General features: G+C 40.4%; 1 protein-coding gene across 1 annotated transcript; it reads left to right on the forward strand.

The window, feature by feature from the left end:
• The first annotated feature begins 29032 nt into the window (after nucleotides 1–29032).
• On the forward strand, nucleotides 29033–121646 carry LOC139708644 (uncharacterized). The gene is made up of 36 exons (XM_071620582.1): nucleotides 29033–29229; nucleotides 30011–30079; nucleotides 37314–37352; nucleotides 41562–41758; nucleotides 59298–59390; nucleotides 64194–64316; nucleotides 73284–73400; nucleotides 76878–77012; nucleotides 77806–77940; nucleotides 84900–85061; nucleotides 87544–87672; nucleotides 93972–94148; nucleotides 97404–97532; nucleotides 98053–98232; nucleotides 98749–98880; nucleotides 99371–99544; nucleotides 100025–100153; nucleotides 103038–103208; nucleotides 104348–104476; nucleotides 104978–105148; nucleotides 106012–106140; nucleotides 106653–106823; nucleotides 110648–110776; nucleotides 111269–111439; nucleotides 111830–111958; nucleotides 113020–113199; nucleotides 114382–114510; nucleotides 114968–115120; nucleotides 115518–115811; nucleotides 116331–116462; nucleotides 117026–117139; nucleotides 117804–117848; nucleotides 118690–118872; nucleotides 119711–119903; nucleotides 120451–120704; nucleotides 121414–121646. The coding sequence occupies exons 1-36, from the start codon at nucleotides 29033–29035 to the stop codon at nucleotides 121644–121646; spliced, it is 5427 nt and encodes a 1808-aa protein (XP_071476683.1).
• Nucleotides 121647–141645: the final 19999 nt, after the last annotated feature.

The following is a 141645-nucleotide window of genomic DNA, read 5'->3' on the forward strand; positions in this document are numbered from 1 at the left end:
CGCAGACCCATAGAGATTTGATACCGGACGGTAGTTAGCAATTTGCAACACGTTGAACAAGTGCAGTAGATGGTTGATGTGCACTTTATGCCCTCGTAAAGTTCCAACTTAACGACGACGAAGTCGTATATGTGCTCTTAGAAATGTACAGATTACCCATTCGGTGCTTATCAACCACCCTCAAGTTGCTACTTATTTGTCTTTAACTATAGCTGTTACCCCAGCACCTCATCAATTCCAATCGTCTGGTCGATCATTCAAGTGAGATAGAAATGATAGCTGTTCTTCCACTGCATTGTCAGAGCAGAAAAAAGGTTGAAGGAGAAGAATAAGAAGAACAATTACAATAAAATTACGAAAACTTGGATCCCATTTAAAGCTGATTCTTTTGATAAAAAAAAGAATTGAGTAAAAGTAACGAGCGAAATGGACAGTTTCGTAGACATTGAAACAGAAAAGTTGAGGAAAATTGTTGATGTTGAATCTTTATAGATTCGTGTATAAATTTCAAGCAATATTGATGATATTGATCATTATCAGAAATTCAGGTATTGATTTCTCTCGTGATCCACTGCAATCTCGACTAGTTTTTTTTTTTCGTTTGCCATTTTCAGTTGAATGTAAAAGTGGATATCATCGTCGAATTTACATTCGGGGAGTGGCATGGGAAACCATTGGCAAGCTAGTCTAGAATATTACAATAATGTTATCAGCGTATCTCAAATGAGAATTGATTCATTTTTAGAAAAGTTTTTTTTTATCATTCATAAAGGTTTTCACTTGGCTCTTATTTTATAGGCTGCTAGCGTTGCATGACATTTGCTTTCCACCTTAACGCCGTTTGTACTCATCAGCTAACGACTAGTTTCCCTGTGAACTCGTGATACTGTCCGTAGAGACCTGAAGTTTGGCTAGAATTTGTAGTTCAGATGAGTTGACCTCGGACAGCAACAACATGCTTATCCTATTTGAGGTCGAGTCTAACGAAATGTCTCCCAAGACATGAGTAGGCCCTACATAAGAGTGACCAAACACTGAACTCTCTTATTCGGCTCTTTGAAGAGAAGCAGTGATAAAAAGCAATTGTCTGGAACAGTCAATGTATTTCATACTGTAGTAAGACCTGACGAGCTATGGCCTCCGAAACAGTTTTCGTCGAAGAGAAATTTATTCTCATGTCTGGACGTTTCTGCGTTTTATTCAGTGCGCATCGAGTGTGTAATCTGAACGTGGATGACACGAGAAAACGGTTCATAAGGTCATTGTCGATATACGACATGATTAAATGTCCTTCTTAAACATTTTAAGAGAGCTCACAGTTTATGGGGAGTGACGAACTTGAGTTCGTGACCCATACTTTAATCATCTCGTCAGTCGTAGATCTTCCAAACCTACGTGACTCATCAAATTTTGAGTTTTTACAATTTTTTTTCGGGGGTTAGGGGCGGGGAGGAGGGTTTATACACGCTCATTTAAAAATTGTTTGGTAATCCTTGATGTAACAGCTATAGTCTCCTGATCCCTCGAAAGGGAAGTTTAATGATATCCCTCTCCAACTCGGATGGTCCATTGGAATATACAAAATGTTAGTATTAGCAACACTCACAGGTAGGCCTATATGCACTCCAATATTGCGTCCCAGCATTGGTTCAAGACTAGTTAATAGCTAACCATGCCCAGGTCTTCCATGGCGACGAAGTATCGCATCACGGTGCACTAGTAGTATTCTATTCGAGACTGCTCCGTAGGTCGTGTTCGTCGGTCGTGACCGCGGAGATGTCGGGAGTTTATGCAGGCGACTTCGACCCGCGCTTCATGTCTGCCTGCAAATCACAGCCCTCTGTACAAACACATCCGCACCTGTCGACTCGATTATTTCGCAGGTGGAAACACGACAAGGGGATTTAACTGGCTCACGAAAGATGCGATCGTATGGGATTATTTCTGCTGCGGAGCTTACTGGTCTACATGGTTACGCTTAACAACGGAGCAATAGATGGATAATTTAGCCGGTTTTCAGTCTGATTTCCCTAGTTCTGTCACTCTGTTTTTCTTATATCCTCGTCCCTTGTGTCTTTCTCTCTTCCCATTCTCCCTAGGCCGATACCCTGTACTTTCCCTGAGATATCTATCAGCCGTGACGTTTTCATGTTACTCCTTAGACAACTTTCGTTACACATATACACATCTGCTACTCATAAAAATATTCTAGTGACCATTGTTTCAATGAAATTGTTAGTTAGGACCGAACAAGACCAGCGTTTAAAGACTACATTGTAATTTGCGCTCGATATATAACATTGTTATTTTACAGGCCCCCTCATTATGCTTTATTCAGTTAGCGTATAGGTAAGTGACATTGAAAAACTCCTTCGTGTCCTCCCTTTTCTTCGGACCCCCCCTCCCTCTGTTTTCTCCCTTCTCTCCCCCACCCCCAGCCCTTCTCTCTATCAGCGCGGTATCGAATTGTTTTCCGTGCGTAACAAAACAAAGGCCGTTTTCCAGCATGAAATAATCTTCGAGTCCCATAATGAATGGCATCTAACACGGTACTGGTCAATAACTAGTGTCTCTGCTATTCTACTCAAGCCGTATACTATCCGGGCCCTGACAACGACCATTATGCAGCACGAGTGTAGATGCATGGTAGATGCAATGCAGTGTAGGCCTAACATTCCAATTCAGCTGGCATATTTACCCTGTGCAAATTCAAATCGACTTAATGTAGAATTTCACTGTTCGAGAGGTTGTATCAATTCTCATCAAACGTAGGCCTTTTTTTCAGGTAAGTCCAGTATGAATGATAGTACATGTAGGCCTACTGTTTAGCTCTGGTATTAATTCACCAATCTGACATTAGTTTCTCACCGCTGACAGCAGGGCCTTTGAAAAGAGAAATTATCTCTAAGGTGAAATTAATTCATGCCATGACGTCTGCGTGTCCACTGTGATTATCACGTGATTGTCACGTCGTCAGGAGTGACCGTGTCTTTAGTGGTTATCTCATCAGCATCGTTATTTATTTTCCATTTCATTTACTTTCGCATCCGATGCCTATTCAACCATTTACGTGTAAAAACTGTAAGCCCCCTTTGAATAGACTGCTAAATGCTATTGGACAGAACTTCAGTTCTCACTTGCCCTAACAGCGCCGAAATAAGCGGGAAATGGGCTAAGAAAATAGAACAATGATAGCAGGAGGATCAGGCACTCTTCTCTCATGGGGGGTTTGTAATGACCCGCAGGTACTGGTGGAGAGGGTCATCAGGATTGTATAGCAAGGAGGAGGGGGAGAACTCTCAAGTCCTTTTTGCCACCAGCCATCGCATTCAAGAGCGCAACATGCTCAAGGCGAACTCATTGAGCTTGTGCTTGTGTATATTGGTATGATGTGTGGTGAGGAGATTGGCTGATTGATGCGCCGACTTTACTTTGCTGCTGCTGCCTGTACATTGCATCTTATCAGCTTGAAGGGTTTACTTACTGAAATAGGGAGATGCAGACAGACAGAGGGAGAGACGAAAGGTTATTGTCCGTATGTGTGTTATGTACTCTAATGAGTCCGACCACTGACAGATATGTGTGGATAAACAGAGACAAGGGGCGAAAAAGAAGTATGTACAGAATACAGCCAGACAGGAAAAATAGGCATCCCAAAGGCGTTTTCACTAGCTTTTACCCATGATAGGAGGAAACGTCCGACCCCCACCCGCCTTACACCGTGTAGTACCCTGTCTGTCAATTCCCTCCTCACCTTCGTCCTTCTTCCTTGCCGATGTTTAAAGGTATATAGTTTAAAGGGTAATTCAGGACCAGTCAAAGTTTGTCTGACAAGAAAGAGTTAAGTCTTATATGCACAACAGTGAAAATTTGATCCAAATCGGATAGAAATTAAGGAAGTTTAGAAATTGCGAAGTTTCGCTAATTCTCCCAAAACTTATTTTGAACAGCCCCCCACACACACGCCGAAGAAGAAAAGCGCAAAAAAACAACAACAACAAACGAGACATGAAAACTCGTCACATTGAGGACGAGTTAGGTGATACGCTTGTGGTCATCAGATGACAGTCATCTGTGATCGACAAAGAAAAGAATGTGATATAGGCACCTTGAAGTTATATTGAGCGTGCATGCGAAACCGTTTCTGTAACCACTCGGCCACGGGTCATCCACGGAAATGGTAAGACAAAAAAACAACAACAATGTATAGATATAACGGGGGGAAAGTCAATGCCCACTCAACTAACGTGGCCGTGTGAACATCTATTGCATTGCTAGACGGAAAAGCGGCCTTGTAACGACTGAGGTCGCTATGCCATTTCTGGCAACTTGGGAAAAATACGTCCCGCAGACATAAAACCTATAATCGGCTGGTTTTGATACCTTGCCTTTAATCACAATTTTCAGTGTAATGACGTCATCAAATTACAAAACAATGACATCGTCTTGAAAGAAAATTGTTCAAAGTACAACACCTCAGTCGTCGTCATTACATACTATGATCGGTTTGACAAAGTCAACCTGCAAAATGTTGCTGCAGTCGAAGCAATGTGGTCTCCAACACACAAAAAAGAGGGATATGGCGTGTGTGTGTGTCTGTGTGTGTGTATAGGTGCGTTTATATACGAACGTGATTTCTACATGGACGAATATGTAATACAAAATTGAAGAAAAAAAACAGTAAAGTAGCTAATTATTTTGTTTCGTGATCTTGTGGGGTTCAAACCCGCAACCTCACGTCTCTGAGACGTCGCCTTTAACCACTCGGCGACACGTCTCGACGGGAAAATATGGGGAACGTTATGGACTTGAAAGACAGTTGTTCAATATATAACACATTCATCGTACGTTGTCAGTTTGCTATTGACATGACGATCTATCACATGAATATGAGGCAGGCATTAGTACCTGTATGAAATTATTATAGGCATGGTTATCAAATTGCCCTAAAATATCCTTATAATTGCCTTATTTTTACACACAGTTACGCTATCCCTTTAAACTCGTCACAGTTTAATCAGAATTATTAACATCATACATTAGTACCATATCCAGTTCCATAGCTGATCACGTTTGCTAATCAATTAAGAGTAATTGTCTAGAATGTGTCATATGGCCAACCTGTATACACACGTATATACACACACACAATGCTAAATGTATGTATCAAACATCTGTAACACAGCTTTGAACTAACTATAGGAATTATCGCTGCACTTATCATCCATACTTTTTATCACTATCTGAAACTCCACAAAAACCACTAATTGACAAATAATCATCAATACAGAAGACTGAATACCTTTTTTACAATGTATAGCTTGTTACATGTATAAATCAGCACAAAGTAACCACGACTACATTGTGTTACTGAATTGATATGAACAAATTTCATTTTGTTACAGTATACTATATCAGTTTGAAAAGCCCAACCTGCAAAACTATAATTTTGCAGCAGTCGAAGTAATGCAGTCTCCAACGCAAAACAAAGGTATACTGTGTGAGTGTGTGCGTATAGGTGTGTTTACATGCAAACGTGATTTCTACATGGACGAAGGTGTAGTACTCCATTGAAGAAAAAAAGTAAAAAAAAAAAATATTATTTTCTTTCGTGCTCTTGTGAGGATCGAACCCGTACGTGTGCAACCTCACGTTTCTAAGACGACGCCTCTAACCACTCGGCCATACGTCTCGACGAGAAAATTAGAGGAACGTAAGCTTATGTACGTGAAAGATGAATCACGAATCGTTTGGTCCGCATTCCATTCTCATTTTCAGTTTTAAATTGCAAAATTGTCAACCTCATGAGGAGATTTCAAAGAATAAAATGCATGATTACTGCAGCTTATTGTCACAGCTACAACATAAATAAGTTTCAGAGGAAATGAAGCAAAATCAGCTGAGATAAAGGTGCTTAAACGTTGTCAAGTCAATGCATGGTTTCTAAAAAAATCACCTCCCATAGACATAACACGTAAACTTGTCCGATTTTGCGTCTTTACCTTTAAACACAATTTAAAGCATGATGACGTCATCAAATTTCAAAACCATGACATGGACTTGAAAGGCAAATGTTCAAAGTACAACATATCTGAATTTGGGATAATATTGAGCTTAAACAACAGAGATACGAGCAAATGAATGTCAGAAACAGTACCTCAAAAAAATTAATTCCACTTTTTTTATTTCAGATGACGATATGATGACGTCATAATGTAATTATGGAAATAATGATACTTGAAACGTCATGTCCAATTTATATGCTTTTGTAATATGCAATAAAAACATAGGGTCACCTGACGTTTTAAAGAGCTATGGCGAAATAAACAAAGACATGTTTTTTCACTATATTTGCACATAGACGCGCACGCGAAATTTGAACTTTGACGCAAGTGCATTGCTTTGTTATTTGTAGGAATCGATTAGAAATCAATGGATATTGTTGCTCAAAGTATCAGGAATCCAAATCTGTCAAAAAAAGTGTATTTTCATGTTGCTGACGCGCTGTGCGCGCGAAAATGCGCGGACGGACACGCACGCGCAAAATTGTTTGAAACGCATAAAATTGTCTGAAACTTCGAGATTTCCCATTGGAAAGTTGTTTTGAGCCTTTTAAAATTTTGACGCGCGCTTACGCGCACTTAATGATGTCCTAGGTAATTAGCATCAAAAGAAGTAAGATAGAACGTGACCTGAACTTTATGTCCACAAAAAATGATACAGAAATGACCTTTAGTTATGAAGTTATGATCGATCATGTAACATGGTCCAAAAATCACAAAATGGCGCCTAGACGACGTCATAGATATGTTACTGTCATGAAAACCTTATTGTGGCTAGATATTGTCATGAGACATGTTCCCTGAAAATGTCATGTTATTCCGTAATGTCATTCTTGAGATATTGATGACACAAAATTGTCCAGAAAGAAAGAAGAATAACGAGACATGAAAACTCGTCACATTGAGGACGAGTTAGGTGATACGCTTGTGGTCATCAGATGACAGTCATCTGTGATCGACAAAGAAAAGAATGTGATATAGGCACCTTGAAGTTATATTGAGCGTGCATGCGAAACCGTTTCTGTAACCACTCGGCCACGGGTCATCCACGGAAATGGTAAGACAGAAAAACAACAACAATGTATAGATATAACGGGGGGAAAGTCAATGCCCACTCAACTAACGCGGCCGTGTGAACATCTATTGCATTGCTAGACGGAAAAGCGGCCTTGTAACGACTGAGGTCGCTATACCATTTCTGGCAACTTGGGAAAAATACGTCCCGCAGACATAAAACCTATAATCGGCTGGTTTTGATACCTTGCCTTTAATCACAATTTTCAGTGTAATGACGTCATCAAATTACAAAACAATGACATGGTCTTGAAAGAAAATTGTTCAAAGTACAACACCTCAGTCGTCGTCATTACATACTATGATCGGTTTGACAAAGTCAACCTGCAAAATTTTGCTGCAGTCGAAGCAATGTGGTCTCCAACACACAAAAAAGAGGGATATGGCGTGTGTGTGTGTCTGTGTGTGTGTATAGGTGCGTTTATATACGAACGTGATTTCTACATGGACGAATATGTAATACAAAATTGAAGAAAAAAAAACAGTAAAGTAGCTAAGTATTTTGTTTCGTGATCTTGTGAGGTTCGAACCCGCAACCTCACGTCTCTGAGACGTCGCCTTTAACCACTCGGCGACACGTCTCGACGGGAAAATATGGGGAACGTTATGGACTTGAAAGACAGTTGTTCAATATATAACACATTCATCATACGTTGTCAGTTTGCTATTGACATGACGATCTATCACATGAATATGAGGGAGGCATTAGTACCTGTATGAAATTATTATAGGCATGGTTATCAAATTGCCCTAAAATATCCTTATAATTGCCTTATTTTTACACACAGTTACGCTATCCCTTTAAACTCGTCACAGTTTAATTAGAATCATTAACATCATACATTAGTACCATATTCAGTTCCATAGCTGATCACGTTTGCTAATCAATTAAGAGTAATTGTCTAGAATGTGTCATATGGCCAACCTGTATACACACGTATATACACACACACAATGCTAAATGTATGTATCAAACATCTGTAACACAGCTTTGAACTAACTATAGGAATTATCGCTGCACTTATCATCCATACTTTTTATCACTATCTGAAACTCCACAAAAACCACTAATTGACAAATAATCATCAATACAGAAGACTGAATACCTTTTTTACAATGTATAGCTTGTTACATGTATAAATCAGCACAAAGTAACCACGACTACATTGTGTTACTGAATTGATATGAACAAATTTCATTTTGTTACAGTATACTGTATCAGTTTGAAAAGCCCAACCTGCAAAACTATAATTTTGCAGCAGACGAAGTAATGCAGTCTCCAACGCAAAACAAAGGTATACTGTGTGAGTGTGTGCGTATAGGTGTGTTTACATGCAAACGTGATTTCTACATGGACGAAGGTGTAGTACTCCATTGAAGAAAAAAAGTTAAAAAAAAATTATTATTTTCTTTCGTGCTCTTGTGAGGATCGAACCCGTACGTGTGCAACCTCACGTTTCTAAGACGACGCCTCTAACCACTCGGCCATACGTCTCGACGAGAAAATTAGAGGAACGTAAGCTTATGTACGTGAAAGATGAATCACGAATCGTTTGGTCCGCATTCCATTCTCATTTTCAGTTTTAAATTGCAAAATTGTCAACCTCATGAGGAGATTTCAAAGAATAAAATGCATGATTACTGCAGCTTATTGTCACATCTACAACATAAATAAGTTTCAGAGGAAATGAAGCAAAATCAGCTGAGATAAAGGTGCTTAAACGTTGTCAAGTCAATGCATGGTTTCTAAAAAAATCACCTCCCATAGACAATACACGTAAACTTGTCCGATTTTGCGTCTTTACCTTTAAACACAATTTAAAGCATGATGACGTCATCAAATTTCAAAACCATGACATGGACTTGAAAGGCAAATGTTCAAAGTACAACATATCTGAATTTGGGATAATATTGAGCTTAAACAACAGAGATACGAGCAAATGAATGTCAGAAACAGTACCTCAAAAAAATTAATTCCACTTTTTTGATTTCAGATGACGATATGATGACGTCATAATGTAATTATGGAAATAATGATACTTGAAACGTCAAGTCCAATTTATATGCTTTTGTAATATGCAATAAAAACATAGGGTCACCTGACGTTTTAAAGAGCTATGGCGAAATAAACAAAGACATGTTTTTTCACTATATTTGCACATAGACGCGCAGGCGAAATTTGAACTTTGACGCAAGTGCATTGCTTTGTTATTTGTAGGAATCGATTAGAAATCAATGGATATTGTTGCTCAAAGTATCAGGAATCCAAATCTGTCAAAAAAAGTGTATTTTCATGTTGCTGACGCGCTGTGCGCGCGAAAATGCGCGGACGGACGCGCACGCGCAAAATTGTTTGAAACGCATAAAATTGTCTGAAACTTCGAGATTTCCCATTGGAAAGTTGTTTTGAGCCTTTTAAAATTTTGACGCGCGCTTACGCGCACTTAATGATGTCCTAGGTAATTAGCATCAATAGAAGTAAGATAGAACGTGACCTGAACTTTATGTCCACAAAAAATGATACAGAAATGACCTTTAGTTATGAAGTTATGATCGATCATGTAACATGGTCCAAAAATCACAAAATGGCGCCTAGACGACGTCATAGATATGTTACTGTCATGAAAACCTTATTGTGGCTAGATATTGTCATGAGACATGTTCCCTGAAAATGTCATGTTATTCCGTAATGTCATTCTTGAGATATTGATGACACAAAATTGTCCAGAAAGAAAGAAGAATAACTAGAGATTGTAATTTGTCATCACTGACAAATTAAGGTGATCCGATTTTTTTTTATCAATGATTCGAGTCCTGATCGCAATAGGCATGACCATACAAGTTTCATCTCTGTTTAGAGACATTGTCCGTGTGATGTTTGCATTCTCATTTAGAAAAGGGAGTCATATCTGCCATCTTTGGTACCAAATTCTGTATACACTGAATAACGAAGATACAGCAATGAATACATATGACCTTTGACCCACCTTTGCACTCCCAAGATTGCATCTGATGAAATAGTGGTTATTTTGTGAAATGATTCTCGCGACATCGTCTATACGTGTGGAAAATATGGGAAAGATAGGACAGGTATTCACTAAGATACAAGATGAAACATTTATGACCTTTGACCCTAATTTACATACCCAAGATGTTGTCCGATCTAGTAGTTGTTATTCTATGAAATAATGTACGAGACATGAACTAAACATGTGCAAAATATGGGGGTGATAGGGCGTGTTTTTCTTGAGTTATTGCAAAGAAAGTTGCAGAAAGAAAGAAATATCTCAATACATAGAAGATAAGCTTTAATTTCAACCAGTTTTTTATCGTCATCCCGACATCGTATGAAAAAACAAAGGAAACGATAGCGCAAAGTCTCAGCTACAACATATTAAAATCTGGGAGAAATTCACCGAAGGGTAAGTGAGCTAGTGCTCGATAAAGACAATCATGTCAATTTTCACATTAAAGAAAATTCCCTCCCATAGAGATAACACGTCATAACGAAGATACAAAAAGAAGTACATATGACCTTTGACCTCAATTTGTACAGACAAGATGGCATCTGAGTAAAAAGTGGTTATTTTGTGAAATGATCCTTGTAACATGGTCTTTGCGTATGCAAAATATGGGAAAGATAGGACATGTATTCACTAAGATACAGGGTGAAACACTTATGACCTTTGACCCTAATTTACATACCCAAGATGGTGTCCGATCAAGTAGTTGTTATTTTATGAAATAATTCACGTGACATGAACTAAACATGTGCAAAATATAGAAGTGATAGAGGCCGTTTTTCTTGAGTTATTGCAAAGAAAGTTGCAGAAAGAAAGAAATATCTCAATACATCGAAGATAAGCCTGAATTTCAACCCAATTTTTTGACGTGATTCCGACATCGTATGAAAAAACAAAGGGCACACTTACGGTAGGGTAAAGTCTCAGCTACAACATATTAAAATCTGGGAGAAATTTACCGAAGCTTAAGTGAGCTAGTGCTCGATAAAGATAGTCATGTCAATTTTCATTTCCAGAAAAACTGCACTCCCATAGAGATAACACGTAAACTGGTCAAATTTGACAAGATTACTTTTAATCCATTTTTACGAGGTGATACCGTTATCCAATCAAAATATTGTAATTTTATGTTTGAAAGAACATTAAATAAGCTACATCATACTGAAATCTGGGTGAAAATTGACAAAGGACTAGTGAGATACGCTCGAATGAACTTGAAATTTGATGACGTCATTTTTAAAATTTACTTTTTTTACTTTATTAAGAAATTTGATATCTTTTAATCATTTTGTCAGCATTGCCACCCCATGAAATGACATGTACAACTCATCAGCTTTCAAAATATGTACAGAAAATGGGGGGTCACCGTCCATCCTGACGAGTAAAATCGGATTTAAAATTGGCAGTTTTTTGGCATAGTTGCACTGTATATCGCCATTGACGCGCGCGCGGAATTTCAACTTTGACGGGCCCGTATGACGTCATATTGAGTCGGATTGATTTGAAACTTGGTATAAATATTCCTTAACATTTCAGACATCCGATCAAAGTGAAAAAACTGGAAATTTCAATTGCACATGAGCTGTGCGTGCGTATATGCGCGCGCGCGTACGCGTCCGTCCGATTTTTTCAATTTTTCAAAAAATGCTCCAAATGGTCTGAAACGTGTGCAAAAAAAATTTGAGCTCGATTGGAGCATACAAATATTTCAACGCGCGCGTACGCGCACGTTTTAAGAGAAAATATGAATTTTGAGAACATGAGTAGAATGCGCATAATTTGAAATATATGTGACGTAAATTTCATTGAAAAATTTCATTCCATTAATGAGATATGATTGAGAATGTGTTTTCATATAATGACGTCATAGTGACGTCACGGTCCACTGATCACAATGATACATTAGATTTGTCGTCTTTGGGACATGATGCATACATGGTATAATTTTGAAATTGATAGGCAGCGGACTTTCTGAGCTAACCTCTGCACAACTTTTGCGGAGAAATAAAGAAACAAAGAAGAAGAAAGAATCCGTACAGATACAGAAGGTGATCCGAAGGATACTCGGATCACCTAAAAAGAAATAAAGAGAGATTTTGACAATCACAATAGGTGATACGCTGATAGCGTATCACCTAAAAAGAAATAAAGAGAGATTTTGACAATCACAATAGGTGATACGCTGATAGCGTATCACCTAAATATTAGTGTTGATGGAATCTATATATAGGCCTACGTACATGTTGTACAATACTCTGACAATGTTTTTCCAAGGAGCTTCACTGTTTGAAGCTCCTTGGTTTTTCCATTTCATTAATGTTGTACAATACTCTGACAATGTTTTTCCAAGGAGCTTCACTGTTTGAAGCTCCTTGGTTTATCCATTTCATTGATTTCTGGTAACGTTTCGTATGACGTGAAGCATCAATGCTGAAAAAAAAACCCTTTGTCAATGTTAGACAAACTGAATAGCGCGTCGTTTGACTTTGTGTTATAATGATAACGAATTCATCACCCAATGACCGGGATGTGTCAAGATCAAGTTTATTTTCAAGTTTATTTCCATCTCCACATAATCAACAGCATATGCTCACAATGTGTACGAAAGTAAAGGAATATCAGCATGAGTAATCAAAAAGCAGGGTAGGCCCTACGTACTTTATACTTTTGATTCGGATTGAAGAAGTGAGACATTTTGGGTGACATATAAATTAGAGGATGGAGATGGGGGAGGGGGTGAACTAAAGAGCGAAGCCTGTAGATTGTGGGTCCCACCAGTTTTCACGCCTTCAAATTAGGTCTAAATGGAACCACGTCTCCCTCGAGTTCAAGTTGCTATGAATAGAGAAGAGACAAGTTCTTTCAGTGCTTCTTTTTTTTTTGTAGAAGCGTTGCAAAGGAGTAAATGCGGGACAGACGGAAGAAAACCACTCAGGAAACATTCCGTAAATCCATTTGGGATCGTTAACAATGCACCGTGACCACGGGCTCCTTTCAACACAGTTTCGTCTCTCCGCACTATACTTAGTAGATCGTAAGGCTCTCATCTGCCCCTCCCGCACCCTCCCCCACCCTCCCCCACCCTACCCCTCCCCTCCACTCTTCACACTCATCTCATCTGCCATCGCACCGGCCTATAGCTTCAGGGGGGAAATATTATATTAATGATGCGGTCGACTTGTTGCTACTCCCAGCTATTACTCGGTGTACACATTGAAATTGATTTCCTGTGCAGAAGATCGACCCGCCACCAAGTGCTACTGTTTCTCAACTCCTGACCCTCATATTGGGGAGAAGGGGGAAAGGAACAGGGTAAGGATCGTTACTCACAACTAGAGTAACCCAATGTATGTAGGTCTGTATATTTGGCGAGCGGCCCCCTCACCAATAACACGTCCGGCAAGCTGATTTCCTCTTAACTTAGACCTTTCTTCTTCATGCAATTTGAGATGGCGGTTTGGACAAGATATCACATGCCATTCATGCTCTCGTTCTTCAGCGCAATGTGCATCAGCGTGACTCACAGACTCTTGACTTTCAACGGCCCATCACATCACCAGAGCCTACAGTGTTCTCTAGCTTCAAACGGGTGTTGTCAAGGATAGGCCTAGTTTGTGCACTTGTTACGGATAATTTCCACATATTTGTCTCTACTCGCTAACTGCCATGAGCCGTAATTGTAGTTTAAAAAAAAAAACATTTGTTAAGCATTGACAGAAAGGAAAACGCTTTCAAAACCAGAATAGTTATCGTCAAGCCAATATAGGTTGTGCGACTTTTGTTGGTGACGTCGAATTATGGAGGTCCTTGGTACTTGTGTGAATAAAGAGAGGAATATATTATGAAAGAGCCAGACAGAGGGTAGGGAAGAGAGAGAGAGGGAAGTATATTATAAGATTGCATTGTGTCGTTCCAGATTTGACCTCTCTCAGATACCACAATAATGACTGAAATCAAGATTTATTAGCGCGGGTGGCACCGCATAAATATCATAACGAAAGGAGGGAGGCAGGCAGATGGGAAGAAATAACGTGTTCTCTTCTCTTCGCCAAAGCCAAAGCCCTGTAAGTGCTATATTCGGCTACTTCTGAAACACGTATAACCACAAAGGGGACTCTTTCTTTTACTAATCTTGCCTGGAGTGAATCAGTACGACTAGTACATGTATTCGTTTTCTTTTGATTTCTTTTTTTTTCCGCCAAGGCATTGCTGTAGACCGCTAATTATGCCAGGAGACGATATCCAGATAGACAACACGTCTCTCCTTCTGTGGTCCTCCTCGCACCCAAATAAACGACCGTTTACATTAGTTACAACACAGATATACAGTACAGGCATGCAAGCACCGCATGTTAGATATTTTAACGTATGAATCCCACCCCCTCCCTCCATGCTGGTAACTAACTGTAGATAATCTTCGGGTCTTCCTAGTCAAATCCAACAAATTAAATATAAATCCTAGACGAGTAATTCTATAAGCATTGCAATCAATTAGGATACGTAACTGAAAATGTATTACTATAAGCACTACATAATGCGATAGTTGTCTTTCGTAAAGTATATAGTTGTTATTATAGGCCCTACTTCAGAAATAATTGCACAATGGAGTGGGTTATCTGTTGATGCTGATGGCATGTTTTTGTTTGTTTGTGTGTGTTTTTTTTCGAGGAATCCGTGGTCATACATCGGCCATAAAAGTTTACGACACTATCACGTTAATACAGCCAGTCATAATTTACACCGAAAGCTTCGAAGTCAGAAAGTATAATCCCCATCTGAAGCGTAGTAGTATGATGACGCGTGCTATAATGATATCCCGACGCTATCATCGATTATGATGTAACAGGCATCTTCACAAACAGCTCAATCAGCAAGCAAAATGATACTATTGGTCTTGCCAAGGAGGTACTAGGCAAGCACCTCCTTGGTCAGCCGGAAGAGAACTTGAAGAATGGACATGCCAGTTACATTGTGTAGTACTAGTAATACACGTCTCCAGACAAACCGTATAAAGGTGATTATGACGAGGACTTCAAAATGAGCTTCTCAGACGTAAGAGCAGATAGACACAGATTGCAACAGACAAGAAAAAAGCAAAGCAAAACAAAACGAAACAGAGTTAAAGCCTCCGTTATATGGGTTCAGAAAATAGACCGCCTTTGGATCACGTTGTCACCGGAAGTGTTTTTCCTCCTTTGCGCAAATCAAGCGTCATCCCTCCGCGAGGGATTCTTATAGATGAATAAAGGCAATTTCGCTTGGGGAATAAGTGAAAATGTTTTGCATATGGTTTCTTTTAATATGTGCTGGACGCTCACACATGTTGTCATACCAGTTAACTGAAGGGAGTGAAGTTTTCGTTCTGCTTCAGGCGTCGGAATAAATAACGCCAATCTATTTGACCGAGTCCATTTGGCAGCAAATGGCGCGGAACACGCTTCCGTTGCGCTCAGCTATAGAGCCTCGTGTCGACCGAAGTGAAGAGAGAACTCCGAAAAAAAACCCCACCAAAGCCAAAGAAGAGCCCAATAAACAGTTTAGCTTTGAAATAAAACTTCCCCAAAATACATCAATGTGCTGACTTTGATCCATAAAAGGGAGTTCACCTTGCTACTATGATATTGATGGAATGTGTGAGGTAAAGGGGCAGTCGTATTTTACCGAGTGACATGAACCGACCTCGTGAGGCCGGGTAATATACATTATATTTATACTTAAAGTAAACTATCTAATTTTACAATTTTATCATTTGTTATTTTAGCGATTAGAGGGAGATAGCGGAGGAAAAAGAAATAGAGAAAGAAGGGGAGAGGAAGACAAAGTGAAGGGGAGCTTGTGGAATGAATAAACAGCGTCTTGGTCAATTCGATGAGGTTAATGAGAACAATTGAAAAGACAATTTATACGTATGACCGGGTAAAGGCTGGATAGTGACACGATGAAAGAGGCATTAAAGGAACAGTATAGTTTTGGTAAAGATGGTGCTTCAGGTTTCCATTTTTTTTTGTGTGTGTGTGAAATAATGAGAAACCTCTTATGAAATATGAAAGAGTATACAAATCTAAGAGGAATTCAAAGTTTATTGTGATGAAAATCTGTTTTTAAATGACTGAGATATCCAAAAACAAAGAGGTCCTAATAAAAGGTGGGACCCACCTTTTATTATAGGACCACTTTGTCTTCCCACCTCAGGCCTGGTTTTACTTTGTATTTGGATATCTCAGCCGTTTCAGAACCGATTTTCATCAAATAAACTTTGAGTTCCTCTCAGAATTGTATGCTCTTCAATATTTCATAAATGCTTTCTAATTATCAAGCAAACAGATAAAATCTGAATTCTCCATCTCAACCAAACTATGTACTATCCCTTTAAACTGAACGTATCGCATTGGTTTTAACAACTTGAACTTCTATCAACAATCTCTCTTATTCATTTTATATCAGTCTGATTGCCAAACAATTTTCATGTTCATACATCGATCTCCATGCATGGGGCAAGTGTCAAGCTATCACCCCCATCCACTCGATTCTGACATCAATTATCGCACAAATCATAGCTGCGGCTGAATGATAAGGGGAGGGATGGTTTGTGACAGGGGATCCGCCTCCGCCATTGTCACAGTGCTCCCATAAGTTGTAAAAACCATCTTGTTTGGAATCATTCCCAAGGATGAGCATATTCAAGAGAAGGCAAACAAAAACGATTTGCGAGAAGGGAGGTGAAATGTGCAAATCTCCGTAACGGACAATTGTCGATCCTCACCACGATGAGTTGTAGTGTGCGTTGTGTTTGCGCCGTTAACAGTAGAATGACAAAACTGTAGCCACATGTCTAATGTCAATGCATGCACGTAAGAGTCACCCAAGTTCGTCCCGAGGTAACCAGGGACGTGCAGGGGTGAAGCCTCGCCAACTCGTCATCGTTTTGCATCCCTGATCGGGTGGGGAAAAAAGAAAGAAAGAACAAAGCAGAGCTATAGTCGAGATTAAAACAATCTTTCAAGAACAGTGAAACCAGCCGTAATAACAGCACCGCGGTTCCACTTTTGACACATTCACAGCGACGCGCTGGCGCTTCTATCATGGTCCGTTCGTCACGTCTTTTATTCGTTCACTCTCCTATCAAAGCGAATTACACACACACACACACACACACACACACACACACACACACACACACACACACACACACACACCCAAAAAAAAAAACAACACCAAAAACTAGAAGAGGAAAACGCTTGATGAAAGGGCATGAATAGTTCACAGCCTGAAATGAATTTGTGGAAAAAAAATTATTGAACAGATGACGGATTTTCATGACGATGGATGCAAAGATAATCACTATTCTTCATTTTTGACAAAAATGAACAAAAGGGAGGTTAATAGCGGAGCCTAAAACCAGTTAGAAGTATTATCAATATCAGAGAGGACAATATGAGAAAGGCGGATGAAATACTACGCAGTATATGATTACAAAATTTAATGTGTGAAGGACTAGAAGATTACTGGACTAGTGAAGATGAGGAGTCGGCAGTGAAAAGGGAGAAGTGGGGGGGGGGGGGATATTGCATAAAGGAATGGGGATCTCTTTCTGGGTTTCAACTAAATTCATGTCTACTTTTTTGAACCACTGCTTATGCTCCTGTTCTTTTCTCAGCTATGTGACATCTTGTAAGAACTACTACAGTGAGTCGTCACTACAAACAGAGTGCACTGGCGGCTTTGGTTTGAAAAAAAAAAATGTTTACAGAAGTCACTTCTGATTCCGTAGTCGTCAAATCGCCCCAAGCATAACAATACCTCTCACAAATTATTCAGTTATTACAGACGAACCCAGAGAAAAGACTGCCGTTTAGTTATCTCAATAATAGTATCCCACTTCGTAACCTCTTGACACCGTGATGGATTTTTGTTGGGACTCGAATGTGCGAAGATTTTGTAACCTGCAGCAAAACTGTCGCGTCGTCAGAGTACGGTGACTCGCACGCACTGGAGTAAAGTGGTTCCAATCATGATGCCATTTGATTTTTGATAGTTACTTGATTCGCAGTGCTGTACATACACGAGAGTTGTGGAGTGTATTGATACATGCCAAATGAGAGCAGATAAATATTTGTGTATGAAAACTAAAGCAAGCAAATAAAAACAAAATCTCGGTGTTCAGATATTACTAGTTCATATTCATGAGCATGTCAATAGAAAATAAATTTAAGTTCACACATTGACACTAACGATAAACAAAGTAATTTCTATTGCCAAGATTGTCTTGCTGATAATTTGTCGAAACTGCCATGAACGTGTGATTTTCTGGCCAAGAATTTGCATCAAGATATAATTTCAAATCAAAATTTGTGATGATTTGATGAATTTCACTTATTGTGTAGAAGACTTTGAATGGAATCGTACTGCTAACCAGCTATACTAGTACTCGCTGTTTTCGACTTCGAGGAAAATTTCTGCCCCCACGATGGGTTGTTTGGTGTGACAGCAGTGGCAGAAATACAGACTTCCAGTGAAATTGATCTAATAGGAGGACTGCTTTGACCTCAAGTTCTTCAGTAAATCAAAACATGGCATCACACATCACCGAAACATTTCCCCTCATGGCCACGTGACCCTGTCTCGTTTATTTACGCCTTAGCACGTGATGTTTGACATGGAAGCAGACCCAAATATGATTTGTCTGGAATTTGAATGGAAGAATTGACTTCTGTTTCACAAGATTTGCATTGTACAACTGTATTAGACCGCAATGTATTTGATACATTATCAAGGGTCATTGGAAAATGACTCTGGCGGGGATAATGTTTAGCCAACTCTTATTTATTTATTTATTTATACTATTTATCTATCTATTCATTTATGGTCTGAAGCACTGAGAACGGTCATACAAATGTTGTGTTTTTTTTTATGTAGGCCTACATATTTGATGTTGTTTGATATGACTAACGAGTTTGTCACGAGCAATCATTCGTATTTTTGTCATCGTGGTCCCTTTTCGATCAAATTGAAGCCGTTTACAATACTCAATGTGTTTCAAATATATTATAATTCTTTAATTCAACCATGTCATTCTCTTTTTTTGAGAAAAGGGGCTTGTCGACTAATGACTAGAATTGGTTTGATTAATGTGTCAGGACTTTTTGCCAGGAGATGAAACTCTCCGTCTGCTCGTGGAGTTCAGATATTGCGCCAAAACTGTCATTCTTCACTACTACAATAAGTGTTATTTGATATACCGAACGCATGTTATACACCATTCCAAATGGCAAATCGAAAGGGAAATCTGGTTAACCCTTTTAAGGACCTCCTTAATAAGAACCTAAAATTTCGTCGACGTGGAATGGAGTATATCTTGCAACAAGACTGATAGTGAGTATGGATTGTTTAGGGTAAGAAAATCTTGGCTAAAACTGGACTTGAAAAGATAAATGATATTAGTTGGTAATGTTTGTCATCGTGTAATAACATATCGAAATGATGAATAGCTTTTTGAATACATTTCCAGGTAAAAGGTCAAGCAAATAGTACTATGACTCACTCCCTGTTCCCACGTCTTTCTAGGCTTGTCCTGGAATATCTAAGAAACAAATTGTGAGGCAAAGAAAAAAAAAGGCAGATCTATCGCTGTTATTTCAACTTTTAGAAGATCAATGTTTGTCTTCAGTATATCGACCATTGCGTATCCTTTGCCTATATTCAGCGATCTGCACCAATGAGGCTGCGTGGGTGTGTGTACCTGAATTTATTTGATATCCCAATTTATCCAATTTCGATACATTATGAATATCATTTCATGATTATGATATCTTCTTATTCATATTTCCTGCAAGAGCTACTCTATTGACACATATATTATAACGTGCAATTACAATTGTGAGTCTCACGTAATGAAGTTTATTGTTTGTTCGTTTGTTGTTGTTGCTTTTTTTTTAAATTTGACCTGTAAATAGAATAGAAGTCCTAATAACTGAGAAAAGATAGTGATATTACACCGTATTGAATAATGAAGAAGCAATCAGTTGGACAATGAAGGAGCTATTAATCTATACGTGATCGCCATCCGGCCGGAGTTAGACCATTAACAACATCACAAATGTAAGTCACAAATGTAAGACGATGACAGCTATAACTGATGACTCGGCTACATGGAGAACATGACGAGGTGTGCCTGCTTCATTCTTTACCCTCACGTAATGTGTCTAGGAGAGTTCATCGTACTCTGTTCGTGGGAAATCTCCAAGAAACTCTCTTCTTGCTATTTACTCTGATTTACTGAATTTTGGAACTTAACCTTGATGAAAAAAAATCAAAGACATCACGTGGACGATGCATTGGTGAAAGATTGTGCAGACAAACTGATAAGAATAATATGCATTGTCAGTTTAGTCAACGGTTCTCCTTCATAATTATTGTGACGCTTATTTACACAGAAACGTACAAGGTGAAACTGTATATTAGAGCTGGCATTAATGTTTAATTGAGACTGTATCACGCTGCGACTTAATGATGGAGCACAGTAGCGACCAAGATGCTATAATTACAATGTGTGTCGTTCCACCTTCCACATTCCGTTGACTTCATTAAGACAATGCCGGAGACATTCTTTGAACTTTTTATGACATCCCGCGCCGAGTCAAGGAAATATTTTACGCGCGAACTTCGTTCTGCGAAGGGATAACAGAAGACCCCAGCATCGATCGATTGTGATCGATACTGGATTCGGCGAAGGTAAATAAAACAGCATTAGTTGGAATGCGACTGGTCTTTTGCCCCCAGTGCAATGAAAAGTACTGGCTTCCAAAAGTTTGTTGAAGTCTTCATGCCCGTCATTTGAACTCTTTGAGATGCTTGCTAAAGTTTACTTCTGAATAAAGACGTGGTATGTTAGTTGTATACAAGCGAAGCCCAGTAAAAAAAATAAAAAAAGCAAAGGTGCAACTGTTACATGTAACGCATGACCAACGCCTCACCCAGGAGATTTTTTATTCACCTTCAAGAAGTGTTCCCCAGTTTTACCTCTTCGACGGCGCCAGTTATTGTGACCAGCTAATCCTAATCCTATAGGCCCTATATATGCACGTTCCGCTTCGGGATCGCAAATATCCCGCCTTACTAATAGGCCTATATCAATTCGATATTTACTCAAGCTGCATGTTTTTTTCACACCTTTTCTAAGTTTGCTCGAAAAGAACTCACTGGCGCACAGTAAGAAGACGTGTGTCATTAGTGGCTTCCGAATCCCGTGTCCCGAACGTTATCCCTCTCAGTATACTCATATACACAAAAAGACAAACAGTGCAGTCAACCTGAAGAATGGAACGAATCACGCTGTCAAATTTCGATGCCGATTATTGGGCGCTACACCGAGACTGAGTGAAGCGTAGCAAGACGCAGACTCATTATTAGCAATGATTAGGCAATGTTCCGTCATGCTGTGGGATTAGAATGAAATACATCGCCAAGACACGGTAACTGAAAGTGAAACATTTTCATTTGGCCGACTGCGTAACGATGTTACCGGTTACGTTTGGTCAGCAGACCACTCACGCTTTATAAGAATAGAACCGTGTGGTGTGCGGTTTGACAATAGAAAGTGTGTGACTGTTTGCGAGGGATAATAGATTTTGACAAAACAGAAATCATACTTTCATTCAATCGCACTTGAAGATGATTTACTCAGGAATACAAAGAAAATACCGAAAATAACAGACTTGTCTGGACTAACATTATTTCACCTCTTACGTTTGGATATAATAGAGCGTACAAGCGCTTAGAGACCTTGCCAGTATAGGGAAAACCGGTTCTTCGATATTTCTTTTCACAAAGATAAAGGGCCTACCTTCTATTTGACGAGAGAGGATGCATGGCTAATCAGTGTATTATTTCACCGTCTCTGTCGATAAAAAGGATGTGAGGTGAAGATGTACATATGGTCCACTGTAGGGATTCATTGGAAGAGGGGATTAGGATTATGCAGGTAAACAAGGTGGTCTGTTGTTCTACAAATCCCTTTTGTACCAAAGGTGTCACTCCGCAACCTGCGACATGTCGTAACAAATGCGATTACTTGCTTTGGGATGTACTGAATCGGACCAATCTCCATGAAGGTCGTAAATGTCCTTCCAAGGGTTCATCTTCCTCTAAAGCATTACGAATCACTGTTTCGCATTCGAGGCAGGACAATTGGACAATGATGATAAAAGAGGGACATACTATAAGATCGACAACAGTGAGACTGGTCGTTATGTCATATCAACCAGTCACGTAGAAAGTTCATGCTGTGGGTATCATCCCGCGGCGACCTTTTCCCACACTCACTGACACCATGCATGTGTTATGAACACCAACTGACATTGATGAATTATTTACCTTTCTTCGGGGGGGATACATTATGTGATGAGTGACTTCGTATTGTATGTATATTATGATATGTGCCGATTAATTATTTGTCGATTCGTTGAAAGAAAGTTTGCCTTACTCAAGTGAAGCCTCTCGACCTCGCCTGCAAAGATATCCAAGTATTAGTCTAACTGATTAAATAAGATAACACCTGCTGTATACACACACCATAGAATATAGAATATAATCTGTGAAAAGATTTTTCCTGCATAACTGACGCTCTGCTTGTTCTCGCTGAGCATAAATCCGGTGAATGCGATATCAAACGGAATATTGACGTTACACACACGATTCACAGAGACTGGATATGATAATAAAGCTCAGAAAAGCGTTCCATATGATTTTATTCCCCTCCCAGGTTGTTTGACGTTGGACTCCAACCGTGACCCACTGCGGGCCATCATGCGCGTCCTTTTGGGAGACAAATGATGATGATGGTGAAACAGTATTTGTATAGCGCCATTTATCTGTAGAAACATTCAAAGGCGCCCAGCTCCCAAAAAGTGTCACACATCAATCTTCATGTCATGCCATTGCTATACATACACCTTGTGGTGATATTCATTAATTAATCAACCTGTGATGGATCAATTAGTGTAAAGAGGACTTAATCGCTGTTTTATAGAAACTGGGCGACAGGTGACAAAGTTCATATATCGTGGAATTGTACCACGAGTTCCCTCCTAAGTTTGATGTGCTTACTTCATCATGATGAAAGAAATCTAGGGAAATGCTTAGACAGCCCTGACAGATGCTATGTAGTGTGTAGGTGGTATACGTTACAGTGTACTTGTGCTCAAAATACCAATAGGAGTACATTTTGTCGATTGCTGTTTGTGTCCTGAAATAGCATACACGTATTTACAGACACGTGAACCATGCATCCTAGATATGGAAATCCCATGGATCAAGGCAAGAAGGCCGATTTGCAAACGGAAAACTGAAAGTGATCAAGACAGTGACAAGGGGGAAGGGGGCTGAGAGAGAGGGAGTGGGGTATAAGAGATATTGATATTCAATTGGATATGTAGAGAGAGAGAGAAAAGAAGAAGATGAAGAAGAGTCAAAGGCAAATCGTCTTCACTGACAGTAGATGATCATGAAGGTCGTCTTTACTTATTGTAGACAGTAAGATTGTTTGTTTGTTTTATTTTCCGTCTGAGAAGATGGTTCGATAGCCCATTATATCCAGCTACACTAACTGATCTTCCATGGGGTCCATTTGGATATGAGGCGGGACCACGTCACCGGGTTATGCACCCTATTCTTCACGATGAATACAATTGAAGTGGTATCTTTTACGCGCATCCGGTGCGTGGTAATACCGTTATGAAGTGACGAGAGCATAGAAGGGCCAAATTCATTTTCGATACAATATTCTGTACTCTTTTGCGACAAATTCCTCTTATGGGGGTGATGATGGATGGTGTTGTTTGTACTGGAGTATTGTGTTTCCGTCTTTTCCATGCAGTCCCGCCCGTAGCAAACTTTGGGGGCGGTGTTGTTTGACCATAAAGCTATACAACAATTGTGGTGTATAGCTCCATCTTTGTCAAAGGGCCCGTGGTTTGACCATTGAGGAATGTGATACTATCTTTTGCAAGACTACCTGTCTCTTTGAATATCAAACAATTGAGAATGCACACGCACACACACACACACACATACACACACGCATAAACCATTTTTAAATCAATCTTCAAATAGGCGTGGGTAATATTGAAATGCGACAGACATGATTTGCATTCCTTTCAAAGGGAGGGCAGTGTTTAACCCTATCATAACCACCATCTCAAATTTTCATTTTCATATTGTAAAAATAATCGGTTTCCAGTGGTAAAAACTGGGTTAAGCACTGTCAAAGTTGGGCTGGTGTCCATCTATTGCTGCTCAGTTTTATCGTTTTGATAGCGAAGCCCCGTAGAAGGAATTTTGTCCTCAAGCGTCTCTCTCCCACCTCGACTGGTTCTACTTACTTAGGTTTTACTGCCCAACACCCCTATGCAGGGGCTAACTAGACAATGAAAGAAAACTGTTTATTGTACATGGATTCCACCACTTGTGTAGTGTAAATTGTTCTTCATATTGACTGTGAAGTATAGGTAGCAGCCACCCCAGTTTATCTCTTCGTGAATATGTGCGAACATTCAGACTCTTTTCTGCGGTTTTCCAGGGTTCATCCTCACTGTAATCATCAAGCGACGTGATAGATCCTGAACGTATGTTTGATTACTGGAGAAACCATTCAAACATGCATTACCATGGACAAAATAACGTATATCTGCTGCGTCTGATTCAGACGTCGGTTATTTCCGGAGGCACGGACATGTAACAGCTGATATGGCTATTATTTACAACTCGCTAATCGGAAAATAATCGGTCCGCACTTCCACGAGTAATGACCGATTCATGCGATTCATGCGATTCATTTTTGACGCACATATTTGGGGAAGAGGGAAGGGCGGGTGGGGGGGGGCAATACTGAGACTGGCCTGTTTCTTCTCATCTGAATCATTCTTTTCGAAGCATTCCATGTAAGAAGGGTGAAGTTAGTTTGCTTGGACGCCTGTTGTCATTTTAGTCTTTATTCTTAGAGAATCTTACGAGGGTATATAGGGTGGGGTGGGGGTCCCACAACGCAGTTTAACAACACATGACGTCGTGTAGTGATATTTGTATGGACGCATCTCTCAGTCTGGGAAATATTTCCGAAAAATGTTTTTAACTCACCTTATTCACTAGCAGGCGTGGCTCTCCTTTCAATTACAGAGCACTCTTCTGAAGCGCTGGCCAAGTGGCCATGTAGTGTTCATTTTCTCCCTAATATGCACTACCACTGTCGTTATCACCAGCTATGGATAGAGTATGGATACTGACAATCAGGCAGCACTTAAACACCTCTAGCACGGAATGAACTTAAAACAGAAACAAAATCTCAGTAAAAAGGCAGGCTCCGATCAAATTGCTCTACTCCAGCTACTAGTATGAGACGAGGAACATGCGATGAGAAATAAGAGGATAGCTGCAAACGAGCCCTTAGGAATTCCCTTATTTCTCGAGTTCCTATCGACCGCTGTGTATGACATTTCCCCCTCCCCTCCCTTTTGTTGGTCCTTGTACCTTGTAATTTAGCTCGTGGCAATTCGGAATATGAAAGTAGGGAGACAAACTAGAGATTTTAGATTCTTGTCTCTTCCTTCGAATTCATACTGGGATCTAGCGGAGGGGATAACGAAGTTCCCGAGGTTACTTCTCATCTCCTAGGGCCAGAAGGCAGTAGAGTTGGAGATACCAAAAGCAAGCCACCGAATGCGTACATTGGCCCTCGTCTCCCTAAGCTGAGATGAATGGTGCGCGTGTCTGAATTTGTCAGAGGGCTTAAACCGACTGGTAAGCTGTATTTGCGTTGCGACTCAGACATGGAGACACACATGTCATGGTTCGAAATGTGACCCATTGTGTCGGCTTCCCACTTGAAGAACGGACCAGAAGCTCCCTGGACAACATCCAGACGAACGATGGAGCATGGAGCTGCCATTGTAGCTACATGGATGAGGTGTGCACGACACCGTATGGATGTGAGGGCAACACTTGAGACACCTAGCAACTCTTCTTCAGATGCTGTTCTGGTATAAAGTGATAGGGCAAGCTCGCAGAAGAGCACTGCTGCCTTGAATGTTTTACCACCGCATACTCAGCTTACGGTTTGCAACCAGCAGTGAACACTGCCCCTATGTATTCCCTGCTGAATGATGTAGAGTGCTACCAAGCCAGTTGGGCGGTGGCTCTCTGCTCTCGTTCTCCTGCCTTTTACGAAGTTCCCGAGGGCTTCATCACTCGTCCTCCTCTCGTTAAAGATCGTGAAGTGAGATAGACATGCTGATACGATCTATTACTACTAATGATCCGAGCCATTAGAAATCTGGTGGAAAGCCGTCTATGATGTCACACATGGTGTTCCGGTCAGCTTATTAATCTAGGCAGAAAATAAGTTGTTTTAATGAAGAAGTACAATAAATGGTTCAATGAAAAAAACGTGGGCGCCAAGCTGAAACACTTTTGCGCTGTTCGGCGACAACGAATATTCCCTGATTGCCATTTTTGTGTTGTTTCTTTAGACCTCTCTCTTGAGAGGTGCCTTCTCGAAAATACACATTTGTTTAGGCTTTCACCTCTGGCGAGGCAGCAGACCGGTATATCCCAAGGGGCTCGCCGAACTTGCGACAACAATTTTTACAACGTCCCAAACAATCATTGAGCCCAACGATGAATATACAAGTCACGCTCCTTCTGCTCGGCTTAGTCTCGGAGAAATCCCAGAACCACTTGTGACATGCTGCCCCACCCTTCCGCAACTCACTCATTCTCTCTTGAACCTGTTGAAACACTGTCGTGCATGTTGCAGTGTGTACCCTACCACGCAACCCGCCTGAGTATCTATATGTTGTTAAAACTTCAGTCAGACTTCATATCTTGTTGATCAAGAGTATACGCTTCCCCACTTGAGAAAAATGTGCAATCAAGAGACAATATTGATATTCGTTGGACGGAATAAGATAGAAGCAGCAGGTCAAATAAACAGTTAAGAAGTCACGGATATTTTTGTTGCATGCATGGGGATTCAGTGTACCTGTTGTTAGATCAATAGTGAGTCTTATGAGATGATGGCATCACTATCTTCATATAATTTGCGTAAGCTGGTTGCGGCTAATACCACAGTTTCGTAAAAACACTTGAAACTTGGAAATACCATCTTTTGCACGATGTCTATGTCTGATAACCATCCTGTTTGCGAGATAAGTATAGATATTAAATGCAACCCTAACAAGTACTGGAACTTAACTTGTAGGCCTACACATGTTCCTTTAAATTATCCAAATTTCTCTCAAAGGGGTTCGACTGATCGTAAAAGAGAACAGAGGTTGGGCCTACATCATACCTACCGCCGCAATCCCGCAAATTAGGGACACATTCACCGCCAAGTCACACACTTGACATCACCGGACGTTGCACTCGAGGCTATTTTGAATTCAAACAAACATATCCCTTTCCTGTTCCTGAATGGTCGTATATCCAGTGCAGAGGTCAAGCCAAGGAGCTTCAAACACTGTAAGTCGCATTGTAGGACTTGAGAGTTGAGTCAAATGTCAATAAAACACTGACGGGTTAGGGGGAGGGGGACTGTTGATTTCGAACATACTAATAGATTGCAGGTGCTACAAGGTCACTGCCACTTTTAGAGAGTACGAGTCTTCATGAAGTTGCGAAACTGCCGACTATTTTCAGCCGGGTCATGGGTAATTTTACGAGGATTTAATTTCATCCACCGTCAAGTGCTGATGATGCGGAGAGGAATATTAATTTCCGGTCTCACATTATTTCCCCCTCCTGAATTTCCTTTTTCGCAATTACGTTTTCACAGTTAGTGTGTGTTCGCTGGCTTTAAATTTTTGTATTCATATGTCGTCCACTTTCGATCTTTCCTTCATTGAATTAGGCTGGCTAACCGGATAAATCCAACCTCTAATGACCCCGCAATCTAGGATTATGTTGTAATAGGTGGAAAATTGCGAAGTTTCGAGTTTTGTACTTGTACAGAAAGCAAAACAAAGGAGAAGAGACTTTCAACTAAAGCAAAAGATCGATACTCGAACTTCTGATCGAAGATACGATAGAGAATTAAGTGCTTAGCACGACTGATCTGGTACAAAGAACTAATGGTAATAAACTAAGTGAATATTATATCCAAATGAGTTCAAGCCATTTCGATATCAAATTCACAAGTGCAGGAGGCTAATAGTGGTTTAGGTAGTGATGCCATATACACTTTGGTCCATCTTATGTGGTTCGCAATAGCTTCACAGTCGCTGGCCATGTACTCTGTTGTGTGTTTCCTACTTGTCCGTTTCCTGTCTAACAGTTCTGCACACTATTCTCAGCAACGAATGTTGATTAAGTCATTAGATTACTTTGGACAAGGTGACCAGCCTAATCTAGCAGACCAGTGCACATCCGAGCGTCGTTCCTGTGGGCTGCCTGGCGGGCAAGAGATGTCGGAAATCGTCCCTAGATTCTTCGTGACATCTTCCGAGACCAGAAGTATGAGGAGATATGTGAAGAAGGATTGAGCGCGCTAGGGAGAGCGATTGAAAAAAAAAGGCGGGGGGGGGGGGAGCTGTTCGTTAGATAACCTTCTCAGTATCAATGCTTTGAAGTTATCATCGACACCATTTGCAAGTTGGCAAAGGCACTAACAAATTTTGCCAAGCAGCAAACTTTTTCGCCTTCATCGTGATGTTTGAACGCATTTTTGAGAGAAGACAAAGGGATTGTCATCTGGGTCTCTCTCTTTTTTTTTTATTCGGAGCGACTTGCTTCTGCTAAAAAATCGTATGCTTGAGACGTGAATGAATAGAGACAGCCCATTAATTGTGCCAAGGTATACGCCATTTCGATTGTTCACTCCAAGCCATGGGGATATACGTTGCGCCGATCCCTAGCTCGATTCGGTTGCCTGGCGTGATCATCCTCTTCAAGGCTTTCCCGCGGGAATCTCCCGGCAGTTTCCTGATGCCGTCAGTGACTATCAAGAGAGCAACTTGTCTGATTATGATGCGCCCACTCGCTCAGACCAGGGAGGTGGAAGAACCCACCTCCCTGCTCAGACTGTGATTCGTTCGTTTGGGATTTTTAGGGTGGTAAATCTGTTCTTTATATAGAATTCTTTATGCATTTTATGCAAAAGTTCACAGTCCTCGTGTTCAAGTAAAGTTCGCATTTGCAAAGCATTCTGATTCTTTTTTTTTTTTTCTTTTTTGGTCGCAGAAAGATGTTAGTGACCGGTTTGACCGAACTAAATTTCATGTGGAACTACCAGATGGTACCAAATATATTACATATCTTGCACACGTGTCGTTGTTTTTTTTCTCCTTTTTGCAACAGGAAAAGGAAAAAACCCTGTAGCCAAAAGACACCGAGCCGTAGGACCATGGCGATACGTGTTTAAAACTGTTTTAGAGTCCCAGTGAATGTTCATAGTCTAGGTTGCATTTTTCCTTTTAAAGTCACCTTATTTTTTTTAGTTAGCTCACAGTCCCAAATTTCAATTTGCAGCCTCAGATGATGCATTGCAGAGAAAAATCACTTTGACAAATCGCTTTGCCCGTGTTCCCTTCCTCTTCGTGCGAGCCCACAGAGATCTCTCTACGATGGACTGTCACTATGCATTGCTGGCATTCATGACGAAAATGCCAACGAGCTTGGCAAGGACAAGAGCGCCCCTGGCTACGAGGATGTTACTTGTCAGTGGCTTTGACTGTCACTCTTATCACTCTCGTCATTTTGGTCATCTTGCTCTCTTCCTAGCTCACTCTTTCACTCGCTCACACTGTCCTTTGCATGTGTGTGAGTGTCTTTCACTGTTGTCTTTAGTGTCTTTGTGTCTTATAGTCTTATAGACAGCAGACAAAGTTTGATTCGGGTGACCCGGGGGGAATACCAGGGGCCCGAGGTTGTCAGGTAGGTCACAGTGACGAACTTTGGGACCTGGCTGAATTTACTTTGGAAGTTTGGTCGTCCTCTTTTACCCCTCCTCATCCACTATCTCCTCCCCTTCCTCCTCCTCCTCTTCCTCCTCCTCATCTTCTGGATTGAGTGACGAGGAAGCTGTCGGCGGGACAGCCCATTTCGTTTCCTGACCTGACGTCAGAGTTGAACAAATTTCGTCTGCATATATATACCCATGTAAAAGTTTTTGGCTCGCTTTTCTCTGCACATTGTTCTATACGCCGTGATGAGAGATGTGACATTCAGCTCTTTATGGATTGTGCCCAGTTACATTCTTGTTTGTGTGCTATAACGTTGATTCACTCCACCGTGATATTTGCAACTGTTTTACTCACACCGTGACGAATTCGGAACTTCATGTATGACTTCTTATTCCTTCCATTGTAGCACATCATTCTTTTTTTATTTATTTTTTTTTCATTGAAGCATACTTTGGATACTGTTTCTAGAGTCTGTCAGTGCCATGCTGTTATAATTCAAGCTTAAAAAAAGATATGGTTATGTCAGACGTTAAAAACTTCCTACCCCCAAAAAAGAAATGGTCCTAACTGTTTCATTAAGCGGTTGCTTCCACGGATGTTTGACCATGAGCGTGTTGTCACCATAGCTCATATCGAATTCCCCGTCATAAAGCATTTTTTGTTACAATTATCAATCTGGCGATGCTTTTCAAATGAGACATTTTTTCAGTTTTTCATCCGTTTCCCACCATAATGTTGACTGTTGTTACACAAAATCTCGATTGGTATCTTTATTAACGAGGTTATGAGGTGATCGTTTATCGCACGCGAATCGCAGCTCGAGGCAATTAATGCCCGAAATCGAGCGCGGAGTAAAGATGATTGTTGAAATTCGAACAAATATTCTTCCCACAGGTACTGCAATTCCACTGATACATAAGTGCAATCATACTTCTGTCGGATAAGGTCATTACATGAACGTAGTCTGGCCTCCATACTGACTCAGCCTGAATAGATTATGATACTTTTCTCCTCCATGTTACCTGTCAAAAATGTTTGTGATGACTTCCAACCAAAATGCTATTTTATGTGAACACAAACAGGTGGCAGATTGTAATGTCAGAATTAGAAACCCTCGGTCCAGACTCACCAGACACCGTAACTTATGTTGACCATAACTGGGGGAGGGGGGGGGGGGCTTACAAAATAAGAAAAGATGGTTTAATAGGTTATGCAATGAGTCAGGTGCATTGCTCTGTTTATAAATCAACTACTGTTGGGTACTGTAATGCTGAAGTAGACATTAACATAAACAAGCACATAACCGAACAGGTCTATAACTTATCAGCCTGTCGGTATTTTGACGATGCTGCGGAAGGAAGAGAATGTAGTCAGTCTTTCACCCGGAAGTCAGGTTGTCTATCACGTCTATGTAGGAATTGCTCTGAAAATAATCAACTTTTTTATTTGGAGCGTTATTGGAGGTGATATATGCCGGGAAAATTTAACATCTATCAGACAGATGATGGTTTGGTATGCGTGGTATACCTTCTCTATGTAGCAAACGCATCATAGGCATGATACAAGGTCATTGTGCAGGTGCCGAAAGAGTGCGTAGCTTTGTTGACGGATGATGATGGCTCATCGCTTCTTTGTTGGGCTGTCATTGTCTGAAGTCAATTTACATGCCGAATATAGTCACCGCTGACCTTATTCATGCAAGATTTGAACCTCCTGACATCAACACTCTCTTTCGACTTGGTGAATGACATAGACGCGAAATGAATGTCGAGACACGCTTCCTTCCTTCATAAAGTTGCTTCATGCGCGGACCAAGAAATGGGAGCATTGAGCTGACGGGCGGCCAACAACATCTTGATTCATTCCTCAGGGATGTTGGATGACAGTTAGATAATGGCAACCATAGACGCTATAGCTTCGCATGAATGACTCATCCAAGAACATGTAGTCTGGAGATGAAAACTTCTACTGCTAAACTGCATGTCAAAGACACAACAGAGCGTGCTCGACGTTGCGCGTTCCGCTGTATAGCTGTAAAAGTATCGATGTTCGGTCATGGAGGTCAAGGCGAGTTGAGCCTGACATCGATAGCTGTTGAGCCGGAGATCAGTGGGAGACGGGACGGGTTCTATGACAGAGTCAACACCGATGTGGCAACGGCCTGGCAAGGCTCCCTTCCCCATCCGTTTGCTGCGTCATGTAATTGCCTCTCTACTGCAGAGCAAGATATTATAGGGAAACCATTGCAGATGGAGACGTCATCTTTCATAGTGATTTAAGATGCATCTCGTTTCGTACACCAAAAGTTATCCCTCGACTTTTAAATCTCCATTGATCACTAAATTATTGGATCACACTGATTTAGACAAACTCCACACTGATTATATACGTCTCTAAACCTCGTCACTCGGCATTGTCTTTAAGCAACATCAATCTTTTATTCACTCTTGATCATGACCATTCAATCATGGACTGTTTAAAGACAGTCTCTCCACTTTCCTTCACTTGATATAACGGAATCTAGTTAAACATCTAATTGCTATCGCCAAGGTATGTTTGGGATTTTTTACACGCTTTTTTTCTTGATCCTGAGCTATAGTTTGGTCGGATCTCGGTAATTTATTAGCGATAATTATTTTCTTTTTCAATGTTTAACCCCCTCGGTCCTTAATATATCATGTCGAAATATCATTGATAATACTTTGTACTGACAGGTCACTGATTATGATGATAGACGTGGTAAACTGTCAGAGGAGTTAGCTCTCTGTTTTCAAGCCATTTTGGTGGCCTCGACTTTCTTGGAGTTCACTGCAGTTCATACACTGCTCTACTCGTGATTGAATAAGGACCATGGAAGCTAGATCTTTTACACTTGGCATTGTAGTAAGGATTTAAGGGTGGACAACAGATTGAATATCTTTGCCCTTTTTGTTGCAGTTCACCGTGAAATCACAAGAAAAGGGCAGTGGGATGACTTTGAATGACTGTCATTTAGCTGCAAATCAATTTGTGACTCATTTAAGAACGCACCATTCCACTTGCAAGTACAGTCACCATTAGGTGATTACTCTCTCATTTTTCAAAATACCATTACAGTGATTCATGGTTTTCAGACAGAAATATCAATGCCCTGCCCCCTGTCCCCGCCCCCCCCCCCCCGCCCCGAAAAAATTAATTTAAAACCGAAAAAGGTAAATGTAAAGCCTGTCTCCACCTGACCAAAGGCAAGGTCTTCAGATGGATGACCGGTTACATGTCACTGTTTGTTGTAGCTCCATGGTTGCAGGCTGTTATTTAATATGCCGCAGGTTTCTCCGAAATCGTAAAATTCCGGAACGCGGACAGAGTTTAACAAAACATCACTCAAAGACCAAGAAATACGAATACCAGGTTGTGCAACCACAATCACGTAGTAACCACTCGACGGCGTTTATATCAAAATCATTTATACATTTTCTAGATTTATTACGCTTGGGCAATAATTATCATTTATTAAGTGTTCTGGGAAATAAAACGCAATCATTTCGGCTTAGGAAAGCAGGATGAGTGTCATTGCCAGCGGCAGACGATTACAAACTCGGCGCGTAAGTGCTTCACGTGAGAGCCACATCATAACTCATATTCGGCTGGTATTATGCCGGCGATGGCTGCTGCTTTTCTAATGATTTTGGAATAACCCTCCCCACCAAAAAGAAAGAAAGACAGAAAGAAAGAATTATGAAACGGTGTACCAGATGAAATCACAGTTCAGAACGACCACTGTACAAGCATACAAACATGTTTTGAAACCAAACAATATTGCCAGAATTACAAAACATTTGAGTTGAATGGACCTATAATATGCAAGCTTCCATGTTCCTTATTACTGTGTAAAATTAAGCTATAAATGAACAGTTATTGGGGTTGAAAATTGTTGTTCTCCGAAACGATTGACTAGCAATGTCGCCCATGTATTCCTTATGTATTGATCGTGACAGTATGAATTTATGCCGTATATATAGTATTTCCTTAGCTATGTGAATGTCTTCATACAGCTCATTCAGCAAAATTTGACATTACCACCGATTACTTGTGATGATTGAGGCACCATGATGTTATACAGACTGCTGTCACGTGATATTTTCTAGAGGGTTCATTTCGAAGAATTTAAACCCTTTCTGTGCCAAGGACTTTGGATGGTGTGCACAGTGTCATTGGGTTTTCTGTGTCAATCAGCATTCAAAGCGCACAAAGGCCCGAATTCACGAAGGTGGTACAAATAAAACCATGGTTTAAACCATGGACAAAAACCATGGAGCGCCAAGTGTCGCATGAAATATGTCGTTACGAAATCAGTCATTTCGTCGATGAAATGATTATTTTGTAACGAAATGACAACATTTTGTAACTAAATGAATATTTCGTCCACGAAATGATTATTTCGTTAACGAAACGGTCATTTTGTCGACGAAATGAACAATTTTGTAACGAAATATTCCGTGTGACACTTGGCGCTCCATGGTTTTTGTCCATGGTTTAAACCATGGTTTCAATATATTGTACAACCTTCGTGAATTCGGGCCCATGGGTTGATAGGAGGGTTTGCAAAAGAGAGTCATTACCTGTGAGACCTCTCGTCCATTCTCCTATCAAAGACCTAGGCTGCCTTCATAGATCAAGGGGATAGATATCACACACAAACGGGGTCTGGAGCCATTTTATTTTCACCTCTTCTGTATTCTTCTTCTTCTTCCCAACCCCCAACCCCAACCCCCTTCCCCTTTGTAAAGAGCACGGGAAATAGAAATGAAGGCATGCTTCCAAGTGAAATATGAAAGCGATCCATCATGTCGGGAGGGGGAGGGGCAATCTATTCACCAACGTACTCATGAGGCATGGCTGACATATTGCATAGTACAGAGGAAGCTGATCAAGTCGATCAAGAAATTCATGATAGATTGTTGTCATTGTACTTGTCTGTTTGAAGTTCTAGTAAGCTTCGCAGTTTTTATAGGGGTCTAGCTGGACAGGACTTGTACAAAGGGGAGTGTCTTTGCAAGATTAGGGGAGCGTTAGATGCAAGAGGCCCTCATCAATGGGGGCCGAGGAGATATGAATTTTATTGTAATTCAATATAATTTGAAGATAGATTTAGAAATGTTAAAATGTTAAAATTTAAAGATAATAATGTGATTCAACTTATATGATTCAGCTACTTAGGACATGTACTGTTGATCTCTTAATTATTGTAAATGGAATTTGACAAATTCGGATTTTTTCATATCAAATGTCATTAAAAGGTCAAGGAAAAGTTGTAGATATTTGAGTGGAGTTACGGCTGCTCCCGTTTTGTCGCAGTGAGTTCAGGTTTATACGCGAACAGAAAGATATTATGCTCCACCTTTCACATTATAAACGTCCTTTGTAACTTACAATACTGCGTAAGGGGTTCATCGGCAAAGAGATTACAATAATAAAGGTAGAATATCATAGTTTCCTTGTGTCGACTGTAATTTTCAACATTTTCATCGATTTTTGCTGTAGCCTTATCTTCGCCAAATATTCCAAGCGGTCGTCACCCTCTAATATACTCGATTTACTTGTGCAAAGGAGAAAAAAAAATCACAGTTAAAGCTTTTCGAAAGAATTAATAAAGGGGCATTGTGACGTATTTCACCTCTCTCTCTCTCATCCTACATTCTCCAACCTCGCGTTCCATCTTATTTCTTGTTTGTGTATAGACCTCAATGGCCGAGTAATAAGAGCGCCTTTGTAGGGTGATTTATCTCTGGTAAGTGTATCAGACCAATCAGATTATAAGTCAATTCATCATACGCTCAGCCTTTCTTTGTGCTCCATTGTTATAATTGTAATTTGGGTGGAATAAAAGCTGTCTGCTTTGACCATCCTTTTTCTTTTCCTGATTAGTAAACAACTTGGCGTCGTGATGACTTAAGGAGGTTGAGACCCTTTTCTCCTCTGACCCAGTTTAGGCCATTGACATTTTACCGAGTAAAAATATCCAAAAGCGCCATATAGGAAACTTACAGTGTCCCATCACTCTTATTATTCGATGCTTTGGAGTGCAAATCTGGTTGCCAGTGCAAGACGAAGTTCCATGACATTCGCCTAAATTTCAAAATGAAGTTAGCTGCATTAATTGTAATCAAAGTGTTGGAGCAATAATTGTGGAGTTGGCAATTATTGCCTTACGAGTGACATACGTGTTCGTTAAACAAGACAAGGAGACGCCGTAGCATGAACTCCCTGCCAACATTGATCAACCTGCATGTATTATGTTATATGGACACAGATTGATGCTGGATAGTTGCTTTTTAAGAATAATTCTTTTCCTTCTTCCCTTTTACAAGACAGTGCAATTCAGCAAATTTTGCTAATAATAGCTTGGCTGATAGTGTTAGAGAATTAACCATCCAAACGGACGCGACAGTCGAAAGGAATTTCATTGATCGTCTAGAACACTACTCCAATCATGCCAATGTTGAATGTCAGGTGACCGATTGACGCCCTATGATCACGTGATTGTAACTATTTAACGATATTATAACGTCAATTACACAGTGCTCCTCATTTTTTTTTTCGTCGATTAGGTGCTATTGGCGTCACCCATCCTTTAGAACACAATTTCCCGTGACTTTGCCTCCGACATACCTACCATATTATTTTCTTTACACCTCTCCAGGTAAACATTGAGCCAACATACATACCTTTCTTCGAAATATGGATAGCTGTGCTCTTTGTTTTAGGATTACATGTGTAGTAGGCCCATACATCATAATGATGATAACATAAAATGATATTTCATACACACATGATTCAGATGAGGAAGTCATAACGTAATGGTATTTAAGGAGTCGCGTGTATCTCAACTTTTGTTTGATTTACATTTTTCAGTACCTTAAGGCAACAACCGAGGCCAATGTAACTATGCCATCCTTCTTTAGAAGATAATTATGTTATCATGAGAAGTACACTCACACACTGCTCATCACGTACCAAGTAACCCTCCTAGCTACCCCGACAAGCAGGCGCAGGGACGTCTGTCTTCATCAAGCGGTGGGTCGCGCATTTTGGCGCCTTCACATTCTCGACCACAAGGCATTGTTGTCTGCCTTATACAAACCAACCTCACGGCCGCAGGGATACAGTAGATAGTTCATCATCAGTAACCACTGTGTCATCCACGGCATTATCAAGTATAATAGCAATGTTTCAGCAGTATGTATGTATGTATGTCACAGTCAGTTAGGGGGGGGGGGGGTCCCTTTCTCCTTGATTTACTTTTGGAATAACAGAGGATCTGCCATCGGAGCTTCAGCAGGAAAAGAAAAGACCTCGTAATTTACCAAAGAGTGAATTGTGTATCATTGTGGTTCTTGGAAATCTCGTCGATAATATTTATTTAACATTGGTCTCATGGAAGGATATCGTACAAAGCATTCGTGATGGCACAGTAAAAAAGGGAAAAAGTACCAAAAGTTTTATCAGCGAAGAGCTGAAACTATTCTATTTCGTGAACAGGGCTTACCAACCCTAATAATAACTGTAAGATTTCCTGGCAGTTTTTGTGGTTCAGGTAACTAATGGCTACTCCGTTATTTCCGATGCTAATACGTAAATGTAAGAAACTCGCATAAAAAAATGACCCTGGAGTTCAACAGATAGGCACACACACACACACACACACACACACAGGACGATGTCTCATCTTTAGAGTCACACCTCAAAGTTATTAAATTGACAATCATTATTTGAGTATTTGTAATTGAATTATTACCGTGTCATGCTTTTTAGCGAAAGAAAAAAATGCACAGTGTGATCGCCTAAGAAAATTTAATGTCTCCACTGCTTGTCATTTTAGTTGTTAACATACGTCGTCAAATGAGGCCATATTTAATCAGAAGAAAGCGAAGCCGTCGTCGTTTACACCAGAGTATCGAAGCTTCTATACTCTTTGGATTTAAACACCATTATTGGACCCCTGTATGCCAGGGTACAGTGACCTTTCTTCTGTTCATGATCCCCAAGATCTTGAATGTGTCCATGACCTTACAGTTTCAGCAGTTCAATTGGTAGAGGAAAGAGAATCAAAACAATATTTCTCGAGTGTCGTCTGCGCGTCATACCAGACACCAGACATGATGGTCTACAGTTCTATGCCGTGTTAGGCGCATGAAGAGCAAGGTTGGTGGAGAACCACCGCATACGAGTACGGTGGCGCATTTCGACGAAAATCCAATGGGGAAAGATGGAAGTGAACGGCTGGTAAAGGAAGTGGTTAGCCATGGATATCGGTCGATTTACGATACACGCGATAACATTTGACTCCTTCGTTCGTACAGACAAAAATGTCGGGTGGTGTTTAACCTGGGGTCATTGGATGTAAATTATGAGGTTGTTTGCTAAGTGAAGACAAAGCTTACGCATCCAAATAAACCTGCATTTGCAGGAGGCTGGCATTATCGGAGAGAGAAAGAAACAATCAATTGTCCGTTCACTTTTCGTTTTTTTTACAGTCTGTTGAAAAGGAAATATCCAGCATCAATAAAGATTTTACTGCCTTCGTTTGACCGGGGTAAAACCTCCAATACTCTGCAAAGGAATTGTTTGTGCATGCCATTTGCATTCCATGGCTATTCTTTACTGAGACCTATTGAGATTTCGCACAGGTTCATCAGCATTGATAGGGGCCAGGTATATCGTTTGCTGGTCATTATTATTTTGTTGATGCGGCTATCTCGCTTTTCAATCACTGAAAGAGCATTCATCATGTGCTCTGGAGTCATGGTAAGCAGAGAGAGAGAGGGGGGGGGGGGGACACCGCATTTTTGCAATCACAGCGTTATTGCTCAGCATGTCTTCCATTGGCATTTAATCACAGTGTGACAGAACTTGATTCTACAGGTTTTTTTTTTGTATGTGTATGTGTGTGTGTGTGTGAATGTAGACATACTTTGTAGCCGATTATTCAGCATTTTTTGGGGGGCCAATCTCTGTAGGCGTTGACGAACATCAGAGATGTGTCTCCGTGCACTCCATCTGCTCTGGGCAACATATGTAGTTTGAAATTCAAGTCAGCACGGTATTTTGCATAATTATTTTGCTGTATGCCCTGGACACGCCTGGACGTCATATTCATTAGCTTCGTGTCAGTTATTGATCTGAATGTGATTGGTCTGTTTACAAATCACTCCTTATGGGGCGGGGAGAGTGCTTGCTAATTGTAACGCCTGTTCTAAGTGACGTCATGATCTCGATGAATTAATGTTGACTCATTCGAATGGTTGAAAGTGACTCTGTAAACGGACTGCCGCTTCATCATACGAACGAATTGTTTACTCACCCTACACTTCGTCGTGGCGAAATCTATATTATCCGATTTCGGTATTGGAAATCGGTGGATCGTCATTGCATGGTTGGTTCTGCGTTTTATCTGAAATCAAGATCAGTGGTATTGTCAAGGCCAATGAATTCAGTGAAATAAGATTTGAAATGAGTGGGTGATTGTTGTTGTTGTTTCGTGTGTGCACGAAACCAGGACATGGCAATGTAGCCTAAGGATGAAGGCATAAGAATAAGGTGTTCTAGTCTTTGACCATCTCTCGTCTGCTCGTATCATGCACGTGCAACATTGGCTGAAACGAATTTAGATGGGCGGGAAATATTACTGAAGCAGAGTAGGGCCAACATGTAGTATCCATAGGAACGTATATTGCGGACATAGTTTATCCCCTTTCGCCGGTACCATCCAGTCCAACAGACACACTTCGGATATTCGCCCAGTGCACGTTACCATGGAAACAAATACCCGCCTTCAGCCCAAGGATCCACATCACAAAACTTTAGCGCAGAAAAGGGCTGCAATGGTGGGGGGTGGGGGTGGGGGGGGGGGGGGTTGTGGGAGAGTTACGATATACTGGCTGAGTAACTGACATGCCACAACGTTATTTTGATCCTGATATCTAGTACCTGTGGCAGGATATTACCTAGATCGACGCAGGTAGCCGAAATAGAAAACGCATTCCATAAAGCTACCATTTTCAATAATACTATTATAATCGAGGCCACGTATCGTAGTGAGACCAGATATGCTATAAAAATAGTGAAAACAATTTCCCTCATCTCCATAGAGATACCAGACGTCTCTGTTCGGCGCAGTGACGCAGCGGGTCGGTGATGTTCCTGTGGGCGAGGTCGGCCTCTTACTCGGTCGGTGGTGACGAGATGACCCCGTTTTGGGTCAGAACGTTGCGAGGTCCTGCTGTTTGATGCAGCGACATCATCCCGGGCGATAGCGGCAACAATTTAGGGCCGAGACGTAGTGTAGGAGGGAGAAGTCGATACGGAACCTCGCGTCTGCTGAATCATTAAAATATACGGAATTGGACTATCGAGACATAACAACGACATACCCTACCCCCTTTTAACGTGGACATAATCTCTACGACTTTGCATTGACTTACATTCAAAATATTTATTTCTCCCCCCAGATTTCTTTGAACATTCTCACAAAGGACAGACCAGCAATACATACCGGCAGAGTCAAGAAGGGCGTACCCAGTCGTTTCTTTCCTTCAGCTCAATTTGTAAATTGTCATGTCATAGTTCTGTACATTCGTTCAAAGTCTTCTGGTAGTTGACTTGTGGTTAGGGTATATAGCAGGTTTGCAAGGAATCAAATCAAATCTATTTAAATAGCGTCATTACGCTTTTAAATCAGTAGATTGAACTGATTGCGGATTCAATGAAATCTGGAAATATTATTTATGGTTGGAATTATGTATGATAAGGGCGAATAAAAGACTGTTTCTCTTCCGGCAGCTCAAAGCGGAAGCAATATTGCTGATAACAAACTGTATTGCTTAATCTCATACTGGCAGATAAGGCGCATGGATATCGGAAATAGTGGTGTCGTGCACATTGAGTAATCTCTTGCGTGCGTGCCTGCACACATCCTCCGATTTGAACTCGTGACCGGAGTTCTCCCTATTCCATTATCTTGCTGATGTCGCTTAATTGGACTCAATAACGAATTAGTTGACTAATGGCAATGGAGCCACTTACATTTCACCTCGTGCTCTGCCAATTAGACCATTCACCGAGCGAGCACTGGTATAACGCACTGATGTCGCGTTCGTTGGCTCCGATGTGAACTTTCATCACGTTTGGGCATCGATAGTTTTTGTTTGTCGGCTGTCATAGCACCGTCAATGCACGCAAAACTGCGTCAGTGAAAGTGATGAAAAGCGAGAGTGCTAGTTTCTTATCCATTATGATTTAATGTGCTTCGTCCATTGTCCCTCACCTGCGACAAAATCTTAAAATTTCTCACCATTCCACCACTAATGTTAACTTAGTAGAGTGTCAGTTGCCTCAAACAAATCATGCAGTTCAGTCAGTTCAGTTATTCATGTTTATTTGTTTTTTCATTCAATTTTCTCTTCAATTTACAGGGGTGTCTTCAGTGTACATAATTACCGCCATGTGCCTGTGAGCCGGAACTCGGCCACTGTCCGACGGGTAGGAAACGTCTACGTGTTTCCCTACTACAGTGCCACACGGAGGAGGATCTACAGATGCGGCTACGGCGCCGCCAGACTCGGCTGCTGCGCCGGGTGGAAGAGGAACAGCGTAGCGGGAACGTGCACACGTAAGGACATCCCATTTGCTTGCTGTTCATCATAATGTATCATTAGTAATACCAAATTTTATAGGGTTGTTCTCGATGCACGAATCTGATCTGCTGGCGAACTCCCCGACTAGAGACTTGACGAAGATATCTCCTCCCCAGGCACCTTCCAGTTAAAAGAATATTCAATTATCTAGTCCTCTTCTTCACGTGCAAACAACTTGTTTACGTAGAAACTTTTCTTGTTGTGTTGAAAGCGCAGCATAGGACCATGCCTAAATAAACAAAATATAACAAAAACAAACAAACAAACAAACAAACAAACAAACAAACAAGCTAAACAAGAAGAAACCTTGCTCAACAGCGATAAAACTCACCCTGAAGTACCCACTTCTCACTTTTTACTTGAAAGGGGTTTTATGAACACTCTAACGCTCAGTCTTTAAAAAGCGGTGGATTTCACGCGCTAGGGTTTAGTTTACACACTTGCTTTTGAGATTGTCTCCGAGACTGAATAGATGATAATCTACTCGATACACCGCACCTCCCCCTCCCCCCCCCCCCCCCACTTCCCTCCCCATCACCAACAAGTTCAGGAAATGGACGAGAAGGGGAAAATCTCCATGCCTAATCAGAAGCTTTCCTGCGATGATTGAAGTATTGCTTCCAAGGTATGTTACCAGGGTAGCAATAATTCAAGTTGCCATTAAGCATTCGTAAAATGGTCTGACGCGAAAGCTTCGGGCATTTTGCCTTTGACGTCAGTCAAATTCTTTATACATTCCATTTCCTTCAAGGTGGCTACATTTTAATGATTTGTCGCATATAGGTATAGTTTATATGCCATAGTGTAGTATGTCAGAAGTAAGGAAAGAGAAAAATGGTTCGTAGCTTCGAAATTGTCTTTCCTCTTATGCTTTTCCTCTCTTGTTTTTGGAAAAGTGCACGAGTTGAAAAATTGGTATATATACCTACATCTGTCTATATATGTATACTGTAGTATACTTTTATCTATCTATCCATCTATCTACATAATGCGTTTGGGGTTTATTCAAAGGTCATGCACTACATGTTTGGTATAGGTTTCATACCAAAATGACGATGAACTTGGAAGATAAAGAATAAAACCAGATATCGGAGTCACACTATTCCTTCAGCACTGCAGAATGTAAACTTTCCCAGTTTAAGGATGTAAAGATGAAAATATAGGGGTTACAAGTGGAGAGCCATAGAAGGCACATGAACGTAGGATGAAAAGTCCTGACATCACAATATGGACTCTTTTGGTGTATACAAATCTGTATATCAATTTCCTTTGCTACATACCTGCTGAAAAACACACACACAACTGCATTTCTTTTAACAACCCCACCCCCCCCCCCCCCCCGCCAACGTCAGAGACTGGAGACAAATATTAATAATGGCTTCCATTCATGTAAACAAGTTCAACGCTTTGAGAGGCATTTGGCTTGGTGAAGGTTAAATGATTCAAGGAAACTCCCCTGGGCGAGACTAATGTTGCCCCTGCTGTGTGTGTTCCTTGCAATAGACTACAATTGATTACTTAAGTGGCAGACACGTCCCGTAGTTCCATTATTGTTTTCCCCCTTCTTTTTAATTCGATCGTCAGCCATTCCTGATTATAGAGGAAGGCGAGTGGGCGTGTACCCTGCATGCGTGTCCAGCCTGTTTAGAAATAGAACGGCGTATCATGTTCTTGTCTGAAACACGGAATAGAAAAGACGTTAATAAATACAATGTTTGACATTTTCATATACACTATGTCAAACTAGGAAGTGATTTGGTGTGGAAAATTATCATAGATCATTCAGCAGATGAGATTTCCCGGACACAAGCAAATGAATGATGAGTTGTAAGATTGACAGCAGTGACTAGCGAATATTGGTACATGTACTATACTGTAACGTGTCCGTGTGAATTGTCAGTTCATTACACATTTCTCTATATGGTGCAAAAGTGGAGGAGTCTTTTTTTTTAACCATTTTCTTAAGTAGGCCTACATACTCTGTATGTGGCAAATGAAAATGCAATGCATGAAAATTATCATATTGACTGAAAATGTTCTGATGTAAAAGTGATTGGTAAGTAATCAAGTTAAATTAATGATATGCCTTCAGTTAACAATGGGGTGAATACCACGTGGTATTGGACATTATCTGACCTCTCGGGATGCGCAGGGGATAAAGCTGGAGCATGCTTAGAAACACCCTAGTGCTTGTCGGGCTGTCGGCAGAGTGGGCAGTGATATTTGACATGGTTATTCTCAAGGGAAGCAATTCTTCTTAAAAACGCTTCAAACAAGAATGCAGACAAACAACGCGACAGCGACACACCTACTCATGGCGTGATTTAATTTTCATTAGCCCCCACACAATGCCTTGTTCGGTCTAGTTCTCTTTTGTTTTCCTCACAGCGTATGAGCAACATGAAACGGTTATGAAGAAAAATAACAAAGAACACTGTCGTCTTAACCTCCCCCCAAGAAAAAGTAAAAAGAAAAAGAAAAAAGGGAGGAAATCAGATAAACACAAAAGCGAACACTTCTCTTATGAATCCTCCCACCACATAGAGGGAAAACAAGCCTGCGCAGCTATATAGTCCTCTAAACACTCATGCACACAAACTGCACAGAGGTATTGTGACAATGAACCCATAGAATTAACAAATTTCCCCTTGTTTATCACGAACCTTTAGTTCAAGCGACCTACATCGCTTTATAGATACAGCGGTATTCATGTTCTCAAACGATATAACAGTTTGTTAGCTCACTATACTCACCTGGTAGTTTTGATTAAAAATAGCGACATTTTTCTCTTTCGACTGGATTTTGTTTATTATTATTTGCAACGTCTATGTGGATATGTCTTATTAGTATTTCCGTAGCACACGGATATGATTTTTCGGTGGAATACATCCCTGCATAAAAGAAAAATTCTCCTACTACATGGTGTGTCGACAAAAGGAAAAGGGGATTTAATTTATACAAGACCATTTGGATTACTTAAGTATATTTTAACTATAAGTCTAATAAAATGAAACCACGGCCAGATCACACGGGGGATCTTCCTCTCCAGACCGTGCATGACCTCTGAGAGAGGTATCGTCTCTGAATGAACCTGTCTCGTCAAATTAACAGCCACGGAAATGAGTGAAGTCCGCAAGACGATATTCCATTAACGGGCCTGTCAATCTTTTCAGAGAAGGCGAGCTCATAATACCAGGAGTGTTCGCCTCGCAAAACACGCCCCATGAGGAATTTGATTTTCCTTTCCTCTCGATTTTATTTTGCTGCGGTTTAATTTGTTGTTTTTTTTAGCCACCATTGCCAACCTGTAATCATATTACTGCGAAAGAGGGCACACTAGATTATGTTAGTGTTTCATTGATTGTTATTTATAGTCGTAACCGACCACCGACCGTGACATGCTGTGAAGGATGCGACCGGCTTGTCGGCAGTGACCGGCCACATAATTATATCCGCCGAAACGCAATTATGATTTCGTGTCGTTCTCCCGCGCTGGGCCGAGAACAGACTATCATCGCTCGCCAGCATCCAAGGACAGTGTGTTGTCTTGGTCAACATCTCACTCGAAGATGACTGCAAATGATGGACACACCCAGTAATAGACGTAGACACATACATACACACACACACACACACACACACACCCTTACACACAGTGTTAGGCGAATGTAATTCAACCGGCACTATGTGTCGTCTGCGGAGTATACGTCAGTGCGGTGTAGTCTTCGATCACCTGTTTCATGATGTTATAATCTCCAATCAGCATTCATTCTACGCATGAAGTTTGTGGCGCAAGTAAGATTGTGCCTCACTTCTTATGACGTCACTATATAGTGTTTGGGCGGAGAGAATGTTCATATCTTAAGTAGACGAGATCAAAGGGAAGCGAACTGTAGGACGCGCCCGCCGTATGTAATCCATTACGCGGAAGGTCTTTCGGGGAAAATGGATATCATGTGCTCTTGAATGCACTCTACGGCTTGACAAAGTTCAGTCGCAATCAAGATTATGTAATTAGGACTACGTAATTTTCGTTGCATTCATAACTAAGGTATTATATGGCCGCTTGTATGAAACGAGATGTAGACGAATGATTTAAAAACGTTCAGATTCTTAGCATTTTGCGGAGAAAAAAAGAAAGAAAGATATCAACACGATTACTATAATGTTTTCGTGCTCATTGAGAAAACAGTTGATATTGCACGATAAGAATTCCAAACTCGCTCGACTTATTATCGCTTTACCAATAACACAGTGAAATATTGGGCAACATTATCCAAAATGTAACCGATGAATATGGGCGATCTCACTCTAAACATTATTCCTCTATAGAAAGACATAAGTTATACGGATTAGTGTGCATAGCTATATTTGTGTGCTGTTCAGACAGAGAGATACTAAAGCCAAGTCAACGCCATGCACCGCCGCAAATGGTATTATGGTCGATGCTCTCCGCATTTCGAATTTCAAGCAAATTGCTTTTAGTGCGTGTAAGTGGTAATGATGCAGGACAACCCTTCATGGACCGTGTAACACCACACCCGATCCCCATATCGATACCCCTCTAGGGAGGGTGGAGACCCGCTTCACTGCAGCAGCCTACACCATTCCCACCACCCCCCCCCCTTTTCATCTCAACACCATACAATTCTAATTTTTAGCGCAACCCGTTTAGAGTGATTATTGGTCTGCTCGTGGTGAGCGTATTTCATCACACCCTCCATAAATGATTGATGTGAGATGGTTATGTGGCGACTTCGCCTACTTCTCTTCGCTCCGTTTTGTCTTCACGAGAGGGATTGATGACGTGCCGGAAAAGAGGGGGTGGAAGGGTCTTACGATGCACCTTTCTGCGGAACTTGCTTCTCTATTTCCATTTTCTTCTACATATTACTTACATTACATTTCATTTCACTCCCTTTCATTTTATTTGTGTTATTTTATTTCTATCTATTCCATTCTATTCCAATTTACCTTAATTTGGTAACTCTTGAAATAAGCATGTCATAATGATGCAAGTCATGTCTCAGTTGTGATATTCTACGTCTTTGAATTAAATGATACGAAAATCTAAATGTAGAAAAGTTTTTTTTGTTGTTCCAGAATACATGCCTTGTTATTTCCTCATGGACAAATAAGACAGTTATAATGATCGAAAATATGAATTTAAAAATTAAAAATACATACAGAATATATATGCAGAAGTGAGGCCGTAGTAAAAGAATTCTCATAGATCATCATTTTGTATTCATGAAAAAGCGGAGAAAACCGCAACCGAAATCCTTTCCTTATTGCTTCCCCCTCCCAACCCCTCAACTCTCATTCGAGTTTGATTTCGACGACGGAAATCTCATCTCGTCCGCCTACGCAGTTCTCCGAAAGATATCATCCCTTCGCGGTCGTGGGGTACTTCGCTAACTACGACTTCTATGCACACACACACACACACACACACACACACACACACACACACACACACACACACACACACACACACACACATACATACACACACGCACACACTCGCAGACACACGTCCACTGTGTACACAGACAGTCCTTTGTGGGGGAAAACCGTATTATTTTCTCTTCTTGTGCTTTTACCCTTGAAGTTTCTCCTGTATTGTAGTTTATACCCTACAAGCATATAAAGGCGATCATTGTACTCTTTTGTTCTCTGTATCCTACAAATGAATCCATAAAGCACAAGCACACAGTTACAACCATCACCCTCACCAGTGCTCACAGACATTGATCTGTATGGCGCACCTTTGTTAACCTGTATTCTGCATAACCCATAAGCTTGACGGAATAAACCCACCTATACTGTCATAAATTATTCACTGTAGTACACGAGGTAGCTTATGGTTAAGGTCACACGAACACGCACTTTTTCATAATATTCTTTACTTGAATTTCATTCAGTAACATGCTCATTTTCACAATGAAATTAGTATGAACAAAAATAAGCAGATTCTTCTCACTTGTGCTGCTGAATCACATTCTTTTATCATACAATACAATAGTCAGTATATAAATATTTGCAAATCATTCCATGTATACAAGAGTGATATAAAATTCTGCATAAATCTCAGAAAGATCTTTTATATCTGCCACACATACACCTACACGCCAGTACACTTAACTGCTGATGTTAATCTCAGTGTCAGTGTCAGCCCACGTCGAATGGGTGTAAGTGAATAATTATGTACCATTTCTGGTAAAGATAATTACAGATGCACCATAATCGTCATGGGGAGAGGAGCTCCATTTATCGACCACAGACACCCACGATTAAATAAAATTCACGTGGCGCTGCCTTTATGCAAAATACGACGGTAGCACGAAATATAGAAGCCTAAACACATTTTCCCGATGGTGTAATGCAGCTTTATCCCCTCGAATTCACATTTCGTAGTGGTGGAATAATTACACTTCGCGGATGCGTATAAATCTCATCAATTTTTCGTAAATCAGTTGAGCTGGCTTTGTGGCTTTCTGCGAAAATAACTGAAGCCAACTTCCACAAAATTGAGTGGGATTATAAGTAATGATGTTCAAAATGTCTTTTCAAAGTTTCGGCAAGGACTAACATGTAAAATTAGCCTTCGTACCATGACCATATTCTATTCTAAATTAGGAAATCGAGACAGCGCAGTCTCGAAATCATTAAAAATGTCTGCATATAAATTGTTATCATCAAGCTACTCTCACTCTGAGCTGATCACCTCATACCTCGTTAAACATTGGAGACGGTTCTCGAGAAGATTTGAGTTATGAGGCGAGCATTTCCAGCGCAGCAGAGATCCCTCCGACGGGAATACAGCCAATCTGGGAATTGAGGAATCGACCTAGAAACCGTCTTCCGTTGCTAGGGAAAAGGAGAGGTTGCATCAACCACAGTCAACTCTCAGTGATAATCATGGAGGGTAATATAGTGTCATCATATCCAGTCACTCTCCTTGAGAATTTCACATGGTTTCATGTTACATACAGACATAAAAAGCAGCCTTAGCACCGTCATACTCATACTTTCAGGTGCCGTGAATACCCAGTAAAAGCCGAAATACGAAATAGTTCATAATATATGGAATAATGCGCATATTTTAAGAATGATCAATTTACATGCAATTTCTGTTTACCGCACTTCATAAAGGCGGGTATCTTACGCTAAACAGTAGAGTGCTACTAAGTTACTTTTACAAGCTTAGTCAAAGTCTCTATACTAATCTGTAACTTGCCCTAGACTGACTGAAATAGATATTCCAAAGAACGACAAGTGTATCATTGGAAACGGACCCGTCATTATAACAATGGGGGAAAAAATAGTTGGATTTATGAAGATATGGCACAATATGTATTAACAGAGTGAGGTATTTAGAAATGACGGGGCCTTATTTAAGCGAAAAATACGTCAAGCATACGTGAGAAACATTTCTTTTTCTTCATATTCTTGTGGTCTGGTTTGACGTCATAGCTACACTGACCATGGATCAGTAATCTAACGACGCGGAAAACGGTAAAGTACCACTATTGTCCCTTGCTCTCTCTCTCCCCCCGTCTAATAAGGAACTCGGATTTTAGATATATAGCGTATGTGGCGTTTGTGAAATTGACCTTTCACGCGCGATATGTTTTGGATGAGAATGAGAAATTTTCACTACAATTGGACAAAATCGTGGCATTTCCGTTAAAGAGGCTGTCTGAAATTTTCGATGTCTTCAGTCGCTTAAGGTGTACATAATTTTTTTTTCTCGAAAAGCAACGCTTAGACGAAAAGAGGGATATCAAAGTGAGAAAGATACGGTTTTCAGATTACATTTATTAAGACGATGGATGTTAGAAAACCATGTTTCTCAGTTTACTGTTGTCTCCCATTTCAAGCATCATTCAGCGTTAGAAACACCATACCTGTATAGGACCCCTATGTGTGGGTGTTGGATGTTAATAGTCGCAGTAGGGGTGGGGGGGGGTGGGAGCAACTCTCACTTTATATCCCGTGGGTAATCCAGTGACCAGCGAAGTAGTCTCTTTGACCTTTATAACGCAAAGTCCCTATTCTGTTCTGATTTGGCCATCGGCTACCTGATTGTGCACAAAGTCTATGGCATTTTGAAGTCGCAGTCTCAAGGGGGTTAATGCGTGGCGGTCTTACACAGGGCTTTTCAGCGCCATCGTCATTTCGGCCCGGTAGTGATTTATGCGTATTATTGTGGTATTATTTTAGACATCTCTTCGGAGTTTGATTGATACTCCAGCGAGAGTGGCCTCCTTCATGCCCCGGATACATTCCTCAACCCACAACACCCAGATGATTGCGCAGAAATGTGTAGCCATTGTGTTACCATGGAAACAGAATCCCATAACCCCGTAGGGCCTAATTCTAACACCCAGTATTATGTCACTATTTTCATGTTGGTTTCTGTTGTGGTGTTGTGCATTGATGTTAAACAGACATACACGCTTGCAAGGTTTTCATGGAAAGCGAAAGTTGCAACTACATTGGCATATTAACTTCATGTGTAATACTTCTCGCAGCTAGTGGGGAATTTTGGAATATGACTTCCTCCACATCACCAGAAAAGTTTCCGCGTCTGCTAGCTAGTACAGGTGTCATTTTCACTCCAACCGGCGTAGATGTTGAAACCGTTTGCCACCTGACGTTCGAGAATTCCGCTGTATCTTAATCCAAGTTCGAGGCAAGAAGCGACAAACGGGCCCATCAGCAGTTTTTTTTTTTTTCCAAACGTGAGTGGGACGAACCCGGAGGGCGCCAATAATGATGCGCTGTGAGGAACATTATTTGTCCCTTATATACATTTATGAGTTGGCACCTTCCTATGGGAGTTGACCTTTAACCGATTTTTGGAGAGGATAGGCCAACTTACATCCGGGCATCTCTCCATGGACATGATACACCACAAAGATAGCTGTTTACCATCAAATTTCGATACTCATCGTATGATAGCTATAGTTTGTCAAAGTTTAAAACTTTTGTTGAAGAAGGAGAAAAGTATTTGTAAAGATAAAAGCATATTGTGATATAGGCTGAGGCTGAGCTATATAATTCTTATGGGGGCAACGACCAACTAATTTCCAGCATATTGTTCATCTTTTATTTCATTTCATTTGATCATTGCTTGGAGAATTTTTGTAAAGATATAGGTAATATATATTTTGGCGATATATCATAAGGAATCAGACGAGGAACCCCCGTCCCTCGAAAAACAGAATAATATTATAGCACCACACAGGCGATCGACTATTGTGTACTCAAGACCGTTTATAATTTTCCAATTATTATACAAGTGTATGTTCCGTTGAAGAAAAATGAGAATAAATTAAATTAAATTGAAATGCATGTCCATCACGTGTATGAGAAAGGCATAAGTAGGCCTATAGTGGAAGGGTCAAATCTGTAACAAAGAAAATTGTTATTACTATATGTATGTTTCTCCTTTGTGCAGAAAAAAAAAACACGGTTCGAGATGTTAATGTTATTCAAGCAGAAATACGTATTAATTTACGTTCTTTCGTTCTTGAATAGAAATTCACATAGGTCTCATAAAGAGTACTGTGTCGTAGTTATTGAACCAAAGCTCCTGAGTGAGTTGCCTAAAAAAGGCGGGGTTATGCCAACAAGGTCGTCAAAATCTTTAGGCAGCTACAGTGGCAAAGGAACCTTGCATTTATTAGCCCCAAATGCACCAGCAGTTTTAGTTTTACCTTCTTTTTTTCCCCTCGCACTCTCAAAATTATTCCCCAATGGCCTTGAACTGAAGTTGTCCTTTACACGCGTTGGGAGAAAGTTTTGGATGCTCACGTATTCATATGGCAAGGCATCCTCATTACTAACAGACCTCATCTCCGTAGGCCTAAAAACGGGCAAAACACAAACAGCTGATCTCTGGGGTTGGAAGGAATGCTGTTGAAGGTTATTTCCTTATTTTTGGATGTCCACGAAAGCAAGGGCAATATTTGTCTACAAGGAAATAATTCAATATTTCCTGTTATTTTCCTGGTATTATAGTCCTCCTACACACGCAATCATCATATAATTTAATCTGCCTTTGTACGGAAGGATGCTTAAAACGAGGATGGACATGAGGAGAAAGGAGTCAAATCGATAACCCGTGTTATAAAATTTGTAGTCATTAAGAGGGGATTTTCATTCACTTTGTCTGCCATTAGTTATCCAGTAATGTTCCGCATAGCGAAAAGTAAGAATTGAATGACCTGATGTGTTGTTATTTTAGTTGTTATTTTCAATGCAATAGTGTCAGCATTAGCCCATGGTCGCCCAGTATAATCCAAATGTTTGCATAACACTACTTATCAAATCTATTGCGTAACAGACCGCATGGAATACCGAAGGTAAAAATTGTTGTTGTTGTTGTTGTTGTTGCTGCTGTTTTTTTTTTTTTAAGTTCATGGTCAACTGGATGCGTTCTTTCCTGTTTATAGCCTATCCCTGCAATACTGTCTTGACCGACGTTGGATAGTGGTTAACCGTACGATAGTTTGCAATTAATCGGAATTTAACTCGTCCGTTATGTGGGCAGACAGAATAATCATGTCATTGGAGAGATGGGTTATTGATCTGGACATTCCCGCCGTGTCGGTATAGCTTCCGGCAGCATTCGATTGTTAGATCTCGCGAATCACCGCACTCTCCATCCTGTGTGTATCACAGCCTTGTTAGCGTGTCCTGGAAGTCATACTGTGCTGCGTCAAAATATCCCACAGAAGGGAGAAAAAGAAAAAAAGAAGAAACAAACACTAGCGATCGTTTGCGGAATTTTTGGTTTACTCGGAAGAAGAAGAATAGGCCTAATCCTCAAATTTCCTAAATTGGAAGTAAGCATTACTGTCTTGATTAATAATAATCGCAGCGGTTATGATGATCGAGCACTATTTCCATGGTCAGTGGCAGGCCATACCGTGAGCCACGTCTGGTGCAGCGACCTCACTGTCAGGGGTCGCATCCCAACCGCCCCCCCCCCACCCTCCATCCTTCGAACCCCGACAGAGATAGTAGGTCTAACAACATGGATAACAAGTTATAGTCCATCAAGAATGCGCATTATTGTGAAAGCCATAATGATCACCATGATACTGATGGTAGTGATGATAATATATTATTACCGCTTTAAGTGACAATGATAATGATGATAATTAAGAGATATATTTGTGAAAATAATGATAATCGATGTGGTCAAAAGAAAGTGACACGTTTAAAACTGATGTATTAACGCAAGCAAATATCGAATTTCCTTCGCGACATAACAGGTTTTGGGTTTTTTTTTTCAATGTTTGTTGCGTCATCTTTGCTATGATTGATTGATTAAGTCATGGGTACTTTCATTTTCACGATGCTTCGTAGAAAGTTATGGGCCACATGTATAATAAGGAGATATATCTCTTCGTGAGAGAGGACAAAGACAGATGATATGATGGAAAACAATCATTGTCAAAGAAGAACCAGGGGATCGCTAAATATGTCTGAATCAGCAAAGGCCTAGCCCCACTGGCTGTACGGCATCGATTTGTGCAAAATGTCACGTTCAGAAAACAGGAAGAGTCCAGTATTGAGAATCGAGACGAGTCCATGTCTTTCGCTGTCTGTGCTTATTTAGTATCAACCGGCTGACGTCTTAACAGTTGATTTCTTGAACTAGATTTCTGAGGTTGTGACTGGGGTGGTGCTGGAGGGGGGGGGGGGGGGAGGGGAGAAGGGGAGGGGGGTGATGCAAACCAACCGGTGTGTCGTGTCTGCACATACATCTCGCCTGGGATTCAAGGAAATGTCTTCAAGCTCCTTGCATCTTGTCAAAGTAGCTGAGTTATACAATACTTGACGAATATTTCCGTTCAGTTCAGATGTCTTTTGTTCCATCCAAATCATGTGCCGTGAATGTTACCTCCTCTATGCACTCTGTCAAGGTTGATGCACAGCAGGAACTTCTCCCCTCCCACACACACACACATCGTCAACTTTTGCGGAAATGAGGAAGAACAGTGATAGAAACGTGACATATATTCCCCCCCCCAAAAAAAAAAAAAAAAAGTCAGAACAGAATCAAGTGAAATGAAACAAAACAGCGGCGATATCTAACACATTGCATTAACCAGGCTCTCTAGCATTATACGACGGTACATTAGCAAAGATCATTCGATTTGGCGCCCATCCTGTGCACCTCCCCAGGTAGTCACGCAATTGTGACGTCATCTGCGTCACAATCGTCCGAGACAGAGGATGGTATTTCTGCAAAACAAATGTAACCGAATCTTCACTATGATATTTCTATTTGGATCTCCGGCGCTATCAGTAATTAATCTGAGCAAAAGAGTGTGTGACAGAATATCGTGTGTAACCAGGGAGATGCAACGTCGCCTCCATTGTATGTTTACCGGCCAACGAAAGCATCAACGTCGTTGTGCAGTCAAATTTATGATGTTGGACAGATCAGGGAGGGGAAAAATTTTGCTTCTTTTCGTGGATAACCGTACAGACATTAAAAAAAAAGAAATATTGTAACGGTCATTGGAAATTTTATGACGATACAAAATATACAGTGGGGCTCAATGTGTTTGATGGAGAAGTAAGCTTCATAGTTTACGTTACATTGCGTCTTTGGCTTAATGCGATTCTCTGTTTTCCGGCTTCACTATACGTTTGTTAATGATAGAAAGGACATCGACACACAAACCTTTTTGTATTCATAATTTGGTATAGATATTTTAGGATTTTCATAATCGTAGCACAATGCGTATTAATGAAGGATTTGCATAGGCCTACCGCTAGATTACTCCTGATTTTGTTTGCTCTATTTTGGCATGGTTCATTTTCATCTGGAGTAATTAAGTGTGTCTTCTCTATCTTCAGCTCTTTCGTCTGGATTTATGACGATTACAAAAGATTAACAAATGTATACTTGCACGTCGCTAGTAAAATCTTTTCAATTGGTTGTTGTGCAGTTTGTCACTCTACACTGACTGGAATGAAAACAATCCCGGGTCATCACAAAACCTACAATTGTAATAATTTAGCAGTTTCGATATTAGTCTTAGTTTCACGACATCACTGCACGGTTTGGCAATAACCCGGTGCAAGCAATTGCGACATTCTCAGACAGCGAGTAATTATGAATTATGGTTATCTGTTTATGACGTCACAGCCCACCCGTGATATATTTTTATAAAGTCTTTTCTCATTTTCAACTGCACTCGCTCACGGAAAACCCAGACACGCCACAGGTCACGGCACCTGTGCGCTGCTCCGTCAGAAAATTCCCAAGGTTGTACTAAGGGCGTATGATATGAGAAAAATGAGCGAATTCAAGTTTCTGGTCACAAACACATTATTGTTCAGCATATTCCTTTCCCTCCAAATTGTAAATCTCAAAGTGGAGTTGTAATTTCGCCATGTTTACAGACACGTGCATACGTGTATAACGCTCGATCTCATCACTTCGAGGAAACGCGTACATTGTACTTACTTGGATACAGAATTTTGGGCAATGGTATAGCGCCCAAGAGGTTCATATCCTTTTTAGGTTGACTGTTTGTAATGCGGCTCGAAAGATGCCATCAGTCATAATAATCTCCATTAATTTTGTATTGCAGCGCTTAGATGGAAAAATCTTCTAATTCAATTTGTAACTGAATTGTGCTATTCATGCATGTCTCTCTTGTCAATTTCTTGTACTCATGATAATTGATGATTACATGATGCTATATTGATTCATATCATGCATCATTGTAACGTGGTAGGGAAATTAAATTATTCGCAACCTTTGTCCGTGAGTTGTGCTCGTTGATTTTTAAAAGTGATCTTAGTTTCTACCCATTATCTTTCCTCGTTACAGGATATGTTGATTATCCATCTTCGAATGCCATAAAAGAGACGTTTAGATTTGCTAACAACAGCTGCTTTTGAAATAATGTCTATGTTCACTTTCAGTCGACTGCGCCATCATAGCGTAAACGCGTGCTGACGAGAAGTGCAAAACTCATGTGTCATTTATTCTGTGACATTTGGGCTAAGAGCAAAAATCATTGGTGCAATCCATTGTTCGTTTTGGGTGGCCGATTCCCAACTGTTATCGTCGAGGGTTTCCCCTTTGTCTATTCGCTTGTAGCAGACGCAGTTCGTCACAAAAACAATCGAACTTGACAGCGAGTCTATTTTTTTCTGTAGCTTCTGCCCCAGTTCCGGGTTTGACTTTTGGTTTTATACTCGTGTTTTGAGGGGTTTTTTCTCCCCTTCTGCATGCCAGCATCGGCTCAGATATGTGACAAATCTTCCGTTGTCATGGAAACACGTGGAAGGAGCGCTCTTCTCGGATAACACACTTCAAGCTCCCCTCTTCAGCAGTCTCCGCCATGGGACTGACGCAGAGAGCATGTAAATACAGCAAGAGGAAGTCAACTTTCTGAACAGATTGAAAGGAAAAACAGGGAATGCGTCGTACGTTGCCCACCTGTTAATAATTGTCACCATTTTGGAGTACGCCCTCAGTCAGCTACATGTGAGCCGGGGGGGGGGGGGGGGGGGACGGAAGCTAGTAATACAAGTGCTTTCGATAAGGTATCAATGCAAATTCAAATGGTACACACGTACTATTTTCATTAAAGAACCCCAAATCATTAATCAGCAGTCGAAAAACGTCAACGATTGAATACATATATTTAATAATGATTAAAAAAAATGGTATTTCATCTGTATCCATGGTGCCGGGTAGTCGGCCTGGTCACTATGTACTTTGACTTTATCGTAATCAGGATAAAATACTCGACTGCCATAGTGGGCATTGGATTTGTCTGTTCGAATGAAGCATTGCACTTTTTTTTACTGTAACTTTTTATCCACATGGGCTGACATTCAGGCGGCTTCTCGAATTAGTCGAAGCAATGCTCATAGTGATCCTATGTATACAGTGGTAATTAAAGTATTATACTCTTTGAATTCATCTGAACTGCTTTTCTTTCTTTCGCTGGTACTCAATCATGGTGTAATGCCAAAAAATCTCCCCTGAAGTGAAGCAACTGCCACCAAAAAAGAAAATAACAGAAAAGAAAGGCCCTTTTGATTGAATTATCCACCCTGAGTCATTCCTTTACTAGTAATCCGCCAAAGAAAGATAGATGCTTTTAAAGATTTATTACTCTTTCATTGACTATAGCTTCAAAAGAGGTGCATCGACCTCTTTATAAGGAACTGACATCCGTATCGGGCAAAGCATCCTAACAAGAACGTGCCCCTTTGTTCGTTTTATAATTATACAATAATACATTAAAAAAGTCTGAACTTTTTTGATTTGTTAAGGCTTTCTTTCCATGATTCATATAACTGTCAGATTCTGTATGTGAGTTCAACTCCCGTGACATCATGCCGCCGAGTTAGCGAACGATACAATGATGGATCGAGACAGTCCTGAGGTCAAAGGTTTCCTTATTTCACAAGTGAAAAATCACAAAGTTCACAAAGGTTTTGTTAAGGATTCCGATTTTAAAAAATAAAAGTTACGCATGCGAGTAGTTTTCCTGAGTACCCGACACCATAAACTACGAACAATCAAGGTGGGATCCCTTGCGCCAACAGCCACAAAGATCCCAAATTTAAGAGCTGTATCTGGCTCCAAGTCTGTAAACCGTCGAACGTGATTATTACTCTTAATGACACACACAGACTTTAAGTCTCCTTTCAACTGGAGATTGAGCAGCAAAAGAAAATTGTCCTAGGAAATCCCCACAAAACAGAACAGCCATCGCATCAAAATAGTCCTAAAGAGAACAAAGTAAAAATTCGGTACATAATGATATGAGAAGGTGTAATGATCAGTTTACAATCTCAGAGCGGTCGTTTCCTGTCTACAAAGAGCGACGGTCAGTGATTCGGAAGTGAAAGGAAGAAAAGTTCAGTGACCTTAGGGGGAGAGAGAGATTAGATATCTTTAGCATCGGCATGGGGTTTTATGCAGTGATTAATAATGGTTTAGTCTTGACATCGCCAAGATGATCAAGCGTTATGAAGGTTAAGGTTGATCGAGGCTCAGCAGAAATAAACAGGTGCTGTGGATGTGATTAGCAAAGTGGTACTCGATCCTGCTTTGTAATTCATGGGATGATATGTTAGTGAATATAACACCGCTGCTGTAAAAGCAAAATAAAAAAAAAACCAAAAAAAAAACCAACAACAACAAACTCTTTTTCTTTTCTTGTGTGTCCAACAGAGCACAATTCATTGGAATCATACAATTCCGTCACGTAGGTTTTATTACGCAAAAGTGAATTCACCATTTTTAATGTTTTTATTTTTTTTGTATTGTGTATACAATCGTTTGACAACCGTTCGTTATCATTGCCCAATAGCGAGAAATGTTCACATTTAACCTAAAACATCGGAAAGGCTGTGGATTCAAGGTGAACTTGCCTTACACTGGAAGAATAGGAAAATGAGATACTTCTGAGGAAACATAGTCCGACGTGAAGCTCAAGGACACACTCAACACCATCACCATCACCACCACCACCAACAACAACAACAACGCCAACACCACCACCACCACCAACAACAACAACAACAACACCACCACCATCAACAACAACACCAACACTAACACCATCACCACCACCAACAACAACAACAACAACAGCAGCATACGAAGGAACACAAATATAAAACTGTAAGATTTATACACATTCCTCTTCTGGTGGAAGCCACATCCTGTACATGAAATCATTTGCGTCCTTCAGGATTGACACTGGTCGCGCCCAGAAGGCAGTAAAAGATGTCTTGTTCCCCGCTGTTTTTGTACAATAAGCCCTGGAAATTCGACGAGATTGGCAGAAAATAGCCGATCGGATTAACCCTGAGTATGCACCTGAACTTTTCCCACTTTATGCCAAACACGTGCGACTTCTACACGGTCGTCTGTAGTGGAGCCACATGTCTCAGAGGTGATGAAAGATTCAACTTTTTGGATGGTTACGAATGTCTCAAGTGTCTGACCTCGACTTCCTGCGCATCTGTACGTGTCCATATGTCATGTACGTGGCATCGCAAGCTTATAGCGTGATCTGTATCATACATGGGCGCGAACGAGGCTCCAATTTTTCAAGCTTGAAAAAGTGTGGTTGTTATAAAGGGAGCATCTTCCTGTAAATGAGATAGTTATTGTGCAGAAGCAATAATATGTTATTTGTATCATCATGAGTAATAATCCTTATATACATATTGTCATGGACAAGTTAGATACGTTATTAAACATCAGTTCAAATGTGAAGACGTCATTGTGTGTTCCTCCAAAGCTTTGGATAAACAGACAATACATAATGATGTGCCTGTGATCATTTCACGTTTTAGAAACTGATGATGTGGCTACACTTTTTCCTCTACATGAATGATGATATTGCTTGTAAAGATGGTTTAGAAATTTGTGAGCCGCCTTTCTTTGTACTTGTCAATAATAATCGTTTTCTATTGTTTCTCTCCTATATCACATCCATGCAGCTATATGTGAGGATGGATGTGTGCACGGTACCTGTGTGAGCCCCAACCAGTGCCGATGTGACCCTGGATACACGGGATCAAACTGCAACGCAGGTGAGCACTTGATGATAATCATAACGATGACTTCGACGGCGATGATGATAATGAAGATGACATCATAATCATGATTATTTCATCACTTCAGTCTTTATGACAATGCATAATCACTATCAGGTCCACAAATATTGTATAATTTTACTATACCCAGTTTGCTTTGTTTTGCTTATGAAAAATTATTCTCTGTTACTGTACCAAAGAAAGTGAAAGGCCTATGTTCTGTTAATGGAATGGAATTGAATTGAATTGAATTGAATTGAATGATAACATAATAATGTGGGTAATTTTGATATTGAGTGATTACTACTTCTACTTCTCTTCATTGTAATTATTGTTATTATTAATTATATCATTGATGCCATCAGTACCATAGTCATCATCATCATCATTATGACGATTGTAACAGCTGCACACGTCCTCTTTACGGACATTATCGAGTCTCATCAGTACCTATAGAGAGCGCGGACATTATCTCCACTGCGATTCATTTCTCTCGCTTAATGCTTATTGCGTTAATCGAGTGGCTTTGTTTTGACCCGTTTACTTTTTGGCTGTAACTAATTGATTCGATCATCGCAATTGTTCTTTCCGCGATCGATATGGGACATGACGTCATTCTTTCCCAGTGACGCTGGACGTAGTGCTGACATAATTAGTCATGTAGGGCAGTTTTCATCCGTCCCTTTCTTCATTTCAACTGTCTGAATTAATGCTCTCAGAATTCCAGATTGTTTAAACAGTCGATCGGCCACAATTTGAAACTTGCTTGCTCCGTTGTCTTATGTTATACTAGCATTTTTTTCCAAAACGATGCAAATTAACAAAGCGAAACAACTTTTTTCATCTTCTTATCATTATCATTGTTTTGATTATCATCATAATTTTTGTTATTATTGTCATTATCTTTAACATTCTTAATTTCATTATTATCACTGTCATTATTACAATGATATTGGTAGCGGTAATGATAATAAAAGTACCGATAATGGCCATTGTTATTACACTGCACTATACACTGTATTCTTATCATTTTTATTATTATTGTCATCATCACCATCATCACCATCATAACTATTATCATTAGAAGTAGTTGCAGTTAAATCATCATCATCATCATTGTCATCTTTATTGTTGTTTGACGGTTGTCAGAGAGTTAGATACAATATTTATTTATGGTACATGAACTCACGGTATGTAAGTTAAGTCTATACACATCAGCCTTAGATATCTGGGTGTACAGAAAAGTGGTGGTCGTCTTCTAAGTGTATTTCCAACCCAGGCCGATTTATTTAGAATAAAGGTAGTACAATTATACAGACAAATGATTTACATGATGAATTAAAGGAATGCACAGGGAGAATACGACAAAGGATCATGCCATTTCGTGATCGTGGTTTATTATGGAATTTCAAGAACATGTTTTAAGTGATCAATGTTATTTTTTCCCCTTCATCAATGGAATGGCAATAACCGTTTTCCTTTCCGTACTTGATTTTAGGCGTGCGATAAACAGAACATCAGCGATGAATTATTCCATTATTCGAGATCCATCCCGCCATGAAATACGAATTTTTCTTCATTCGCATGCGACTGGCTTATGTGTCATCGATTCCTACGCTAAAGAGCAGACATCGTATGACATAATAATATCTCCATCATCAATGTAGTTAATGATATGGATGCATTTAGGTGTAATTTCTGAAAGTGAGCTTTTTGTGTACGCTGTAGTTGCGTCAAGGTCGTTATTATTACGCATTCAAAGCAGGCGCTGCGAAGCCGTCCGCGTCACTTGTTTTTAACGTTAATTCCGCCCCGCTTCCCCACTTTATAAGGAGCACAACTGAGCCATTCGTAAAAGTATGTTTGTTTATAGCACAATAACAGTAACGCGCGACGACCGGTCCAGCCCATTAGTAGAATTAGGATTCGTTTTGATAGGCGTAACAGGGCCGCTGTGGCTGAACTTGGAAGAGCGAGTTTGCTTCCTACTTTGGATCATAAATCATATCGCATTGCGAACGCCGAAACGGTAGGAAATTGGAGGATGAGGGTAGGTCTCGCAGGAGTATAAATGAACATCATAGACACATGTGGGCATAGTCATAGAGGAAGTGGTAATGATTTTCAATAACAAGCCACATTACATGTTGGACAATTTACATTGTCATTTACAAATGGATGCAGACTTTGCTGTATGTGATTAAAGGGAAAATTACCGCCAAAGTACTTGTATTGATTTATAGAGTTTTAAAAGTACACATTTTCTTCGATTCGTTAATATTGCTATACAATGTTTAGGATGATAATTATTGTCCCTGCCTTCTGAGAGAGGTATTGTCAGTTACTCTTTCATTATTCCCCCCCCCCAAAAAAAAAAAAAAAAAATTGAGAATGTGCTAAACTCTCTTTATGTCATTGCTCTACTGTGACGACTGACACCAAAAATTGTTGATCTTGTATTCAGCAACGGCGGCACATGGATTTAACCTACACTTCAAAAATTCATAACTTTTGAACGGATTGTCTGACTTTGTCGGATCGTCAGACAACAACACAGCAGACCGCTTAAGATTCATTTCAAGTTCATGGAGTCGGACAATCGTATACAGCATGCCCTGTCCAGAGAATTGTGTGTAGGTCTGTCTGGGAGGGTGGTATAGACCGCTTTCGCGTTGCTTATCCAGGTCAGGTGCAGGCGAAGCTATGGGGCGCTAATTGACACTTAAGTGGCGCGCAGTGCCATGCATCGCCCTCGATGTGGAATGCCAGCAGCTGAGCGTGTCCACGTTCTATATGAAGCAAAAGAGAGAGGACTCAAACAACACCCTTGTGTCACTTGTCTGTAGGTGAATATGAAAGCCCCGCATTTTTTCACGTGAAGATCTCGATTGCGGACGATGGCAGTGCCAATGAGTTCGATGCTTATTCTTTACGCGATGATGTTGACTTTAGGCAATTGTGAAAACAGAAGAGAAATGGAGAGGGAGATACCTGCGGTTTATTTAATATACTATTGCTTGTATTATGAGGTAGCACAACGAGTTCTTTCAATGATGATTTTGATCAAGCGTAAATGGCGGCTGGTAGCAAGTCAGAGTATGCCGAAACCAGCCACAACTGAGTCTTCTAATTTGTTAGGATGATGCCCCGCCGTACCCGAGCCCTCCACATGTGTGCACCCATCTGAGTTGTATACCTTAGTGGTGTCTCCTTCCCATTAAACCTAAGTATAGTATCCAATTCACTTTGTGTTTGACTTGTTTGTCGAACTGTTTTGCTACGTCCATGGTACTACTAACTTGCCAACGAGATTCTAAGAGTAATACCTCTTATTGGTAATAACGTCATCAGTGCGTATTCTGCGTACACCTTTGCCGCAGGTAGCTTTAAGTACGTACTTGTATTTTTAATACGACATAGAGTCGGTGGAATTGTCGAAAGCAAACTACTCTTAGATTCTTTGAGATTCTAATAGAGTTTGAAGAGTCTAATGATACATTTTGCAATTAGCAATTATACCCGTTTGTTGTGGCCTTTGGAATTAACAAATTCATTCCACTGGCCACTCAATGAACACTTAATATTGCCGAGTCAAACGTTTTACTGCAAGCATATGATTGTGGCTTCTTATCCAGCTTTTTCCTTTAAAATGTGGGAAACTACACCGCCTCAAATTTCTCTCCTGCTGCTGAGAACACTTGATTTCCCTCAAGAGGCAACGAAGAAAAATTGGAAGAGGGAAAAAACAGAGGAAAGCTTTAAAAAGGAAACTAGGAGCCGTAGGCTGCTAAGCATGTCTGAAATAAAAATCCTCGAAAAAAAAAAACAATTATGAAAGCAGTTTTAGGGTAAAATGTACGAATTTTTTCTCGCAACATGTCATCGTTCCGCGAGTGTCTTGAGTTTTAGCAAAATCTCTGATAACCTACCTCGTAGCTCTCAATTTTGATTGGTGAGAAGTCCTTCGCGAAGTGCAGGGTGTTTAACCCGGTGAAGTGGTCCCACCTCACATCCAACTGGACCCCATGGAAGACCAGCTTAACGTAGCTGAAAATGGGCTATCCAGCCATCTCTCAGATGGAAATGAACAAACAAAGTTAGTTAACGATTCAGTTTGAATCACGAAACTGAGAGTGTCTTAAGAAAGTAAGTATTGTTTATGGAATCACTCCGTCAATGAGATTGATGCCTCTTCAATTTTCTTTTATTTGATTAATAATATCATTAGTGCAAATTGACTTCCGTTAGGACAAGCGGCGCAGGGATGTTGGCTGGAAAAATGGTATGACGTTTTACTTATAATATACACTGAATTTCGTGACAAAGCAAACACATTGTGCTGTAGGTCCTACATAAATGGGTGGTAAATGATGTCATCTAGGGGGTCACCTCCCTGCTGTCACAGAACTATGTACCCATACCACTAACCAAGGTGGTATCACCAGGGAGGTGGAATATCTCTTCCACCTCCAGGTATCACCCACTGGTATCACCAAGGTATCACCAGTGAGGTAGGAAGAGACCTCCCTGGTATCACATATCTCCTTACACTCACTCTTCTATACTCTTTCCTCGTCGAACTCCTGCCACCCACACCACCACTCGTTCAAAACTCAAGATTTCGTTGTGGTCCCACGTGAAATTGGCGTAGGTGTGTGATATATCGTCGACCGACTTCTGCTGTTATGTCGAGCTGACCCAAACGTGCCTCCTCGGAACCGTTTTCAAACTCCACGCATTGTTCATGGCAAATGTTTTTATGATTCTTTTTTTTTCTATTCCACTATCTGTGCACGTCAGATCTTAATGAGTGTGGTCTTGAACCCCGACCTTGCAACCAGCGGTGCATCAACACGCATGGGAGCTACAGGTGTCATTGCGAGCAGGGGTATCTCTTAGAAGAAGACGGAAAGACATGTATACGTGAGTACAGACTTTCATCATTTTTGTTATGATTATTTTTCTATGTAGGCAAGTGTCGGTATACCAGTCATCTTCATGCCTCAATGTAGATTTCGTATTCAAACACACGATATCGTGTCCATAGGAGTAGGTATACGGAGCTATTTATTTTCTCTTGTGTGTGTGAGCGTGCGAGTACTCGTCTTGTCTTTGTGTGTGTGCGTTCGCGTATCCATGGGGCGTGTCGCACCAATTACTTCTCTTACTTCTTACTACCCCCCCCCCCCAAAAAAAAAGAGAGAAAAGAATAGATGTTAATTAGGTTTGTTTCTTGTTGCCGCCAAATGATATTCGCGTCCTTCGTATCATTTGATGTCCTTGCCTTGTTTGGGCGTGTGGGACAAACTTCTGAAGCCGTTCAGAGGTCGTTCAACCTTTGTATGAAGACTGTATAAAAATAGGAGAAAAAAAATACGACTGGATGCGAGCCTCGCTCTTTGTGGTGGATCTTGTCTCTATTGTTGTTGGTCTAGAAAGGAATGACATGATTTCACCCCTTGTTGACCTCCTTGTCAATTGTCGTGAGACCCGCTTATTGATCATCCCGCTCCAATTTCCATTATATTGCAATTTGTGGTGCTTCGGCATGTCCATGTTAGATTATGTTTACATTGGCTCCTCTTCTCTCTATTGTGGATGACTCAAAATAATAGGCAGCAAGAAGGGAAAAAAATAACACTTTGTGTATGTTCTCCTTGAACGCACACTCAAGTAGCCAACATGTTTACATACTCCTCCAATTCGGCAGCCGATTTCACACATGTCATGTCAAGACCAGAGCTCACGCTGTTACCGTCGGCGCTGAGGAAACAGCAAGTGGCCGGGGATCGACCGACATTGGCCGCTATCGGCGCTAACACGTCCAGTCCGAAATTCATGCACTGTCACCATGCACGTTTAGCCCCCATTCACAAATCCTCCAAAGACCACAAGAGTCCATATAGCAGACTGCACGTTAGTCAGACCTCGGGTCATATAGGATTAAAGAAGAGCTGCAGATCGTCATTCCGCCAATCAATATGACCATCCCCTAAACCTTCTCAACACAATCATTTATTGAGATGAGGATAATCAAACATTACAGTCATCCCGATATATCAATATTTGATTTATCAAAACTAAGGAATGGTTGGATAATCATCGTAAATAGTCATTTCAAAGGTAGATTTAGTCGTCATAATTGTAAAGTGAAAATCACTGAATTGATTAATAATAAAAAAAAATCCTAGTATTCTTAATCTCGTTATTTCCGTTGGGATACGCTTAATGCTTCATGCTGTATTTATTTCATCTTGTTGAACGTTCATTATGGCTGCTTCATAAGAAGGGTTGATAGTTTGAAGAAGTACTAAACTGGAAAATTGGTGACTATACTGCATCAATGAAAATATGGCTACTTTGTGTGTTGTCTTCATAACTACTTCCTGTATCGTCCTCCCTTCGCCCACGCCCTTCTTCGTTTAACTTAGCTGTGATTGGTTTGCAATTGATTCAAGCTCACACGAGTGTTGACTCGCAGAAAACATGTTGTCAATTTGACTGCAGTATTGATGACTTTGTTGTATACACACCTGCCTTACACTATTCTCTCTTCAAGACTCTCTGGTGCATATTATTTTGATCATAGAGTTACAAACAAACGATTTTAACTCACATTGCAATGCTCTCACAGTGTGTTCCTAGACTGAGTAGGTACTGACCAGAGAGAGAGAGAAAGACTACATTTCCTGTGATTTTTTTTTTCTCTCGCACAAAAGAACAAGAAGTGGATTCTCTACTATATTGCTCTTCGTCGATACTGAACTTGTAATGGCTTAAACATGGCATCCTCTACCCAGTAAATGCGATAGCTATAAATACACACCAGCATTCATCAAATAGTGGAATGTTAATGGGAATTTTTCCGTCTTGTAATGGCGTTATCACCTCGGCACAAAATCCCACTCAAGAGAACCGCGTCCGTGGTTGGTAGTGGCTGAACATCCGAGTGAGAATTAACTCAAAACAGAAAATATTTTCGGTTTTAAAGCGATCAAGTGACATTCATAGTTTTAGATAATTTACAAAATTCATGAGATACAATGCACAAATCTCAGAGGAAGAAAAATAACTGTGACCAACAAAGATGGCGGCAATACCTTGCAAAACGATTCATTGGCAATTAAAAATCACAACCTGTGAGTAACGAAAGTATAGCACATTTATATGAAATTATAAATAAGTAAGTAAATGAATAAATAAAGAAAAGAATACATAAGTAAATAGATAGATAGATAAATAAATAAATACGTACATAAATAAATAAATAGATAAATCAATAAATGAATAAATAAATGAATAAATATCATTATTATATGTATCAAAACCTATAAGAACTGGACAGCGAGCGTTGCAGATTGACGACATCTTCGAGGGTTATAATTAATTCTCATTGCTTAGCAACAGTCCACGTGACTCCGCGGTAATTGAGCTGGGATTGAACGCAGTGCCTTGTGGATATAATGCTATATACTGCATCATCACAATCAGCGGACGAAGGCAAAACTTTCTTCCCCTTCATGTTCTCCAAATGACGTCACAATGGTCAGGCATTCGTCGGCCAGTGTTGGGAATATAAAAAATGAATTTTTTAACGAGAGGAGGGGAAATTAAGTGCTTTAGAGCTTTCTCGGTTGAGACGTCAGCGTCTTCATCAATACTGTACGGAGACATTATTTATGGTGTGCGAAGTTGGAGCCGCGCAATATAAAGGTAATCCGAAGAGATTGAGGCAATGTAATATTAGTCTGCGTCCGTGTGTGGGTGGATGTCTGTCTGTCTCTTTCCAAGGAAGGTGTTACTATAGAGGCGGTCTGTCCGTGAGTGTCTGCGAATGCATGTCTTTTGTGCGTTTCCTTGGCGCGTGTATATGTATTGTGCATATCTTCGAAATCATGCTGTTAAAGTGTTGTACAAGACAGTTAGGCTACACGAACATGAATGGTCGCGATGATTATTCATCATACTGATTTCTTAAATTAGAGACTGACGTATGCCTCCGTCGTTGGAAAATGATGACAGAATCTATAGTCTCCGTGTTTGTTTACGTCATGTCTTAATCATCTTGTTTGTGCATGGTGTCCTGCGTTAAAAGTATTGTTTACCATTTGTTCTTTTTGTAAGAAAAAAAATATTCTGAACTGCTTGGTTCCTTTTGATACCATTGTATATGTAATAATGTGTAGAAAATGAAACTAAGTAAAAATGCGATAAAAATAATTATCAAATATCTAAGATTTTTTAAAAACTTTTTTAAAACTTTTTTTTTACCTGTTGGTTTACATCCAATGAAAAGTAAAAAAAAAAAATATCCAAGATTTTGATCTATCATACTCATATTCATTTACCTATGGAATGTAGTGTTAGAATCACCATCTCTAGACATGGGTTTCTTTTATATTTACTATAAAACATGTTTATAGCGACAGCATATTTTTTCAGAAGTTGTGCAAATGTGAATATTTCCTTATTAATTTCAACAAAGCTAAAAAATGTGACGATTATCTTATTATCATTATTAATTTGACATTGAGCTTCCACGAAGTTAAAGAGGGTCCATATAAGGCAACATCACGGCCATGGTGGCGTTTACTAAAAATAATGAGAACGATGATTACTCAGATGAGCTGGAAAATACATTCCTTCATGATAAGGATAAAGATAAACGCAGGTTGCCACGCATCAAAAGAAAAAAATACATTTGTCTCGTCTGCATACTTTATGAACGTAGAAGGAAGGAAGTATATATATAATAAAGATGTATCATTTTATTCCAATGCAATATTTTTCTTTCAAATCATGGATTAAGATTCAGTGTTTTCTGCCGGAATGGCGATAGGTAGATAGATAGATAGATAGATAGATACACGTAGATAGATAGATAGATAGATAGATAGATAGATAGATAGATCAGTGTTTTCTGCCGGAATGGCGATAGGTAGATAGATAGATAGATAGATACACGTAGATAGATAATGGCGATAGGTAGATAGATAGATAGATAGATAGATAGATACACGTAGATAGATAGATAGATAGATAGATAGATAGATAGATAGATAGATAGATAGATTGATGGATGGATGGATGGATAGAGAGGGTGCGGGAATTGAGGAAGAGAGAGGTATCCAGGTTTTTCTTCTGTGAATTTCGTTCTCGATCAACTATTCATGAGTCATTCCATATGGAGTGTCTTCTTGGGATGTGATTCAAGGTAGAGAACAAGAATACCCCTGGACGGAAGGCAGCCATTTTGTCTTCTCTTCAGGAACCGTAATGGAAGACACCGCGGCAGTGCCTAAAATCACAAGGGAGATACGGGTCGTGCGTGTTTTCAAGAGAAGAGCGAGACTTTGCCACGTCTTGAGCGACGCGAAGAATGATGGGAGTTTGGGAATTATTTCCCGACTCATCACTCTTCGATTCCTTGAAAGAGAAAGACCACTTAATAAAAAGTAGAAGAAGGAACAGTTTTACTTGAAGAGTACCATATTCTTCTATGCGTCCATATACGTGCACCGATATGCAACTACGCAGGTGCGTCCCTTTTGTGCCCCCCCCCCCCTCCCCTGGTCCCTATTATTTGACAGGGTCGCCTATCGAATCGAAACACCTGTGAACTGTTTATGAACCAATGCCTGCATACTTACAAAACGTGTTTGACACTGTCAGACATGGCAAACCATGCATGATCATATCATATCTCGCTTTTGAGACCTTGGCAATAGTGATTGTCAGAAGCGAGCAGCATTGTTTCGTGTGTGTGGATGGACGATGGAGCATGGACTAGTTTGTGTACAATGCAGAGGATCTCATCCACAAAACTCCATGACAAATTAAGATTTCTAGCGACAAAGAAAGACAACCTTCGTTGAGCGATGTTGCTCACCCTACCTTTGGGGAGCGATTTGGTTCACCAACTGCTAGCCTGCTTCCCTTCGACACGGAAGGTCCCTGGTTCGAAGCCACCCGGGACTCATTGATGCTAAACAATTTCTGTCTACCTCCATAATTCAAGTATACATTTGATGTTTCGAAATTAGATCACGGAGAATGGGAAGCGAAACACCAAATACCGGGTTTCCAAACTCACCTGCGTAAGGAGGGGGAGGGAGGAGCGTACCAGGGAGGTGTGAGAGAGAACACCTTCCTTGGGCACAAGATGCCAATTTCTCGTGTATTTCCCAAAATTCAAAGTCGAATTTCACTCTGGCACGATATGTGGTCTGAAAAAAAAAAGGCCAATTCAGTCAAACCTATTTTCAACCAGTTAACTCGAACTATGATTATGATACCAGCAACAACAAATTGAAAAAATGCCATTAATTTTTTATCATGGGTCTGTTTCGATCATATTGGCGGCTTAAACACAAACATGCAAAGAGGACTGGAAGACATCTTGCAAAGTAAGAACGAAATATACAGTGCAGCATATTACGTGGAGTACTAGTATTCATTCAAGAAAAGAAACAGAAGCCGCTGTGTCAGGATCAGACAATAAGCTGGATATTAGTCAAAGCTAAGTGCTAGCGGACCCAAACTCACCTCGTTGTCTTGCAGTAAGCACAGTAACGACAGCGATACAAAGAGTAAAGATTTTACGGATTTTGAGGATTTTCTGTCACTTAAAAGATAGCTGCTGTCACGGACTGATGTCTTTATCGTTATCAATGGATCGAACTCAGAAGGGGCTTAATTGGCCACAAAAATTTGTTACAATCGAACTGCTCACTATCTCAAAAGAACATCGGTATCCCTCGATGAAAGAGCCTTATTTCTGTCTGTTTCCCCGGAAGCTTTGTCTCGATTTTGGCTCCAAGCAGCCTGTAAGTGGCCAATTAATCCGAGCGTTATCCCCATTCCAACCGAACTAATTTCTGTTTGAATTTTTTTGTATTAATCCTGCCAAGATAGAATAAAAACAATAAAATAACAACAACAGAAAGATCACTCTTTATTTAATGGGCGCTCAAAATGGAAATTTTTGTCTCAGGGATACTACGCATCAGTCGTGCAGATTTCATTGTAAGTCAGAAATTATGCATGAAAAGAAGGGGCCTATCTGGTCGTTCACCCAAGAAAACCTCTTCACAGCGTCCATTCTTCGCGTCACCGATTTCTTTGCCGCAAAAATCGCTTCAATTTTCGTCATAATTCACGCTAGTAACCACACGTTGACACCGGGCATTCATAACGGTGCTTAGTACATGATGTGAACTGTTAACCTTCAGATAACGACCACAGGGTGACAGTGATGGATGGGAATTGGACGGGCGACAACAGACTGACAGGATAATATTTTTAGCAAATTATTCTTCCGGTAAAACCGCGATCTGCTGGTGACTCTTGCTTGTGCGTCCCCTGTCCATTCGGCAGTACTGGGTAAATTCCGAGCTATATTTGTGTCTCGAGAAAAAAAAAATGTCCATATATGCACGCCCGCTGCACCACAAACATATCTGCAACACTATAGTTAAACATTTATATACGGCAAAGAAAATTCGTTTAAGAAAAAAATGAAATAGAAAAGCAGAAATGGTATACATATGAAGGCTGCTCTTTTTCTCTCTCTTGTTTGGTCTGCTCGCCTACACATTCTTCTGGAAAACTTGTTCCGCCGTTTACATCGTATCGTTACATCTTGTCTTTACGGGACGAAGAAAGAGGAAAAAAAAAGATTGAACAAAGTCCATTTCTCTGTCGCTTAAATTTAGCAATATGTCAGTGTCTGACGACGTTGTTGCTGTTGTTGTTTTTCATCATTCTTCGTTCTGTAAAGGATCCAGCAACAGTTACTACGCGAAAGGAAAAAATAACGGGGCACAAAGTTTCCGATTAACTCCTCTGCGCCATTTCCCCTTTTCACGTCTATTTTTCATCTTATCTGCTGCAACTACCTGTTCCTCCTCCCCATCCACTTGTCTCTGATTTTAACTGTGGGACAAAGACAAACAAACAAACAAACAAACAATAAAAACAAAACTAGAACACCAAAAACAAACTAAAACAAAACTCAAGGTAAACAAAACAAAGAAACGAATAACTAAAAATACGCAGTACACGGGATCAGTCCTTGAAAAGTCTAATGCTGATATGAGAATTGGCTGAAAGTCGTCTTTCTGTCTGTCGGCACCAAAGAGCTTTTACTTACGAGTTGGTACCGGTTTAGTCAGCACAGACAATGATGCCTGACAACAAAATGATACTAGTAAGCTAGTCTCTCCCCTCCCTCCCCCCCCCCCCCCCATCCTCCCTCACCACGTCCCACACCTCTGTAATGGTGCGCCTAATGGTTATGCCGTAATGTCCTGGCCGATTTGCTTTGCCGCAAATTACGATGAAGAGGGGGAACATTATTTGAACGCTCAAAAAATGCACATTATCATAATGATTATCAGACGCCACAGACACAACAGGCGGTATATACTTCACTTCACTTCGAAGATGAGTGTAATATAATATATCACATAAGAGCAGTTCTCTCTCCAGCCATCGACAAACCACTCTTCACTCTGCAAAGCCAAGTCGTTGAGGGCGGGGCTGAATGCTTTCTTTTGAAGTCAGATCAATTGTTATCCTCTTCGCAAATGCACATTACCATAATCAGAAACCACTGACACAACAGGCGGTATATACTTCACTTCACTTCGAAGATGAGTGTAATATAATATATCATATAAGAGCAGTTCTCTCTCCAGCCATCGACAAACCACTCTTCACTCTGCAAAGCCAAGTCGTTGAGGGCGGGGCTGAATGCTTTCTTTTGAAGTCAGATCAATTGTTATCCTCTTCGCCAACTTCCCAAGGAGTAGGCTCACGAAATTAGTTGTAGGTGGAGTACAATATTCATCTCTGTGGTTGTTATTGTTGTATACTGGTGAGCAGGTCCGACAGCGCGGCAAATTATGACAAGATAATCAGATGCCGCGAACAATGACACAATGATTTCATGTAGTTGAATTCGATTTTTCCTTTCCTATTTTCCCGCCAAGAGATGATAGATATAGAGATGCAAAATGGCTACTGTACACGAATGGAATGGTAAATATCATAATTTCATGTATTCCGAAGTTTCGTAGAAGAACCAATACTATATTTCGTTATAACATGTGGTTCATGTTTGTTCCTCTGTACGCAGAACTGCGTGACCTTAGATTGCACTTTGTGATTCTGCCTGTATATGCTTATTCTTTTCCTTCCGTGGCATGGTGCCATAACGAACCTATCTCCATGGTGCCATAGATGTGGATGTGTTTATCTCCATCAAACAGACAAAAAAAAAAGCACTGTTATGCACTGTTACAGTGCATTTTTTTTTTAATCATCAGCAGAAAAAGATAAAAATTAACAGCTCAGTCTGTACTGTTTCCGCACAAAAATCCAGTGGAACACATCGTGTTCTGTCAATCTATTTTTTCCGGGGAGGGGGGTGGGGGGCTTGAAGCCGCTACATGTCTACGATTAGGTCACACCGACGCACTAATCTGGCATTACTTGTTTGAATGACACATTCCTTGATATTCGATCTCCTCAGAAGTTCCAGTGAAGTTAGATTTAAGAATTCTTTTTAGATTTCTTTGTAGTGAAATTGCTTGGTCCTATTTCAAACTAACTGTTGTGTTGTCTGGAATTTTGTTTTGTTTCGGTGAGATGTCTGTGAAATATTATTCTAATATTGCGTCCCTACGATGGTATGAATATGGTTATCACTTGTATACCTGCAATCCTATCATTTTTCATCTATAGCAATAGTGTTATAATCAATATCATTATGATTGTTATCATCACGATTTCTGTTTTTCATCTCTGTCATTATGTTCAAGCATATTCATAATTTTGCAATTGTTTTCTTTTTTCTGCCTACGCCCCCACTCCCTTTTCCCCCTACAGGTGACGGTCGCTGTCGTCCAGGGATGTGTGCCTACGGATGCCGAAAGATCGGGTATAGAGTGGAGTGCATTTGTCCCGCAGGGTTAGACGTCGCTGCGGATGGCTACCATTGCGTAGGTAAGAAACTGTGCGCTCATCTGACTCACTTCGCACCCCTTCCTCCCCCCGCCCCCTTCCCATTCCAAAATCGATTCTGTTTTAACTGATTGACCAAATCGGCTAAAAAATAACAAGATCAGAATAAACAAAGAAAATTTATTGTTATGAATCTGAAACTGAGGGAATTCTGAGTAAAAATTGGCGTTTCTTATACAAAAAGGCAGAATATACGAAGACTGCCCCGTACACATTCAATAGTGAATTACAAGTCACATGATATTAATGAAGAGAACCAAGTAGACAAATGAATTGTGACATTGTGAAAGTGAAAGATATATCATAAGATTAACCACATACAATTGTAAACCGAGGAAAGTCCGTTTCAGATCATCTTAGAGTCGCTGTTTGTCTTCCATCAATAGGGTCAGTGAATAAATAGTTTACTCATTGTGCTCAGGGAAGTGGGCCGCTTCCCCGGTTTATTTATACTTTCTTCATAACTACGTTAGTGTTAGTCACTAATGATGATGATAACAATAATGATAATGATAATAATATGTATAATAATAATAATAATAATAATAATAATAATAATAATAATAATGATAATAATAATGATTATTATTATTATTATTATTATTATTATTATTATTATTATTATTATTATTATTATTATCATCATCATCATCATTATTATTATTATTATTATTATTATTATTATTATAATGATGATAATAATAATACAAGTAATAATGATGATAAGGTCTTCTTTATCCAGGGTAGCCTCTTCAGTGTTGTTACTGCTCTACCAGAGGGCCCTGCCATTAATATCTTAACCTTAGCGTTGCCAGGTACCCATTTATATACCGTTAGGCGAGAGGGACGTGGTGGGTGTATATTGTCCAAGGACGTAAGCACTTGTGGACAGGAATTGAACTCGGGACTTTGGTAATCCGATTGAGAGACGGGAGCCTTATCCACTATGCCACAGCGCCCCATATACGAACCTATGAATGCGAATCTCTACAAATACAGTACAAATCGTGAAACTCTCCATGCACTGATGCAGATAATGCTGAGATGGGGGTTGACTCCAAGCGATATAACTCGCTCCCCCCCCCCCCCCCCCCCCCCCAGCTCCCCTCACCGCCACTCAGCCTGACTGGAAAAGATTATCCTTCATAAATACCAAAACATACGACATTTAAGTAATCCTCTTTTCACTCTGTGTACCACCTCCCCCAATTCCACTTTGATACATTACACGTCGGCCATAAAAGACAAAACGACAGAGTGCACAAATCTAATGCTTGGCACTACTTTATATTGACCTCATCCAGAAATCTTAGGCTTTGTGGATGATGCTCAATCATTCTCGCATCACTGGATTATCACTGGAATTCTTCGTAATATTCACACTCCCCCAATTGTCATCCTGCATCGCAAATCACACCGATGACAAATTTCTTAGCTGGACTGGGGAAACGGTACATTACTATAGTATTATAAAACGCGTTTAATCTATGAGAGCTATCATAAAGCCCTGCCAGTGTTTAGAGGGCGAACGAGGGAGATTTATCAGCGGCGATATTCAGCTGTTAAAATGTTCGACTGCGCAGAAGGCCCTGACATTTGAAAGAACCAACACATGGACGGATAGGGAGAGAAAGAGAATATGAAAGACTGACAGAAACTGAGGGGAAGGAAGAGAAAGAAGGAGAGAGATATACAGTAGACAAAGAGAGAAATAAAATGAGAGAAAGATAAAGTAGAGGAGGCTTGAGAGAAGATAGCAGAACAGAGCGGATAGGCAATGAGAGCATTGACATGGGTCGTGTCTGGTAGTTCGACGGAGTAGCTGGAGGGATCATGCTGTTGATCCAGGGGAAAGCCGCTCTAAGCAGCCCACTACATCACGAATAGTTTTCTGTTCCCAAGGAAGTTTCGATCCCGTCCTATGACCTCTATCGACATTGATCGATTGCAACACTCGCCGACATCATAATACACACATTATTAGGAGTACAAACAAGCTCACAGTAACAACATGCAAGGCGTGCCCCAAAACGGTGGCAAACGCGTAGACCAAAACGGCATGTTTCTGGCGCATTATAAATGGCATCAAAGGCGACAGAAACGTTTTCTTTAGAAACAAAATTTGACTTTTTATGCCTGTAGACTTTTTTTTTTAATCGCCAGAAGGGAAGAATGGTGCCGAATTAAATCAGTCAGCTATGAGTGAAGTGATGATTTTATCTTGCCCTCAAAACTCGCTCAAACTGAAAAGGAAAAAAAAATGAAAGAGGGGTGTCGATCAGAATGACAGATTAATGGCTAGACGATAGATATAATCGCGCTGCTATAGGTATTGTATAAAAATGCAAAATAAATAACAGTAATAACGGGGATAATTTTGATAGCACTCATTGCAGACACTCTATGTTTTGGTTGGAAGAATCACATTACAAGAAATTAAAACACAAAATTAATCGCGAATGAATAATAACTGATCTGACAGTTACATGAACAACTTTTCGTTGATATTTCATAGTGTACAATATTTGTCGGTTGTTTGAAAAATCTTAAAGTCAATAACGAATTTCATGCTACCTGCAATGTTTGCCTCGTTTGCATTCACACTTTCAAAATATCCTGAAAGCAAATCGTATCGTTTATTATCATGTTTTCATCCTGCTATGATGCTCGAGAAAACGAAGATAGGCTCATTGTCTATCTTTAGCATTCTCTGGTGCACCATAATCACACGAGAGCTACATAACTTCAATTAATTTGCACTGAAGACGAGTATGAGTAGGAATAACTTATCATGTATCATGCTGTCTGGCACTCAATTGATATATTAAATGATGGCTCGACCACACTAAGACCTCGCACAGGACGCAGGCAATGATTTTGATGGTGCCGATATCACATGACAATTATGTTCCAGCCGATCAAGTCGAGGCAAATATTCGGTGGGTGTTTTTTTTTTCTTTAATCACTCCCCAACGCTCACCCCTAAATCTGCCCTGTCTGAGTCTTTGATTATGAGATTAGTCACTGTGGTCTATCGACATTCTTTCATCAACAAAATATGAAACTTTACAGATTAAAGAAGCCCCGGGCATTTTGAAAGATCACCCTGGTGTGATCGTCACCTCTGTATTAATATGGAGACATCTCCCTTGCTTTCAACGGCGCGAAACTGTCTTTATGGTAGCAACTGAAAATTGCGAAGGGCGACAGAAGTTGTCAATGGCAGTTGACTCATTGTCTCTCAGAAAATTGTTCCTTGAAACAACGCCCTCTCAACTTAAAGTGTGCCCTCCCTTCAGAACAAGTTCTTAAATCTTACAGCGGGCGTCATACATTCTCAAAATAAAGACATTAACATTGACTAACCAACTCGTTAGAATTGCGGTACTAAATTCTGAATGCCATTTTCATTACTGTATGTCGGATATCCTTGTACCTCCTTTTTTTAAAATCTGCTAGATATTGACGAGTGTGCAACCGGTGCAGTGCGGTGTCCTGCCGACCAGAGATGCGTCAACACGTACGGGAACTTCATGTGTCTATGCCAAGAAGGATACATCTTCCGCTACATCAACGGCAAGATGCGATGTACAGGTGTGTATAAACAGTCACCGGTCGGTGTTCATGCGGGAGATAAGAGCGCAAATTGTGCTAACTCTAGAATCAGGATATGCTATGTTTTTGAAGCGTTGATGAAAAATTCTGTTTGGTGCGCGTCATCGTTCTCCTGGTTTCCTCTTCCTCTCCCCTCTTCCTCTTCTTCCTTCTTTTCATCCGCTCCTGCTTTCCTATACTTTCCTCCTTTTCCCCTCATCTTTCATCCTCCTCCTCTTCTTCTTCTCCTTCTTCTTTTTGTTTTCCACTTCTTAATCGTCTTTATATTTTCCGCACCCCTCATGGAGGAACTCACCAACAGACTCTTCGCAAAAATTAGTTAGGGATTTCCCTGCCAGCACACGAGGCAACATCAACACATTAAAGGGGATGGCTATTAGTAACTGATCAGTGGGAATCAGTGGGAATTCTGGGGGATGATTGTTCCAATCCTTGTGGGATTCATTTAAGAGTACATTATATATCTATTGTTGTGTGAAAATTATTTGCTTCAGAATGGTCTCATATTCAAGTAATGTGCTGTTCAATGTTTCCAGGTTAGCATGCCTATTGTGTCGGGGCGATCGTTAACGGCTGTATGTAAGCATGTACTGCAATCAGCATAGTTACACTTTAGCGATCAAATGCAACTCTTACTCATTATAATATCTTGCCCTCCCCCCCCCCCCCCGCAAAATAAATGTTGGACGTGCCTCATTGCGAATAAAGGATGACCATGATGATACAGGGTTATAATCTTTATGTGTTATATTTTGGGTGTATGTGTCTGTAGAGTCGGAAGACCGATGTCTAAGCCAGGGTCTCGTATGTGACATCAATGCGAGCTGCAAAGAGGGTACTGGAGGCGTTCCGGAGTGTGTGTGCAACGACGGTTACATGGGAAACGGAGAGGAATGCACTGCAGTCCGTAAGTTCTCCTCTTGATAAACTCATGTTCTGATGAGCGTAAATGGGAAGTTGGATGAGAGAGAGCCACCTCCCTGGTGGTAAGCACTACTGGGGATGGAGGAAAGTGACTGAATTGTCTCAGTATATTAAGCCCCTTTTACACTTTCACGGATCGCATCACGGATGACCACGGATCGTCAATCCGGGATCATCCGTACTGTTTCCGGCATGACCGTGTTGACTCCGTGAAGTCATCCGGCATTATCCTTGATCGTCCGGAATGTCCGCGGAAAAAATTAAGCTTGCTTAATTTTTCATCCCGGACATCACGGATGAAAATCAATACGAACTCTTCCTTGTTGGCACCGTCTACTCCGTGTTGCTTCCGTATTCCTTCCTTGAAGGCACCGGCTATTCCGTGTTGCCTCCGGACTCATTCCGGGACAATCCGTGAAGACATCGGGACGTCCGTATTAGCATCTGCTCCATCCGGGATGAAAAATTCGTGTATTTTGCCTGTACAAGCTCATGGAGTCCATTAAATTTGCTCACATCTCCCTCCATCAGTACAGCCAGCAACCCCTCATACTCTCTTCGTATAATGGTCGCCTGAAAAGCTTCAGTGACCCACACACATTTCCTTGAAGTTGTTTTTTTTTTGTATGCGTGTTTTGTTTGTTTTGCTTTGTTTTGCTTTGTTTATGTTATGATGTTCCCGCAAAATGAGAGTTTGCAATAAAGAGATTTGCCTGACGTCGACAAGCCGAGGCATACGTGGGCTGCTGTAGATTTTCTGATGTGCTTGTTATTAGCTCTGGAGGCTTGTCGCCCTAGAATGATAAAGTATCAAAAGCAAAAGTAAATGTCATCTTTCAACATTTTAGGGATATCCGTGTAAAGACCGCGAAGGGACCCAGTTGCACCCGTGCTCTTCCTTGATATGGCCGTGTTAGCTCCGTATCGTTTCCGCTGTGGTCCGCGTTCGTTCCTTGTCTGTCCGTGTAGGCACCGTACTTGTCCGTGTAGCCTCCGTACTTGTCCGTGTAGACATCCAGTCGGCATCGTATTCACACCGGCATTGAGAGGAAAATCGATATTTTGCATGCCGGAACACCACGGATGACGATCCGTGGTCATCCATGAAGCAATCCGTGAAAGTGTAAAAGGGGCTTCACAAATGTATCTAGAGAAAGTAAAACGTCACTTTACGTGGCAGAAATTGGTACGGTACGAAATGGCCATATTAGCTTTCACTGAAATTGATGATGGGCCCAGTCCTTTTTGAGCCTCCCGAAAACGCCCCCTCCTCACACTCACAACAAGTTTGCATTGTTGCCATGTCATTCATTCTGCGGTGATGCACTACAAATAGTTTGACAGGGGATCTGTTTCCATGGAGGAGCTCTGATGAATTTCGCTGCTGCACTTGATACAGAAGCAGATGACGAGTTATTCGTAAACCCTCTCTTCGCCACCGTACATCAGCGAAACCACACCACCTGTCAGTGTGTCGTGGTCTCAGGTGTGAGTGGTTTGTTTCGTTTTTTGGGGAAAGACCAAGTCATCTGTGGCCTTGTAAAGCGACGTGGCGAAACGAATCGCTGTTAACGCGCGTTCTTATGAGTTGCTATGGTCTTATAATCTGAACTGATCCCTTAATGGGCTGTCATGCACTACTCATCTACCCTTTTAGTGAACCCGTAGATTCTTCTCGTTTTTTATTTTTTTGTTTGGACTGAAAATCCATACCCATAGCACAATTGATGATATGTCGATTTGCTTGGTTTGTATTAAGTCCATAAAGTCCGTAGAGCGTATATAGGTGACAATATTGTATCTTGTTTTTGGTTTGCTTGCTTTTGATGAATGACAGCTCGTGCGAAAAGATTAGTATCTTTGCTGAAGTCATGGATGAATGCTTATCCAATGTGAATATGAATATATATTATGTATATATATATATATATATATATATATATATATATATATATGTGTGTGTGTGTGTGTGTGTGTGTGTTTGTGTGTGTGTGTGTGTGTGTGTGTGTGTGTGTGTGTGTGTGTGTGTAGTAAATAGATGAAGTGTGATATGCCTTCTGATTGGTTAGATTGCATCACTCGATTGAGAAAAAAAGTTTCGGTGTAGTAGCACGGTCGTGCATACATATTCTCATCCTTGTGTTCGTTTAGTGTCAGCTTTAATGTCAAAGTTGTAAAGTGACCATTCCGTAGTAGATATGAGTGCACAGCTGTGATCCCCTATAGGTCGGATGAATGAATTATCTCCCCTGAAAATATAATGAAGATGACCTTCATGTTTAATCTGCGTTCTTGATTTACTTTTGTCGTATGTAAAAATGGAAAAACAAAACAAAACAAAAAAACAAAAACGAATGAAGGAGAGGGAGGAAACGAGCTAAAATGTGGTTTAATGACGTGCAGGCCTGTGGGCGTGGCTCCATCTCCCTTGGAATCTGACAAGGGGCAAGGGAGTACGAGAGGGAGAGGAGAGCCATTTCGGAAGTAAGCTTGCTGCTGGTCAAGTTATTCGCGCTGTGAATCAGCTATGTATAGCTATAAATACGGACGTCCAATGTCAGGCGTAAAGTTGACACCATTTTCCACTCCTGATGTTGGAGATGCAATTCTATGGCCGTCCGTGTTTGCGATGGTTCAACTTGATCTTATAAAAACTCTTCAAGGCTGCTTGAATTCTTCCCATCTCCTTCCCCAATTTCCACCCCTGCCAAAAGAAGAAGAAAAATGGAACATTGGAGTGTGTCATGCAGTGCTTATATTCACTTTCAGTGTATTAAAGATAGAAATATTGTATACCTTCGTTATTTTAAATTGTAATATAGGGCCTACATGAATAGGGTAATATAAGCATCAGAAGAGGAAAAAAACATGGAAAATAAGGTTTTATTTTGTTGGTTGGTCTGTCGTTTTTGTACCGTGCTAAATATTTAGGACGCCATAAAGCGAAAGGCTTTATATCTACACGAAAAACATTAAAAATGTGAATCCTCAAATAACGTAACCTTTCAAAAAGAATAAACATTTCCAGGTTCATGAGAGCCCCTTACATCGATTGGCAGCCTCTGTATGTCTCTTCTTCTGTGAGAACAACATTCTAATGGAACTAGTTTTATTTATTTTTTTTTTTTGTTCACTCGTTTACAGCGAAAGAGGCACTTTGAAAGACACGAGATGGCTTGTCAAACAACCTTTGTTATGCCTACACCAGTGTCGTTGTTATTATTTTGGTGAACGTTTGTGAAGTCGTGTTCAACAGTAGTCTGCCTTTGCTATTCTTTGTTGTTAAAGTTGTTTTGTTGTCAACCAGTTATTCTACCTATTTTTAGATTCCCTTCCCCCTGTTTCTGTCTCGCTCTCCTGACATTTCAATACCACATGTTCGTAAAAATGGGGCACCTGACATGCTGGCACGGACAGATCTCTTATTTTGGCCATACACCTTGTGTGCCTCCGTTGGTCACGCTGTTCTTAGGCTTTGGTACTGACCCAATCGCATTAGTAACAAGAATTAGAACAAGTAAATAACAAGAACAACAAGAACACTATACCAACAGCAACAACAACAACAACAACTGCATCAACCAAGATACCCTTAACCAAGATAATCCGAGCGAACGTTTTGTAATTTAGCAATTAATTCTTCACATCCGCCTCACGTTTTCAGGACAAAATATTGAGCTTTCTCTCGTTTTAACAATGTCACGCGGACGCCGGCGCCCAGTCACTGTATCATAGTTTCTGTCAGGATTTTTGTTCAGTGGTGAAGCGGTGAGTGCGTGAGATTTGACAGTATCAGAGGTCACAGTCAAATTAACTTTACGCGCTCAGAAATGAATATCATTTGCTCATAAATATGCATTTCCATAAATGAAGGCCGCTACTGCGAACAATATGATTGAAAGAAATGGAAAAGAATTTACTCCTTAGATTTCTTTTTTTTTCGAACGTGCTTCACCTAAAAAATTGGCAAGCACATTTCGCTATTCGCTCTGACGTGCTCACAAGTGCCAACAATGTACTAGAAGTATCTTGTCACCAGAAAAGAAATCGAATAGTCTGTACGTGGGCGATCTCGCTATGAACCACTTCATTTCAAGACGTCTAGGAGATGTAAAGACCAGTAAGCGGAACGATGGATGGACAGAAATTAACAAGAGAGAAATTACACAACGTTAAACTAGCTGGGCAGTTGTGTGTGTTCATGGATAGATTGATTGATCAAGATTGACCAAGATCAAGACAGGTAGATATAAAGAAAGATGAATAGGTAGAAAGATAAATACATACATGTATAAACTAAAAAAAAAACACAAACAGACATGCAAATAATCATGCATATTCATTATTATACGTATACATTCGTACATACACGCATACATACATACATACAAGCATACCGTGCTGTACATACAACGGCCCCACATTCCTACACACAATCATGCCCTTACACACACACACAGACGCGCTTGCATTCATACGAACAAACATGTGAACAAAGACAGAAAGAAGGAGGGGGATCAAAAAGTAAGATGAATTCTCGTATTACCTATTTCGGTCGTTTCCATAATGATAAGACTTCCTTGCATTAAAAAAAAATCATAAAAAGGATCTCTTGGGAGCCAGACTACGAGATAGATGGGATGGCGTGTCCTCTGAGAGTTTTTACTGTATCCTTCAGGATGATTTTTTTTTTTCAAGAAAGATGAGGGAAATTAGGTTATAGATGACAGCGTATGCGATCATCCTAATTTCATTCTGGTTATTTTTTTTTTCTTTCTTTCTCTCTCAGTCTCTCCAAGGGAAGACTTATTTTCAAGGAAGCATTGCTATTCACACTCCCGTATCATTTCTTGTCAAAGCTCAGGTTGACTTCCATTTGGCAGAAGGGATGCATAATACATTTATCGGATGAAGGAAGTAGCTAGCTCTCGGGGACTGTTGCTAGGAGAATATGGAAATAGATTTGGCAAAGAAACGATACAGAGGTACATTCAGCATCCTTCCCTGCTTCCACTGTTTTAAGCTTCATCTCATTCTCGTGGACCCCGTGACTTGGTACCTGTTCACTTGATTTTGGCATCTGGACTGTATGGGCTAAGCTTCTCTTTCTTTCTTTCTTTCTTTTAATAGGTCTTCAACTAGGCCTATATAAATTGTTCAACAAATGACCAATTGAGAGTGAAGTTCTTACTCTGCCTACTATACCCCCTCCCCTCTCGTCAGTTGATTTGTATATGTATGAACAAAAACGCTGTGTAGACAGGGATTTTCACCCGAGGCCTCCTAGCCCAATGATGGCCTTTTGTATCTACTTGAGATGAAAAGACCTTTCATGTCATTTTCTTGTCGTATTTATTAATTGTTCCCCATTTCTTTTAAAGCTTTTAAGCTGAAAACAAAATCTCTGAAGCAGCGCAGATTATTTGAAGCCTAGCTATGACAAAATGCTATGATCTTTAAATGACAAATTGGAGACAATTTATCATTGTCTTGGATTTGCGATCATCCAATGAGAGTCGCCTTCTTCTGCGAACGATTTCTTACCCTTAGAAAAATAATAATGATGATGATAAAGATAACGATAATTTGCATTTATATAGCGCATAATAATCTGGAAGATTCTCAGTGTGCCTAGATAACAAGGTATTCTAAATTTAAGAAAAAGATACGTTTTTGAAGAGTTTGCAAAGTGCCAGGTGCATGCCTCATCCCAAAGTTTATTTAGAACTTGTGCATAACTTTTAGCAGCTAACGTCAACGAATTCCTGAGTATTGTCAAGGAATGATTACTGCCCTCATAATAATCGTGGAGATCGGAACAGTTCAGATGCGATCGCCATTTTGAAGTGATTCTCTTGTGAGTCAGTTTAATTGCCCCGCGGCCATGCGTGGTGCAAATTGCCTCCGCACCCACGAACTCCGGAGTCCGTCCGTGATTCTGACAGATTCATGGACCCTTCGAGCTTCCCTAAGTACTCGGCGTCACTTTCTAGAGTTCACCGTCGGTGAACTACAAAGTGTCTCACAGGCTCGACTGGGGAAGTTCTACCGATTTCCCAATTCACTATTTCTCTCTAATTTTCCCGGTACGCCTTTGCCCGATGAGATCTGATTCTCTCATTCGTTACCCCCACCCCCCCCCCCCCCAAAAAAAAAAGAGAAGAAAAAGAAAAAGAAGGGGAAGAAGTGGATGAAATGAAGAAAGGGAAAGAGAGAGAGAGAGAGAGAGAGAGAGAAACAAGGGGGAGGAAGGGGAAAAGTAATCCTTCGGGACAGAAGCCCTGTAAATGCAAAACTCACGTTCATAGTCATTTTCCAATTCCACTCCAGTTTATGTTTCAATGCTATTAGAGTTCTCCACTGCTGCACGAAATGATGCAGGTTTTATTGTCAATCAATGATCAGATAATACAGAAATACTCTCATTGAATCATACCTGACTATGTTGATTACCACCGGTTTCGCAGAAACGAATCCCACGTTGGCAATTGAAAGAAGAGGACGCGTTTATTTTCTATTGATTTATCAATTGATTGATTGATTAAGGGGTTGATTGATTGATCGATCGATAGATAGATTGATTGATTGATTGATTGATTGATCGATTGATTGATCGATCGATTGATTGATTGATTGATTGATTAATTGATTGATTTGTTTATTCCTTTATTTTGTGCAGTTTGGGGCCTGATTTTTTGTTTTTGAAAATGTGAACCATAGCTTGTTTCAGAAATGGTTTGATGTGCTTTTTGCAGTGAGTGAAATTGCTAGCAGCCATGGTGTTGGTATTGCTGTTCTGAATGGGATTTGGGATTTGGGGATTTCAAATGAATTTGATTTCTTGCCGCGTTTTACATCCTTTAAATTACTATATCTTGCGTCCCGACGCCATCCTAATTCGAAGTTTCTTACTTCCCCCCAACTCTCTCGTCGTGGTCTCAGAAATAAAGACCTGCGCGCCGAACCCGTGTTTCTACCTCTCGACCTGCTCGCCTCTCGCCCTCGAGCTGAGAGACATGCCCGTACCGGAGGACAGGATGGTGAAGATGTACCAGTGTTCGCCGTGCCCAAGGGGCTACAGCGGAGACGGAGAGGTTTGTCAAGGTGAGTCGGGGAAAAATCAGGTTTGTTTGTCAGTCGAAAGAGTAATAAAAAAGTAGCAAATTTTGACTGGTTAAAAAAAGTGACAGAGAAAAAAAAAATGGAGGAGTAAAACTGTTTTAGGACCAGACGATTAAAGATATGAAAATGTTCACCGAGGACATGGCTTTGGAATTGTTGATTTATTGCTGGGTTGTTTTGTCGTGGATAAGAGCGCTGTGTCCTTGAATTGAGGAGAAAGGTGAGAACTATTGTAGAGTAACAGTTTGCAAGTGAATGATGTTATACTGTACTCCTAGAATGTTAATAAATCACATTTGACGTGTTTTTCTCCTCTAAACGACCTATTCAAATTCGTGGTTTTTGCTGCAATTATCGTTGTGCAGTGCATTGTACTGGTAGGTTACTCCCATGAGTCGCCAGCTGCTTTGAAGCATGGATGATTTCAAACCTCAAAAAGAAAAGTGAATACAAGTCCACTCTTTTCGACGGGGAGGGGGGGGGGTGGTAAGATGAGGGGCACCCTCGAGTCCTGGAAAATGAACGGATGCACATCAGCGAAGTGTCAATATATTTGAAATGGTACAGTGGAAAAATCAATACAAAGTCCAAAGCGAGAATGTTTACTGTGTATGGTTCAGCACGCGTTGGAACCAACCTGCGTACTTCCGTCACCTATATTCAGTCTTTGTTGTGTGGGAGGTGTGATGACTATCGCTTAATTGACACTTCATGGACCATTAATTTGTCATCAGAGGCACCGTGACCACTTTATGTCAATCCATGTCATGGAGTTTTGATGTCAACAGGCTCTGACATCCAAGTCACGTACCTTTTTTATGTATCATTTTATCATCTAGTCCGAAGGGCAGAGAATTTTCTTTTTCGTTGTCGATCAAAATGCTCGAAAGTGATGTGTGATTACTCTTCAAAGTCTTGCCAAAAAGAGTTGCAGCGGGGCTTAACAGTCTTTCTTTCATTGTCATTCATGGTATAGATATATATTGAAGGATTTTGCTTTGTAATCCTCAACACGACAATTGTCTTATACGGAAATACGTCGTCTTGCACCGATTGAAATCAACGTTTGTGTCAACGTTTGTATCGCAATAGTGCGCTTTGATGAATCTTAGAATAAAATGTTTGGTTCATAAGATGTGCCAAAATGTTTACGTCTAAGAGGTGATAAAAGTGCTAGGGGCCATCAGGCTGCGTAAAGCGAGCTCCATTAAGACAAAATATAAAAATTGCAAATAATGTGACATGTTTGACACTGCGCATGGTAATGTTGAAGAGGGCTGGAAGACCGACAAAAGCCAAGGTTTGTTGAAGTCTTTCCTGTCAGTTCAAGGAAGGAGAATCCGCCGTCTCCCCTCCAGTCTAGGTCAGTTTACATGGTTTAGGCGTGTGCTTAAGAAATATTATATTCATTCTCCCCCAAGCCAGAGTTTACAGACAAAGGACGTTCTCAGCGCTTACATTTAAAAAAAAAAATAGTATACCTCGAAATACATACAACATGCAAACATGGCAAAAGAATGTGTGGACGAACTAGTTCTAATAGTCTATTTAGCTATCCAAATAAGATAGACGCCTTAGTCCTTCAACACTTTGTTTGTGTTTGATGTTGAGCTACTATTACAAAAATGATTACTTTTGTATTGTTTGAAAACGATTTTTGACTGGCATCACACCATATTTTGTCCATTTTTTCTTTCTTTCTGAGTGACCTCCCAACATTACGCGAAGAAATATTTCACTCTTATTATTTATAATCATAATATTCCTCTGCCCCATCTTTTCCCTTGCAAGATAAAGGACTTGACACCTTGATGTATCTAAAAGTTCGATAATAGTTACCTATATCATCTGTAATCCGTAATTTTGCAAAGTAACTGAACTGACTTTTTTTTCCTAGAATGAAGCTCATGAACTTTCCATAAACCCCCTGAATCACATATCCAAACAATCCTTTAACGAAAAGTGATCGGCGCAACAAACACAATCATTTCAGCGGCCTGACCGACTAAGGGACGACCCGGTATGTAAGGCGATACGCAGCCTAAACACCGCGGACATGGATTAAGATGACACGAGCGAATTATCCCGAGATGGAAGATGAGCTTTAGAAGAGGACAACGGGGGGATCAAGGGTCGGAAGAAACGGAAATCCGCTGAGAGAAGCGAGAAGGACGACATCACGATTGTGGTGAAAGAGTCAAGTGTGGATTAAGAAAAAAAAAAGAGTGACTTTTCTTCTCTTTCTTTTTCTAGGACCGTTCTCTCTGTTTTCCCAAATCTTCAAACCTCCGGGGAGTTGACAAGGGAGGATGGGGTAATGGTCACAAGTCAATTGTGACTCAGGTTTTGCAGAGATTTCGTGTGAATCTAATGTGACAGGTGGATGTTCGTGCCAATTGGGGGACACATTACTCGATGTTTTATTTCTGTTTCATCTCCCTTTTCTCTCTGTCTCTCTCGATAGATATCGACGAGTGCGCCGAGGGCACGTCGCTCTGTTCCCCGGATGCTGACTGCACCAACACTCAGGGCTCCTACCGCTGCGCGTGCAGGGAGGGATTTACCGGCAACGGGTATATCTGCGATGCCCTCGGTAAGAAATTTCACAACACAATTTCAGCACGTATGTCGGTGTGTCAGCAAGTATGTTGGCTATCAAAAACAAAAACAAAAACAAAAACAAAAACATTGCCATCCTTCTCTGTCTTTCATGGCACATCAATTTTTACGTATTATTTCCTTTATATGTATGAGTAAATAAGCGTCGTGGTTTTAAAACCAGTCAGAATGTGTTTGATTTTGTTTTTGTTTATGTGAGCTCCGTACTACATGAATCATTATTTGAATCATTATGTTCTCTAAATTTTCTCACCCCTCAAGTTGACAGTTCGAATTGAAAGAAAAGAGTCATGCCAGCCATTTGCATGATAATCTAATAATAGTGCATGTGTGTAGTGTGTGAATGTTCAAGGATGTGACGTCACACATGTCTCCCCACGGTTTTAACCCATGCCAGAACCAGTTATATTTGCACTGGAATCTAGTTCTCTGCAGGTGGACTGCGTAAGACTGTAAATCATATATTTACAAAATCCAGACCAACGAGCCTGCACCCCGCTGAGATGCGCTCCTCACCACCCATACACACACTCTGGCTCTCCCCCTCTCTGTTGTCATGGAGACCCCCTTTCGTGGTGGCGAACTAGATCACCTTCCTTCCTGAATGAAGACATCTCAATGACAGGATCGTCATGTCATGCCATGATGCAATTATGGCCATGCCCGTCTTCGTTAATCAGAAATGCCCGCGAAAGTTGTCACTAATAATATTTTCGAAGAAATACCTGTCTCACTTACGGCCGGCTTCTAAATTCATATTGAGGTACAAGACACATTGCAATGCTCTCCATTTTCGTTGTTGTTGTAGTTGTTGTATAGTTGTTGTTCGAAAAATCTTCTGAATCGTGACGGCACTGCTAAGCAATATAAGTATCATCGTCTTTAAAAGTGGATGACCCAGTGGAGTTTCCTCTTTTTTTGACACTGTTAGATTCCAAGACAATATTCTTGTATATATATATGTATATATATATATATATATATATATATATATATATATTTATATATATGCACAGTCTTGACAGTCGACATTTTTTTGACACTGAGTTTCATCTGTACCGGTGCCAACGAAGCAAAACCACGTATGCGAAATCGAAACATTTGGTCATGTGATTTTTCGCTGAGATGAGTTCTTTTTGTGTTAGTTCATTCTATTTTGAGGGTTACTGCCTCGTCTTCATTTGAGAGGAGGAGGGGGAAAGTCTCCGTCTCCTCTTGCTTCCGTCAAACTCGCAGCGACCTTTTGTTGCGACCGTTTGAATCTGGACAGTAATTGGACATAGAAATAGAATGCGCACGTGATAAATGGGTTGACATTGCTGCGGAAATGGCTGCCAATTTAATGTCTTTAGCACGCGTCTGATTGCTGTCACTAGATTTGCGATTTGTCTGACATGGAAAGCATAGAGAATTCAGTGATATCATCAATGAATTATGATATCATTTCGTCTATAACTGATCCTAAATAAATGACCACCGAAAATGCAAACCAGGAAAATATAAGATGTTTATTTTTTCTTTAACGAAATCATGAAAATGGCATGCATGCCCAATCGGGTGACATGTCCATGTTATGCAAATTGAAGTTTCTTGCAGTTATATCTGAAATGGCAGTATAGTCATGTAGAGCAACACTTGAATTACAGCAATTTAAAGCCGAATAGTAGAGTGAGCTTATCCCGTAGCTTACTCAGAATTAGGTGTGTCATGTATGTTGTATTTAGTAGAAAGTGCCATGTCTATATAGGAGGCATAGGGTTAAATGGAAAAGATAGCTAAGAGACACACGGGGGGGGGGGAGGAGGTCTCACAGCATGGGCGTGTCGGAGTGAGAGAGGATGTAGTATGACTGTATGTGTCTGAATGGTTTCTCAACGGGAGAGGGGGAAAACGGGATTTGTAATTTTGTTGTCTCATCCTTGGAGACGTTTAGAGGCGTGACTCAGTGTCCAGTGGACTCGAGTTCCCTGGTAGAAAGGTACGGCTCTCATTTAATAACGTTTTGCTTAAGAACTCGTGAATGTGAACTTAACGTTCTATTTAGCAGTAGGTAGAGACTGTCCTTCACCTTAAATGTGCGATATTATTTGGAGATGGCATTGGTGAGGAGCAAGGGGTGGGGAATGTTTGGGGATAAAGCTGGACGCGTGGATGGATTCCAGCAGCACGCTTCGCGGTGACGCAGCCATGCAAAGATAATGTTAGATTACCCATAAGGTTCTATCCGTTCAAAAACAAAAGGAGGAAAAAAAAAGAAACCCTCATTTCTGACTGCTCTCTTCTGCCCTGAGATTCTGACCGCAAATATTTATAGTTCCTTTGTCGAAATAGTTCCTTTCTATCCATTATGATCGATAGCACAGACGCTCTGCAGCCTCCCAGAATTAAAAGTCTGCATTCATTCATACATTAGCTTTCTTTCTCGTAGTGATCACTGTGCCATTCCGTACGTACCAAAGGAAGAAAAAAAATGACATGTGTGTCGTCTGTGAATGCGTTCGTAAGGATCGGAGAATGCGCGTGTGACTAAGCGCATCTCCGTCAACGGGTGCAAAAGCAATAATTGATAGTGCATCCCGCTCGCTCGCGGTGTGGATGCACATCAACGCGAATCCAGCGACGGGCCACCGAGTGGGATCCCACTCGCGATTGGAGATGACAGATAAAGGAGATGGAAATGGATGGGACGTTTGAATGTTATAGGGAAGGGACGTTTGAGTGAAAGAAGGGGACCGAGTAGGAAGGGGGGAGAAGATGTAGTCCTTGGCAGTCTTTTAATGGTATAAAGTGCCCGAGGGGATCGCGGTCGAAATGAACATGTGCTTCAACAGCAGTGACACAACTTCCTGGCCGGAAAACTTGCGGTTTCTGTACAGTCGGAAGTCATGAGCGGGAAATGCCTCCTGATTGGTCCTTTGTTGTTTTCTATTCCTTCCCGACGCAGGATTGAGATGCCAAAATTATCTTTTCCCAAAACATTCAAGACGTCCATTATGAATGGGGGAACTCTCCCAATATGAACTGCACAAGAAGAGAAAGGCGTACTGCTTGATAGCCCCAAAACAAGACTGATGTTGTCCAGATTGACTTTGAAGAAAGATGATCTTTAAAGTAGCGATTCAAGTAGTTACCGACCCCCTTTAACCCTCTTCAGAAGAAACGGGAAAAAATGCCTCTTGGTCACGATTTGATCCTCTATATGCACGCATGCGTATTACTTGGCATCTTCCAGCTAATTCGCTCCTCAAATCTTTTCATCTCACCCCCGACACAGTGTCATTCTCTGACGAATCTTTTTCTTTTCTTTTTTCATTGTTTGGGGCTCACCACATATTTCATCATGGTAATAATGCCAGAAGTGCTCCGTGGTCGTTGGGTCACACTCACTCAACGGTGACTAACCATGGCTGTAATCGTCACCCACCCTGAGACATGCAAAGGGGGAAGTAAAACTCCTGTCAGAATGTTTACCACCAACATAATTGTAGCCATGGAAACCACGAGACACGTGACATGACATTGAGCTATGACAATTAGTAATGTAGGGCTTTTTTCGCTTGGCGGTAAGACTGAAGTTCACAATCTCACAATGGTACCACCGCATCATTGTTTTCCGTAGATTTCAGTAGATATTATTAGGTACAAAAACGAAACAAAAAACGAAAACGACACTTTGCATTTACGTTCTTTTGCTTTTCAAGAATCTCCGGCCTGAGGTATCATAATTATTTCGTTCAGTCAAACTTCCAATTTCACAGGAAATGATTGCTCAATGATGATGAGGCGCTAAAACTGGGGCTCAGAGTGTTTATTTATGTCATATAATATATATTGTGGCGTGTTAGGAAAAGAAAAGATGTTAAACAATGGAGGATTAAGGTCAAATGAGCAATATCGGTCGAGTATCGTCCTTGACCAGCCTATAGCACGTGCTTAAGCTGAATTCAATCCGCGCTGGAGATGACTTCAGGTGGCGTGCCCATTAATTAGCAATCAGTGTCAGCCACTCTCCCCCCTCACCTGTCCCATCTGCTCATCCCAGACACACAACTGTTCCCTCGTGGAGACGTGATCAAATCTACGTCCCCTCTCACTGTCTACCTCCCTCTCCCTCCATCTCCCCCTCTCTATCTCTCCCTCCCTATCCCCTCTCTTTCTCTTTCTCTCTCCTCTCTCTTCCCCCTCCCCTTTCTCTCTTGCTATTTTATCAACTGGTATCAGTTTGTCTTGTTGCTCCGCGACTTTAGCAATTGCAGTTAATCACGGCACCAGCAGGAGGGTATATGAATATATATATCCGTCTTTGATGACGAAGGATTTAGTATTCTTGTAAATACACATGCCTAAGAGAGGTTGGAAGTTAGTGATATCTCAAAAGTACAATGGTGTCGTGATCAGTTGTAACTCGATATAATTTACTCTAGAGAGATCCCCAAGCCTATACGAGTATATGCCAAGCCCTATACATGTACACCCCATACCGGTCCATCGCACATCGTTTCCCACCTCATGGTCGTGTATTCCGGGCCTAGTTAATGAAAGATGTTTGCACAAAACACGGATCTTTGAGGCAAGACTCAGCTCTTATGTTTTACTACCCCCAGGCAAGTTCCGCATACAAAGCTTGACAAATTCCTTTCACTCTGATCATGTACATTCTTGGCTAAAATCGCTAAATTGAGGAAGTGATTTCGACACATTCCTTCACGCTGTATTTGTTTTCATGATATTTTCTTCAACTTAATTTTTCTGGTCGTCAATTCTCATACCTTTCCACGGTTTATCATTTTTTGAACCATTGTCGACTGATCACATCGATCACTACGGTCCCTTCTTATAATATTCTTTTGTAGATATTGCTCATATCACGGATATTGAGCCACATTCTCTCTTTGGATGTCTGTCTATTTTTCACCCAAATTCTTGGGCTGTAAATCATTTTGCCTGCCAATGAAGAAGGGGATGAATTCAAATACTCAAAGGATTTTCCATATTCTTTTCGCATGTACGTATTTTTTGTTTGTATAAGTGAATTTGTATTACCGTTACATAGATAGTGACTAAAATGATAATATGATACAATTGAACTTAGAAAATACGAAGTCAGTTTTAGCGATTTAGATTTATCATCATGCTGACGATAATTGTAATATCAACCAGCAAGCGCAATCAAAGTTATGAATCCAACGTACTGAAGGATTAATGATTTGCAATAACATGTTAGACTTGAAAAATTGGTAGGGATTTGAATAGGGCAACGAGTGAGTGGAAGACGGATTATTAGTTTCGCTGCGTTTTATTTTGCCCAAGGGTTGCGATCATTTCGTCTATTCGGAAAGGAACAAAAGAAGGATTGGTTATCTTGTGAATATTCATCGGTTAACATAAATTCTCTGTTTTTATTCAATGTGTATTTGTACTCAACTTTCAGATAGGGCCTGTTTCTATGAACTGGAGATAGCAAAACTATATTGTGTTGTAATAAGAAATCACAAGTACTTTAGAAACGAGGTTGCAATCCGCAGGCTTCATAAAAAAAATAGTGGTCACTGTGTTGGTGTATCTTTTTACAAAGACTGAAATGTCGACTACGGCCGGAGGACAAATGGGTGAACATACTATTAAAGACGTTGGCCAGTGAGAGATGCCTGTTTGGCACGTACGCAAGTGGATGTTCGGTCTTTTTACATTCGTGGACAAAAAGAAGTGACGTGAAGAGGAGAATGTTGCTAAAAATAATCGTCCATGAAATAGAAATGCCGAGTGAAGTGAGTAATATTGGGGAGATCGGGGGTAAGAGCATGTGAAAGATGCGACGTCTGGCCCTGGCAAAGAGGAAGTTTGAATTACATCATAATAAAAAAAAAAAATCGCACACACACACACACACACACACACACATACACACACAGACATACACACAGAAAACGCGACGCCGGATATTCTTGTATAAAATGTGTGCCTGTGTGTTTGTAGTTGTTTTCTTTTGTGATTTTCTTTTGGATTTTTGGATCTAGTTCGTCAAACAACGTGCTGGTTAAAGATGTTTCAATGAAAAAAGTGTTAAGGTTCTTACGTGGTGGTGATGCTAGCGGTAGACTAAGCTCTGGTGTATATGTTTCATGTCATGATTCCCGCTGAAATCGACATAGTGGTGCTATGAAGCTATTTCTTGTACAAATTATCTTCTTTGTTTGTCGTTACTGCAAAACAATCCTCATCAATGTTGTCATTACTCAGCTAGTGGTTTTTTTTGTCTCTCTTATCAAACAGGTTGTGCCCTTCCCGGTTTCCTCAACAACGGGATCTACCTCCCTCCGCCGAGCTCGTCCGAGTACGAGGACGGGGACACCATCACCTTCCAGTGCAACATCGGATACAGGCTGCAAGGAGCTGTCCTCAGTCGGTGCGTGAGGGGGATGTGGACCGCCGCCATGCCCGAGTGTATCGGTAAGCAAGCTTCCCTTAATGGAACACCAGTCGATCAGACCGGAACTTGTTTGTTTTTTCTTTAGTTCCCTTTCTTCTAAAGATTTACGATATACCTTCCAAAATGCATTTATGAATCATTGATGATTTTTTTTGTCATAATACACCACTTCCTGTTTCAAAACACACACACACACACACACACACACACACATACACACACACATTTGAGAGATGTTTCCCTTGTATAGTGAGGTTATTTCGAAAGAAGCCTTAAACGTCTGTTAAAGCAAGAAGATAATTCATATCGAGAAAAACTTGTTTGTCATGAATGACATGGACGCCATCGATATTTTCATATCATCAAAAGACATTTAATGTCACGTTCCATTCCCAGCTCAAAAAGTTTGAAAAGAACCCGTATTGGTCACCTGATCCTATATGATTACCCCTATACTGTCCCTTATCATCATTCAACATGGCGTGCATTTATCCAATATGTTTACACGAGAAGACGTTTTTCCTTAACTAAATAAGATCTGCCATGAATTATGTTTTCACTATCTAGATTTTCACTATGTCTTCAAAACAGATGAAGTGACTTCCCTTCATGCCGAATAGAATTAAATTATTTTCGTATGTTTAAGGTTGCTACATTCAGATGAACTTACATCACGGTATAACATTTCAAGCAAGTTTTTGTATACTGACAGTGGTGATCTGTAATTTTTGTGTCAAATTCATTTTTAGTTCCCTCTAAGCTGTTTCCACGTGGTGCCTTCTATTTAATTTCGTTAGTTCAAGAACCTTAACTTAGTGATTAGGTCTCCTGTAGTTAGCTATAACAATTTTATTCTCACTCCTATGAGAGGGTTGTGCTTTGGGACACCCACCATCTCTGAAATAAAATTAGTGCTGCTAATTGCCAGTGCAAACCTACACGAATCACCTCGACACCATTACTTGACTCCCCTTGACTGTGTATGCGAAGGTGATACGTCAGTACGCCGCGGAGTATGATAAATCACAGCGATGGCGGCGTGGTATCATAACTGCGCCCCTCCAGGGTTGATTATGGGTCAAGGCGCTAAAGGTCTAGAGGTCGTTGTCCTCCTATGGTCGGCGAGATGACCATTGCTCCCGTTCGAAGTCGTCGCCTACAGTACATTCCTTATTCTGTTGGCGACATTGAGATGCGTTGTTCTGTTGCGCTACAGTAAGAGTATGTCATTAAACAAATGTAGGTATACGAGCAGTTACTACTAATTCGAATGATTTAATCAAAACGACGTTATGAAACCCAATTTTGTATCTGTCAATAAATATTTCATTGTATATCAAAATTGTAAATTCGTACCCATACAAATATAAAGATATAAACTGCCAATCCCTTTTGAAGAAAGATACCTTTAACCTACCGGCATCCTGGGCATAGCAATTTCTTTTCTTTTTTCTTTTTTTTTTCCTGTCTCTGCCCTTATCACCCTTTCCAATCTCAATTCAATCCTGTCTTATTCACAGTTTGTCACGGGCTTTTCCTTTCCGTACGCTGAAAACATAATCATAATAAAAACAAAGTAACATGGCATCATTGGTTGCGCACAGATGCGATTCCGCCTGCATGCGACACCTTCAGAAACAATCCGTGTAGCCCTATCCTCTCTCCCCTGCCCCCATCGTTATTTGTCTAATGCGTCAACCGAAGAAAAAGGTGAACCAATCAAAGTGGGCCAATAAGGAAGTGGTGACAGTCAACGCAGATATCAAACCCCTCATTCCCTAAGGCAGGCTGATTCTACACGACATGGGATGCATTTTTGAAGCGATAGTCTCGAGATGCCTGGTTAAAGAGATATTAATGATATTCTTTGCTCTGTAATCTGCTATTGCCTTTTGTCACATGGACGCAGTTTTGCTTTTCGACACTCTGTGGATATTGAAACGCTCTTCTCCCATCCCCAAGGTTACTACCGTGATTCTTTTATTTCTGTGATGTGTTTCATTTTATACTACTGAGAAGGAATTTATCCTTTCTATACCAGGGACTTAAAATGTCTACAACGCTGTAGGGTTTTCTGTGCTAATCGGCGCTCACAGCACACAGTGGGTTAAGTCAGCTCGTATTGATTTGCTAAGAAACCGATAATTTGAATCATTGAATATCAGATTAAGGTTAACAACAGAAATAAAAAATCCATTTTCGGTATTGTACGCGAATTGGCTTTAAGGGTTCAAGACGCGTTTGCCAATGTTTGCATTTCCCGGCCTGTAATTTGCTCGAAGTGACACTAACGGATGGAAATTAGATTAGAACAGCGCAATAACCATTGTCATGTGTGTCATTTGTCATTGCCAGCTGGTATTTGGCAAGGTACCAGCACAGAGGTTGTATCCATAATACAACTTTCCTTAAATGCTACTGTCGCCGTGGGCGTGTCCTCTGTTATTGTCAAATTGCGGGAATGTAACTTTCTCATAAAAAAATGGATCAGGGCCACAAGATAATAGCACCCATGAAGAAAGAACACGTTTGCACAGCATTATTTCTGGTGAACATAAAAATACGGTGGAACATCACTTCTAACGCGCAGGGTGTGTGGCTGAGTTATTGTAGTGATTGAGTGATCCCTATTGTGCCAGCAAATCGACAACGTCTGACCTTGACTGTCAACCTCTTCATCACGATGAAAATCAAAGTCAAAACCGATTAGCTCCTCATCTCAAACAGACGGATGAGAGGTACAAGTCTGTCAACCTCTGGAGGAGGGAGGGGAGAAAGAGAAGCAGAGACAGAAAGAGAGAGACTGAGAGAGAGAGGGAGAGAGAGAGAGAGAGAAGGAGACGGAAAGGGGGAGAGATGCTTTTTCAAGATTGCAAAACTCTTTTTACCAAAAGTACTTAAAACAACCCATCTTATACAAGATGGAGTGATGTAAGCCTTGGGAAAGGTGGCGTGAATGCTTCGAGAGTTCCGAATGCTGGTGCTTCACTCTAAACTAATACGCACATTTACAAATGCCATGGACACGTTGATATCTCGACACAAAGAAAAACACAGAAATAAGCTCCTATTATTTGACATTATACTTACTTATTTTGTAATTCATCTCACATGTCTGTAAAACATTATTATTTATTTTCCTTTTTTTCTATTTCTATCCATTTTTTTCATATCTGTCTATCCATATATCTATCTATCTATTTGTCTATCTACATATCTATCTACTCTGCCTATACCTACATATCTATCTCTCCTCTCTTCCTCAAACACAACAGATGTGGATGAATGCCAAAATGGAGATGCGATTTGCCACGAGGATGCAACGTGTATCAATGTTCCGGGCTCCTATCGGTGCAGGTGCAACCCCGGCTTCACTGGGTCTGGGGTACTCTGCTTCCCCCTGAGTAAGTCAAAGAGTCCTCTCCGTTCATTATTTGTTCATTTCTCTCCTGCAAGAAAGAAGGGAAGGAATGGAGGACGGGAATAAGGATGGAAGGGTGGGAGGATTAAGTCGCTTCACTTTTAATTCAGACAATGTGATTTATCCTCGTATAAAGATGGAAATGAAAAGTCATCAGGTGTCGTAGTTATGAATGGAAATTATAATTATCCTAATTATGTCCATGCAAGAGGGCAGCATGTATCCACTACTAGTAGATAAAGATGCATAATAATCGTCTTTTAGACATGCCGTCTATGCCGAAAGTGGACACATCCGTGCATTAGTGCCGTGTTGCCGACTTGACCGCAAGATTTTTGCAAATCATTGTTTGTCTCAGAACAAAAGCACTGAACTTCAATCTCTGCACACACACACACACACACAAATAATAATAAAAAATAAATAAAAACACAGTTCATGATCCGTGACAAGTCTTAAGTGAAAAATGGCGCATTGTAATGTTGGTTTCCTTCACGTAATAGCTTGTGCTGTGGAGGCGACGGTCCCGAACGGAATGCTTCTCCCGCCTCTACCGGCCGATGGCGAATATAACAACGGCGTCCTCGTTAATTTCGTGTGCAACGACGGCTACCTGTTGGTTGGTGCACTCACCAGCCGATGCGTGCAGGGAGAATGGTCCAACCCGTTCCCTCAATGTGTTGGTGAGTGAGCAGAGAGTTTTTGTTTTTGTGTTTGTTTTGTTATGTTTTGTTTTGTTTTGTTTTGTTTGTGTTTGTGTTTTTTTTTTTTGTTTTTTTTTTGGGGGGGGGGGGGGGCAACGTGACATTACGCTGCTATGTGTCAATTAAAGTATTACTGTAAACATAAAGAAGTAGGCATAAATTTTCTCCATGTAGAATTATTGTTGTTATTGTTCACCCAGACATTCTCTGTTTTGCTAATTGCACCACTAACTCAAATATTTATGAACACAATTTTGGCAGTCATCAAACAGCGTTTTGCATTGCTGTCATTCAAGTAAATATAAAATGCAATATTTCTCTAGAATTGAGAGTCATTGTCACAAAATACAGTTTTGTTGTACAACATAACTCTTCGGGATTGTTATTGTTGTTGCTTTTATCATGACATAATTCAAATTTCAACTCTCCATGTGTTGGTAGACATTCTAGATTGTTGATATACTCTCCCTCGTCATTTGGGTTTTATCTCGACAGACGAGGACGAGTGTCTATCACCTGGCTCTAACGACTGCGACCAGAACGCCAACTGCATCAATGTGCCTGGCTCGTTCCTGTGCGAGTGTCGGGAAGGCTACTTCGGTAACGGTCGGATCTGTCTAGAAGTCGGTAAGCCCGAGTACCACTTCTTCCTATAGCCTCCACGGTGACGATGACGATGGTGGTGATGACGTTGATGTTAATCACATTGCTGGTGATGATGATGATGATGATGATGATGAGGAGGAGGAGGAGGTGGAGGTTGAGGATTAATCACATTGCTGATGATGATGAAGAAGAAGATGGTGACAATGATGATAATGGTGATGATGACGATGGTGGTAGTGATGATGATAATGAGGATGAGGATGACGAAGAAGAAGAAGAAGAAGAAGAAGAAGAAGAAGAAGAAGAAGAAGAAGAAGAAGAAGAAGAAGAAGAAGAAGATGGTGATGGTGATGATGATGATGAGAAGGAGGAGGAGGAGGCAATGAAGGAGAAGGGTGGACGCTGCTATTCCTTCTCATTTATGTTTGTAATGACAACAGATGTAGAAATATAAAGTACTTGAAATATGGCAGTTGTTACTGATAACAAGTTTTTGTGTGTTCTCCACCAGACCCAACAACATGCGCCGACCTGCCGTGCGCGCCAAACGTAGTCTGCACTGATCTCGTCCGAGAAGTAGTCTTGGCCACCGTAAACCTGCAGAACCCAGCTGAGGAGGTCATCACGCTCTACAAGTGCGGAGACTGTCCAGACGGTTACCGTGGCGACGGAATAGAGTGCACCAGTAAGCGTCAATGTAACCAATGTAACAGGGACATCAAGGACAGCTTTCCACATGGCCACATAAAAAAAAGATAATGTTCGCCTGCCAAACGGGCAGTTACACTGACTCAAGTTGGAAATAGATTCGTAAAACGAAAGTAGAAGTTCTGGTACTTCTGTGAAGAATTGCACTGTTGAAACTTGTGCTGCCACTTCCAAATAGAAGAAACGTATGTGAAGTTAACGAAGCATTAACGCTCCTGTGGCAAAGAGCCAAGAATAAAGAGAGCTCTCTTCATCTTCATACTTCACCTTATATCCCTTCCCTGCCAACAAAAAGAAGCCAACAAAATGTGTATTCATGAGGTTGTTTTGTCATCGTGTATGATACGAGTAGATTAGTAATTCATACTGAAATTATGTTCGAGTATAACTCCCACAATGTCTCTCTTCGGAGTGCTAAAACATTCTGTTCTTCTCACAACTTGCTTCCGTGGTTAAGATGTGGATGAGTGTGCAGAGAACACCTTCGAGTGTAACGTCAACGCGAGATGTGTGGACTTGCCCGGAACATACATGTGTGAATGCAACCCTGGTTTCTATGGCGACGGGAACACTTGCGTGGCGATCAGTAAGTGGCATGATAGGTAGTCTCCTTCCAAGCTAGCGGGGAGCAGCTCTCATGTGCAGATCGTATTACGAGTGAATGGGGTTTCTCACCAGGAATCACGCTCATTATACCTTACGTTTGATTAAATGAGCATAGTAACATTCCATGCATGAAAAGATCGATACATCTTCACAAAGCCAACGAAAGACACCTTGAGCAGTCAAAGTACGTTCAAGGCAAGGTACAATATCTCGGCTCCCATCATAAAAATCATAAAGTAGCCGGATTTCGTCATCTGCAGATGAAAGATTGAATAAACATGACCTTTGTGTGATATGCAGCCAACTTGTGCAAAGAATGATGCCGTATAAGTGATCTATTAAGAAATAGCTATGAATAACGAAAATCAGTATTAACGCCAAAAGAATATCAATGGGTAAATTGATTTTTTTTAGCATATGTTCATGTGCTATGGTCATTTTTTTTTCTGATACACGCTCATTGTAACGTAGTAAAGTGACAGCAGTATGACAATCTAGCTATAACATCGTTGGAATGATACGATTACCGGTAGGAGTTTGATATTGATGACGATTATTTCTCGTGATTACCACCTTCCATCATCATAAAAAAATTGTCATCGTCGTCATCATCATCACCGTCATCACTGTCACCATCATCATCATCATCATCATCGTTGTGTTACTACCCCAGGCCCAATATCCTGCGCGGACAAACCGTGCTTCCAAGGCGTCGAGTGCACCGACCTGGACCGTGGCGTAGTCCTCGGCGCTGTGGATCTGAACAACCCGCCTGATGTCATCTCGTTGTTCCTGTGCGGCGACTGTCCCGAAGGCTATGTCGGTGATGGTATCACGTGCACAGGTATCGTATGACAATGCGACGTAAACGCCTCCCCTCTCCCTCATCCCCCTCCTTTTCCCCCTCCTTTCCCCAACCTAATGATGAGAGGAAGTTTAATGGGAGAGTTTGAGGTCGTTTATGAATCATTCAGTTATCAATTGCTGAAGGAGAAGCAAAAGACTAAAAATTCCACGTGACTACAAAATTAATCCATCCCAAGTTGGGAGTTTGAAGGAAGTGACAACTCATCCAGTTTTACCTGAATTAACGGGAAATTGACAGTTGAAAAATAAAACAAACAATTGCCTTTGTTTGGTTTCTCTTTGACTCTGCGTTTATATTCTACTTTAAGGGCGGCAGTAGCATATTGATTTATGCAGTTGAACCTGTCTGTTATTATGGACCGTCTTACAAGAAAAAAATATAAAGAGCGTTGGTGGTCCTTTATTTTACAGTATTGTCATCAACAGTCCCGCCGGGTAAGTCCCAAAATGGTGACATTGTTTGGCATGTTTGCTAAATTTGTCATGTTTAGTGATGTCATGCTATGCTTAGTATACATCATATAGTCTATTGTGTTATGATATCATAATCATATATCCCTTCATGTTTCTGTCATATTGTGCTGTGCTATGTCGGAGTATGTGATATGTGTTATGCCATGCTTTGCCATTTTTCGTCATGCTTTCACTGTTATGTGGTATTGTGTGTTGTGCTGTCTCTGTCCACTTTTAATTTCACCCCAAAGTTAAAACTTAATAGACAAAATACATATGCAAAGCTACAAATACTTCTGCTCCTCGGTGATCAAGATGACTTCTTCAAACAATCAAATAGGTTCTTCTATAAGCCGCTACACGATTTACAGCGTCTGCAGCAAAATCAGCAGGCTTTCGACACTTTTTGTCTATCACGCGTGTTTGCCTTCCGAACCAGTCCTAATCACCCGATGTCCTCTAACGCAGTCTAGAGCATCGTCCTCTATGATGGCTGGCGAGATGGCGGACTTTTGTTTTTAGATTGTGAGCATCGTTGTACACCTCTTTGTTGGAGCATTCCTGGGGTTGGAGGCTCACCATAGAGTGCTTGCCCCGGCATTATTTATTCATCCATGCGTCATACATGACTGAATCATCAGTGCTGGGTTTGGATGAGAATGATTCCAATGCAATCCGACTTAAGTTCACTCATAGTCCTCATTGTGTGCGTTTGTGTGTGATTTTGTGGAATCACCTAAAACCCAGAAGATGGCAAAGGCAACGCTCATGGAAACTTCGGAATTTTCAAGTTAGGCATCATCCAACCATCATCTTATAACATCTGCAATCATAAAATCAATCGTCATGAGTACTGATGGAAACCATGTCTCAATCTTTTCGTAATCAAGATGTGGATGAGTGTGCGCTAAACCTCTTCGATTGTGACATCAATGCGAGATGCGTCAACGAGCCGGGCTCATACTCGTGTGAATGTAACATCGGTTTCTATGGAGACGGAAGAACATGTGTAGCTATAAGTGAGTGTCGTGTTTCACTTTCCAAGTTGGTTTTACGGGAAAGAGACGGGAAAGCAATAGCATCAAAAAACGTTATGTGCCGCTAGAATTTGTAGCAAGGATACTTTTGGGGACAGGATATCGCATTTTTAACCTAATTAGGAGTGTTTTTGGGTCGACAGCGTGGATGATTATTGAAGTAATACTTAACCTTGGATTAGAATAGAAGAAATGAGACAATTTAATTACTCTGAATTTCAGCCATTGTGGAAGGGAATCTACCGTGTTTGTAAGAGAAATTATGTCATGAAACATGTGGCAACACAATTCTGGAGGTAAAAACCGATATAAATTCTCTATATCCTGAACAGAAGGTTGTCTATCTATGAAGCGAAGTAAATGTGGTATTGAATCAAGTTCCGTTGTGAACGAGTTTGTGTGTTTTTTTATCTTCGAGATATTTGAAAATAAAGATAATTTGTGCATCTTTTACGTGGTCGTTATTGCTCTTTTGGGGGTTGCTCTTTTGACGGGGTCCTAATCCAGACCCGACATCATGCGCCGATCAACCTTGCTTCCCCGGCGTCGCGTGTACCGATCTGGACCGAGCCGAAGTCCTGGCGGCCGTAGACCTGGAGAATCCACCCCTGTTCATCTCGCTATACCAATGCGGGGAGTGTCCCCCGGGCTATACTGGCGATGGCATTGACTGTGAAGGTAGATATTACCCACACGAGTGATTGCACCCATGGTGGAGGGACCTACATAATGTTTATTGAATCCATTCGGACCATCGTAGTATACAGTCGGAATTCATGAAACCTGTGTGCTGTGTTACTGTTTATAGCATGCGCTGTTGTGCATGAATGTTATGTAATTATATTAAATGTTATTCATGTTCTGTGATCTTGTGCCGTGTTATGTTCTTCATATCATATCATGTTTTCGTGTGTCAATGTTACGTGTCGTTATACGAGTACTCTGTTGTACGGTGTTATATTTGTGTATGTTCATAACCATGCTTGACCACTGATAAAGCAATACTGGATAGCTAAAACTTAAAAAAAAAAACTATAAAAAGATCAAATAAGATATCGACTTGTGGTCCAGTCCCGCACTGAAGATGACATTTTCAAGCAAGCCACATTAGGCAAAAATTTCTTCGCGAATTATTTGCGTGGCTCGCTATTTAAAGCGTACACGGGAATTGCAGCATCGCGCACAGATGCAGCAATTATGGGTGTCCCCTTCAGCACTCATATAAGCTTTCACACATTTTGTCTTAAAAATGAATTTGCTTTTCCTTATCAAAGCTTCCCGACCAGTACTATGTGGACACTGTCCAATGTAATCTTGAGAAAGGCTCTCTGGGAGTTTTGGGCGACCATACGTTATACATGATCAAACGATTTGACCCAATTTTGAGCTGGGTATAAATCGGAATGCTTCCAAAGGGGTCTAGGGCAATTACCCCGTGGGCAATTACCCCGGACCCTTCCCCTGGCCCTAATCCTAATCCTAATCCTGAACCTAATCCTAACCCTAACCCAAACTCCTAACCCTAAACCTAACCCTAACCCTAATCTTTACTCTAACCTTACCACTAACCAGCATTTAGCCGGGGGTAATTGCCCTCTGGGGATAATTGCCCGGATACGCTTCCAAAGTATGCTTCCACAGTATTCCAACCTAGTTCTCTCAAAGAACCTCCTCTTTGGTAATTTTATGGAATATTCTGAAACCAAGAAGGCAGCGGTGGTGGCGGTGATTTTTTCCTACATTGATCACTCGCTTTCTGATAACAACTTCGCCATGAGTACTGATTGAATCCATGTCTCAATCTTTTCGTAATCAAGATGTGGATGAGTGTGCGCTAAACCTCTTCGATTGTGACATCAATGCAAGATGCGTCAACGAGCCGGGCTCATACTCGTGTGAATGTAACATCGGTTTCTATGGAGACGGAAGAACATGCGTAGCTATAAGTGAGTGCCGTGCTTCACTTTTAAATCGGTTAGCGGGAAAAATGCATTACAAGCAATAGGACTGTAAACATGGTGTGTCAAGAGAAGTTGTAAGATAGCAAGCATTGTTGATTTAGACGAAAATTATCGATTGTCATGATTGTAAGACGAAATAATGGTTGGATCTTTAAGAAATTTGAATGTTTATACGGATCAAGACCGAATGCCATAACGATTTTACTTCGAATAACATAAAAAATAATAGACATATGGAGTATCGTCCAAGCGAACAAAATTAGAATTGTATCACGACAACACATTTTTATAGTGTGACAAAACATCTTTACATGTCTAATCTTCATGGCCTCAACCAGGAAAAATCGATTCTTCATAAAATATCATTAACAAAAGAGAATGGTAGTGACCTGCTCCATGGAGACTGTCATTGAATTTTGATATCTTTCGCTCGAGTCTTGTCAGTGTGTTTTTGGTAATTACTCTTTTGACGGGGTCTCAATCCAGACCCGACATCATGCGCCGATCAACCTTGCTTCCCCGGCGTCGCGTGTACCGATCTGGACCGAGCTGAAGTCCTGGCCGCCGTAGACCTGGACAATCCACCCCTGTTCATCTCGCTATACCAATGTGGGGAGTGTCCCCCAGGCTATACTGGCGATGGCATTGACTGTGAAGGTAGATATTACCCACACGAATGATGGCACCTATGGTGGAGGGTTCTGCGTTAGGTTGATTGAATCCACAGTAGACCGTGAGAATTCACAAATCTTGTGTGCTGTGTTATTGTTTATAGCACGCGCTGTTGTGCTAGAATATTACATAATATATATTTAATGTTATTCATGTTGTGTGATATTGTGTCATGTTGTATTTTTCCATATCATGTCTTGTTTTCGTGTGTCAATGTTATGTGTCGTCCGTTATACGAGCCCCCTGTTGTATAGTGTTATGTTTGGATATGTTCATAACCATGCTTGACCACTGATGGAGCAACCCTGGATAGATAAATCTAAACACAAAAACAAAAAAAGCACATTAGGCTCAAATTTCTTTTACAACTTATTTGCGTAGCTCACTGAGCCGATACGGGAATCGCAACATCGCCAACAGATGTCACAAAATATTGGTGTCGTCACCACCACGCATATTGTTCTGATTTCGACACTTTTTTTCTACTCAATATCTTTGACTTTCTCCATCGAAGCTACCTGAACAGCATAAGATCGACACCATCCTATGTAATCTTGAGTATGGCTCCCTTAGAGTTCTGGATCGTCCATTGTCCGTACGTTGTACATGACCAAAATATTTGACTCATGTCTGAGCTGGGTATAAATCGGAATGTTTTCCTAGCATTTCGACTTAGTTCTCTCAAAGAACGTCCTCTTTGGTGATTTTATGGAATCATCTAAAAACCAAGGAGATAGCGATGGTGGCGGTGATTTTTTTCCTACGTCGGTCACTCACTATCTGATAACAACTTGCAATCGTATTATGAGTACTGATGGAATCCATGTCTCAATCTTTTCGTAATCAAGATGTGGATGAGTGTGCGCTAAACCTCTTCGATTGTGACATCAATGCGAGATGCGTCAACGAGCCGGGCTCATACTCGTGTGAATGTAACATCGGTTTCTATGGAGACGGAAGAACATGTGTAGCTATAAGTGAGTGTCGTGCTTCACCATCGATTCAGGTTAACTTAATTGGGGAGAGATATTTATGAAATAGTAACAGAAGAAAAAAGTATGTACCCCGGCCGAAAGCTAAAAGTAAAAACAAAGAAAACGCTAAGTACAAACGAAGAGTAAAGTATTGTCGGTCAGACATTAATTATAAATCGAACTTTGATTGACTGTTGAATATGGATGTTACTAGTAATATTGAATAGTTGAAGTAAGATAGCAATAATATTTTGAATTCAGATCTTTTGAAAGGGTATCGGCCAGGAAGAAATATATCATAATATAGCAACTCACCTCTTATGGGGAAAATTAAAACTACATTTGATACCGCAAGAGATTACTCGTCTATGCAATAAAATCAAAACATGATGCCACAGACTAAGGTTTACCTTGGTGAGGATGCCGTGTAGAGATTTTTGAGACAGTTTTGTCAACTGTCTGGTGGTTCTTATTGTTGTTTTGGTGATTGCTCTTTCGACGGGGTCTCAATCCAGACCCGACATCATGCGCCGATCAACCTTGCTTCCCCGGCGTCTCGTGTACCGATCTGGACCGAGCTGAAGTCCTAGCGGCTGTAGACCTGGACAATCCACCCCTGTTCATCTCGCTATTCCAATGCGGGGAATGTCCCCCGGGCTATACTGGCGATGGCATTGACTGTGAAGGTAGATATTACCCACACGAATGATGGCACCTATGGTGGAGGGTTCTGCGTAATGTTGACTGAATCCTTAGTAGACCGTCACAAATCACAAATCTTGTGTGCTGTGTTATTGTTTATAGCATGTGCTCTTGTGCTATAGAATGTTATATTAAACATGTTAAATGTTGTATGTTTCGTGAAATTGTGTCATGTTATGTTGTGCCATGTCATTTCATATTTTCATGTTTCAATGTTGTCTTCCATTGTGCTTCGTTGTACAAATTTATGTCGGTATAATGTTCATAACAGTACTTACTCGCTGACCAGGCAACCCCGGATACTTGAAACTTTAAAACCGAATTAACACACGTTATCCTGCCTAGTGTTGACGAGGATGACCTTCTCAGTCATATTTAGTCTAAAATATTCTTAAATTTGCGTGTTTTTTTGTGTGGCTTTCTTAAACGATACGGGGTATACAGCATTGCCCACAGATGCAGCAAATACAATCAGCAAGTTTTATTATGATTTTGAGACATTTTGTGTACCAAGTGTGATAGCCATTCTCTGTGGGAGCTTCTTGAACCATATCTTCTGTCGATACCATCCAATTCAATCCTGTGCATGGCTCTCATGAAACCACGGGTTTTCCATGCGTCGTACGCGACTACATCATCTTAGCTCAAGATGAAATATAGAATGGCTCCCAAGCATTCCCACTTGTTCTCTCTAGAACGTCCCCTGTGGCGATTTTGTGGAACCATCTAGAACCAAACAGAAAGCGAAGTTGATGCTCATGGAAATTTGAGAGTCTTCAAATTTCTGTATCGGTCAAACAACAGCTGATAGCAACACGCAATCGTATTATGAGTACTGATGGAATCCATGTCTCAATCTTTTCGTAATCAAGATGTGGATGAGTGTGCGCTAAACCTCTTCGATTGTGACATCAATGCGAGATGCGTCAACGAGCCGGGCTCATACTCGTGTGAATGTAACATCGGTTTCTATGGAGACGGAAGAACATGTGTAGCTATAAGTGAGTGTCGTATTTCACCATCGAGTCACATTAACTTAACTGGGGAGAGATATTTATGAAATAGTAACAGGAAAAAAAGTATGTACCCCGGCCGGAAGCTAAAAGTAAAAACAAAGAAAACGCTAAGTACAAACGAAGAGTAAAGTATTGTCGGTCAGACATTAATTGTGAATCGAAGCATGATAGACTGTTGAATATGTATGCTGACATTGAATAGCTGAAGTAAGATAGCAATAATATTTTGAATTAAGATCTTTTGACAGGGTATCGGCCATGGAGAAATATATCATATATAGCAACTCGCCCCTGAGGGGGAAATTGAAACTACTTTTGATGTCAAGAGCACATGAGATTATTCGCATATGCAATGAAATGAAAATGATGCCACAGACTAAGGTTTACTGCTACCTTGGTGAGGATGCCGTGTAGAGACTTTTGAGACAGTTTGTGAATATCTGGTGGTTCTTATTGTTGTTTTGGTGATTGCTCTTTCGACGGGGTCTCAATCCAGACCCGACATCATGCGCCGATCAACCTTGCTTCCCCGGCGTCGCGTGTACCGATCTGGACCGTGCTGAAGTCCTGGCCGCCGTAGACCTGGACAATCCACCCCTGTTCATCTCGCTATTCCACTGCGGGGAGTGTCCCCCGGGCTATACTGGCGATGGCATTGACTGTGAAGGTAGATATTACCCACACGAATGATGGCACTTATGGTTGAGGGTTCTGCGTAAGGTTGATTGAATCCGTAGTAGACCGTCAGAGAAGAACCTGAATATAATTATAGTTAGACACTTATTACTCGTATTCGTAATATATTTCTGGTATAGAGTACGAAAGGTAGATTATGTAGGTAAAAGTAATCTTGAAAGCCGGGCTTGATTGCTTACTTATCGTCAATTGTTGTAGATTTATGTTTCTAACTGAACACTGTTTTCCAGTAATCACGAGGCATGACAGTGAACTGCAATACTACGTGTATATCATATTCCTATAAATATTCAACAGTCACTCGATTTGCAGTGATTCCTATATCTTGCGATTGATACCATTATCATTCTATATTTTTCCCCTCATGATGTGTATTCACAGACTTCCAAACATCTAACAAAGGAGGATCCGCTTGCTACGAGAGATATGACCAATGGTCACTTGTTGAGCTTGATTTAAAACAAAAAATAGATAGATAAATAAAATAAAATAAAATAAAATCGTAGCCCTGTCTGTCACTTCGTTGATACTTATAATTAGATGTTCGTTATTACCTCAGGCGAGGTAAACACTCATTCCAAACTTCGCATTTAATTGCCCTGTCGAGGATAAGGTGAAAGAACACAGGTTGTCTTCAGATTACTTTTGACACTGTCAGTCTCGAAATAGGTTTGCCTTTTTCACGTGATGATTTTTACCCCTGGGTGTGAAATTATGGCCGATCTGCCAGAGTATTTTCGTCAGTTGGAAACATTCAAGCACTCCTGTGTTTTACCAAGGAGGTATGAGAGAACTCATACCTCCTTGGTTTTACGAGACCTGCCATGCCGAAATGATGATTACAATAATGATAATGGTACATAATAGCAGTCCTATCTCAGCGCTCAACACTTCCATGGCTCTCGATGTACTTGAAGAAACTTGTAGGAAAGATGATCATGCTGTGATGATCATAATCGAAATATGATAATGGGTCGAATGTCTTGAAATGTTCATACCCAAATCGTCAAGTTTGGCCTCAAAAAGAAGACGTGTTCTCTAAGCTCATGCAAATATTGTTTTAAAGTATACTATAGCGTCCTTTGTCTAGTCAAGACCACTCAAACTGATCTCGCGAACACTGTTGCCCTTGTAATTCCATGATAATCGCCCTTATGCGTGAGGGACGACCTCACGCGACGCATCATCATAAGAAAAACTCAGCGGATGCTGACTGGATTATGAAGGACATCATCACACGATTGCCAAATTGAGTTTCTTTTTAAAGTTCAATCGTCACCTTGAAATTACGTTATTGCCGGAATAGGTGCCTTGATTTATTAGTAGCATGATCGTGCTTGATATAGATTGCATTTTTATCAGTTTGTTTATAGCGTGTTTCGGAAGTGATAACATTATCATTCGTGCAATCGTTCACATGATATTCTGGTCTCTGTCCATCTCAGCTATGATAACGCACTCGAGATATACCTCAACAAGTAATGGTCAGTTAAGACGTTGCAGTAATGTCCGCTCTATGTACACCACATCACATAGAGAAAAATTACTTCGAGAAACTCTTGATAAACCGCACTTATGGAATTATTGAATGCTTTGTGTCTGCAAAAAAAGAAGAACTAAGCAAAACAAAGCAAGACAAAACATACAAACAAACAAATGCAAAAAGTCAGTCAAACCCAACACAAGTCGAAGGTTCGCGGACTACATATTTTACATGTAGAAGAATACTAAAAATGTCATACACAATCACGTTTCCCACTTCCCATCCCCCTTTCATTTGTTTCTGTCCTTGTTGTTGCTGTTGTTGCTTTTGTTGCCCTTGTCTTCATCGTTGATGCTGTTGTTATTGTTACTGGTGTTGTATTTGCTATTGCTTTTGCAGCTCTCGTTGATAATAATCTGCCAAAAATTGTAGATTTAGTGTTGCTCATATTGTTGCTGTTGTTGCTGCTTACAGTTTTTGTTGCTGTCATTATCGTTATTTTTTGTTTTTGTTGCTGTTATTGTTGTTTTAATTCTCTAATGATTGATGATATGTGTGCATGTAATGCAATCCATATTTGACTCCGCTCTCCACTCGTTATTCCTCGATCCAGACATTGACGAATGCGTGCTCGGGACCCACGATTGTGACGAAAATGCCGAATGCACCAACACCCCGGGAAGTTTTGTCTGCGTCTGTAACCGAGGCTTTTATGGCGACGGACGTGTGTGCATTCCAATTGGTGAGAGCCACTGAACAGCTACAAGGTTTTAGCATACTGTAACTCCACGTGACCGTTGACTAATATAGAGCTATTTTTCAGATTTATTTACAAATACAAATGAACCTCGTCGCAATAGACATTTTGATGGACTGCTTCTTTAAGCATATGGCCTTGTTAGAATTTTTCATGGTGAAAATACAAGACATGCAATTCTTTTCTTCGTCGCCAGTGGTGGTACCAATATTTTGTGAGTAACGAAAACAGAAATTTAACTAGTTCATCACTTTGCATTGGTATCATAAGATTTCTTTAACAATGGCCTTGTATGGTATTTGCCATAAAGTTCACATGCTTACCAATTTGTTTCTAGCTTACTTGAAGAACTTAAAAACAAATGTTCTTACTGTCAATGTTCCACTGCTTGGATTATATTTTGATGAAGTGCCAAAGACGAGACATTTCCCGAAGAAATCGTGCATAAAACCGTTTTGTCTCTAATCATTGTCTCAGATCCAACAAGGTGTATCGACCGACCGTGCTTCGACAACGTAATCTGCACCGACCTCACCCGCGGTGAAGTGGTAGGCAGCATAGATCTCAACAACCCAGTCGACATCATCTACCAGTATAGGTGCGGCCCCTGTCCGCCAGGATACCGCGGAGACGGCAAGAACTGCGTTGGTGAGTACCGATGGTTGTCGAATCGAACATCCACCTCCCCACCACTACATATTCTACTTGCCGTAATACCAGTCTTCTATAAACTCATATAACCCTTATCAACGCACGACCGAAAAAGAAATTCATGTAATGTCTTGTCATCTTTTGAAACTTTCGTTTGTCACATCGATATCATAATCTGGTTTGATACCCTCCCCGATATATCCACAGTGATGTTTAATGAGATTTCTGGTTTACCAAAAAAGACTTTACTGAAACTCTCTCAAGTTTGTATGTAGAATGCTACCTTATATGGTCAGGTAATTTCCCCTTGTTTTGAGGGTCAAAGTTTTGACAACTTCAATAATTTTACAATGGATAAAGAGGCTTATACTATCTCTGTCTATCCAGATATTGACGAGTGCGCGGAGGGAACTTTTGAGTGCCACCCCAACGCCACTTGCGTCAATATCCCGGGATCGTTCGAATGTGTCTGCAACGTGAATTTCCATGGTGACGGCAAGGTCTGCATCCCTCTAGGTAAGCTCCAGGCCTGTGTTGAAGATGATTACGTAATATCCATCTGTTTTTTAAGGATCCCATCCCCCGCAAAATTACTACCTACAAGAACAAGATCATAAGAGAACCAATTTAGCTCAAATGGTAATGTTGTAAATTGGTTCTCTTATGATCTTGTTCTTGTAGGTAGTAATTTTGCGGGGGATGGGATCCTTAAAAAAAGCACGCCCGACAACTTGCCTTGTGATGTAGAAAACGGTAGATAGTGACGTAGAGAGACATCAAACGTTCCTCTTTGCTTTTCGTACAGCAGGTGCAAAACGAGATTTTAGATTACCGTTCACAAATAGTTTTGATCTTGTTGACACACTCGCAAGAAAATACGGTCTTTAATGGAAATTTTATGTCACATTCACAGAGTAGATCTACAAATGTTGTGATCGGTTATTTTCTGGTGAGGATTTATCTGAGCGAAGTCCTGGATGAAGAGGATAGTTATCGCATTATCAAAGTTAGTTTTGGACCTCGAAATGATCATGCCGTAGTCTCTGAGATATGACAGTCCTCGTCGCCAAGAAAGCCTTTCTGTCTCGTCGCCAAAAAGGAAAGAAAGAAAGAAAGATAGATGTGTATGAACAATGTCATTGGCAGTTCTGAGACGGTTGATGTGTACATGAACGCATCCGGGGTTCCCAAGCATCGCTTAACTTTCAACTTACAACTCAGTTGTTGGACTTGCGGTCTAAACAGTGTACAATGAATACACGTTCCTTATCGTGATCGTCTGAGTATAATCGTAATGATATTTTACAATATAATAGAAATTTATTAATCCCATATCATTATTCGAACTCAGAGACCACAGGGTCCAGAAACATACGCGTCTTTCACTCGGTGTACAGTAATGAAGTTTATAGCCAAACATAAGCAAACTTCTAAGATAGTTCAGACCATACGACCACAGCATTTCTCAGACATTTATGTAATGAAGTCATGTTGCCACTTCAAGACAGAGGTTCGTATTTTGCAGTGTGCAGTCTGCGTGCATTTATTAACCCGTTGAAACCATCCTCTTCTTGCAGACCTGACAGTCTGCGCTGCGGATGGACCCTGTTTCGACGGGGTCAAATGCACAAACCTCACCCGGTCTGACGTGCTCGACGAAATCGACCTGGCAACGTTTTCGCCAGAGGAGCTCATCAAGTTTTATAACTGTGGCGACTGCCCTCTAGGATATATGGGCGACGGAGAAGTCTGCATAGGTATGTGGGAAGGTTATGACGGTTTAATATTATTTTAAAGACGACAAAGAGGTCCGCCTAGCTAAATAGAAAAAGACATCGAGTCTGCATAGGTACTTTTAGTATGTGGGAAGTTTATGACGATTTAGTGTTTGACATGGACGACAAAGAGGTCCGCCTAGCTAAGTACAAAAAGACATTGAGTCTGCAAAAGTATGTGGGAAGGTTATGATAGTTAAATGTTTGACGTGGACGACAAAGAGGTCCGCCTAGCTAAGTACAAAAATACATCGAGTCTGCAAAGGTGTGTGGGAAGTTTATGACGGTTTAATGTTTGACGTGGACGACAAAGAGGTCCGCCTAGCTAAGTAGAAAAAGACATCGAGTCTGCAAAGGTATGTGGGAAGTTTATGACGGTTTAATGTTTGACATGGACGACAAAGAGGTCCGCCTAGCTAAGTACAAAAATACATCGAGTCTGCATAGGTAGGTGAGAAGGTTATGACGGTTTAATGTTTGACGTGGACGACAAAGAGATCCGCGTAGCTGAGTAGAAATAAACATTGAAGCAGCTGCGATTTTTTTTTTGATGCAGCAGGTAGACCATTTGGAAGCGGGCCATGTAGATTTTAAGTAAAGGTATTACATAAATCTAATACATGGTATCGTCTTATTCTAGTCCCATCCTCTAGAAACAAGTAATAGAACGAGGGAGTACCGAACTCCTGTTGCAGTCACACAAGCCGCAGAAGGACCGAAACACTATTATCATTGGTAGACCTTATTATGAACATCCGTTAATATTACATGATGCATTTTCTCCATTTCATCTACTCTCAAGGAGGACTGTCTTGAATGATATTGTGTTCTATTTTTTTTTCTAAAACATTCTTCTCAGTATCAAATGACTTGCATATGCTGTGATGACAGCTTCCTTAATGGTCACGATTCACTCAACGGCATGGTTGATGGTTTGCTAAAAGCAGTATTTCAAAATCACATGGGTCTTAAGTAATCGTGCCTGTCTCCTATATTGATTCATTACTGGAAGTATTTAAATGTGTGTTGTTTTAATGTAGCATTCTTGCACCTCTATGAACTAATTTTTCACCTTCAGTAACATTAGTCAAATAGGATATTTTCGTAAATGTAGAATATAACTTTATTCGTTATTTGATCGTTCATTTATTTTTTTTTCAACAGATATCGATGAGTGCGACACGGGAGACTTCGATTGCCATAGAAACGCCTCCTGCGAGAACGAAATTGGCGGGTACACCTGCGTGTGTATTGCCGGCCATTTTGGAAACGGAACGCATTGCGCGCAACTAGGTAAGCTATCAAACATGATGTGTCAAATCCTACGCTTGAGATCACAGCGAAATGTCGCAAAGCAGTGGGTTGTACAAGCGTCATCAGTGGTCAACTGGCTGAGAATTAGCATGGTTAGAGTTTGATCCAGCAGTTCTTTGTTATTACAGTAATGATAATTACTGGAATAGAGAAGATAAAGCCTTTCTGTCCAAAATTTTATAGTACTTCATTCTTAAAAGTTTATCACATCAATCTACAAACTGTGTAATATTTTGTTGAAATTGAAGTGAAATGCAGAAATGAAACTGAAGTGAACTAGGACTGAATTGAAATGAGCTGAATAACGCAGAGATAACAGACACAGCGGCACCAAAGCGCTGGGGTGGAATCACACAATCTTTTCCGCCTGGGAGTATGAGGCTGTTACATGTTTTCCTTGGTTGTTACAGCTCTGTCCATCTCCTTGTACTTACAGACAACAGGTCCTGCGCAGATAACCCGTGCTTCGCGGGAGTGGAGTGTACCGACATCGACCCAATGGACGTAGACTTCACCCAGCCGTTTGTGAGGTTGTTCGAGTGTGGCGAATGCCCTGAAGACTACTCGGGTGACGGCATTGAATGCACACGTGAGCCATTTCATACGTAAACCCTCATCTATTAAAAAAAAAAAAATAAAAAAAAAAATAAAAAATAAAATAAAAATAAAAATAATAATAATAATAATAATAATAATAATAATAATAATAATAATAATAATAATAATAAAAGCAAAGCACAGTATCTCAAGGAATCATCTTTGTGACAAGTGCCAGCACATTATTTATTTTCAACTTTTTAAACTATGCCCTTTGACATGTTATTCGCTCCATATCCAGTTCTGTGGTGAATTTCAACAAACACGAGGAGACCATCGAATATGCCATGTCCTTCACTCCCTCTCTGTCAAGTCTGTACCTACCCACAAATGTTGTGATGATCGTTTATATTTGTTTTCTATATCCTGTTGTTTCAACAAATGCCCAGTGGACTATATTCCACCAAATGTCAACCTGACCGTAGTCGTCGTCGACCACAGTGATCCCCTGGACGAGCTCCCAGCACCCGATGCCGACGTCGCGGCGTACGTCGCCGATCCGACCCAGCCCAGAGGTACACTCCGGGTGGCCTCAGCTGTCACTGGGCCCGATGGCGTGGTGACGATCGAGGTTCCCTACAACCGAACGGTCATTGTCACTGCAGGTCGACCGGCCAATGATGATCTCTTCCGCGACAGGGGACTGGATAACTCGATGACCCTCCGGGCACATCGTCACATTCGTGAGTAGCACATTGGTATCAAATTCAAACAGTGTGTGTGTGTGTGTGTGTGTGTGTGTGCGCGCGCGCGCATGCGTGTGTGTGTATGTGATGATAATCACCAAGAACTCCTCCGGTAATGAGACTGTACTTGTTCTGTGACGTCACTTCCTGCTGCTTCATTATGTAGAATCTAGCTTGAATAACCAGCTATATGAAGTTAAATTAATAGTAATAGCGCTTAAACGTTAATGAATGTACTTACCATCATTACTTTTCTGTTAGCGCTACATTACCAGAAGTGTCCCAAGTCCAATGACTCTGTGTCATAGCTACCTATTCCTGTTCTACGTATTTCACCTTCAGGCTTTAATCGTCATTTACTTTGCTCTGCGTCTTCTCGTTTGAATTTTGCTTTGTCTGTCATCGCTAAGTATGCGTCTTTTTATGTTGATATTCTATAAACAGGGAAAAATGATTCGACATTGACGCTGTCTCGTATCCTCTTTGACTACTTTGTGATAACCTTTCTATGTGCAGGAAACGTGGTGACCATTCCGCTAGCGGTGCGGGAGGAACAGAACACGTTCTTGTGGAGGAGTTCTACCTCGAACGAGTTTGCCTTCTCGGGAAACGAGGGTGGATCGTCTTATCGCGTCGGCATTCCTGCCAGTGAGTCAAGCCATAGATAACCGCAATCAGTTTTGCCTCGTGTCCCTACGATTTTTCACATCATTATTACTATTAGAAGAGGCACAAAACGCTAGCTAATACTTGATATGCTCACGGATATCCATGAATTAAAAAAAATGATATATCGTGGTGGCTCCACCGTGTGAAAATTTTTGTTGCATCTGTATCAGTGTATGAGTTCTACTTGCATAATGTATTTCTTATGCACATAACCCTGTTTGAGCAACATTCCATACTCTGCTGGATCATTACGGAAGGGTTCTTTCCGGGACATGTTTAGAAAATTTAGAGCTGCAAAATGCCTGATGTAGGAAGTCGAAGCTTACAAAATGAATTCGTGATGAGATGGCGGGAAAACAGAACTCCCCATTGCAGTCACATCAATAATCGCTCTTTTTTCGACTTTCCCCCTTTATCGGAGTCTGGAGTAATTCTACTGAACGATATTTCTTTTCGGCTCCGATACTCAATTTAATGATGATGATTTTGCTATGCGTCAAAGAGGAATTCATCGCCCATTACTTATCAATCTATACCAACAGATGGGATCAGAGTCCCGAACAGGCGACAGGTGACGGTAGAATTTTACGGAGTGAACATCACCATTCCTGAGGCCTTTGAGCATGCCCCGGAATTGCTTGCAATGATCCGTGAAGGTAGGTGGATCAAAATAATGGCAGTTTGTTTGTTTTTTTAACTCCTATGATATAACGTTCAAGTATATTTCAGAAATGAAGAATTTGGTGGCCTGATCGGGCTACCAAAAAAGGTCGGATGTTTGCCTTTGGGCCCCCCAAAATAAAAGTTAGTGTGGAGCCCTGTATGTATATATATATATATATACATATAATTATTTAAGATGTTGCAATATGCAGGAGACATATTGGCACCAGAGTAAAACTAAATACCAATGTAGCTTCCAGTGATTGCAAATATACATTTGAAATTTAGTAATGTTGTTGTTTCTTACGTGTCCTGTTTTTCATGGGTATTTCATTATCATTTGCAATTTCATGATTCATATCATTAATATCTTAGTCATCAATAGTAATATTAGCAATAATAATGTCACTGTAATCCAGTGGTGCATCATTGCGTGAAAATCCAAACTGTCCATACTTTTGATATGTGGTCGGTATTCTAGTGAACGATGGTGCGTTCTTGGACGCCTGTAACAATTGGCGTAAATCTCATGTAGTACGAGGTAGCTAGGTGAAAATCTACCCTGCGAAACGGACTCTGGTATTCACAGTGATCTCTTCTCTCTACAGCAATCAACTGTTATTCATTGTTTTGTATCATTTCCTTGTTCTGACGTAGGTGGCGGCCCACGCGGTGATATCCTGTCATCATCTGCAGATGCAAGTAAGTCGCTTATGGTTATTTTGACGGAGTAAGAATTGGCTGCGCAATCCGTTCCACATTGATCGTGAATAGCTACCAGTTCTAAATACATATGTAGATGACAGTACATAGTGGTAGATCTCATAATCTGTTCCGTGTTTTCTACTCCATGTCTATCATACCGCGAGCGTCTGTCGTAGCTGATCATTCCAATTTCTTGTTTGATCGTTTTGCATTGTGTCTCCACCTCCACAAACCTTTGAGGAATAAGAATCTGTAATATGTCGTTACATGTATTGAAACTGTCACCTTACTGTAGAAAAAAGGGAGCATGAGATAAATCATCTAATCATCAAAATCTGAGTCTTTGATGTGATGAGACAGGACGAAACCTTCAAGCAACCAGGACAAGCATGTCTTAATAGGATATGTCATCTCTGAGCGCAAACCACTCATCCAATTGAGAAGTAAAATGATATACATGTATCTAAAGGGGAGGACAAGGAGGTCATTTGTGGTATGGTGATGGAGGGAACACGTTGCAGTGATATCATTATAAGTAAGAAATATTCTGGGCACATGTAGGAGATATTACACTTTTGTCATTTGCTTCCTTTTTTGTTATTTTGGCTAAACCTTACTCTTAACATGATTGTGCCGTTGTAAGGCAATAAAAAGAAACCTCGATGAGATAAAAAGCTCACATATTTTTTTTTGTTGTAGGTCTAATTTGAAAACGAAAATGTCTTTCGCTGCTGAATAGTAATTCGTCACATAATAAATCTTTTGTTATATCTAACAGTTCAGTATCCACAGTTTCATCAGCATTCTTGTCGTTTGTTTTGTATTTCTTGTCGCACAGGAGTCAAGCTGGTACCGCTTGAGGTTGTCGGTGTGATGGAACTGTCGGTGTTCCAGCGGGGACGGAGACCAGTCTCTATTGCCCCCTCGAACCCCGTCACCCTGCAGATCCCAATCTCCAAGCTGCCCCCCGATCTCTCCGTGGGCGACCGTCTCGATGCCTGGTACTACGACGAGGAAAGCGGTGAGTGTAGTGACGCGTGAGTGACTACTGAGACATGTCTAGGTGGAGATCATTATTTGCAGAACATTGTAACAGGGTCGGAAGAGGAAAACTTGAGAAAACAAGACAATAAAAAAGAATGGTTTCAGGTAGTGCAAAGTAAAAGGCATTAATGATTTGAACCGTGTATGATTTGTGATAGTTTGGAGCAGATATCATGCATACACATTTAAAAAAGGGGGAGGGGCTAACAAATTCTAGTTTGACCGCACAATTAATATTATCCCGTAAGACGAAGGGCTTATCTCATGCGATTATGTCAAGTTAGATGTACAGTTCAGCTAGAGTTAGGTTGCCGTTACCTCAGTGACAGATGAATAGAACCGGACCAATTAGCTGCAAGTATTTCGGTTGTATCTACGGTAATTGCAACTATTGCAGCTGGTATTGATCGCAAACTTCTGTAATGACAAAGGAGGCCTCAGAAATACACACTGCCATGAAAACAGGAACAGACGTGATAAAATACAGACGCCGATATGCATGTGTAAAACGAAATGCGACTTGATTTGCCGCATGAGGTGTATGTGATTGAGATAAATACATTTAGTACGGAAGATGTTCCTCATCGTGGTAGCAACTGAAAGAAATAAAGCTGATCTTTTGTCTCACGAAGCGAGATAAACACGAAGAAATGAATACGAAGTTTCGGCCGTGAACGTCGTATTAATTTCTTCGTGTTTACCTTGCTTCCTGAGACAGAAGATCAGCTTTATTTCCTTCATAAATATACTTGTTTTATTTGATTTTGTTGGTTTGTTTGCTTGTATATGTGTGTTATGTATTCGTCATATTGCAGCGGTGTGGTTAAAGGATGGTTCAGGACTCATCGTGCAAGACCCGAATACCAACGAATTGCTCTGGACTTACGAAGCAACCCACTTCACCTGGTGGGCCGCTGGTCGCCCCATGTCGGCTGAGCAAAGCTGCGTGTCCGTCAAGGCCTGTCAAGATAGTGCTTGCACAATGCCAGTACCCGGCATTCGGTTGCGGTAAGTCGGAGGGTTTTATTTCTTACATAGTCCTTCAAATCCGTAATGCTCGAAATCTTCATTGTGCAAACCCTCCCTTTTGGTTTCTTTCATCTGATTATGCATACTCAGTCTCCATCTTTTTAAAATACTGGTAAAAGTGATTATATTTTTCTACCAGCTATTTAACAGATAAATCCCAAATGATGAATCCTATGCTATCGTCCTTCCTGTGCTTTCACCATTCTTATTTTAGCTGTGAACTGAAGTTATGATTAATTTTTGTAACGATAATGGTTTAAGAGCTCCTGTTTGCCCGAGAAAACACTCTTGGCACAACATAATGATAATGATTGTGATGGTGTAAAGATGCAAGACGTACATCTTGTCTCATCAACAAAGCTTGGCGAAGATGAACAAAAATACCTGTTGGGGCTGTAGACATCAGAGAGAAAATAGGAGGGACAGAGATGACTAGAGCGATTAAAACAAAGATTAAAACGAGCAGAAGACGATGATAACGATGGTGATTATGGTATAATGATGGTGTTTCTCTTAACTGGTTTAGGTTGCTTGGCGACGATTTCGGGTACATCCGGTCTCGCATCACCGACAGAGACGGGCACGCGTGCTTTCCGTTCAAGTACGCGGGCAGCGTGACTGTGGAGGCAGTGTGTGCCATGGAGCGCGCTTCCGTCGTCAGCACTACTCTGCCGGCCGAGTGCGAGAGAGCGGAGAGCGATATACCGCCCTCTCAGCTCGATCCCAACGTGCCATCTGAAGCGTGCAGAGAGGTGACGCTGGTACTACCACCATTAGCAGGTGAGCCTTTTCATCCTCCGAGTAAAAAATCTATGGTCATATTGTTGTCCAGGGTTGCAAGTTTCCAACTCTCTTAAATCGATGAGACAAGTTATGTTGGGTTTGAAGTATGGTTTCTAGGGCTGTGAGATAGTTTGATTGCAAAATAATGTACGTGGTTCACCGTTCATGGTAGGCCCTACTTCTGACGATTTTTGAACAGTCCCGACAAGGACTCGAATGACGGGGAGTTATTATCACTGTCGAATATCACTCGAATGATTACTAGTTTTTTGAAATAGTCAGGCAATAACAAGAAAACCCAACACCTAAGATGATAACGATAACAACAGTAACTGTTCTTGCAAGTACACAGAACACTGTTGTAGCGTTGTAGCACCTGGGAAACCGGAACGAGCAAAGAAAAAAAATACAGGTAGAGGTTTCTTCAAGAATTAATTACAAATAGCCACGTTTACCACCCGTACATTAGATTCTGCATGAGCTATTTGGATCTCCCTTTGAGAATCAGAAGAGAAGCATCTTACCTGAAAAATGATATTTCTGTTAAATTTCATGTAAACTTTTCTCTGTTTTCCTTGCTGTTGTTGGTTGGCAGTAGTTTAAAAAAAGACCCAACTTGTAAATATATCGTTAGGTTTTGGATGTCTTGAAACAATTCTTATCATTGTATTCGTAATATCTATATCCCATTTCTTGCCTCACCCAGCTAACTTAGTCTGCAACGATCCGGGCGAAGTCGACTTAACCACCCGCTATCTCGCCGGCGAGAGATACGGCGACTCCGTGCAATACACGTGTCCACCCGAGCAGGTGCCTGATGTGGCCGATGGTTACCGCACCTGTCTGGAGTGCGGTCTGTGGTCTGGCAGCCCAGTGAACTGCGTACAGGACTTCTTCAAGAAGAGAAGACGTCGGTCGTATCTACCAGGGGGACAGTGAGAGGGTGTGGCGAGTCCCCGATCTCTTCTTGCTCCCTTCCTCTTTTCCAGACAATAATGTTTAACCTACGACTATGTACAATTCCGACTTTGCTCAAACTGATGATGCTTATGATGACACGTTGCCTAACGAAAGAAAGAACGCAGTGTTTCACTGCGTAGAACTCGAGGAAAAGTAATATCCAGACTACATTGTAAAAGCTATTTTGATGACAGTGCTTTCCACACAGAGTTTTAGTCTCTCTGCCTATATGACATGATAGAGAAGACTGTGCATTCAAAACGAAGACTAACCATGCCAACGCACAGTTTACGCTGCAGTAATACTACGTTCTTTCCTGCAATGGCATATACAATAGGCTTACTATTGTGATGATCATGCTAAGAGTGTAGCTTTATTCGTTCTGTGCCTCATGGAGAGAAAGAGAGTTCATATGTATAAATGATTCCCACGTGTCTCTATCTGGTAACGTGTGATATCTGTATGGGAGAGAAAGAGGCCGAAAATAGTAAAATGGTCTCGCCCAGTGGTCTATTCATCATGTCGATGTGTTCAGTCACAGGGTGATCGTCATCGTCAACAACAAACAACGAATATTCATCCTAATGCATCACATCACAACGTTAAACAGATGAGACTAACAGTGGCTTAAATAACCCCGTAATGTTGGGAGGGATTGGATGAATTGCACCAAGTGCATTCTGAAGACCTCAAACCATTCTGAATTTGGAAGAAAAAAAAATCTAAATTTTGGCCATTCCCAGGTTTTGTTTTGATAGGAGTTTCCTTTTTTTTTTCTTTATAATTTTACAACCTACTCCTAGAGGGAACTGCTATTTCTTCCCTACTTTGAGCCAAAGCATCCCTATGTATCTGTCAGAAGGGTTGAAAGGTCTGATTCTGTCCAATGCCAAGAACCGACCTACAGATCTCAAAACTTAAAATACTCTAAAGAGGGAGGGGTGCTAAGCGGTCCCTAAAAGCATCGGTTTTTTGAAAGATGGGCTTTCGTTGGTACAACAAGTACAACCGACCATTGTATCGTTCAGCAGACACATAGGTTTTCATTATTTCTGGAGTGCTAGTGAAAATAAAATAAAAATGGAAATATCGACAATGCTAATTGACATGAAACATTAATCCATTGGAGACTGGAGGTAGATTTGTTGTGTAATGATTCTGTAGGGAAGCATCAGATCCTAAAGGCGAAGGGGTTAATCCCCTCTGCCATCCTGCCAGCCTCTCCGTTTGTTGTTTTTTTTTTTTGTTCCGTCTGATGTGCACTTACGTGGTCATAATAAAATGTCATCTCATAATGTTTCTCATCAGCTTGGGGTTCAAGTTGTCATATCATCATGTCATCATGTCTGACGTGTCGTGGTATATTAAGAATGCCACGAATGTCGATAAGAATTTCTGAATTTCATGAATAAGGTGCTCACATTACGTTGCGGAACTTCATCCGTCATGATGTAAAATATATTATGTGTAAGTGAAATTGTAATATATATATTATGAAACAAACATTATTATCTTCCTATTCTCGTTCTGTGTTGTTTTCTCTGGTCACCTGTGGTACCAGAATCTTATTAGTTTTAGGAATAGCAAAGACAAAACACATGAAGGAAGTACCCTTTGAATCTTTAGTGCAGTTACTGTTTGTCGTAGACATAATATTACAAACCAGAAAGCTGTGTATAGCGTATGAAAAGCAAACACTGAACTCATACAATGCTGATACAAAGTAAGGTCTTACACGATCTCTCTTTTTTATCTAATGGACTTACGTTTCTCACAATCGGCGATTCAGCAATTAATCTGCAATATATATACTTTCCGTGACCTGGTTTTAATGTTTCATGTGTATGTTTTTGCTTATAATGCTAACACGAAATCACGTAGAGCGGAGAAGAATCTGGTTTTAAATCAATTGCCGTTGGCTTTCATACCGCCATTGTGTCCCGATGGACTGTGCTCTTACACAGTCTTACTAGTGTAAAGTAGTTCACTCATTTAATCCGACGTTATTTTTTTTTTCATCTCTCCTATGTTTAAACCCGCGTTTGATATCTACCTTTAAGTTGATTATACGATCCTGGGTATATATTATATTCATTTTGTTTCATCGTATCACTTTTGATATGAGCAAAACTGAAGACACAGTCATGCAATTCATGCCGGATTCATTCATTTTTTTTGACACCCTGAAACCACACCCACATTTCTCGTGATGTTTTTTTTTCTTAATCATCTTCTTCTGCTCCTCCCGAAATCACTAAGTCTCCAATGACTCATATTTTGCGTTCGCCACTGTTCCTTTCGTTCCCAAGCCAACCCCTTTATCCGTCACTAATTGTTTTCTTCTCTTGTTTTTGTTTGGTTGTTTGATTGTTTGTCTGTCTGTTTGTCTTTTTTGTAATGCTCGCCAGGGTAATAACATTAAGAGAAAACCAGAAGTGTTAAAGTGATAGTATGAAAAGAAAATCGACAAGGTTACTGCCGTAGCTGGAGTTTTTATTATTTCGGGCAGGGTTTTAGCGGTTACGCTTGTTAAACTTGTTGAAGTCGCGTTGCGACGGGAGCCTTTCTTCGGGATATCGTAATGTTTACGATTCTTGTGTAAGTGTGTTAACTTGAGCGATATTGTTGTGTAAATATTAAGTTATACATGTTGAGTTTCGCAAGCGTGCTATATTTTCTGTATCTATATATTGTCTATATTCAATTTCTTGCAATTTTTTTATATGAAAATATTTCATCGAGTTAATGGGCAGATGACGGTTTAGCGTGTTTGAATTCTACGGTGTATCTGTATATGTTATGTTTTTCCTACTTTTAGCAGAGAGTAATGCTATGTGCTTTATTCTTGGAGCTCGAACAAGATGTCCGCCTAGTGACGTTGCTATTGAATGTTGTGTCATTTTCAAAATGAATCATGAAATGCCGTTATCAAGTGAAGATATTCTGTGGCGATATGCTTTTTCGGAAAAATTTAGGATGCTTTTTTGGTGATTAAATCTCTCATAATCAAAATAATGATTATTACAGTGAAAACGATGTACAACACGAGCATTGTGATCTGTAGCTTCGCCCTTTTTATTAAAAAAGAACATAACTACAAAAAATAAAGTATGTAGCCTTATCGAAGTTGAGAGCTGCGATGTTATTGCCTATCGTTCGATGAATTTTACGTCGTAATGGTGACTAGTGATTATGTAAGTTTAGTTATATTTGCGAGTCACAACTGTTCCTGTGCTTTCTTTTCGCTATAGTTTCGATCTAGTACTCTGTTTATGGAAAATGGACCAAATAAAAACAAAATCGTGACAATCCCCAACCATACTTCGATACACATCTCGAAATCTCCCTCATAAATGGCAATACTTCATGTGTATCAGATGACAGGTGCTATACATTCAGGTATTACTAAAGAATGAAAGCCATCCGCACAGCCATGGAGGCTATCTGTAGCAATCGCCTCCCTGGAATCGCAATGGGGGAAAAGTTTAGAGATTGGTTACATGTATTTAATCTATAAACATCCGAGTATTAATACAGTTCAGTCACCTATCAAGTATTCCTCCAAGACTCTTAACAAGGGACCAAGAGAATGTATAACGGGATTAAATTCCATGCACTCGCCAAGAACTTTATCAAAATAGATACCCCAGCCTGATAGATTTTCCTCCTTCTTCCGCCCACACCCAGACATTGAGATAATGCTAGAAGTAGTCAATTCAGTACGCTTCGTAGAGTTCCAATAGGTATTTAGCCGTAGTCAAGCATTATACTGCCTTTTTTCAATATTTTGTAAGATGTCATAATCTTTGCAATTTAGCCGTTTGCTTCGTGGGTTGTGTCGCTCTCGTATTTATTTTTGATATCTTCGAATTGAATCGTATTGGCAATGGTGCATCTCTTAGTGTTTATGCATATTTTTATCAATGTATCTTAGAATGTACTCAAAAGTGTAAATGCTGTTAGCCTAATGTGTTGTAGTTCTCCTTTTGAACAAAGTGATCGATGATTAATGTCCCCAATATTGGCATTATGGAATGCGAGTTGTGTTGTGGAAATTAGCGTTTAAAACGACTAATTTGTTGTATCTAGATTATACATATAACGTATGTAATTTAAATTCGCAATTTGTATGAATTGCACGATTGCTATCTGGATTTTTCTCAAAATATGTGAATATTTATGCAAAGAGTTTTTCTTCGCCTTCTCGTTAATGCTTTTGTTTCATTGGCATTTTTTCATTTTTTTTTGTGTGTGTATAGCAAAGCTGCTATTGACAACCACATGCAACTTCCAGCAAGTCGTGTATACGTCTAAGAAACAATGTCAAGCTTGTTATGGGGCAAATTCCACCTTAAACAACGTTCACCTTTAAAAACCCCATTCTCAACAAGTGTTTTGACTATACATTGTACTACTACTACAACAGCTAAATCGGGATTAGCCGTGTTTTGCTTAAGCATGTAACCACCATTCTGTACAGAACAGACGGCATGCGCTCCCGAAGTGTGTTATTAAGGAGTGGATTTTCTTAAATGGTTGAGAAAACGGAATACACGGAATATAGTCTGATGAGTTTTGGATCTTTGTATGATTTTCTGTTGTTTTGCTTAGTTTTGTACAGACAAGCTGTAGACCTATAGTACAAGTTGCAATCTCCATGGAAAATATCTCAGCAATACACAATAATTATGCTCCTCCCTATGTTATGCTTCATGTCTTTGCGCATGGCATAATTATAGGCTTTTATAGCAAAAAGGTTCTGAGGAAGAGCTAGTTCACATTTCACAATCTGGCACAATATGTCTAGATTATCGTATGAGTATGTACAAGTATGTGTTTGTGTGTGTATCTCTGTAAGTATAAGGATAATATGTCGTCATGTATATGTACGTATGATGTGTATGTCCATATGATATATGTATATATAATATATCATATATACATATATATAGGGGGATACATGTCTGATAATTCCTGCTATGTCACTTTGAAAGTGTTAAAGTAAAGATATGGTTCTACACAAAAAGGAATGTGCTGAATTCATTGATGTGTATTCTGTACGATTCTTTATTATTACTTGTTAACACTAATGTAATAACATGGGAAACATCAAAGGTATTTCATTTCTATTATATATTTTCTTGAAATAAATATATATGCTGCTAAAGAATCACAGCACGTCTACTGGGTATTGAGCTCATCGTGTGCATGACTATCATCTTCGATACTGTCACTTACCAACAATCAACGATTCACAATCGCTTAAGGAAGAGGAATGACAGGCATTTCAATATCAAGACAGAAAGAAGAAAAAAAATCATTCGAATATTATTATTCAGAATTTGAGACTACACCCGATCCTGGAGATTCATGGTAGAAAATTCTAATAGCGCGACGTCTTGGCTATGTGTGTGTGTGTGTGCGTGTGTGTGTGCGTGTGTGTGTGTGTGTCTGTCTGTCTGTCTGTCTGTGTTTTCAAATGACATTTTTGGCATGTAGTGTTCTCAAAGTGACAACGAAGAAAATACTTATGTTTACATGAATACTTACTTTGTCGATTTGTTACAGAGCACTAAATTACAAAAAAAGAGAGAAAAACTCTACATGGTGAATTCCGTACATCTATTACAGTAGATAAACTTACAATGAGAAACACGTTTAATACAACAATATAACGCTTCCTACACCTGCAGTTTCCCCAAACACCAACTAATTCTTATATCGCGACGCAGATGAGATGCCTTAGTCAGTAATGACTGCTAGTACATTGACTTCGATCCTGGTTTTCCAGTTACGAAACTACTCAACCGAGTTTCGCTCTTACTTAACGAAAAATCATCTGAGACAGCATAACTATTGTCAGAAGTGGATTACAGACAACCTCACCTAAGACGAATCCAAAAGGACCGAAAAAATTATTTCAACTTCTGTGAAATTCCACTTACATGTAACAATTAACGTATGTTTATATCCATTAGAGAGTAAAATATTTTTCTACTTCGCTAATTTTTCGACTTGTGTGAATCTTGACTGAATTTGAAGTGGCCACTAAGGAAGCAATTACTGCATTTAAGCGAGCAGCCGCAAAACCAATGGCTTTAATTAAGTTCCAACCGGAGGACTAAGAAACCAAGATTTAGTTACCTTGGGGCCTCCCCTGGTGCTGCTAAAAACACCGAAACTGAAAACCTCAAGATTGAGAATCCATAGTCTTACCCGCTAAGCCAAAACAGCCCAAGAAGCAAAACACAATGCTCTAATAAGTGGGCAAACTTCAGTCAACTTCTGTATTCAATCTATCAGGGATGATGTCTGAGATGAGCGGAGAATCTTTATCCGTATCACCTTCCCACATGAACCTCAACAAGCAAATAATCGTCCGCCGATGAATATTTATCCACTGCTTTGATGACTGTTCGGAGAAAAGGAGAAATTGTGAACTTTGGATGTCATTATTTTTTAATGGCAGGAAGAGACTCAGGCCGGATACAAATGACGTTCTTAAGAGTCGAGCTATGGCATTTCGATACAGTCATGTATTACGCTTTCTTATCGTCAAAACGAGGACACCCATACCAACAGCAGATGCGGACAAGAAGTTGAAGAAGAAAACAAGATTAAACAAACAAACAAACAAACAAACAAACAAACAAACCCGCTTTGTTTCCAGAACGCCAACTGTTGAAGCTCGATTTGGTCACAAAACGATAACACTATTAAAACCGCCTATACCTTGAACCAGTCATTACAAGTAAAGAGTTGTAAATCTGAAACTTATACTAAACGAGTTACTGAGCCCACTGATCCCAAGAGCAAGATGTATACAATGTATGAAGGCAAATGAATACACAACATTCTTACAATCGAGACGCTTTGCGTTATAGCACAATCATAACAAAACCGATGACTATACATAATACCAACCTGAATACTTACAACTGTACGAGTAATCATTCATCATGAAATCAAACAAGCGCCTTGCTCGCAGTGAGTTTAGTACAACAGGCGCGGCTACAACTTGAGTCGTAAAATTTGACACAAGTGATTTCCCAATTGAAGGACCGATTATTCACCCCATGAATACGTGAAATAATTGTTTGTATGTATGTATATATACATATGTATATGTATATGTGTATATGTATATGTATATGTATGTGTTTATATGTATATGTATATGTATATGTAAATCATATACATATACATATACAGTATATGTATATGTACATATACATATATATAATGATACTTGTAGTCCGCGTGTTGGTACCAGTATGGAAAAGATGACGAAGTACTAGTGGTAATGCATTTTGACAGTCCAACAGTGCTATTTATTCAGATCAAATTTTCGACGAATACATTCGTCTTCCTCAGGGTCGACAATGACAATTCTGAAAGTCAGAATTGTCATTGTCATTGTAATTGTCATTTTCAAAATTGTCATTGTCGACCCTGAGGAAGACGAATGTATTCATCGAAAATTTGTTTTGTCTCACCTCCCTGGTCTGAATAAATAGCACTGTTGGACTGTCAAAATGCATTACCACTCTACTTCGTCATCTTATATATATATAGGTATATATCAAGGGTCAACAGTAGAGGTAGCCCGGTCGCCAGGGTACACCAGAAATAGATGTTGGGTCACCATCTTTTAAGGAAAGATTTGTTTTGGTAGCCCGATGTATTAGGCCATCGATTTTCATTGTTGGGCCGGTCAAGACACTGGAAGGTAAAATCTTTTTGTATGACAACGTCATCGCAGTTCATGTGGAAGGGGGGGGGGGGGTCTAAGAGATCCCCACCCAGTCTTTCGGGGATTAATACCAGTAGCTCTCCACGGAACTTTACAGTTTCTTGGTGATGATGTCCCAACCCCTCAACATACTCATTATGTGGTACAATCTGCACTTAGAATGTTATTTAAATCGTCTCTTTAATATAATCAACCGTTCAACAAGATATAAGCCTATCCTTTTTACAATTTCAACATTGAAAAATCATTCAAGGCTACCAAAATTTAGTGTAAAATTGCAAAGGATATTTTCTTTCTATTTTACTCAAATTAAGAGCTGAAGAGGGCATGTTTGCATAGATTTGTATGCGAGTAAATGGGAGGATGGCAAAAATGACAGTAATTCAATTTAATTAATTCAAATTTGCGATTGCTTATGATAACTCTTGTCTGGGAAAATATATAAACACTCAAATCTCTTTTTCCATTGCTTATCAATTCAACGAATCCTTTTATTTCAAGATTGTCTGAATTTATGCTGTTTATAATCAATTTGAGGTGGAGATTCGTTTTACCTTACTTTCTTACCCCACATACGACATTGTACATTGCTAGTGGGCCTGTTTGAAAGTGACATGAAAATCAATAATCAAGAAATTAATGTTTGCTTAATACATGGTGCATGTGATGGAAATTGTAGCAAAAATACACAGTTATAAATCACACTATGACACAATTAACACGAAACGACAGTATATATCGAATGGGATGACATAGTAACCTGTTCTGATATTGTTATCGAGTATTTCTGTTTCACCGGTCTAAAGTAAAGAGGCTAGAAAGACTGTGTATATCACGAGTGCAGGGAGAGCCGCTAGCTGCTTTGCTCTACCAGTTCCTGTTTCGGATGCAACGGTGCTAAGATGAGGGAGCTCGGTTGTTTGATCTGATCCCTCTGGCGTCGTGTCTGCTACCGATCTTGTCTTCATCGTAGTCGGGTTCACAGTACTCGTGGACGTCATGAATTCAGTGTTTTCCGTAGGACATGTCCGTGACCTTATCCGATATCCTTGATGGCGTCCCGACATTACTCCTGCGAGTTCTTGCAATGAGTCGCCAGATGCGTTAAACGCCGCGGACTGCGAGTTCACCAGGTCCGGGGTGAGATGACCACCGTTCCATCCACCCACGACCATCAGGATGTACTCTCCGGCCACGGCGACCTCGGTGCGCCCGCAAGACGGGTTGGGACGAGCGGCGTTCATCCCGGTCACGTTCACGAGGCCGCCGCTGTCGGACAGGCCCCTGACGATATCACTGGAGTTCATCCTCACGCCGAACACGCACGCGACGTCGACTTGCGCCGTGTACGAGCGCACCTCCTGCCTGTCGACACGACGCCTACTGAACACTGGATGCAAGGCGGTCACCGTGCCGATCAGAACGACGTCGGTGCGCGAGGTCCGCGTGGTGAGATTCCAGGGCTGCCAGCCTGCCCCTGTGAGACAGGCGTGGGAGACGGCTTGGAGACATGAGAACCAGAACAGGACGATCAAGGACAATGACGTCATTCTGGTAAATGCTGCAAAAAGTAATGATTTGAAAGAGGAAAAAAAATTGCACGTTCAAATGGTTGGAGTTGGGGTCTTTGTGTATGCTTGTTTTGGTTTTAGGGATGTTCTTCGTGAGCTCAGATTATAGCATTCTGTCACTTAAGGCAGATTATTGGTCAGTCATAGACGAAATCATAAAAACAGAAGAGCCAGATAATAACCATCTCGGTTACGATATCACACATGTCAGCATTTAGAGTTTTAAAGCGTTTGCATGAGATTAGTCAGCGATCTCTATAAATTAATCATAGTCACATCAATCGAGCAGAGTACTACTAAAATGACTTCAATTTACTTTTTGGCACTTCAATGATGAGATTGACTCTGCCATAGTTAAATGCATGGATTGTATATTTCATGTCAGTAAATGATTCTCAGAATCTACAACTACGAGGGAAAAATTAACTAAAAACCATTAATAAACTCATGAATGTCGTTTTGAACAAAAAAAAAACCATACCAAATGTTAGTTGTTTATAGTGAGAAAACAAGATAAAAGAAATACGCCTGAAGTCATTTTTAGTACTGACTCACAGAGTCCTATCCCCTCCACTGCCCCTCAAACAAAGTCTGAAAAGTCTGAAACATATTTTGAAATGTTCCCATAATACTAAACATTCTTCCTCTCACGAAGCAGACCTGGAAAAAATATTAGCAATGAATTTTCATGTCTGCGCAGTGCGCTAATTCCATCCTCGGTTTACAGAGCCTCTTATCCATGACATCGCGAACTAAGAGGTTCTCTTCGGGAAAGTTTTCAACTCCCTTTCTCCGTAATCCTTGGAGGACCCATTAAAGACGCATCACAGAGTCACGTTGTCCGACAAGGCGAACATTGTCTGGCGGCAATTAATGATGCACCATCCTACCATTCTTCTCTGCACAGAGGCTTGTCCAATTAAGGTTAATATTTCTTGAAAGGCCTTTAAATATGAAGATGAATTTTATCACTTTTACCGCAAGAGCCTCTGCCAACTTTAAAAATCCTACCCAAGAGCGAGGATTTAACATGGCGGCATTACCTTTCTAGTGACGATTACTAACTGGCTAATCATAGCTCATATCCTTTCGATGACACACCCATTTCTATGTCTTGTCAACTGTCAAGTCATTCTACGAGTTTTCTAACGCTCAGACAGAGAATGGATTTGATTCCATGCCAACCACCGCACACTTTTCACTTCCCGTGGCTCGGCTTTAGTCGGGTCATCGACATACCCTCTTTAAACGAAGGAAAGGGCAAAAATAACACTTCGCATACTCTTGCACGAGTATATTCTTCTTGTGTGTTACGTTTTCCCAGCGTTTCTCGCATGAAACAAGAAATATCTTATTTTCTACAAATCAAGCCAACTCACACTCACAAAGCAATTATTATGCTCCTTTACTCCACCTCAATATATCTGTTTGACAACATTTGCAGCGGATTCAATCCCTTTCATAACTCTCTAAAATTAGTAAAAAGAGGTTCCATTTATCCCCTCCCCCGCCCCGAAAAAAGAACGTACACAATTAATGTTGTTCAATACCGATGCATCAGGGCTGTGTGAAAAGTGACTCTCGGGTTTCAGCACTAATTACAAAAGATATTCCAGAGTGATTTTTTTTTTTTGTACTTACGATTTGATGTGATGTGAAGGCTCCCAATATTATATTTATGTATAACAGCTAAAAATATGACGCTGAGATCAAGTCGCTCTCCTGCTTCAGGTTAATAATTGTTCTCGACAGTTCTAGACGGAGTAAGTTTCGGGCAGCTTGACAGGGGGCAACAGCGACACGCTTTAATAGTCCAACACGGTCAAGTCCACAGTCCGGCTGATGCTTTCACTGCTACAAACCGTGCGCCGCGATTGGTATATTCGCCGCAGATAATCGAATGCAAGAATGTGACGCGGTATATACAACTACATTTCTTCGTCAAATCCTGTCACCCTGACCCCAAGAGGCTTTTGACGCTGGGCTCTCGGCAGTGAGGATTATACTGTGATGGGGAGGGAGGATGCAGCCTTCACCATCTCATCTCCGCGCACAGCTCAGGGGGATGTAACCACATTCTGAATCGCACGACACTATAAAAACGATTGGGCGTGCTTACGAGCTGTCGTGTGATGATTCGGCCGAGGTCATGCTACACAGCTCTTAAAGCAATTCGACTTCAGCGATGATCACGTCATGTTTTCAGATTACAGTGATTAAAATCAAAATAAAAGACGATAAGAATTTCTTCTTTGGAATTATATGTAAATTCAAATTTGCAGTATCCATTTATTGACTAGAAATTGACCCTTAATTGCTGCAATTTGTGAAGTGTTCCTCGACTTTGATCGACATCCCCAATTATATTCTCGACGAAAACAGTTTAACGTTTCAGATTATGGTGATATTCTGGGCCGTGCGGATTATTTTACTCAAATTTTGACCAGAATGTATATTCCGTTTGAATCATTGTTTTAATAAATGAAACATTTCTTTTGTGGAAGGGCCGGGTCTCGTTTTGTTTGCATATATCTCATTTTCACGATCAGGGGAACGATTTCAAGAGACGGTACACGATAAGATATTTTATAGTAATTTAGAGAGTAAATGGAGGGGTACTTTTCAGTGTTTTCTGTTGAAATTTTTCCTGCGGCAATCGCTACATTCCACGTAACAATTTCACATAATTTTACATTGCTTACTTGCAGCCTGCCGCTTTGAGACCACCATACGCTACGAGAAATTGATTTCCGTGCAAATATAGAGTGTGGGATTTTTAGTGAGGGCTATCAAACCTTTAAGGGTGAGATGGAGACCGTGAATGGCTAGTTTACATCCTTCCCGCCCCCCGACCTTCCGACCAACCAACGTATCACTCCCATCCCACCCCTCCCACCATCACAACCCCACCCGCGGTCAAGTGGTCAATTTCACGTTCCACGACGACTATTTGTTTGCATCGTAACCAACCTTGACTGGTCAGTGTATGTTTCTTTTATGTCTCGATCCCTTAAGGGCCTACTTTTTGTTCGATGCAGTTTCACCCAAATAATGGTCAATATTTGAAGCCATTGCCCCTTTCAGATCGCAGATTATTGTTGCTTGCATACGAAACACGCAGACTGGTTTAATGATAAATTGAAAATAATAATATCAAACTGTAGCAAATATCTATACCATAGGGGTTCACTGAACCCTAACTGTCTTTTCCCCCTTGTAAAAAAATCAACTGAATCAGTTTTATGAAGGAACGAGACTTTATCGTCGCCTTTAAGGTTACAAAAGATTTCCTGACCTGTATGGGCTCCATTTTCCCAAAATATGTCGTCAGTTGTTCTACTAGAAAATGAAATAAACGTCCATTTGAACAGATTCTGAAAACTTCAGAATGTGTATGTAGCCATTGATGTGGTATCAGCGCCATGAATGTTGATTTATTCGAAAGACTTATGATGTTGTAGCGATTTATTGACCGAAATGTTATTGATAGGCACATGAAACACACCCAAATGCGGTTCATATAACCACATACAAGTGTGCAAATAAACACTTGTCATTAAACAATTCAGATGAGGTGGACCCGAAAGTCATTCAATACTATCGATTTAACTCCCTGCGATGATCGAAAGATCGCTGCAATCACACACAAACAGCCAATATGTGCATACAGCAGCACAAATCAGAAACACTGTGGACTCCAAGTTGAGTGTTGTTTCAATACTATCGATTTCAACTCTGCAAAGCATCGAAGAATAGCTGCATCACGGAAAGCAAGGACGATGATAGCCTACAGCAGCTCCCGCACTCCCCAAACTGTATCAGGATGAACGGGTTTCTTTGGAAGGGGTTCCACTTTGACCTTGTTTTCTCGCCGGTATAAAGAAAAGCCCGGTTTACCCGTCCAGGTATGGCATCTCAAGAGATGTTCTGAGCTCTCCTTCCCGCTGTCACGTCATAATAAAATGTTCGCGATGGTTTTGAGATCAGCGAAAAAAAAATCATTAATCGTTTTGAAGTCAGACACCCATCATAAGGTCGTAAACAGACCTTGGGAGGTCATTACTGTTATTAGGTGCTATCTCAAGATTCACACGAGTAGTTATATACGTGTTGACTGCAAAAACATTGAATACTTTTAGGGTGCATTTAATACGAGATTCCTTTTGTCATGTATATTTTGGTAAAGAGCTATGTCTATGGATATTCCTGATCATTATTGCTGTCGTCATTACCTTCCGTCATTGTTGTTTAATTATTAGTCGTAGAAGCAAGAATGGCAGAATAGTGATAACAGTAACAGCGCTATCTAATATCCCACTAACATAACTTTATCATATACTGCTATTTTGTTGTTATCGTCATCATTAGCGGCAATGCTATTACATGTTGTATTTTCCAACCTCTTTCTCCGAGGGAAATGTTGGCATCGACGCAGAGAGGACATTCTTCCTACCAATCAACTACCACCAGTGGTTGCTGTTATTGAATTAACCCTGTAAATTCTGGACATTTCGCTGATCTCTGATAGTGATATAAATCTTCATGGTTAAAAAGGAATGCAAGAAGCGTTGTGAAATCATCGCTCTACTTTCCAATGGTTACACTCTACAAATATTCCTTATTTGATATGCCTTCGAAAATTGCCGGGTATTAAATTAAAAATGATGGTGCATGCAGATGACAGCCACTGATATAATGTAGTCGCAATCATGATCGTCACAATCAAAAACGTCATAACGACACTCATGATTAGGTGATAATGTTTACGGTCATGCTCACTAGTATCATGGAAATTGTCATGGTGCTAAAGCGATCATCCTTACTTGTTTTTATGTACAATAAATGTTCAAATCTGTGTCACTTTGACATAAGAGACAAACTAACCTATTGTCTTGCTAGTGGTGTGCTTAAACAACAGATGAAAAATAAATAATGTAAACCTTCATTTAGTTATGCGTATTTCGTAAGTTGGTTATCTTTCCTCTGGAGTACAGTTGTACTTGAGTTTGGGCGATCGTGATAAAATCCTGAACGGATTTTGTTTTTTCGTTTGAAAAAGACTGGTAATGGAAGAGCGTGTTGAAAGCATAGATTCCTCCAATAGAAATGACCAGCGACAAGTGGTATAAACTATGCATTTTGATAGTTTTGTTTTCGTCCTTTTCAAAGTGACAGGGCATAGGAACGCCTAAACAGGGATGCCATTCGTTTGTTGGATTTTTACTTCAGCACTCCACTCACGTTTGATTCATCCTCCTTTTGCCTCAGGATATGCTGAGTGTACAGATAGTTGATGTGAATTAGTTCATTCATCTAGTGTGATCCATAATGGTCCAGTTTTACAAATCACGATAGTAGACTTTATTCTATACGCGTTTCTCATAAAGAGAAGATATTTGGGCTTACTGGACTAGCACAGTGTCTGTAACTTTTATAACTTATTTTGTTTTGTTGTTTGTTTGTTTTTTACTGCGAAAAATGAAAGATTGAATCCAGTCGACCTAGTGCATTAGATCTATTTGGGTGATACTTCTCAAAAAAGTGAAAGGGAAGAAGATAGCATTTGAGACAATAATAAAACCCAGAAGCAAAGCTGTAACAGATAATCGATCAGTTTACCACGCAATTGTTATATCATTGCATTTTGTTAACCTTCAGGATTTCATATTCGTCAATAAAAACAAAAAGTTCTGCTCTTCACATGTTTCATGTTGATGTTTCCCACAAAGAAAAGTGACTCCTTAATAGAAAAGCACAAACAATAATTTTGAGGTAAGAGTGTTCTCCAATTTGTCTTCCCTCCGTACAAACCCATCTGCTTAATAAACTCTTCCTTTCATTCAGTGTTTCTGTAGTTAGGGAAAAGCCATATCGTTTTAAGGTTACTTCTTCTATTCTCTCTCTCTCTGTGTCTCTCTCTCTCTCTCCCCTCAAACATACAGCCTCTCCTTCCACCCCCTTTCTCCCTCCCCTTCTCTCTCATACAGAAAATTTAATATTGCAGTGAGTAGTATATGCTCTCTCTTAATTCTTTTCCTCAAATATTTCTGGTATTTATCAGGGTAAAATACAAGATGAAACTTTAAAAAAGAATTCACCATTGAGGAATACCATGAAAAGACTCGACTCGAGTGTTAGCGAGCCAACCCAATTGATTTCACATTGATGAATCTATTTGATATAATTATACGTATCAAATTTGATATTAAAGTGCATTCGAATTATGGCTACACGCATGACAGTGTTGACAGTCTCGCTTTAAGAATGTCGTCCGTCTCTCTCGGAAGCAAAAAAAAAAAAATACTTTGATGATGAAAATAAACCTTCTCGACGGCCCTGTAATCGTTTCGAAATTACTTCCAAGCACGAACGAGGCCGTCTGAGGTCACGATAATGACCTGTCCTAGTCATTTGACCCTCCGGAGAGGTCAACAGACGGATGTCAATTCTGAGAAATGTCTTCTTCTATACTTTATATCATTTCCGCTCTGAATAAAATCAGGTTTATTTCATTTTTTATTCTACGTCCTCTTCCGCTATGTTTACGTGGCAAAGCTATTGCACAATGAGCGGAAGTACTCTCTCCATAATAACAACTCATATTTGATGTAGTCTTTGCAATAAGTTAAAGAATAATAAGAAACTGACTTTCAATTTCAATTTCGGTTTATTTCAGGATTTTTTTTTTCTGAGAATACAAAGTACAAACAAAAGTGCAAGTGTACCAACGAAATTACAACAACAACACACAGATTCGGGTAAAATAAAATTTTCTAAGGAAAGGAAACTCTAACAAACGCATTCAATAAATCAGTTAGATAGAAAATGCAGTAAATTATTGCATTTTCTTTTACCATGACATGCTTCAAGCTTCAGGAGAAGTCACAATAATCATACATAACGAAGCTTGATGAGAAGACAACCCATGTGTTCCTTACACATTTTGAAACCAAAATTCGTGACGCAGCATATCATCGTTTCATATGATTATCAGAGAGGATATTGGGAACTGACAAAAGGAGAGAAGAGAAAAAGGAGGCATATTAACGTGGTAACTGACAAACAAGCAAACAAACATACATACATACATACGTACATCCATTGTATAAAGTTCAGCATTCATCTGTGAGCAGTCACATGCCACACCCAGCATATGCAACAGATTAAATACACGGCAAATTAAAAACGTCGCCATTCTAATCAGACAAAAAGGGTCAAGGGAGGGTATTGAACATTCCAGAAAGATCAACCATCTGTTAACATTCTCACATCATCTAAGACTTAAAACAATGTGACATGGAAGAACGTTAGGGAGGATAGTGATTAAAAATTGAACATTCTAGAAACATTGACCATCTGTTGACAATCTTACATCATCTAAGACTTAAACAACGTGACATGGAATAACGTCAGGGGAGGCTATTGATAAAAAGATAGAACATTCTAGAAACATTAACCCTCTGGTAACATTCTTTCATTATCTAAGAATTAAAACAATGTGACATGGAAGAACGTCAGAGAGGATAGTGATTGAAAATTGAACATTCTAGAAACATTAACCATCTGTCGACGTTCATGGGAAAAAAATCACAGGAACAAATCAATCATTCTATTTCAACAGGAAGCAGGATTTTGTCATTCATGTAGTCCATTCTGATCCATCTTTATATATAAGGTAAAAGAGAGAGGGGGAGGAGTATAGACTTTTTTTCTTTATTTCTTTTACTCTTTATATACTGATTGAGGAATTTGTACGTCCCTTTGGGCACTAAGACGTAGTGGAAAGGGGCATTACAAATGCCCTATATCATTATTAGTTTTGTAAGATGAAAGAAATGATCGAGAAAAGAAACGAAAGGAAGAAAGAAAAACGGAGAGGAGAGAGGGAAAGTGGGACAGAAAGAAGGAGACAGGGAATAGGCCCTCGATCAAAATGATGGAATTGAACAAAGCCAAAGCCTGCTTTCTTAATCATTTAATCTTATGAGTGATGATGAACAGAATTGAGCATTCAATATTTAACCATCGATACACCGTGGATGAGTAATGATGCTCATCCACGAAACATAATAATGCACATCAACTTTCTCCAACACCATACCACTGACTCCCCGAGTCCTCAACTGGAATATCGATGAAACATACTAACGGATCTCACTGTCTTCAGAACGAGAGTGATCAAAACCCAATTGAGGGGTCGGTGGAATATAGTGCCAACCCACACAATAGTCATATTGAGATAAAATTGTTGAATGTTTGGAAAGTCCATACATTATACATTTAGAAAACATGAATGCATACATTTTTTACCATCTTATTGGTTGAATTCAAAAATAATATTTTCACGGAGGTTAGAGTGAAAGATAAGGATTATGAAAATGCATGTAACTCAATTTTGACAAAAGTATGGGTTAGCACTATAGGGCTCACACCCATAAATATTTCCCCATAGGGATGTGTGTTAAAAATCAAATTTCAAAAAATTATGTAAAATAGCTGGGAGAAATGAGGTATTTCAGCTTCACTAACCTGGATAAGTGAGATATACCCTTTCATCCATCAAAATTTCAGGGTGGATTCTTCAGTCCAAATTCTGTCCAGACTACGAGTTCTTGTCACTCAAAAAATCACCTTTTTTCCGTACACGTACCCAATGAAATATACACCCCTCAAATTCCATCAGAAAAGCTTTCATCTTCCAACCAAAATGCAGTTTGTAGAGGAATTCATACTCAATATCTACAGCTATTTGTTTTTTTTGCCAAACTACATCATTGATTTTTAATCAATTTTTTCCTTCATTTATTTTGGTATCCTTGGTACGAATTTGTGAAGGGGTCTGGGACATTCCATTGTATTTACGGGAGTGAGCCCTGTAGTGGAGGTCATATTTCTCATTTGACTTTTTAACATCATAAATGTGTTTTTGATGATATTTGCCCCTACATCATATGGGAAATTAAACATTCAAGGGTTATAAAGCTTCTCAAAGGGACACTTTTGAAAATCATGCCCTTTGGGGTTTTTTTTACAAAATAAATCTTGCAGTGTTGATCAGTTCTTCATAAGATGAATGCATAGATGCAGGCAGTAATCCTTGATTATGGGGGTGTCATCATCACCTTATTGCCTACAAAGTACTTCAAAAGACTTTGTTTTGTCAAACAGACTAACTTTATGAATTTTAACCTGTTTCAGTGGTAGCCAAAACAAAGAAATACTTTAAAATAACACAGTCATTCAAAGTTGTGTGATACTGATGACTGCTATATACAAAGATCTAGTACCACAACAACATAATAAGAAAACAAATTGTAGCCAAGCAGAGGTTTGGGGGGGGGGGGGTAGAGGAGAGGGGTGGGGGGGGGGGGGTTAGGAAGGACAATGGGGAGGGAGGAAGAGATGTGATACAATAGATCAACATAAACCACCAGAGCTTGTATGGGATGAATACTTCTCATAGACTTGTGTGTATTGCATGCATCCTCTATAGGGCTCACACCCATAAATATTTCCCAATAGGGATGTGTGTTAAAAATCAAATTTCAACAAATTCTGTAAAATAGCTGGGAGAAATGAGGTATTTCAGCTTCACTCACCTGGATAAGTGAGATATACCCTTTCATCCATCAAATTGTCAGGGTGGATTCTTCAGTCCAAATTCTGTCCAGGGGTCCGCAAAGCCAGACTACGAGTTCTTGTCACTCAAAAAATCACCTATTTTCCGTACACGTACCCAATGAAATAGAGTCCCCTCAAATTCCATCAGAAAAGCTTTCATCTTCCAACCAAAATGCAGTTTGTAGAGGAATTCATACTCAGTATCTACAGCTATTCAGTTGTTGTTTTTTTTGCCAAACTACACCATTGATTTTTAATCAATTTTTTCCTTCATTTATTTTGGTATCTTTGTACGAATTTGTGAAGGGGTCTGGGACATTCCATTGTATTTTCGGGTGTGAGCCCTATATTGCACCGACCCCCTTTAATTTCAAAGACCCCCCATATTCTCCTGATTAACGTTTGAGCACGGATATCAGGCAATGATGAATGTATGAAGAGCGTTTGAGAAATGGTAAAGATTTGCGGCAATCAACGTGCACACTGATACCAATAGGGGGCGTCGTAACGACCTCCTGGGTAGAGTACATGTACTTACATTAGAAGATACAGGAACTCTACTTGTTGGTTCCCCTAGAAGTTTTCTATGCCATTTAGCACTCTTAGCGCACACAAAGGGTATGAAAACCTGCATTTTTTAATCTTGTTTTGACTTCAAATACAGTATACTGTAGTTTCTTGTTTTTCATCGTTGTCAGTGTCATTATCACAACGATTGTTATTGCCAACACCCACAAGCATGATAAATAATAAAACTTAAAAAAAAAAAACCTAAACGAACAAAACGCTTTGGCGTTCAGACAGGTGTTGTGTTGCATGACTGATCAACCGTAGGGGAAAAACAGGGGGGGGGGGGGCGATGTCAATATCAAGTGGTGATGACTCAGGCATGTAAAATATGTGACATTGGGGGTCATGTTTTGATGTAACCTCGCGATAATGACCCAGGTCAGACACAAATATACAACATAGAACAAGGTTTTGTTTGGTTTTGTTCACAAAACAAGAACTATATATATATTTTTTTTCGGAG

This window comes from Diadema antillarum, unplaced genomic scaffold, assembly GCF_040938485.1.
Source record: "Diadema antillarum isolate AM-2024a unplaced genomic scaffold, OU_Dant_1.0 seq00001362_RagTag, whole genome shotgun sequence".
NCBI classification, from domain to species: Eukaryota; Metazoa; Echinodermata; class Echinoidea; order Diadematoida; family Diadematidae; genus Diadema; species Diadema antillarum.

What these genes read in the sequence shown, in the direction of transcription:
- LOC139708644 (XM_071620582.1), top strand. Translation starts at nt 29,033, where the DNA reads ATGGGGATATACGTTGCGCCGATCCCTAGCTCGATTCGGTTGCCTGGC. An exon ending in CGCCATGCCCGAGTGTATCG is followed by an intron (nt 94,149 to 97,403) that starts GTAAGCAAGCTT and finishes CAAACACAACAG; the next exon opens with ATGTGGATGAATGCCAAAAT. An exon ending in TCGCGTCGGCATTCCTGCCA is followed by an intron (nt 116,463 to 117,025) that starts GTGAGTCAAGCC and finishes CTATACCAACAG; the next exon opens with ATGGGATCAGAGTCCCGAAC.